The following is a 144,179-nucleotide window of genomic DNA, read 5'->3' as shown; positions in this document are numbered from 1 at the left end:
TAGTGGTTGTACCAGTCTGCAATCCCACCAACAGTGAGCTAGGGTCCCCGTTTCCCCACAACCTCTCCAACACTTGTTGTTTGTTGATTTGTTTATGATGGCCATTCTGACTGGTGTAAAGTGGTATCTCATTGTGGTTTTAATTTGCATCTCTCTGATGGCTAGTGATGTTGAGCATCTTTTCATGTGTCTCTGGCTCCTCTGTATGTTCTCCTTGGAGAAATGTCTGTTCAAGTCCTTTGCCCATTTTTTAATTCCAGAGGGGAGAGGGGAGAGAATCACAGGGGAAAAGGGGATGGACTCACATGAATAAGTACAAAGGACACATGGACAATAACTAAGGTGGGGGGCAGAAATGGGAGGGAGGTGGGGAGCACTGGGGTGGGCAGGGCTGGGAATAAAAGACAGAAAAGTGTACTTGAACAAGAATTTCCTGTCCCAAGAACTTCCTGTCCCAGGAAGAAGAAGAGCCTGCAGGCAGACAGACATACCCAGCAGCAGGGAACCAGGAAGTGGAAGAGAGATAAGAGGCTGCACTTGGACTTGCACGGTTTCACCCGGGCTAAGCAACTCCGCCTACACACCACCGTGGCCTGACCACCTGCTTTGCACACTGACTGATCCAACCAGCAGCTTTCTCTCCTTTTGGAGGCCCGGAGAATGGCCTCGGCAGATGTGAATGTGGCCTGAGGGGAGCCCGGCATCCCCACCTCTCTCCCACACCCTTGCGTTTTTATTTATTTTGCTCTATACTCAGCAGTAGCTAAGTCAAGCTTCAACTAGGGACATGGTGTCTCTCTTCGAAGAGTTTGCTGTAGCCTCCAAGACCTCGTATATTGGGAAATTAGGGTTTTTTCCCCCCACTAAGTCTGTGAAGGAGGCCAGAACAGACATCCGAGGGGAACTCTGAAACACATTTACCACTAGATTAAACGCTCTCCCTCTCCCGGCTCCCCCTGCCCCGTGAGGTCCCCAGGAGAGTCAGACAAGGAGCACCACCCGGGGTTCAGGGCTCTCCTACTGCACAGAACAGAGCACCGCCCTGATGACACCTGAGTGAAGAAGGGAAGTCGCAGTTTCACAGAACTGAAGGATCCAGATGTAACCCAGCTCCAGACATGTCCGTCTCTCACCTCTCCTGCCCTGGTGTTGGCTTAATTCCCAGGCAAGTATTTCCCAGCTACTGACAAGAGACTCGACACCGTCCCAGTATGTACCCCCTCCCACCTTAGTCATCCTGAGATGGAGGGGACCTCAAGGCTGTGTCACATGCTGACCCCTGGGACTCCCTGGAGTCAGAGAGATGGGCTCCTCCTGACCACCCAGCCTGAGGATGAGCGAAGGGGGATCGCGCGGCAATGTAAAGCAGGGGTGTTCGATCAGCAGGGACCACAGTAACAAATGTCTCAGTCAGCTGGGATAGTCCACACATACGCATGGAACATGTTCCCAAACTTGAACATAATGAACAATATTCCATTATGATTTTGCCACACAGAACATGCAGTGCCAAATAAAAATCCGATCTCCTTGTACACTGAAGTCCTGAAATATTCAAGTCTGATAGTCTTCCCTTCACCGTTTTCTTATGCAGCTTAGTTCAGCGCCACGGATTTCTTTGAAAAGTCAGAAATAACCGAGGACTTTAATCTGGCATTAGGAAGCTTGGAAATGACACCCTCTCCTGAAATAAGTGTAACTGTAAACACATCCCAAAGTTTAACTAAGGCATGCAATCTCCCGTTTGTCAAGAGAGAAGTTAGTATAAACAGTCCCCATTCCTTAAAACTCTTTAGAAAGCAGACATAATTCCTAGCTAGCGAGGAATATCGCTGCATTGAATCGGTTCTGCGACTGGGTAAAAAGGAGGTGCATATTATGGGAAAATAGCAATCTGTGCCACAGGCCAGTAGGAGAAAAGAAAAACAGACCCCATGGTCCAGGATATGCTTCTGACTAACAAGAAAAATAGTACGGTTTTCATATCGGTAGGTTAAACAAAAGCGAGACAGGAGGCCCTAGCCCATGGGTTAATTACCACGGGGTCAGTGAGAAAATTCAATCACCAATGACAAATAGAGTCTATAAATGAAGGGAAAAATACAATTTCCTAGCATATATATTTTATCAGCCTTGCCTGCAATCATAGTTTGCAGGTCAAAGGTTGCATCTTAAGGGAGAGCAACGGAACCTTTGCCGCTAACAGCGGGACCAGAGGGGAGTTTCTGCTCTTCTCGGTAACAGGTTTAGGAAGGCAAATCCGTAATGACAAACGGCAGAATCCATGAGGACGCCGTCGGAACCAGGCCTTTCTGCTTCTCGGGCGATTCCCGAACAAATCTGTGGCCGCCATTCGGAGAATATGTACAATCCCACTGCCATTCCCTCCAAGACTTTATCATCGAAGGTTGTAGCATCTATTTCATTGTAAGCAGGCGGGGATTAAAGTTTCTTTACATTATGATTTGTCCTTCCCTCAGAGGTCAGCTGCGCTGTCATTTTCTTTTCTATAAACCTTGAAGAAGCCCCACCCCATCCAGGTGTCTTTATTCTCTGTGCCTGTCCCTTTGACACCTCCGAGGGAGAGAGAGAGAGAGAGAGAGAGAGAGAGACAGAGAGAGAGAGAGAGAGAGAGAGAGAGAGACAGACAGAGAGAGAGAGAGACAGAGACAGAGACAGAGACAGAGACAGAGACCCGAGCTACTAGAGGCCCAATGGGAAGCAACTTTGTCGGCCAGAGGCTCCGCCCCGGTCTTGGCTTTCCTCGGCACTTGGTTCCGCAGCTCTTGGATCACCTTCTCTCCCCTGGTGTCAGCACAGAAGTTCCTTCCCACCTTTGCTTTCATGGCTCCGGCAGGACCTGACTTCACCACTTTCCCAGCCAAAACTAAGACAATGGACACATGGAAAAGGTTAACAAAATCCTGGTCAACGAGAGGAAGGCGGAGGAATGGCTAGCCACCAATCTGGCACTGCCTGCCAAGGTTCAGTGCTGATGATCCCAAACCGCCCCCCCCCCCCCCCCCCCCCCCCCCCCNGAGAGAGAGAGAGAGAGAGAGAGACAGACAGAGAGAGAGAGAGACAGAGACAGAGACAGAGACAGAGACAGAGACCCGAGCTACTAGAGGCCCAATGGGAAGCAACTTTGTCGGCCAGAGGCTCCGCCCCGGTCTTGGCTTTCCTCGGCACTTGGTTCCGGCACTTGGTTCCGAAGCTCTTGGATCACCTTCTCTCCCCTGGTGTCAGCACAGAAGTTCCTTCCCACCTTTGCTTTCATGGCTCCGGCAGGACCTGACTTCACCACTTTCCCAGCCAAAACTAAGAAAACGGATACATGGAAAAGGTTAACAAAATCCTGGTCAACGAGAGGAAGGCGGGAGGAATGGCTAGCCACCAATCTGGCACTGCCTGCCAAGGTTCAGTGCTGATGATCCCAAACCGCCCCCCCCCCTTCCCTCGGAAGAAATCGGTCAGCGTTTCACCCCAGCCTGGGTGGTGTGCAGCTACAGTTGCAGACAAGCTTGTTCTGTGAGAAAATCTTCCTGACTCCAGCCAGGGCTTCTCTGTGTCCCTGTGGACCTCCGAGCTCTAGGAGCCGTGGTCGGTGCGGAAGCTGGCCCTGACCGCTCCCCGCCCCCAGAGCCCCTCCGAGATCAGCCTCATCATTCTGCTTGAAGTGCCCCGCTACCTTCCACCACCGACCCGCCGACTACTCCTTTGCAGCAAGCCCATCATGTACAGTAAGAGCCACCGACATTGGCCAAGTCCATTAAATCCACCAGCGCACCAACATCCCCCCTCCGCCAACAGAAACAGGGTCACAAACGACTGCCTCTCTCCTGAGACCCACAGGACACCCCCTGCAATGCTATTACCTTCGGAAGGACGTGCATGCCTTGGATTAGACCAAACTGCTACCTAGGCTAGCAGCATAGAGCAAGGAAGTGGCAGCGAGCAATACGTTTGCATCTCTTTGGCTGAACAAATCCAACTATTAAGTACACTTCTATAACAATGCACCTTCCTTTTAGAGCACTTATGAGAATCCGATTTTTATATTTATTTATTACTTGACGATATGCCTATTTCTTCCACCAGATCCTTTACTCGTTGAGGGCAAGAAAAATGCCTGCTTTACCCCACCACTGAATTGGCAGGACTTAGGACCATGCTAAGCATATGATAGGCATTTAATACGTATCTGCTTCATGAGTAAATGAATAACGCCCCAGTAATATCTGAGCCAGGGCTTGCTAGATCAACAACTCACTCTTGTTCAAAGGTGAGCTACATTGGATCTTAAAAAAGCAACTCGCGAAACAGGGCCTTTTCTACAAATACGAAAATAATGTGACCCTTCACACGAATTTTCAAATAGGGAATACAAAATCGAAAGTGTTCCAAAAAGAATCCCTGAAGAGAATGTGATATTAAGTTTGCTATTCATATTTTAAAGCATCTCTAAATAAAAGGCAGGGCAGGATTTGGAATTATCTTGGTTAAATGATTCTTCCAGAGGTTGTGATGTCATGACTCAGGTAGATGATGACCCCCCTCAACCCACGTGGAAACCAAAGGAGCAAATGAAACGTCAACCACAGCCCAGAACATCTAAAGGAGATCTGGAGCACAGAAAGTCTTACATAAAACTGTCCTCCACGCAGACTTCCGAGAGGAGTCGGAACCCAAGACTCGGCACTGGAGTACAGGCAGTGGCCTGCAGTACACAGAACAGCAGAGTCAGTTCGTAAACAGCAGTGTGGGCCTCTTCTTTAAAAAAGAATCTATAGCCAGATGAATCCCTTACTTTTGTATAACAGGGATACATTTTTCCTTTCAGGAGAAATTGAGTACACAGGGCAAACTCGCCTTTGTATAAGAGGAACCGATGGCTCGACTCCCCAAAGTTTTACACAACAGACGATCACCCCCATCAGTGCCCTTCCAGAAGAGGCCCATGTCCGTCTGCAAACTGCTGCCCATCCACATGAGGACAAAAACAGGAATAGGCGCTAAGAAACGGATGTAATGATTCGATGGGGTCATGCCACCCAAGTGCCTGATTGGTGCCTTCTGCAGAAGTACCAGTGTGTGATGGGTGGAAGCTGAACAAAAGAACAACGGCAACAATGAAACCATTGTTTACCGCAGATGGTTTGAAAGTTTTGGCCCCAGCAGTTTAGTTTGGAAAATTATCCAAAAGCATTTAATGGTTGCTTCACATAACCACAGAAAATTCTCCTTAATAAAATTATATTGGCCCTGGCTGGTGTAGCTCAGTGGATTGAGCTTGGGCTGCAAACCAAAGGATTGCTGGTTCGATTCCCGGTCAGGACACATGCCTGGGTTGCCGGCCAGGCCCTCAGAAGGGGGCCATGTGAGAGGCAACCACACATTGATATTTCTCTCTCTTTCTCCCTCCTTTCCCTTCTCTAAAGAAAAAATTATATTGTTGTGGTTTTTTTATTGTTGTTTTGAATAAGAAGCTTGTTGGAGTAGCTTCTAGGGTTAATTATCTGTAAAGCATGTCTAAAAGTAGTCCACAAATAAGTCTAAATAATTCCCCCATTTTAGGGATTACCAAATACAATGATGTTAATTCTGTAATTGATTGATTTATATTAAGGAATTATTTCTGATAGGAGCAGGAGGACAGGAGAAGTTCTCCACCCAAGCCAAGTAAAACAATAAGTTAGCATAATATAAACAATCAACTTTCTTTGTAGTTGGAAAAACAGCTTCTTATTTTTACTACTACAGCTATTCTCATACACAAATGACCTTCTAAGAAAGGTGAGGGGTGTTTTGGGAAACTGGAGAGAATTGGGGGAAGATGTCCCAGCATGACTTTTTGAATGCGATCTGGGAGCTGTATGGTATCGCTCGGTTGGTAAAAATCCATGCCTTTCCCTGATGACCTGTAGAGTGAATGGTAGAAGCTTGGCAGCTGTTGGGAATGCAGGGTGGCACTGAACTTGTTTCCAGGTTGACCAAGGCCAGAAACAGGCAACAGAAGAAAGGAAATCTGAAACTGGAGGAAGCTGTATCACACTCACCTAGAGGAGGGTGTTTGTCAGTCCAGTCTCTTCCCCCCAAAACATGGGCGAGGTCAGAAGTTCAGAAAGCCTTCAGATATAACTTCACACGAAATGGGGTCAAACATTTCAAAAATGTGTTTTAGTCTGGCCTGAGAGCATTTCTGTTGACCTGACTCTTCTCGGGGTCCTGGCTGGTGGTCGGTGGAAACAACAGCGACCAGGAGCTCAGACTGAGCCCTCGGGGGTCAGGCATCAGAAAGTCCCACGCACACAGAGTTCAGTGTGAGATAGAGGGTCTGGCCGTGGACTTGTCCTAAGTTCCCTGCAGATGGATATAGTGATGGGGTCAATACTGGGGTAGGTTTAGCAGCCTCAACTCTCTGCTCTTCATGCAATGTGATGAATGAAGGTGCTCCCACTGCTCAGGTATCTGAGGAACTGTCAAACTTTACATTGAATACAGTTAGGATTTAGCGAAGTTTTTATGAACATGGTATAAAACATACTATGTCTCAGGAGAGAGAGGGGCTTCTCAGGGGTTTAGATCATATTGTTCTCAGGGTTATGTGTTTAAAACCTTCAGCAAACAGATAACCGAAGATCCAAATCCTTGAGTTACTTAACTAATTTTTTTATTCAACTGCACTATTTAAGCAGTTAAAGTGTTCCAAAGATGGACATCAAATGTACAACATGTTGACAGTTTTTCTGTCATTTTTGAGATGGAAAATTAACTACCAGGTTACAGGTAGCTCAGTGATGGTTTGGAAGAAAAAAGCCCAGTTCCCATCGGCCGAGCCTGCTGGAGCTGGAGTATTTGGGAGCAACATGCCGAAGGCTCCACAGAGCGAGGTCTGGAGCAGCACAGTGTGGTTCCGTCTCCCCGATTTTCTCTTTTTGGGTTTTCCCCCTCCTTTTTACACAGTACTTCTCAAACTAGGAACTTTATAGCCCATATTTTCCAAACATAAAATAGACCAAGCTTTATCAGTTTCTTCCTGTTGCTAAGAGATAAGGATCTTCACTTTTAAAGCAGTCAGGGCAGTTTGACATTCTAAAAAAATGAAACAGAATACAAATGTTCCCCACTCTTTCTCACTCTTTCCAAAACTGTCACCTGACCAGTCTACATAACGACACAGGACAACTCACGAACGCTACACCCATGTGAGATGTTGGGTCTGAGGCCAGAACAAAGCAAACAGGAGCTCCTCATAACACAATCAGTCACATTGTCCCGAGGGGTAAGGTACATGTATTTGAATATTTCCTAAGTATAAGGGGTTTATTTTCTAAATTTGTCCCATAGGCCGCAATTAATGACATAAAAAATGTTTGTGAAAATAAATACATTTAGAAATGGTTTCCATTAAATCGACACAGCTCTTTCTCAAGAAATGTATCATCTTAGAACCGTTCCTCCAGAGCTGCCTTCCCCCGCAACAGGCCCCCACAAAGTCTTCACCAATAATCATCTCTGGCACGTCCTAGTATAACCTATAGTCATGTATAATGTATAATCAAGTTAAGGACGTTCCAGAATTTAGTTACAAACCGAACAGGCATTCTCTGCCCTGGTGGGAGGGATAACTGCAAAAAATAAAGCCTACGGAGAACCAAGTCAGAGGAGAAGCTTCTGGGGGGTACGGGTCAGAGTCTGTTAGGTTTTTTTTTATTGTTGTTCAAGTACAGTTGTCTCCATTTCCTTCCCCCCCCCCCCCACTCATCTCTACTTCCCTGCCTCGATCCTCCCACTCTGGCTTTGTCCATGTAAGGGTTTTATCTTTACCATTCTTCCCCCCCCCCCACGCCCTTTACAGGGAAGGAGAATAAAAGCTTAAAACTTGGCACTCGAGGGAAGCTATTTTATAAAACTCCAAGTTACCCCGAGACTTTTAGTATAAAAATCTACCAGAAAAACACAAAAAACACAACCTACACCTGAAGATCATACATTACTTTTCCTTGCCAAGCCACAATTCCAAGCCAAAATCTTGGAATTTGGAAAGCAGTCTCCATAGAGCCTGCCAAATATGAAAAAAAAAAAAGCAAAAAAACGCAATCCTTATCCTTATGCAGCTCCAAGTTAAAGCCGTGGGCATCAACTAGACGATGAAACTCACTCAAACCAAGGCCTTGACGAATCCAGCTGCGTTTCTGAGGGAAGAGAGATTTCCTTTCTGGAAGAGTCTCCTGCATAGGCCCTGGCCTGGCTGGAGAGAAAGCCAGCAAGCGAGATTTCCCACTGTCTCTGAGAACCGGGGCACTGGGGACAGACTGGGAACCGCCCCAGGGCTCAATTACCTCTGTGTCCTATCACCCTAATTAATTGATGTTGATCAGTTCGGTTTCCAAAAAACATCCTGTAAACCTCCAAGAGGGTTGTAGTTTATGCTTTTAAAAATCCTTTTCCTAATTCGCATTCTCTGTTTAGCACGGTGCTATTTATAGCACACACCCTGTTGAACTGTGGTTGAAGGGAATCTCGGGGCCCTGATCTCTCCGAAAGGCCAGGCTTCGAAAATATCCACATCAATCAGGCCGAAGGCTATGAAGTCGAGATCACTTTACACAATAAAGGAGTTTTAAATCCAACTCCTATTTGAGGAACTGTCATTAATACTTTTCTACAGTCTCACTTCTACCAAGGTATTCTTTGCTTTATGCTGGAGCCCAGACAGTTCACGGGGCTTGTGTTGGACCCCAGTCAAATTTTTTCACACTCTTCCTGCTTTGTCTAATGACCCCCATTCCCCAAACTCAGTCTCTGTTGTTAATTTCCTGAGGACTGCATAGAATGCTGCCTAAATGAGAAACATCGGTTCTGAGGATGCAGGCTATGCCTTAATTGATCAGATAAACATGGTCCATTTAGTTTTGCTTTAACTCCGGCTTCAAAGTAGCAAGCTGTATGTTTGCTTCATTTTGGCAAAAGCAAAAAGCCTGCAACTCTTCAGGAGGTAAGGAAGCAGGGGAAACTAGGCATCTGCCCAAAATCTGGGATGAAGAATAAACACTTACAGCCCATTTTAATTTCTACTTTGAACTGAAAAAGAAAAGGGCTCATGAGAACATCTGCAGACAGGAAAAGGACAATTTTCAAGGTCTTGAACTTGAACCCATTCATTGGACAGCAGAAGAGGCATTCTCAAGGCCACAGAGCATTGGTCTTTAAGCCCCATCCCATCAAGACAAAGCCGGGCTGTAAAATCCCCTTCCCTCCTCCACCTGCAGGGTGTCAGCCCTGCGGTGTGTTGTGTGGGGATTTATAAAACACCCTCCTGAACTTCTAATAGAGTCTCTCTTTGGAGCAACCATTTAAAGGAAGATTAAATTTAATTAGACTGTATCTGTTTCCTGTGACAGGCTGCCTTCAAAGTCTACGTTATTACTGTCTTCTACCCCAGCAGCGTACTAATGCAGGCTGGCACGGGGCACCTTCAGATGCAGGAGGAAGGGAAGGACAGGCCGGAAGTGTATTTATAGACTCACTTGATCGCCTCGGAGCATTCTGGGAAGGGCTGACATCTGACCTCCAGGCCTCCCAGGATCAATTGGAGCTTGTGACCCCTGGGAGGAGTAACCTGAGCCCTCTGCCCACCTTCCCCTCCAGGAGCTCTGTCGCCTTGGGCTGTACTTGCACCAATAATAACTACACCTTGATAGTTATTGGTACCAACCTACTTATGGAGGAACACTTATTTTACCTTGAAAACTAGGTGTGATTTCATGATCACTTCAGCCTAACTTGCTCTTAAAACTATGTTCACACATTTACTGTAAGTACTAATTATTCAAACAGAATCAGTACCCATGGCATCAAATGGGAAACAAGTCTCTCAAGCCCTGTTCAAGATCTTGTAGGAAAGCACGAGAGGGAAAGGGCAGTACTTTTTATTTTATTTTTACTGGTAGACCTGCGAGAAGGGAAAGGAATGTGATGGAGAGAAGCAGTCAAAAGCAAACAAACAGAAGAAGAAACTCGGCCTTTTCCACCTGGTACTAGAGACTCATTCTCCTTGAAGGGGGAGAGGACAGGCAGCGGCCTGTCACCATGCCTTCAGCTCCATCTCCGTGGCGATCCAAAGGCAAATGTGGTTTCTTCTCCCAATCGCAGCGCTGTTCCTGCAGCCAGGATGCTATGACACTAACCAGCCTCTCCTTCTACAGTCCTGTTTCTTACGAAGAGGAAGAAGCAAGGCGAACCATTTTTGAAGTGATTCCTTCCTCATTTCAGTGTGTTGTTCAGCCCCTGGTTGGGGGGCGGGGGGTGGGTGTTCCCGGGGTCCTGGCTGCTGGCTGGCTGGCTGTTCACTTCCCTGGGCCCAGCAAGCTTCCCCACTGCGTGGATGGGGAGTTGGCAGCGGCAGCCGAAGGGCTGTTGTTTGTTTTTAGGTTTTGCTTTCTCACTGGCATGACAGTGCACAGCATTGTGATCTATTTTTTTTCTTCTTCTTTTTTTTTTTTTTTGCTGGTGTGGACGTGCACAGTCACTTAGCCAAAGAAACCAGCAGGGCCTTAAGGGAGCAGGAGGAGGGACAGGAAGAGGGCAGCCTGGCCTTTCTTCTGCCTGGAGCTGCCTGAAGTTAATTGCTCGCATAAGAAGAATAACTGGTGGTACCGTAATTGAATTTTTATGGAAATAAACAGGTGGCAGATTTACTATAGCTGTGGGGATAGTAGGGGGTGAAATGCTGCAGCCACATTAACCTGTTTAATTTAATAGCTTCGGTACTCGTAGACAAAAAAAAAAAAAAGGCAACGCGGCCCGTTGAGTCAGTTGGATGCCAAATGTAAATAACTACAATTACCCTCGCATGCCCGTGTTGTTGAGCAAAGGAAGGGCACTGTGCCAGCTTCAGCTAGGTTTCATGTTCATTAATTAAGCTCCTGCAAGTTTCAAAATAAAAGTTTTAACTCACAAAGGGCCCTTGAAAAGAGGAATAGGAAAGAATTTGACAAAGAGAAAATAGAGAGACAGACACATTGCAGAGACAGACAAAAGCTGTGCTTACGTTCAAAGCAGAGCACAGGCATGACAAAGAGGTTTTGGGGAGATTCTATTCACTCTGGGCATCAGAAAGAGGTACAGTAATAAACGCTAGCTTTGCACTCTGCTTCCCCCCAGTGGCCAAGTTTGGACAATGCATTTTTACATGAAGGAAAGAAAAACTGGAGACCATTTGGTGAAACATACATAGCAACATTAGCTTTAGCAATATATCCGATGTTTACTTGTAAGCCAAATAGTGAAAATGAAAGTTTGTGTTTACATTTTTGTTGGTTTGCCTTCAGGCAACAACAATATGAAACACACTTCAGGGACTGAACACACATTTAAATGAAAAAATGTTTAGGAGACCGAAGCACTTACTCTCTAAGAGGAACCACACCGGCGCTGTGAACACGAGTGCAGGAAACGTGGGGTCCTCTGCCTAACTCCGCCCACTGGAAGGGTGGGCAGGTTCCCACATGAGTAATTCACATATAGAGCAGGGTTGGCTAAGTACTGAAAAGGATGGACAAAGAGAAACGAGGAGGGGAGAGAAGTTGAGCGTGAGAAAATCATAAGTGAGAACTACCTTACACTGGATTTGAATCAGCAGTTCGAATACCTGGTAGCCGAAACTATCAGAACCAGAGGAATTGAGGTGGGGAGGTTGCATTTGTTTTCCCTGTTCCAGGGGAAGCCAGTAAGAAGTGGGCAGGCCTGAAAGGGTGGTATCGGTGTGGGGCTTTGCAAACCCAGGAGCCATCGGTGAATTCTGTTGGGTGCATGATGCCGGAATGATAACACTCCAGGGGGGCATGGACCTTAGCTGCTGGGGTCCTTCAGGGCACAGCCACAGGCTCTGCCCACTCTGCATTTCCTCCATGTCTCTGGCCTCACTCCCCACCTATGGACCAGTGACCCACATATTTATTACTTATTTCACTACCAAACGGGTTCTCACCTTTTACCCGCATGTGTAATCTTTTCTCCAACATCTCCACATAAATGCCAGGCCCCTCATTCCTTATAGGTCCAAGAATGAATGTCTGATCATCGCCACAATTTCATTCTCATTTAGTGATTCTATCTATTCCACTGAATCCAGGTTATAAGGAAACAAATTCAGCAAGAATCAGACCCACTCCAGCCAACTCGAGATTATGTGTGTGTGTGTGTATGTATATATATCCTATATGAGACAGAGATGAGACTGTCACTGTACATTTTCTGTTGCCCCATGTCCAACATTCAATCCATCACCAACAGTCTACCCATCACCAACCCTATTAACGTCACCACCTAGATATCTTGGATCTCATAAATTTACCTACCAATACCTACGTTCCTGCAACCAACGCCCGCTCAGATTGCTGCAATAGCTCTATAATGTGTCTTGTGCCACTCTCCGGTCAAACCTCACTGCAGTCCGACATCCGGCCATGACCTCTTCCCCTCTTAAAGTCGGGCACTGGACCTCGCGTTGCTGTTCAGGTAGGGGCACACCCTGCGCATTCAGCCCCGTGGAGTCCTGCGGCCTCTGCTCTCACCACTTTGGCCCTCATGCTCATTGCACCCGGCACTCATTGCTGTCCTGCACTCCGCTCCTCGAGCCCCCACTCTTCTCCTGCTCTCTGGGGGGGGGGGCTTTCTGCCATCTACCTCCGCTTCAGAGTCCCTCTGAAGGGCCACTTGCTGGAGGAAGACTTTGCCCACTTTGCCTGCCCCCTCCTCCTCCAACCCCCCTATTCCTACCTGCACACAAACACCAGGATGACATGGGCTCCCCGTCACACAAGCTTGCAGACTTCTCTTGCTTGAGGCCACGCTCCCCCACCAAAAGGTCTGAGCCACAAAAGCAAAGACCAGGTCGAGATTTGCTCATAGTTGGGCCCTGACGTCTAGCGCAGAGCATAGATCTTGGTTGGCACTGAATATTTATGAAATGGACCACTGGCTATAATTTCTGATCACTCAATACATGCCTCTGTCTTCCAAGCCTGTATATTTTCTACACAGGCCTCAACGAGACATGCAAAGAATCATTAATCAACCCAACATCTGCCTGCTTTGGCAGATGTCTTTAACTTGTGTGATGCACCTACAGCTGCAGTATTACTTCGGATTTTAGCGCTGTGGGTGGTGGGGCCAGCTCCAGAAGCTCTAGTAGCCCTAGTCATGGGAGACGGAGCCAGGGAGGATCTGGCCAATTGCCTGAGAGTCCCATTCCAGGTGTGCACTCGGAAGATGAACCACAAGGCTGGGCCTCCGAGAAGCAGATGCAGATGAAAACCCAGTGGATGCCCTGAAGTCCCGCCTGCTGTCCTGAGAATACCACCGTGGTACCTGAGACTCTGGGAATGAGGGAGCCCAGAGCCAGTGTTTCACAATAACCCCAACCTCCGGTTCTCCCCCTTTCCGGTTGCAATTTTACCATGTGGAATTTTATATTCTCCTCTGTATTCTGTTCACATGTAGAAAATACTGGGCATGAAGTGTCTGTGTAGCCAGATTCTAGGATGTGTTTGTATCAGCAGGACCTGAAATGCAAGCGGTCGATTTTTGTCACAAAGTCAAAACAATTTGGCACCTAAAAATGTTTGTGCGAATGTTGACCCCTAGAAGCACATTGCCCTTAGAACGTAATTCCCTGTTCTTGATGCTTGCTACGTCATTGGAATAAAAGAGCAATAGTTCTCAGAATTCTTTCTGCAAAACGCCACCATTTCCTGGCCATTCTGAAGAAGCCCAGAACACAGCCGGGGCTAAGCGAGTGCAGGGCTCTTTGTCTGCACTCCACAGTGAACCACCGCGGCCCCATGGCCAAGGCTGGGGAGGAGAGTCCCTCCACGCACGAGCGATATCATCGCGCAACCCAGCATCGGTGACCCTGGCTTATGGAGCTCGCTCACATCTGAGCAGGAGACGAGAAAGAAGAGCAGCCCACTGAGCTGGTGCCAGACCCTGCTTCCCAGCTGCGGCGCATTCTCCATAACACAACTCAGGGAGGACCCGTGTGCTACCCCTGGCCTCCATGGAGGGACCCAATGACCCGCCCACCATTGTCAAAGAGCCTGTCATGCAGAACACACTGAGTGAGGAGCATGGCCCGCTGCCGCCGATGACAGTGACCGTGACCCTTGTGCCTCTCACCTTTTGATGCTACCGCGCAGCCTCTGTGGCCCTTCACAAGCGTTTCCTCCTCTTTTCACCCAGGGAAACCATTTCCACAGACGCGGTGCCTTCAGCAGCCTCAGCCCACAGGGACAGCAGCACAGACTTGCTCAGAAGTGCTGCTTCTCCTTCCACCAACACGCTTCTTCAGACCTGGGTAACAATCTAGGCCTCTTGGGGGACAAATGAGGTGAAATGATTTGTCTGTGACAATATCTCCCCTTAGTCATTGCTGAGCTTCCCTGTGTTATTTAAGGGGTTTTGGGAATCTCATTCCCTATCTATAGTCAAGCAAACGAGCCAAACACCACACTGACTGCAACCAGCTCGGATACGTGCTGTTACCACAGTGGAAAACGTGTACCCCACGTATAGAGGGTCAATCACTCTTCTTAGTCATTATTGTTCTCACATGTAGTTCCATCGTCATAATATAAAAGGAAAAACGTCCCCATCCACCTGTTACAATGCCTTTGACTCCCTTGGGACAGGCCGGCACCAGGCCGGTGGTTAGGAATCTGGAGACAGTGGGGGCAGAGGGTGAGGAGGCTGTGGGCTCCCCGTGGGGAATGGCTCCCCCTTGCACGGTTAGGCTCTGAGGAAAAGGAACAGTCTCTAAGCAAGAAGAGACCACCCCAAATGAGGGAGGAAGTACTTCCCAGAGCCCAAGACAGTAAGGTGCTGGTGTTTAACAACCTCCTCTCTAGCAAGGGTGGCGTGTGGTGGGGGAGGGTGGTGACCTGCTTCGTAGCATTTAAAATAGTTCTACACTGGCTGACTGCAAGTGGCCAACACGCCTGGCTGAACCAGGAAAAGATAAATGCAGTCGGCCCTTGTGAGACACAGAGGCCAAGCCCCCTGCCGGGTGGGGTGGGGCGTGGGTGAGGGTGGGGCACGCGGTTAGCCCGTCAGGGTGTTGCGAGTCTTTAGAACCCACTCACACGCTCCGATTCTTGTGCTCAGGATCCTCCATTTTTCTGATCAGGACTCTCACTTTCCCATGAAAAGACCAGCAAGACTTTCAAGTTCATTGATATTATAATTCAGCTACCATATCAAACCCAGGGTTTCATTTTAAGTACATGAAAGTTGAACGAAGCTGAGAGAATTAAGAGACTCTTTTAGCATTGTTGGAGTTCCAGAAATTCAGTCTGCGCAATAATCAGGAATTTAAAGAGAGAAACGTATCGGTTTCCTTTGTCAGCGATTCAGTGCCCTCAAAACATTCCTCTACCCCTACAGTGTTTTATTTTATCCACTTAATGACAGTGGTGACTTGGTTCCCCCAAAGCCTTACCTTGAATAGAAATTTCATTCCAAGGGGGCCTTTCAAGCCAGAGATCAGAGGCTGTGTTTAATTAGCTCTCTCACCACTGTGTGCGATGGCCTGTCCCCTGGAGGGACAGGATGTCATTGTCGCAGCCCCCGTCTGGAAATCAGCCCATGGGCTCACTCCCAACTCGGCTTTCTCAGACACCCTTACATTACACCATCCCCAAGTACCATTGTCTGTGTCCATACAGTCTTTAACTCAAAGGAATGTAGACCAGATACATTTGAATTAAGGAATGAAAGACAGATAGGGCGAAAATATTAGCTCACAGAATGACTTCGAACTTTGAAAACCAGGCTCAGAAAGTAGGAAAGAACCAAAAGAAATTAGTCAACCGGCAACACTGCGGAGAAAATGTTAAGTCTGAGACACCGCAGACACGCTCCCTGCCTCCATCCCCTCTGTCCCAGGCTCTGCCGCTGCCACTGAGAATAACTTCTCTGTCCCCAAGCGGACGGCAAAAGCCCGCAGCTGGCCTAGGCTTCCTGGTTTAGATGGAAAGCACATCTGACCTCTTCGCCCTTGCACGTGAACCTTCCTGCTTCCTGTCAACGTGGAAACTTGAGGATGTAGCCCCAGCAGAATGAGTGCCCAGCTGCTGAGTGGCCTCAAACTGTGACAGTTGTCCCCAACAGGTCAGAATGATTCCATTTCAGAGAACAAGGAGTGGGAGATGGCAACGAAGGGAAGTGAAAATGAAGAGGACCCGCAGCAGGCACCAGAGTCCACCCCATGGGCTACAGGCGGCTCAGGACAGCTGTGAATGCAGCCCAACGCAAAATCGCAAATCTACTTAGAAACTTTTTGATGCTCGTCAGTTTTCGTTCGTGTTTGTGTATTGAATGCATGGCCCGAGACAACTCTGCTTCTTCCAGTGTGGCCCAGAGATGCCAAAGACTTGAAAGCCATCTTTCAAGGAGATTTGTAGGACGAGGGGAGACAGTTTGACAGCGATGCTTGGTCTCTTTTCCTATATAAGGGGGCAAGTGCAGGTCAGTCAGAGGATGCATTGAGAAGAAAAAGGCTGAATGTTTCACTAAGTAACGAAACAATGGAAGAATGAATGGAATAAGGTAAAACGAAGAACACGCAGGCTTGCATTAACTTTACCAAAGAGGCAGGTCGCTCTGTCCCTGAAACGGAGATGAGGAGTGGATTAATGAAGGCAGTGGCACTGGGCGTTGGAAGGGCAGGTGCCAGTGGTTTTAAAGGAGCTCTCTCAGGAGCCTTGTTCTTTTTCCTTAGAGAGGAGATAAGAGCACGTTCATATTGAAGGAATGAGGCAGAGGGGTGAGTGGAAAGTTGTAGAAAAGCTACGATGAAAAGTAATCGTGAACCAGGCATGAGTAGATGGTGTGCTTGTGGAACTGGGAACCAGTGCCTATCTGAAAACAGTGCACCAAGCTGTCCCATCATAGTCCCTGAAGTTGGCCTGAAAGTTTTTCCACTGGGAAAAAAAAGTGTATGCTAAATCCAGTTTCGCCAGCCCCCTCGGAGCGTGCAATGTGATTATACAAACAACAGATGCGCATTTTAGCCACACACCCACACACATAAAATGCACAAATACCTACTTATAGCGAGTGAGGAGAATAAAAAAACTGCGAGAGGATGAAATGACCGTGACAGATGGTAAACGAGGACCCAATTTCCGTGTCTGGGGAGCTTTATCTCTGGCTTTACAATGTCTTTGATGACTATTTAAAGGAAGTGGAATTTAACCACCCACTAAGAGCACGGATCAGGCCTCGGATTCACCTTAATCTTCTGAAGCTTAGCCCTTTTCCACAGAATGTTCCAGATGCATTCTGTAACGACACTCCATCCAGCCACTAAGATCCACTGCCCAAGCCCAATCTGCTCTGGGATCTTCCAAGAAGAAGGGGACGTTCCATCAGAGCGGGCGTCCGTCCTGGCCCACACTTCGCCCGCTTCTGATCTTCCGCTGTTAACGGCGTAGCTTGCTGGAAGAAGATTGCGCTATATTTCATGAGTGCCCCGGGCCGCCACCAAGGGACAATTCCATCTGTTATCTGCTCTTGGCTTTACTTACTGATAAAACAGGAAGGACAGCTTGCTGATGGGCTCGGGGAAGCACACAGCTCCTCTCTTTCCTGCAATGAATGTTCATAAACTATTTCTATAGTAGACAGTATATATGGCCCCGTGATCTCAAAATTAGTTTCAGTAGATGAAGGGCCTGCATTCAGTACCAGAGGAGATCAGTTCACAAGGCGACGCACTGAGGTTTGCCTCACGAGCTACCGTGCGTGAAAACCGCTGCGTGAACCCAAACGGTGCCACTCACTCTGTGGCTCCTAAGATCTTAAGATCCTATGTTCGGTTGTTGCAATTTCTTTTATGTGTAGTATACGGGAGAGTGTTAGTTGGTCACGGGAAACAGGATCGGGCACGTCAGGATTTCTGAGGCCAGGTTAGCAGCCTTTTGTCTACAGGAAAGGAAAGCAGATGATGGCCACGAGTCACAAAAACCGCTGACTTGATTTGTTATTCTGTTGTTCCATGCGTGGGACATTCTTGTGATAGAGAAATCACTGTATTTCCTGGTCTGTGTGCTAGTTTCAAAGGAATTTCCACAAACCTAGAATATAAAATTGCTTCTTCTAAATTGGAAAACATTTTTTTACCTCCGCTTATCATCTTTTCTTCATTTCCTTGGCTCATCATCTATGACCACAGTTCTGTTTTCTTTATGAAGGAAATAGACCCACGTGCTACACTAGGTGTATTTTCTAGGAAACTGTGGCTGGGACATGTATCTCAGGCTCGACATTTTTAAAGGTTTAGACCAGGAATTTTCACTTTCCAAGCAACACCTATGAGTTCAAAGCACAAACAACAGCAATGAAATGGAATCATACTTTCTAAAGACTATGAGGTAGTGGAAGGTTAAGGAGAGAAGTCTTTGAGAAATGTAAGAGTCATGAAGAGACCCTGAGAAGCCCAGGCAGGCTGCCTCCTCTGCATGTTCGTGCGAGACCCGTCGAGAAACAGAACTCCCGCGAGGAGGGGAAGCTCCCAAGGGAGAGGAATACAAGATTGCTGGTTAATGAAATAACATAGTCCATGCTAATGATAGAAAAATTAAAGAAAGAATTACTGCACCGTGAAGAAAGAAAAAGACATGAAGCACCCCCCACCCTGCACCATTAACAGGATGTATTTAGGAAACGCGACTTTATCGAGCTAGAAGCCAGTGGTGTTGCACACTCTGCAATCATTTCATTTCACTATTGTTTGCACTTCTTAATCCCTTCCACTTTTCCATCCAGCTCCCAAGCCCCTTCCGTCGACTGGTGCCACACTGTTCTCTGAATGTCTGAGACCATTTCGCTGATGTCATAATGACCCATGGAAAACAGGGTCTGTGTTACTTGTGTTCAAGACCCCCTGGAAGGAAATTAGAAAGTGGGGTAGATGTTTGAAAATTAAAACCAATTGCACAAAATACAATTGGAATCACCATGGTTTTTTTTTGCCAATTCCACCATTCATTGAGAGAGAACACGGGACCACATGTGTTAGCAAAGAGTAGAAAGAACGAAATGTTCAGGGTGGTTTTGGTTATCGTTAGATCTATTTCTTTCATCTTTTTTCTCTAACCTTCCAATGACCCCACTGTTTTTAGTAGATTGAAGTGGCATCCAAAATAGCACTGATTAAATGGGAAAGTGATCAGAAACCAATAGAACACAGTTATGAAGAGACTGGGTGGGGTACAGTTGTTCTTTATAATGCCTTTTAGTAGAATGAAAAAAAAATTAACAACCATGTAACACCCTTATTAAAAAGAGCAAGAACATTATTGGTTGATGTGTAATGAATAAAAGCAATGAAATAATTTTCCTATGGAATATAGTTATCTCTTTGGGGGGATATTTGGGTAATCCAGAAGCCACAGGAATCATTAGACATTTCACGAAACACTACGGTCAGTTTATACTGCTTGAGTCATCAGGGAGATAGAGGGCAGAGGAGAGAATAGACTAAGGTGTATGGTAGACAAGGTCTGTCCAGAAAAGTCCAGCCATTGTTAATATGATGAGAACAGTTTGCACAACGCTGATGTAACCTGGCAGCCAAGAAGAGTGGACGGGAATGCAGTGTGTGAACAATAATGACTTCACTGTTGTCACTGTTCTACCATATGTACTAGCCAGTGGGGATGGTGGACACCACTGAATGAGCATGTGTACTGTGTGGCTGTTGCATTCAAAATGACTGAGGAAGTAGAGCAGCAAATCTGCATCCGATTTTACATTAAAGCTTGAACGTTCCTCTGTGGAAACTATTCGGATGATGCAGAAGGCTGCAGCTGTGGGCAACTGGTGATGGGCAGCTTCATCATGACAACATGCCCACTCATACATGAGATCTCATGAAGAGTCTGGCGAAACATCAAATCACCCAGATGACTCAGTACCCCCTACAGCTGAGATTTGGCACCTTGTGACTTCTGGCTTTTCCCAAAAACTTAAAATCACTTTTGAAAGGGAAGAGAGTTTAGACCATCAATGATTTTCAGGAAAATACAACTAGGCAGCTAATGGCAGTTAGGAGAACTGTGTGAGGTCCCAAGGTGCCTACTTTGAAGGGGACTGAGGCATCACTGTCCTATGTACAATGTTTCTTGTATCTTGTATCTTCTTCAGTAAATGTTGCTATTTTCCCTAGTGCGTGGCTGGATACCTTCCAGACATACCTTGTATTTCGGAAAGGAATAGCATGCGTTGAACCCAGAGAATAGCCCACCATGTAACTGACTATGGCAAGAAATGATAACTCTGTGTTTCCCATAATCACTGGGAACAACATAAAAATACACTGTGAATGAAGTGTGAGTGACTGAAGTTAAATCTAGGGAATGATACACAGAACCTGAAAGGGATCAGCCTTCCTTCTGAGGCTTTATAAACGCCTGCACCATCACGTCGCGCAGTCTAAAGCCATCCTTCTCGCAGGCCTGCTCAGGAGGCTCGGCCCGAATGTGATCCCCTCCGACACCGTTTAGAACCTGAATCTGTGCACTCAGGAAATGGACCAAAGCCTAAGTGCCTGCCTTTCGTTCCTGCATTGGCTACTTCGATTATTTGGACACCTAAGCCGTCAACATTAGGGTGTAAAAATGGTGATTTTCCTTTGAAGAAAATGAATTGCCCACTTTCAGAGAACTAAAAACAGGCATCTACTGTGTTATTTTCCTGTGAAAGCTGACTGATGTTTAAAGGTGTCTGGGGCCACACAATCACTGGCGACTAGTGACAACTGGTTGTGATATGAAATTTGAAAGTGTTTTTAATTGAGATTTATTTGTCAATTTATTTTTAGACACAGGGGAAGGGCGGGACAAAGAGAGGGAGAGAAACATCAATGTATAGTTGCCTCTCGCACACCCCCTACTGGAGATCTGGCCCGAAATCCAGGCATGTGCCCTGACTGGGAGTCAAACCACCAACAATTTGGTTCATGGGCCAGTACCCAATCCACTGAACCATACCAGCCAGAGATGTTTTTCTTTATTTCAGAACTTTCAGTTGTCTAATGGCATGACATAGGAAAAGGGAGCAACATCGGGTTAGTGTTCGGGAGAAAGACTAAATTCTTCATTAAAAATAATGTGATGTCTGACTACAAAGGAATGACATCATTTAAGCATTAAAAGGACCTGTCATTCAAATAGCGATTTTTCTTCCAAGGAACAGTCACGAGAAGCTGTTACACCAACGATAACGTTAGTCTCGGTACTCGGAGAACACCACTTCCAGACTGGACTTTGCAGGCCTGTGAGAAAGTAACCACCCTAGCTTCACCATACATACCCTCTGCAACGGCTCAAATTCCGCTGCTTCCCCGAGTCTCTAAAAAGAAACACTGTCTACTCAGAATACTCAACGCCTCCTCATTCTGACAAATCCATACAGTGAAGAATTAAAACCTTCTGAACACCATTAACTACTAATTTCAATACAGACTCGAAGCCCCTCAGTTTCTGCATCATAATGTACTAGACTATGTGAGTGTTCATCGACCAACTCCCTAACCCACCACTATTTCATCTGCAGTTTGGTGACAGGAGGCTGCCCTGTGCCTCGGGATGAACATGAGGAAGAAAAGTCAGCCACCTCGCTGAAACTGGTTAATACAGTCCCGTCCCCAGGTGCCACTTTCAGCCAGCTCAGCACGCCAGCAAAACCTGTAGCCAGTTCAGGGCCCCTCCTCCCCCTCACACAGTCCCTTCATGATCCAAACCAAGGCCACGCCTCTCCATTAGGGAGGCAAGGATCTGAGTGTCAAAACTTCTCAAGTTAAAAATCTCCATTCTAAACAACCCTTTCATTTCTCGTCATGATGAATGCAATTATTCTTCCTTAAAAATTCATAAAACATTGCCTGATGGAGTACAGTGGCCTAGCAGATTTCTTAAAGGGAAAATATAGAAAATACCAAAATATGCAGCAAAATAGAAGTACCTGACACCTGTCTTACAAACATTTATAACATAAAAGGGCAATATTTAGTGTCACACCACCCCCCCCAAAGGTATCTGTGTATGACTATCATAACTGCCTTTAATGAAACCTTCTGCCTTGGAAAGGATCATGGGAAATGTGTCTAAAAAGTTTTGTAGGTTAATCACATACATTATGCGGCGACTGTGCACTCTATTAACATAAAACAGTTAACATCCCTAGAGAATTCCTTGTGACCCAATATGCTCAGAGGCTATATAATCCTCGCTTCAAAACTATAAAGGCGGCTTCACCAACCCTGCTTCAAACACAAGCAGATTGAAGTTCAGGAAGGTTAATTAATAACTTGCCCTTGGTGGCATCTCTAAGAAGTGGTATAGACAAACTTTAAACCCAGGTCTAACTAACTCCAAAGTTTGCATTATTATTGTCTCTTTCTGAGAGTTTATGTTTCATTCATTCTGGCCATTGAAGATTTAGTAGGAAAAATCTCAGTCTCTAGGAGCTGGAATATGCAAACTGTTGTATATGATGCTATCTGTCAGCTAAAGAAACACAATTTAAACCGGAGACTGATGCCCATGTCCTACCTCTCATTTCAAAGATGATTAAACATATTTCTCTCCCTGCTGGGTTATCACCAGAGTGGCATATGCTAGGTTTGGAATCTGCCATCCAGTCCCAAATGGCCAGGGGACAAAAGCTCCTTTCATGTCATTCATTTCTAAGCAAAAGCTGAAAGGCCGCAAATCCCTGGAGAAATTCGCTCTGGCAAGGTTTTTCCAGTTCAATTTCATTCTCCCTTGAGGTTCAAACCAACTTCAGATAATCACCCTGAACTTGGTGATGAACCAAACTCACGCTCTGACTATGGCTTCTCAGAGGGTCAGCCCTTCCATTTAGAAAAAGGCAGAGCTTAAAGTGACAGGCCCAGAGGGGTCAGATGTTCGATACTTGGCAAAAGCCTCAGCTGTCTATCGAAACAGTGTTGACAAGATGGCAGGCTTTGCAATAAATCCCCCGCGGAGGCCGCTGCGATCACTCTCGCTTTCCCTTCTGCCTGCCGCCCAGCCTGACCGCGCTCCGGGCACGTGCGGTCAGGGACAGCACTACAGCCGGGAAGGGGGCGGGGGGCGCAGCCTGATTCGCGCACTCGGGCCACAGGGGTCTCTCCGTGTACGGGAGGGCACTCGCTGCCGCCACACCTGCCCAAGCAATCAGAAGGCAGCCGAAGACACCACGGTCCTCACTGACCACAAATTAACCTTTGCCGGTCCCTGGTATCGAGTGACGTGGAAAGCGAGCGCCATGACTTCGTCACCTAGACCGTCCATGTCAGCCAATGCTTTGACAGTGTTGATTCCTTCCCCCTAGGCTGCGTCACCCCATCTTTTCCAGGAGCGGGAAGCTGGCTTCCCAGTGTTGAGTAAAACTCCATGTCAGGGTGAGAAATACAGGTCGTTCACCATTTGTGTAGTTCTTATTGCCAGTTCTCTGCGATAAGCTAACCTGGAATGCTCCAAGTATATCCTAATAGTTTAGCCCAAATCATGAGAGCACCTAAGCTTCCGACTTCAGGAACTCTCCTGACTGCGCGCCATAGTCAAGCAGAGATAGAAAGCCCTGAAAGGAAAATGAACTCTCCTCTACATTAGTCTTCTGTTCAGAAATAACTGATCATCCTGAGGACATAAGAGAAGAATGGGAGGATAATATAGGAGAAGAATGTAACGCCAGTAAGTATAGTTTGACATTAAGGAGAGATTGCTTCCACCAGCTCACGCTGACTCTGCCTTTACAGTCTGTATGACAGGTCATTGTCAGCTGCGTCCCCATTGCCCTCTGTCACCCTCTGTCCTTCCCTCCCATCAGTTGATTTGTGTGTGTCCAAAGACATCTATCCATAAATAAGCCAAGACAAGCATTTTGTGGCAAGATCCCTACTCTCTCCCCCAAAATTCTATTTGAAAATTATAGCTTTGAAGTAAACCAATGGAAAATTCAAGAAAATGAGGCACCTGCCCTTCAACAAATTCAACGTCAACCAGTGCTCTGTCTGTTTGTTCTTTATTTTCCTCCTTGCACGTCCTCGATACAAATTTCAGGCTATCTTTTTCATAGAAGAAAGTGAAAATTTAATTTCCTAGCTCCAGCCACTTATTCTCACGTGATAGCGTCTTGAGTGTTTCTGTAGTTGAATGGAAACACAGTGGCTGCTCAGGCCGCCTTTGGCAGAAAGGTTTACACCCCTGGTTGGAAGGTGCAGAAGGAAGGTGAGGAATTCCACATACCTGTTCATCCACAATTTTCTCCTTGGTTCAGGCCCTGAGGGGGCACCAGGATGCCCCCCAGACTAGTTCAGTTTCAAGGTCTTTGTGCTAGAACACGATTGCATACGAGCAATCCGCCCTGACGCACCTTCCATTCTTGTTTCTTTTCTTTCCTTTTCTCTTTCTTTCCCATTCTGTCTGTCTGTCTGTCTGTCTCTCTCTCTCTCGCCACCTATGAGTGCATGTACAAACTGAAGTTTCCCCATGGTGCTTCATAGCACTCAAATGGGCCAGGGCAGGGACCCCTATTCTAGAAAATGAAATAAACATATGGAAGGAAACTAAGGACCCCTGTCAAAACTATTGCACTGTGAAATTAGTTACATCCCACAAGAAAATATAATCACACCAAGCATTTCTTTCTTCAGTGACTCTTACATAAACTACAGTGGGGAAAAAAAAACTGGTGTTCAGTTCAGCTTCAGAAGCTCTCAGTGCCATTGGCTACCTAAACCCATTCATATTTGATTATTTTCAGCCCACTGCAATGTCTATACAGCCCTGGCGGACATTTCTTCTGTTCACTGAATAAAACATTCACCTCAGCCTATAATTGTGTTGGCCTGTTGTTCCTATAATTAACACAGCAACAGATTAAAAACAATACTACTTAAAATAACTGCTGTCTGATACATTTCCAAACAGAAGACACATAACAAAGATGATCCAACAGACAGCTGCCAAGTGAACTGCACTCTGGAAGGGTTTCAATAGCCCTCCTACACACGTTGCTAGGAGCTGATGGAACCACATCTCTGCTGTCAGCCGAGTGTGAAACGCCTGAGATTTGCCTCAGTTTCCATCCAGTCTCTGCCAGTTACAACTAGCCCTCCACGGGGCGAGTGCGTATTTCCAGTTTATTGGTGCTCCTTGCTCTTCTAAAAAACCTGACATACAATATTAAAATTGTTTCAGGCGTGCAGCCCTATAATTAGACATTTATATAATGTAGGCAGCGATACCCCGATAAATCTAGTCCCCGTCTGACGCCATAACTTAGTTGTCACAGTATCACCGACTACATTCCCTGTGCTGCACCTCCCAGCCCCGTGACTACTCTGTAACTGCCAATCTGTACGTCTCAATCCCTCCGCCTTTTTCACTCATCCCCTAACTCCCCTCCTATCTGGCAACCCTCAAAATGTTCTCCGTGTCTATGAGTTTGTTTCTGTTTTGTTTGTTAGTTTATTTTGGTTTTTAGATTCCACTGGAAGAGAAATTATCTGGCATTTGTCTTTTTCTGTCTGACCAATTCACTCAGTAAGATGCCCTCTAGGTCCGTCCGTGTTGTTATGGATGTCAAGATGTCATCCCTTGTCATGGTTGAGTCATATTCTCCTGTACATATGTACTACTTCTTTACCCACTCATCAATTGATGGACACTGAGGTTGCTTCCATATCTTAGTGATTGTAAATAATGCTGCAATAGCTTATGGATGTACGAGGTCTGTCCAGAAAGCATCCTTCCACGAAATGTGAAAAATGGAGATATTTATTGAAGAAGATACAAGAAACACTGCCCATAGCCCAATGATGCCTCACTTGCCTTAAAAGTAGACATCTTGGGACCTCACACAGTTCTCCCCATCACCATCAGCTACCCCATCCTATTTTCCTGAATCTCATCGATGGTCTGACATCTCTTCCCTTTCAAAAGTGATTTTAGTTTTGGGAAAAGCCAGAAGTCACAGGGCACCAAGTCTGGGCTGTAGGAGGCTGAGTCACCTGGGAGATTTGATGCTTCACCAAAAAACTGCACGTGATGTGAAGCATGAGTGGGTGCCTAGTTGTGATGAAGCTGCCAGTCACCGGTTGCCCATAGCCTCAGCCTTCTGAATCATCTGAATAGCTTCCATGAAGGAACATTCAAGCTTAATGCAAAATTTGATGCAGACTCGTTGCTCTGCTTGCTCAGTCATTTTGAATGCAGCAGCCACACAGTACGCATGCTCATTCAATGGCGTCTACCACCCCCACTTACTAGTACAGTGAAGTCCTCATTGTCCACACATGCTCATTCCAGTCTACATGCCTTGGCTGCCAGGTAACATCAGTGTTGCACAAACTGTTCTCAGTATACTAGAGGCTGGGCTATTTCAGACAGAACTTGTATATGTCCTTTCAACTCAGTGTTCTGGGTTCCTTAGCAAAAATACCCCAATACTTTCTCTCTATAAGCAACCCATTTCTTTCTCCAGGATGCTTGAGCCTCTTGTGAATGTAACATTGTGAAAAGCTTTGTGGTCTAACATTGTTCCTACCTTTCATCCTCATCCTCGTCCCCAGAAAGCTTTTCTCCAGTGAGCGCAGCCATGAATGGCACCACCAAGATAATAGACCCCACCCTTTTCCTTACAAAGTGTGTGTTGGAAAACGCACGCACACACACGCACACACACAGTATCTGGAGAGAAAAATGAATGCAAACAGTAAACCCTGCTCAAAATCCTCCGTTTGATTCATGTCTTATCAAATCAAATACCATTTTCCAAGGCTGTCATTCAGAGATTGCCACATGAGGAGCGTAAATGACCTTTACAGCCTCTGTCTCCCGATCTCCTGCGGACAGATCCTATTCCCAGTAAACCGGATTACTCGTGTTCCTATGCTACGGTGTTTTCCCATGATCTGATCCTGCCTCCGGGAGGCAGTCAGGGCCCTGGAGTCAACCAGCCCAGAGGATGTAGGACCAGGCATTATGCCCGTCTCGTGGGCAAGGAGGGAGGGCCCTAGGAAGGAGGAGGTGTTTCTTGTCATCATATCAGTAGACAGCTGGCTGCAACTAACGGGGGCGATCTGGGTCAGAGTGTCTCTCAGAGCTGCTGCCGAGAAAATTCATGCAGGCCTTGCAAATACATTGTCATTTTAAGGGAGTGCTGCAGAAATGGGGACTCTGTAATGAAGCCAAGAAGACAGAGCAAGAGCCGGAGTGGTGTTTTCCAAGTGCAGGGGTGAGATGCAATTGAAAGCCGTGCAAATGAGAGATGAAATGACTTCCCATAGCGGCTGCTTCTCCAGGTGGCTGGGGACGGAGTCCAGGATGTGGACGGAACTGAACATCACCTCGGTGCCTCCACTCAAGGCATTTCTCTCTGCGTGGAGCATCCTCCCCTACTGGTCCGAAACACGTCCATTGTTCAGATCCCACCATCGAAGCCACTTTTCCATGAGACCTTCCTCCGTCCCTTTGAAAGAGACTGCCCTTCCCACCTCTGCGCTCCCTCCAATGTGGCTGGTTCTTCTCCAGGGCTTTCCTGAGGAAGGCCNTCCAGGATGTGGACGGAACTGAACATCACCTCGGTGCCTCCACTCAAGGCATTTCTCTCTGCGTGGAGCATCCTCCCCTACCGGTCCAAAACACGTCCCTTGTTCAGATCCCACCATCGAAGCCACTTTTCCATGAGACCTTCCTCCGTCCCTTTGAAAGAGACTGCCCTTCCCACCTCTGCGCTCCCTCCAATGTGGCTGGTTCTTCTCCAGGGCTTTCCTGAGGAAGGCCATGCTGTACAGACTGCGACCTATTTGTTCCACAACTTTGCTATGTTTTAGGCATTGTAAACTATGGCTCTCTTCTTCCTTAATACCACTGTGGTGACTATAAAACCCCGATGCATGACTGTTCCTCAGTAAATAGTGTTAACATTGTTTTAACTACCACGCGAGTGGGAAACAAGCACATGTTAGATCTACAAAACCAAAGAAGGGGTGGTAAGGTCTGAATGTGTCTCCGGACGGGCTCCCGGGTGGCCAGTTCCATTGGCGTTCCTCCCATTGCTTTATACAGATAACTAAGAAGTTTCAGCTTGTGTTGAATATACTTACAGTTCCTCACAGGCCTAGTCAATCCATTTGTTAACTTGTCAGAATAAAATTATTCACGATCATCTCAAGGCATACAGACCATGTGACTAAACATTACCGTGAAAATATAGGGGTATCCAGTTTATTCTTGTCTTCTGGTTTTTTTTACATGGTTAGAAAACCATTTCTTTTTAATTGTATTTTAGTGATTATGCTATTACCTGTCCCGGTTTTACCGGCTCTGCTACCCTCTGCCAGGCACATCCCACACCAAGCCTAATTTAGGTTACATTTTGATTAAAAGTGGGCTTGCTTTCTTAATTTAATAAGCCTGGCTCACCATTTTATCCCTTTATTAAGTTTAATATTGTGGAACTATGTCCACCAAATATATATTTCATATGAACAAACGGTAGGATGCACAGGGAGCATCTCAGCCTTGTCAGGGATAAACACCCCTAGAATGTTCTCTGTCGGGCGCGGGAAAGCTTGAAGGCAAATTTTCAGCCAAACTACAGTAAAGTCTATTGGACATTAGGAAGTGCATCTGATGATGAAATATTATCCCCAAATTTATCCTATTTTTCCTACCTAGTTCTTCATTCTCCAATTTTCTTATTTAAAAATTGCTTTCTTGGAAGCCCTCCAAATAATTTTATTTTAACAAGAAAGGGTATCAATGATAAACACAAAATTAAAGTGATCCGGTCTTACTTGTACTTCAATATTCTGGTGTATACTATTATTACCTTTTAAAAATTGCCACTTTTACGTACACTTTTGTAGGTATTGTACATTTTAAAGGTAGAATCATTTCCAAGCTATCTGCAGGGTTCAGGAAAAAAAATCTATTGAGCTCCTCATTTGCTCCTAACATCGAGGGGAGCCATTTACTTATTGTGTCTCTTACTTTCTCCTCTAAAGGGTATAGTAAACAAAACTTATCTGCCCACCTGTCTCACATTTATAATTCTATCATAAAGTACAAAGGTGGGAAAGCTTGGTGTTCAAAAGACCCTGTAATATTTACAGAGCTGGAAAACTAGAAGAAATACAGAGAGGTCATATTCATTAAGGACCTTGCTTTCCGAGGCTGCAGAAATGCATTAAGGAAACACTCCATAGATACAACCAAGCACTGGCTAATCAGCATTCAAGAGACCCTCCCAGGGGACTGTACTTGTAAAATATGTAGTGCCTTCATTTACACATAGAAGATGAAAACTTTGAAGCTGATGAACAGCAAAATCATTGCAAGTGGAATGAAGTTTCTGTCATAACTTCCTGTTTCAACAGCCCTCATATTCTTAGTAATTTTGTGTATTTTCATTTCCAATTAAAGTGTTCCAAAAAATAACATTTTGACTGAAAACAAGCCTAGAAGGGCCAGGGCTACATGTGAAGTTCTACAAACACAGAGTCTATCCTTTTTTGTTTTTTTAAGAGTCTATCCTTTTTTAAATGTGTGTAAACAAACTCTCTACGAGGCTTTTTTATGTCTTGGTTATTTAAATGTGGGAAAGAGAGCAAATGTTCTCTTACTGCTGACTCAAAGGAAGATACTTGCTGTGTGGGCAGAGAATGCCGAAGCTGTGGAGGGAAGAGTATGCCACCTAAATTAGTGTGGTAAATTCGCCTCATAAGTCATCTCCACCATTCTGCCCGACCACTCGGCCGGAAAGAGTCAAGGTCAATACCCCACTCATTTAGAACATACAGGGCCTATTTATCTACGATGGGTCCACATCCCTTTGTGCAGTCTGGATGCCATGAGACTCAGATTAAGAACTTCCCTAAGAAACCAATTTTTCAGAGCAATGAATCAGCCAATAAACTCGATCGAATATTTCGAAGCCCTGGCCCTGGTCAAGGCCAGCACCAGCCTGCCTGTCCTGAGCAGGGGCCACCTGCAGACTCAGAGGTCAGTGCTGTTGCATGGACTCCCCACCCCACTGCCCTGCACTGGCCCCTTCTTCACGTGGTCGCCGAAGCCCCAATTTCTTTCATTTTCCCCCAAAATATTTTTAAAACGAGCATGGCTTTTGGTTTGCTCCATTAGACTTAAGAATTAAAATCCTTTATGCAGAAGTAGCACTGTGTTAAGCATGGTAGCCATCCTCACACAAGAACAGAAAGTGAGGGGCACAGCCAAGGCCATCCGAGAAAGGGAAATGCGGAAAGAGTGGAAAACCAACTTTAAGTGGCTAATGTCCTGTTTCTGGTTCGCTTTTTGCTGAAGGTACTAATGTATTACATGTACGGAGGATAAAGATTGAAGAACCATTTCTATGTATTGTTTATTATTTTGCCTAGCGACATTTAATTCATAGGGTCTGGAAGGACTGAGTGAGATGTTCACCTAGCATCAGCAGGGGGCGCTCCGCAGAGGCTCCTTGGTCCCTCTCCTCTCACTTCCCTCCCGGACCCCCACCTCTTCCCCCGCTGCTTCCACTCCTCGCTCTCTGAGCATCTCCTCTCCTGTGCATTTTCTGACGCTCCCTCTGAGCTCCTTCTATTGCTGAATATTTAGATTGGCAATTGCTACTTATAGGACATAATTATGGCTGGTCAGAAAAATAAATGAATATTGAACAAGTGGATCCTTCCTGGCCCTATGGGCCAATTTCCCACAGCAAACCTATTCTTGGTACTATTTTGTTCCCATAGAGGCCCAAAGAATTGCCGCTTCAGTTTTCGTGCCCAGGGAATCAGCTTATTCACCGCATCCATATGGTGCCCTAGATTCTAGTGAAAAGTCACTGAGTCAGAGGGGTGAGTGACTCTGGACCACTTCGATGTCCTCGTTTCCCCTCATTCTCTGGGGTATTAAATCTTCGGCTGAAGTTCATTTGAGTTGCTAATTATGAAGTTTCTGTAGCTAGTTAGAACTGCCAAGAAGGAGCTAAGATGGTGGCAGGGAAAGGCCAGAAGCCGGAGAATGACTCAAGGCTGGGGAGGTGAGGGGTCAGGGTGGGGTGCCCCCTTTAACACGTCGATCAGTCTCCACCGAGATCTCCGTACCTTGCACATTTTCTGCTCGAGTCTTTGTTTCAAAATCAAACTCCTTCTCCAACAACTTTTTTCAGATACTTAAAAAAAAAACAGTCATTGGGCACCTCGGTGCTGCAGAGAGCATGCAGCAGCAGCAGGAAACGGAAGAAAACACGACCACCCAGACCACCCAGAGCCTCACTGCCCCTGTGGGGTCCACGTCGGCTCCTCACCCTGCCTCGCACTCGCTGCTCCTCCCAGTCCCTAAAACTCAGCGTCGCCCCACTGCCCTTCGTTATATTTTCATTAGCCCAAATGCACTTTTGCTCTCAACTCTCCCTTGGCATAAGAAACAGGATGGTCACGTAGCCACCATTCTCCTGAGAAGTGGGTTCCATCTTTAGTGCAGTTTATCAGAAAGCTGACAATAATTCATCTCTACCAATCGCTCCCCAAAAGTCAGAGAGGGAACAGCCCGCCTCCCTGAAGGAGAAAGGCAGTGTCTCTGCGATTTTTAAATGTACGGAAAAAAATGATCCCTCTTGCAGTATTGGCTATAAACGGCACAAACAATAAATTGCTCTGAAGATTGATTAAGCTCCCAAGTGTTGCTATGACTACTAATCAATGGCAGCAGCAACTGACTACTTTACATCTCATGAACAGAGAGCAACCGAGAAACCAACAGGCACAACTAAATCCGGCTCTAGTTTGTTCGGATCATCCCAGATGTCTCCTGAGAAATGGAAGACAAAACAGGTATTCAGGGGAACAGAAATCTAAGCATTCCCGTTTTCATCATTCCTGAACCAGCACAGCCCGAGTTTAAGGTATAAACATTTTCGGGGAGACTTTGGCTCCAGTTTTCAGAGATTCAGAGCTGCCCTATGCCAAAATATAACCTGCATTTACTTTAAGGTTTTTCCTATCTTTATGTATCTTTGGGGTGGGGGGGAACCAAACCTTTAATCCCTTTTCACACCCTTTATTTTTTCTTTCTCCTGGAATACATTTGAGCTGAATGTCTAATCCATCCATCTTAGCACGTATTTTCAAGTTTAAATACCGATGTCGGGGTGGTTGGATGGGACATAAAAAAAAACAATGGACCAGGAAAACGACTTAGTGATGCTGAAGCAGAGGGTCATCTCTGGTTCTTTTGCACCTCTTCAGTTTCCCAAGTTGGTCTTCCAGAAGTTTCCTTTTTCCATTATCTTCCAGGTATGGAACTGCAGTACCATGTTTTTTTGCTCCAATCTTGTCAAAATTTCTGGATGCAATTGGTTTAAAGATGAATATTCTTACATTGTCAGGATGTGCTAAGCTATTTTTTGTCATCCACCTCTTTCGGGATGGTTCCTAAGGAAGCGAGAGACCATCCTGCCTCTCAGGAATGAGGCTTAACAAGTGGATTTGCTAAAGTAAGCCTCCATCAGTCCAGAACCAGGACCCAAGAGTTTTAGAGGATGAGACCTGGCCAGCAATTTGAGTCAAAACGCCCCTTGGAAGAGGAGCATGGTTTAGCAGAAAAAGCACCAAGGTTGGAGCTGGCGCTGAGAACACTGTTTTGAGTCATTCTGTTACATGAATGGCTCTTTGAAACTTACTAGATCTCCATGTACTCATCTTTACAATGACACAAGTTGAACCCAAAAATCTTCTATGTATGTCATAGTAAAAACAATTTTTAACGAACCTATCACCCTTCACCTAGTAAACTAACAAATATGAGAAATGGCATAACAGAGATCTTTACAATTTACCTTCATTAATTATTTAATGATAATTGAAATAATAGGATGGTGAAAACAGACATCTTAGTTCACTGCTTTCCCAGGGCCTCACGCTCCTTCATCCTCTTTCCTTCTTTTTTATGCTGTCAGAGTCCGTGGGGCTGTGGCTGGTCCCACTCTCATTACTGGTCCAATTTGTCTGCTTGCACCAGTACTTGCCTGATTTGTTATAACTGTTTCCCTCATCACCCAAGATCCCCCTCCCACACAACATGTCCTCCGCAAGCTTCCACATTTGTCCACAGTCTAAGTTCTTCCACACATTCTAACGAGTCTTTTATTCCCATGGAACCTACAGTTGCTCTGTTCTCCTGACAACTGGTGGGTACAAGGGCATTACACAACGTGGGGCCCACCAATGACAGTCTCTGACTTGCTGGGCTGTGTTTACTCTCTGCCTCCCAACGTCATTGTCTTCAGTTTACTTTGAACTTCCCAGACACTGTGATACAGGCCGAGTCGCGGCACACCTACTTACCTGCTCTTCACCAGGTGGAAGGCTGCTTGCTGCTGGAGGAGTTCCTCACCTACTCTACGAAGGAGAGAACAGAGTCGGGTAGGAAAGGGGGAATGTTTGTGGGCCTCTCTGTGCGGCCGCATCTAAAACCGTTCCCGAAGGGGGGAAGGAGACAGAAATGTGGTAACTGCGGGGGCGGGGGGAGCTCTGATAACTGTCCCCACAGTCTCCACACATTGGGAAATCCATTCTTTCTCTTCTAAGAAAAACTAGGAGGGAATGCAGAAAGCAATAAACTGAAAAATACGGATGAAGGAAATGTCTAGATAACAAAGGCAGTATAAGTAGATGTGAAACTTACTTAAGAATAAAGCTAAAACTACATTTCGATGGACACATAGAGCTCAAATCGTCAAAGGACACAGAAAACGTAGTCACCCGTGGCAGTGAGGGGTGCTCTGACTCCTCTGTCCTGCAGTTTTTCTAGCCCGTTTCTAAACAGCAATGCCCTATCAAATAAACACTCAAATGCAAAAGCTCGGATTCAAAAAATTGTCCGCACTCATCTGGACCCCCTTATTACTCCTCATCTGGACCCCCTTATTACTCCATCTCACACTTCTGAATCACATTTATTTCATAGCGTGAACTCGAGCCAGATGGAATCCCTTGACAAAAGAATCGAACAAGTTTAAATTGATCTCTTAAGTGGATCGATAGAAACTTAACTGAAATGGATTGGGGATTTTATCAAACCTGATGTAGAAGCACACTAATAAGATCACTTGCAATTCACACACATAGAACTAAATTTCAGCACAAATGGATCTGATTGCTAAGGATGAATGGTCACCTTTAATAATGGATTAAGGCAGTGAAGAATTCTCTTTTTATATGAAAATGCTATTTTTTTTCTTTTAAACTCTTGAAGATTGCTTTAACTTATGCTGAATTTCACTCACTTCTTACCCGATCAAATTTGACTTAAGGATTGTTTTAATTTTCACTCCTTGACCTGAACTCTATTTTTAAGTCAGAAATATCTTCTGGAGTGCTTTCAGAAGGAAGTTTTGTGACAGTGAGAGAAGCCCCGATGACGCAAATGCATCGCTCTGGTCAACCACAATGTCCTTAAAAACTATTTGTACCATAATGCAAATAATACTGATGCGGATACCGGCCCACAGTGTCCACGTTATTACAGATGAAATGAGACATTCACACGGACTACCGAGTTTGGTGGAGGAAAAGGGACAACATGGCTTTTCTCTCAAGGGGAGCAAAAGTCGAGGCCCTTGCCATGACTGGCCTTATTGGGTTTCTCCGCACATTACATGATGGTTCTCACTTACTATGCACAGGTTCGCTTTAGGCGGTTACCTTTTACAGGCAACAAAGGAGCCAATGCTGCTAATCATATCACAGAAGGGGGATGTTTGCAAATAAAAAGGCAAAAGTGGTCAGACCTGTTACACTTGTCCTTGGAAGGTTTAGCACAGATTTTAGGAAGTTACAATAAGCACTTGTCTCAATTTGGGGTGAGGGAGTTTTAGCAAAAAGCCAGACTCAAAGCAGCCTATGCAAATTGCAGGACTGATCCCCCACGGGAGAACCCATTAGTGGGCGTGGGTCCTGTGCATCTCCAAGTGGGAGCTGGGCTCACGCCACGCAGAATGGTCTTCTACATAATACTAAGTAAAGCTATCAACAACACAGAGAATTATCAACATCACAGAGGTCTGAAGTGTTAGCCAAACCTCAAATCAATAGTCCATTTTGTGACTATTAATTCCGCACTTCGGATACATGTTTCTTAGATCTGTTACATGTTAGAATTTATTAACATTCATAACATTTATGCATGATAATTTCATGATAAACCTTTCACTTGCTTGAAATAAAGACTTAACATAGTGATGAATAAAGGCCAAAGACTGTATCTCTAAAAACAAATACCTTAGTCTACCTCTGACTGATTTGAAATATTAGAAGACTCATCCATCCTAACACCCATCTCATTTCCACACACAGTGGCTAGCCTCTGCAGCTGCCTTGGGCGTTGGCTACAGAACTCTCCAAATAAGCTTCACTTTTCAACTGAGAGAGTGTTGGTACAAAATGCTCAGATCCTAGGCTATTTCATTGCTCACTTCGCTAATGAATGCTTGTGGGTGTACCCTCACTAGGCCTTTCCTTCCTGTGTTCATGGACTAATGGCCCATGACTTAAACCCCTTGAGAAAATTAATCTCATCTTTCTCCTCCTTCTCCTTCCTCTCTCTCTCTCTCTGCCCCCCGCCCCCACCTTCCTCCAACCCTGTCTTCCCAAGGTGCCTCCCTTTAGGTCTTTGACTTTATTGATTGCATTTTCCCTAAATTACCCCTGCTGGGTAAATATATCCCAAAACAGAAAGCTTTTCTATGTCTAATAAAATGTTCAAAAAGGCAGCAAAAGCCTGGTTCTCTCCCTTGCTTACTGGTGGGTATGCTCTGAATTAGAAATTCTTAAACATATTTCTGCTTCAGTAAGGAAATAACAGGATAGGACATGTGGGCCACTTCCAGGTTCTTAGAACCTAAATGGTTTCGATGAAGAAACTCCGTGTAAAATGCCTCCCATTTAGGGGGTTCAGGACAAGTCACAGGAGTTCCATAGCTGGAGGGTGGGTCTAAAGCCCTAGGAACTCCTGCGGTGTCTTCTTCCCTTGTCTCCCCTCCTGTGTCTTCCCTCCTGTGTACATCTTCACCCAGAAGCACAAAATGAGGGCTGGTTCATCTAATGCAGACTTGGTTGTTTGTGTGTCCCAAGGACTAACACCACCATACGGTCACAGGAACACCCTTCAACACAGGGAACTATGAGAACTATAAGAACGAACAAGATAGTACACTCAGATGACCTGGAATTATTTCTGATTTCCCTGACACCAGTCTTCCCTAATGGTTTCACTTTATTTTTTTTCTTATGTTGTTTTTGAAAATAATTTTATCATATACTTTTCCAAATATAAAAGTAAGTAATGGTGAGCTCTTTATAAACTAAAAGGATAGAAAATTTGGAAAACCACAAAAAAGAAAATAAATAATAACTCATATATGAGCCAGAGACAATCACTATGTTTTAGAGAAAACCTGCTATGATGTGTTTAAGTCTAAAAATTCTGGAGCTAAAATGTTAAATAGGAAATTTCTTCCTTTTTGAAAAAAAACCTTTTTAAAGATTTTATTTATTCATTTTTAGAGGGGAAGGAAAGGAGAGAGGGAAACATCAATGTATGGTTGCCTCTGGTGTGTCCCCTGCTGGGAACTGGCCTGCAACCCAGGCATGTGCCCTGATTGGGAATCGAACTGCAGTTGTTTGGTTCACAGGCATGAGCTCAATCCTCTGAGCTACACCAGCCAGGGCTTAAAAAAAATTTTTTTAAGAGTTTATTTATTTATAGAGGGAGAAAGGGAGAAAAACATCGCTATGTGGTTGCCTCTCATGCACCCCGCACTGGGGACCTGGCCCAAAACCCAGACATGTGCCCTAACTGGGAATTGAGCCAGAGACCCTTGGTTTCACAGGCTGGCACTCAATCCATTGAGCCACACCAGCCAGGGAAGAAAATTTCGTTTTCTTCGTTTTTCGTTCGGACACAGAGGTGAGGGTCGCCGTTTACTTGGACATCCATTACTAGTGCTTCCCTTTGCTTAGTGCTGCTCTTGGAGGAATGCTTCCACAGTTCCACGCTGCTGAACTTGGACTTGCTCTGGCTAATCAAATGTGCATGAAGTGGTGTGAGTTAATGAGATCCAGAGGCTCGAAGGGCCTCTGTGGGGTTGGCCACGTCTCTCTTCTCTCTGCAGCGACAAAGAGCCAGAGGGAGAGACGGCTCCATCATCCTTGGTTCTAGAAGAAAGGTAACAAGGACTAGAGCCAGAGCTAACCAGTGAAGGACAATAGCATGGGAGAAATAGTTATTATTATACAGTAGTAAGAGTTTTGTCTATTACCGCAGTGAACAATAATCTATTCTGATGGAAATAAGGCGGGTGTCAAAGCTTTCTCAAACTGACGTGGGTGGGGTGATGCAACACATGAGACCAACAGAAGGGGCAGAGCAAACACGCTGTATGGACTGAGCAGCAGAAGAGGTTTGGGGTTTTTGCACAAGAGTGAAGGTAAGTTTCTGGAAGCTGCATGGATTCGATTTCCTCATGGTGCACTGGACTTTGATTCATGCATTACTTTCACTCATTTTTCATGTTCTAGACTTTTTGGGAAAGCAACGTTTTTAATGGTTGGGTTCTGTCCCTTTAATTCACTTATTGCGCCATGACACGTTGGTTGTGTCCTATGACTTGCCATTGTTAGGGTTACTCTAAAAAAGCTTGATCTTGACACCCAAACTTTGAGTACACTATTTTACAAGTCTTAGTTGGTGATAAATTTTACTTATTCAAAAATTTATTTTTGTATTGCCCTTTGCATTTGATTATAGCTCTTTATATGCAGATACTGTTTTTCTTTTAATCTCCTTATTCCAGTAAATTACACAGAGCTAATGCAGAGAACAATTATAACTAGCCAACTCACCAATAGTGCTATGAACACACTTTCCTCCAACTCTTGTGGAGATAATTGACAGAATGCTGGGATGTTTTCCTGATAACAGCTGCTGTGAGTGACCTAGCTGTACAGATATTTGCATGTATTTACAGGAAAGCTAATCCTAGCCCGTAAACTGAGTTCCAGTCTACGTTTGATAAGAAGACCAGGCTTCATCAGAATTCTTTAGAAGCCAATTTAAGAAAAATAGCAAAACCAGTATTTTAATATATCTGAATCTCTATTTCTTTTCTTATTCAATAACTGAAAGCTATTAAATACACAAAGATTTTCAAAAGTCAGGATCATGGCTGATTCCATTGTGAGACAGAAAACTACTGTGAATAAAAGAAAAACTAAAGTCTATATAATTAATCACCTGTAAATGATACATATTCATGTAAACAATCTAGATAATTCTAAAAGGGGGTGAAGGAAAAAAATAGTTTCATTCTAATTATCTTGCACCCTATATGATTAGGTTCTATATTTACCAAAAGTATATTAAGTATGAGACACAGTAGGGGTAATAGTTGAAAATAATAGCCAATTTTCTTACTTAAGCAAAAATACAATGGTAATGCCATTCTCTAAAGAGGGAAACCCAAGCTGGGCAGAGTTGAAGGGGAAAGTCTCATGTAGTTATAGACATGTGGGAAAATGCAGGACCAGGGTTCTGGATACACATATGTGCACTTACCCATTTGTCAGTTTGGTTGCAGTTTCCTCCACTTATCAACCTGATTGGTGCAGCATCTAATCCTGTTTATTAGCTAATTACATCCTGTGATTAAAACTTACAAGGGAAGAGGAAAGCAGTGAAGGAATAGGGACATGTTTAACAGGGCAGTAAAGTCGTCAAAAACAAGTGCTTACACAAGAATACACTTTAGCTCCTTTGAAGTCAGTGCTGGCCATCAAACGTCATCAAAACAGACACGGGGCTGTGAATGACGCAGTCCTCAACACCCTTTCACTGTGTCTGACTTGTCACAGTGTCATTCTGGGTGGGGAGAGGACTGTCACAATAAATAACAGGAGGCAAATTCTAGGCCTTTCAGCGATGACTTCTGACGTGTTATTTTCACTTAAAGTTTAAGACCGGAGGAAATGGCAAAGGCATAAATACTATGAAAGCTGACCTAGCGAAGTCTTTTTTCCATAGTCTGGTTACACTGCATCTAGACCAGTGTCCAGACAAGATAATTTCAGCACCTAAGTCAGTCCCCAGGACTGGTCTGCTGGGATCAAACTGAGTTTCTAGAATTGCCTTTATTACAATGAGTCCGGAAGGTCAACATGTTTGTGTCTCCTTTTTCCTTTTTTTTTCAACTTAATGGTGTCTGTAAAACCCTTTTCAATTTACAAGGCTTGTTCTGTAGTGGAAGAAGATGTGTGGCAGATTCTTGCAAATTTAGTTCCTTCAGAGTTTTGAGTGTAGCAATACATTGAACATGGAGGAATGCTATGGACTTTCGAGGGTTAAGGGGAAGCTAGTCCACACTTCACCTTCTCAGAGTACTCCTACTGTCTGAACTGCCGTTGATCTAGACTGACGTTGTCATTGCAAAATCAGGGCAAGTCAAAAAATTGTGCTGCATTAACCTTCCACACACCAGCGATTTTCAACCAGTGTGCACTACAAACTTCTTTAAAATGCATACCGGACTATTTAGTCAGGGACACTGACCTTTTTCCCTTAGATTGTCAACTTTCAAAACAAATGGCAACAGCCAATACAACAGGCATCTGGTGTGAAGGAATCAAAATTATTCAGATAAGCAAAAAATACATTTTTGGATGTACCACAAAATTTTAATAATTAGTTTTGTGTGTCATGAGATGAAAAAAGTTGAAAATTGCTGCCATACGCTAGTTGTCCATGAACAAAAGTTACTTCGAGAAAGTCGACTGGGCCCTGGCTGGTGTGACTCCGTGGACTGACAGCCACACTGTGAACGAAAGGGCTGCCAGCTCAATTTTCGGTTGGGGCACATGCCTGTCACTCAGTGGCAAGCACACATCAGTGTTTCTCTACCTCTCTTTTTCCCTCCCTTCCTCTCTAAAAATAAACAAAATCTTTAAAAGAAAAGAGAGAAAGTCAACTGATAGTGAATTCATTCATTCATTGGACCATGACTTATTGAGGATTACATCAGACATCATGTCAGGTACTAATATAAATGAAATTTTAGGGGCATCATCCCTGCTTATCTTAAGGGCCTGGATATATGTCTTGAATCATAAATTGTAGACTACCAGAAAAGCCAAAGTCTTTTTTGTGATTGCTGTGCTTCCAGAGCCCTGCCTGATCTCAGTGTTATTTGCTTCCCAACCTGTCCCTACCTGAGACGCAGTGCCTTTGACTGTAGACACTCACGCACGCTCCTGCTTACTCTTGAGTTCGGAAACAAGGCAGTGCTCACCAATATGGTTTTACTCGGCAGAACATGCAGCCCCCTCCCATTTCTCATGCCCCTGACTCTCCCCACTATACATCTCTCCCCATTTCTCCCACTCTCCTCATCCTTCAAGGTCAAAACAAAATATTCTGGGTTGCATACCTGACATCTCGGACTCATTTTATTGACATGTCTTAAGTCAAAACAAAGCCTCTCTCTAGTTTGTGACACTTTACTTCCCAATAATATCTCTGCTTTATAAAACAGGGGTGTTCAATAGAACTTTCTGCCGTGACAGAACACCCATAGAGTAACTGCCACCCACATGTGACTACTGAGCTTGGGGAAGATGGCACATGCAAGTGAGAAACTAAATTTTTAATTTTATTTAATTTCCATGAATTCCATTTCCATTCATTAATTTCCATTTATTTAATTTCTATTTAATTCCCATTAAATGTGGCAAGTGCAAGTGGGAAACTAAATTTTTAATGTTATTTAATTTCCATGAATAGCCACAAGTGGCTAGTGGCTACCCGTTGCGACAATACCCAGTCTAGATAAAGTAACCCCTGCCAGACAGTCAAGTACTTGCTTAGTCATTGGAGCAGTATTAGCAACCCAGTTATTAAGCGCATCTCCATAGACTTCATTTTCTTCATATTAAATATTCTAATCTCTAAATGAAAAAAAATAAGACTAATTATCAAACCAGACTCTTATGAATCAGAGTTCCAAGCTCCACTGATAATTTTGACTTAAGAAGAATCCGTGGCACACACAGCAAGGAGAAGTCTAGGATTTCTAGGGCAGCTCCCGGGGTGCCCTTCCGCCCTGGCAGAATACCTTCTGGCCCCGATTCACGTGGGAGGTCTCTAACGATGTGTGTAACTACACCACTAATACAGAAGACACCTATTTTAATCATGATATTTCATGACCAATAGCTCCACTTTATACCCAAAATAGCTTTCATGACATTTTGTAAAACTCCGTGCATATTCATCCCTAGATGCCATCCCCCAAAGTCCAGACTGCCGTAAGCAAGCGTTTACAGACCAGAGGCATCTGCCCGAAGCCTTTCCTCATGTAAAGGCTCCCCCACCACTACACGCCTTCCGTGTGTTTCCCAGGAGTTCTGTAATTAGAGTGTTCACAAGAGGGCCTGACTGGGTAAACCGTACTCCTCCTCGGAGGCATTTTCAGGTAAAGGGAGAGAATGGATCGAAGACTTGGTGATTAACCATTCCCTGTGTTCCCAGGAAACTGTGTACGTCGATGCTGTTGAGTCCTAACTCCCATGCACCCAACAGTTAAGCAGCTGCAGTGAGAAAGTGTTACTGGTTAGGCATCACCCCAGATGCAGGTCCATTATCTGGTCCAAGTTCAACAGCTCCAGAGGAGCACTAAAAACGAAATGTTAGTATTGGCTGCAGGTTACCTATACGATGGATATGTAGGGGTTTTTTTCATGTTCAACATGGAAGCTACTCTAGCCACATGCAATTATCAAACTCTTGAAATCTGACCAGTTCAAACCGAAATCTACTGTAAGTATAAAATGAGCAGATTTTAAAGATTTAGTAAAAAAAAGGAATGTAATATAGTTCATTAATACTTTTTATACTGATTACATGTTTAAATAAAATGTTTTGCACATATTTTATTCAATAAAGTACATTATTAAAATTAATTCTACTTACTTAGTGTTACTTTTCTACTGTGCCTACAAGAACATTTAAAATTACACACCTGGCTTGCCTTTTGTGACTCATTATATTTCTATTGCACAGCACTGATCTAAAATACCCTATTTCCAATACCCATAGCCTATTAAAATTCAAAGCCTCTTCACAATCTCTTCAAACTCCCAGGCATTGTATTTTCACAGCACCTTTTGTCAAATACTTCCTCTATACACGCTGTCTCTTTCGCTCCACATTAGTTCAGCCAAAAATGTATAACCTTTATCAGTTATTAATTTAAAGTAAAGGATTCATAAGTGGGAAAACACTGTTGACAATTTACGGGCCTGAGTCGCATCTTAACACCTCCTGCCTTCTCTTTGCCATCTTTCTTTCTCCCTTATTTTTTGTTCATTCTCCCATCCCCTCATCTTTCCCCTCAGGAGGCCAACAACAGCACAGTAGTTCTGTGAGCATCGTGCTCTCTATTCAAAGAGAATAGAGAGCACGATGCTCAGTTTTTTCGTGCTCTCTATTCAGAGAGCACGGTCAGTTTTTTCCTTAACAGAAAGAAGGTCTAATGAATAATTTTTCCTTCATTTTTTTCATACTTGCAATACAAAGATGAAGGTCACCAGAGAACTTTTTAGTGTGTGTACAGTCTAGAGGGGGCCACAAAGAAGTGAAAATGAAAATGAAAATGAAAACAGACTAGGAGAGGTGCCGTGATGCAGCTGCACTCAGGACGCCATGAGAGCGCAGGGACCCAGCCAGGCTCAGCACTGATTACAAGGGCCGGGAGAAGTATCCACTAAGTAGCTGCCTCGTTCGGGCTAGGTTCACAGCAGGCTCCAGCCAAGTAACCAGGTGATATTCATAATTCCCTCTACCTCAAACTCTCTACACTAGAGATTTTCTAATTGTAAATACAATTTCGTCACAAGCACTTTATTCAAATAAAAACCCAATGAAACAATGTATTGGGTTGGCCAAAAATTCATTTAGTTTTTTTTCCCCATATAATGGCTCTAGTAGTGCTTTGCTGTCTCTAATTTCATCGGAAAGAATTTCATTCGATTATATTGTGACAGCTGTTATATCAGCACGCATTAAAAAAAACAAAAGTGGTGAACTTTTGTGCACCCATCTTATTATTGAAGATGGAATAAAGTAAGCAACGTTCTGGTGTATCGTGCTTTGTTATTTCAAGAAAGGTAAAAACGCAACTGAAACACACACAGAAAAGATTTGTGCAGTGTATGGAGAAGGTGCTGTGACTGATCGAACGTGTCAAAAGTGGTTTGTGAAGTTTCTTGGTACTACTGACATTTTGGCCAAGTAATTCTTTGCTGCGGGGCTGTCTCGTGCATTGGAAGATGTTTAGCAGCACCCCTGGCCTCTACCCACTAGGAGCCAACAGCAGGAGGTAGCCGACACACTCAAAATATCCAAATCAATAAAATGAAAAAACGGTGTCTTTTATTTCACAGAAAAGATGTAATGGACTTTTTGGTCAACCCAATAAATTTGCAACTCAAAAGCACAATTACTCTGATTTGGGGGGGAGGTGTGACGTCGCATATAGTCACCCCTCTCTGCTCTGGTGACAAGGCAATAACCTCTAGCGGGACTTTGGGGAGGACAGTGTACACACCATGGCTCTGTTCCCTCAGCCCCCAAGACACTCGCTCCTAATACTCCATTTCTGACCAACCCTCCTCCGTCGGCAGGGAGGGCTGCTCATGCCCCAAACCCTCCGAGTGCTGGCTTCCTCTCAGTTTCTCACTCCCAACCCCTCCCTGAGTTTTCACCCAACATGGTGAGTGAAAACTGCTCCTGAAGGCTGAGAACAACCACGTCTGGACCTCCAACACCATTATCCTCCAGCTTCGGGTTTAGATGGCAACATACCTGCAAGACATCATCGCCTCCTGGCTTCCAGGTCCCCAGGGGCCTCAGTCTCCACGGGCTGCAAGCCCCCGACCTGAAGGAACGCTCCTTCCTCTAAAATGCAGGCAGACCTGTGAGATCTTGCGCATTCCGTGCCAGTCCTTGCTTTATTCGCTGCAGTAAAGCAATTAGCACGCTAAAACGAGCCGTAGTTTTTTTTTGCTGGTGGTGAGTCTTGCCTCGGGTTTGTAAAACACGCCACCTGGGAAGCCCAGTAAAGCCAGGTGTGTCTGTACTTCGCTTCAGTTGATATCTTTCTTAATACTAGTAAGTTAAATACTTACGGCTTTGTTTCTTTTTACTTTCTCTTTCACTCATCCCATACCAGCTTCCTAAGTTACCAAATTCTCCCAAATATGTTTTCACTGTGTCCCTGGTGGAACAATAGCCATCAAAAAAAAAAAAAAAAGCCATCCATCAAAGACACTTAACCGGCCTAATCCCTCAAACCTGTGAACGTGTTGCCTACGTGGCAACAGGAGGTTGGCCAGGTGGGCCTTCGATCCGAGTTCACAAATCACACTCTCCAGTGTTTCATCTCCATCCTCCATAAGTGGGGTAGATATTACCTTTAAACACTCCCGTGTGCCCCCCATACCTGCCTCTACCAGCCCCTTACAGGGGTTTGTGGGTCTCTTTTCTATCTGACTGCTAGTCCGCTGACAACAGCTGTGCTTTATGGTTGAGAGCAGCACACTCAGCATATAGTCCGTGTTTATTATTTGTTGACTGAAGTTATTGAATTCAACAATAGACTATTGTACATGACTAAAAGATCAATTTCTAGCAAAGGGGAAGGACTTGTTTAACGGCAACTGCTATGATAATGAGTAAGTGTGGTAGAAACATATGTCACTGGGGAAACTTTTTAAAGCATGTCAGAAAACATTACCACTCATTCAGTTAGTTATAACCTGGAAAATCCGATGAGAGAGAGGATGCACAAAGCAAGCCAGGGTTGCGATGGTGAATCCCCCATTGAAGAGTGTGAATTACCTCTGCATTTGTATGATGCAGATAGGACTCGTGTTTGGTAAATGAAGGAAAAAGGCTTTATAGGGAGAAGCAGTCATTTAAAACCCATCTTCACACTGGGACTCAAAGGAAAGCCTCGGGAATGGTCTTTCTTTGCCACATTTATCTTATTATATACCTAAAAGGTAATAAGCCCGTCTCAAGTCTTCTTTTTGTTGCTTCATTTACTATAGCATTAAAGGTAAATTGTTGAGAATATCTTATGATTTGTGGCTATTAGTGTTTGAAAATTACACTTTCTGGGGACTCGAGATTATTAGGTCGGAAATTCTGCCGGGCAAGCCGGGAAGGGAGAAAGTTCGTCCTGTGCTTGGCTCCCTCCGCGATGTGGAAAAGAGCGGTGAATTCCTCTGGTAGGGAGGCAGGGGGCTGCTGTAATCCGTGGGTGACACGCTGACCACCCACGTTCTTTTTCTTTCTCTTTCCCTTTCTCTTTAAGGGTCTCAGATGTGGAAACAACGGAAAAGGTAGTAGGGGTTTAGAACCCGCGGGGACAAGGATTTCCTTGACACAGGCCTTTCTATGCCGGCTCCTCCAAGTCACCTTAATTTCGTAACTCCTCTTCCCTTCCCAAACCAGGTCTTAATGGGGCACATAATCGATGTGCTACATAACTCACTCAAGACTGTCCTCTTTTTAAAATACTATTAAGCAGTTCTTCAGTTCACGACCCTTCCCCTTAATCACCCAGCGCTGTCCCTCTCCTGGTCTGCCGGTTGCTGACCTGTTGTCACAGTTCTGTACCCCCGATTCACATTTGCAGGCTCCTTGCTCTCTGTTTCTCTCTTAAAATGGCTTGGCTGTAACTTCAAAAATGTTGGCTTGCTGTTTTCATTATCATCTAAGTTGTTCGTTTGCTTGTTTGACCCAATCAATGATCATGTAGCAGTCCATTTTGAAGATTACAGGTCTACCGGCTTTTTAAAGTTTTACTGCTTCCTTGAAATCCAGTCATTTTTCATCGAACCCAACAGAAATCAAATTTTTTGTGAACAGTCCATGAATACTCAAAAATAATATTTGTTCACCAGGTAGTAAATATATGTATAATTTTGCTTGTAATATATATGTATACATATACATATAGCTGTAGATATCTAGTGTCTGGCACAAATAATGCCCCTTTTTATTATAAAATCTTGTATTACACTTGTATAAGTCTTATTAATAATAAGAATGTAAGTCTATAACATAACAATATCACACCCAAGCACACCACATGACATTTTGGGGGAAATGTTCAAATTAAAACTATAAATTATTATGCCCACATTATTGCCCTGTCAACCACACTCTAGCAGGCCTTACTTCTGCCAGACAGTGTATTTATATACAATTATATAAAATATAGTGTAATCTGAGCCCTGGCTGGTGTAGCTCAGTGGATTGAGCGCGGGCCTGCGAACCAGAGTATCACAGTTTGCTTCCCAGTCAGGGCACATGCCTGGGTTGCAGGCCAGTTCCCAGCAGGGGACACACGAGAGGCAACCGTACATTGATATTTCTCTCCCTCTCTCCTTCCCTTCCCCTCTAAAGATAAATAAATAATATCTTTTATAAAATAAAATATAGTGTAATTTAATATAAAAATATACATAGGATTATATGTGATTAATCGTGATTTTCACACATTCTTTAACTTCATGTCTTGTTGGTTCAATATAAACAATTTCTGAGGAAGTTTTAAAATCTCCAACTAAAATTGGTAATTCATCCAAATCTCCCTGTTATTATGCCTACCCCTACCAAAACAGAAGAGTTCTGGGAACAATAAACTAAGGGGAAGGTGGAATTATTAATTAGAAGTAAAATTATACTCACTGGCCCTGGCCTCATGGCAGGATTATAGAAAAGAGGCCTGGAACCTGACTTGAGTTGGTTTACTACTATTTGTAGGATTTTCCAGTTGTGGGAGGAACTCCCAAATTATACTTCCACTCCTAACCTCTCCCCGCAGCTGGAGAGGAACTGTCCAGATGACCTCCAGCCTGCCCTGTGACCGACCAATTTCCTAAACAACCAGTCATAGCCACCACCAATCCTCTACTGGTCAAAGTTTCTTCCGCTTTTTGCCCAGTAAGCAAATCAAGTTCAATATGATGAACAGACTGAAAATAAAACATTTGGTGGTCAGGGCAGGAGTAATTTTAAGGTGCATTTATTTTAAAAATATCTAACATATGCCAGACCCTTACTGTGTAACTCCGGACAAACTACTTAATTAACTTCACCTGGCCTCAGTTTTGTCATAATAATGTGGACTTCACAAAGTCCTGAGAATTAAACGAGTACATAGTTAGTGCTGAGAATAGCACTAAAGGCACACAATACGTACTTGCTCAATATTAGTTATTTTATCACTGGCTGTATTTCCTGTTCTCTAATCTTTTTAATTTCTTGATTTATTCATGCTTTGTGTGTATGTGTGCCCAGGGGGAGAAGGGGAGGAAGGGAGGGAGCAAGAGAGAGAGAGAAACGTGAGTATGAGAGTAAAACATCGATCAGTTGCCTCCTGTACGGGTACTGACCACACGCACACAACCCAGTTATGTACCCTGACCAGGGATCGAACCTGCAAATTTTTGGTATACAGACAGTGCTCCAAACAACTGAGCCACACCAGCCAGTGTGAGAGAAGAAACCTTTATAGCTAATATAGTCTCTGGGAATTCCACCTCCTCGAGAGCAGTCAGCTATTCACTTATGCAGGGATGCAAGGGCCAAGGGCATGATTGCGTCCTGCTTGGGGATACAATTCCCTATAACTATGACTAAACTATTTGAGTCTTCATCTGATCTTTTCTTCTGATTGGAAGAGATGCATAAACTCAGGCACAGTATCCACAGAGAAGGTCGGTGCGTGGATGGTAGAAGGATAATGAAGTCACACAGAAACACGGAGACAGGAAATAAAGAGAGCACGATGCCTGGGTCTCTGTCACTTTTCTTTTCTACATTAAGGGTCTTTTCTGAAGCCAGGCCGTGTTCCTCACAAATGGTTCTTCAAGACCCGGCTTCAGCCTTATCAGACTCATATTTTTGCTTCAGTTATTTGAATCGGTTTCTGTTAGCTGCGTCCAAAAGAATCCTAGATAACATTATACACCATAACAAGTTTGTTAAGGCTGAAATATGCCTGCAAAGGCTGAAAATCGTGACTTTGTTTCTGGGACCAGTAATCACTGACATCTTTTCACTTACCACATAACTGAAATCACAAAGCCCAGGATGACTGCCAACTTGAACAAAATAAGAGAAATAGAGAACGACATCTGAGGAGGATTCGGAAGGTACAGTATAATTGCGTCATCATCCCAAACAGACTTCCAGCTTAGATCCAAAGAGACTTACTGGGTGGCCACTGCTCATTTCCCGTTTAGCTCCCTGCTCATCCCTCTTTCCACCCAGCTCATGCCTGCTGACTCCACAGGCCACACTCTCCTCTCCACACTCTCTCAATTGCAAGCCATCAATTCCCATCATCTTCAACAGCAAGTTTTATCTACTCATTTATTCAAAAAGTATTTGTTGAGTAACTGACATTTTCCAAGCACCATGCTGAAGTTAGATTTCAGGTGCAAAAAAACGTGTTTCCTGAACCTACGGTGCACGTCTACCCAGAACGCTCCTAAATGTGGTGGGAGAAGAGGAGGTTCTTATCCAACCCTAATACTTACTTCCATAGGGAAGTAGCCACATTAGAGAAACACTCTGCCTCATTCTAAAAAATTAAGTGTCTTTACCTTATTGGCAAGTTGGAAAAAAATTGAGTCTGTGTCTTTTCTCTCATAGGCGCCATCCTGGCCTCAGAGAGCATTCATTCCACTGTGCAGCTGCGGGCCTGAAGTTTCCCAGGGTCAGATCCATGGGAAGAGGCCTGAACTGGCACAAGGCTTCCTGCAATGAGAGGAGCAAATGTTCCCACCCGCAGAGTTCAAGTAGAAAGCCTACTTGCCCACAGCCACGAACCACGTTCTTCTATGTGAGCTGCTGTCGGCCATGAAGGTGATATTTTGTTCCCCTACCTGCCTTCCAATTTTGACTGATGCCTTACTGTATTTATAATTCAAGTGGGGAAGAGAATATTCCACCCCAAGAATATTAACATGTGTCTTGAATCCTCGGCCCTCATCTGAGCGCTTGCCTGAAATCTAATGCTCCGGGGATGTATTTGGGGGGAATTGTCACACCCTCGGACTCGAGGCTTCACCCACGAAAAGGTGCTTCAACCTCCTCATAAAAGGGCCTCGGAAGTTCACTACCGAATGCGCCTGTCTCAGTCACATGCTCCTTCACTCACCAGCTCATCCGCCTTTGCCTTCTCTTCCTCTGCAGTATGTTCAGCACGAGGACCCGCTGGAGTTTTCGCCAGAATTTCCCATTCGTTTGCTCTTTTCGCTCTACTTCTCGTCTAGACTGCACGTCTCCTGGTCTTGGAGGCTCCGCAGCTAGATTTGGCCGACCCCAGGTTTCCCCTCATCAGTCATTCCTCTCCAGCAGAGCTGGTGTAACGTCCTCAGTTGCTGCTTTGACCATGGACGGTATTCCCTTCAAAGATGTTTCCAGGGGCTTCTGCCTCCAGATCAAACTCATTCTCTGGATTTAAAGGCCGTGCCATAAGCACACACGATACAGTCGACATTACTCTATTTGTTTTCCTTGGCTCTCCTCACACGTCACTCTTAGGAACCAAAATCATGGTATGCTTTGCATACACGCCTTTTCTCAAACTGTCCACCTCGCACACATCCAGCATCACCTTCTACCCTCCTGATCATCTCTTCCAAATGCTTAAGGTCTCCTGCAAAGCCCAGCGCTTTTCTCATTTCATGCATTTCCAGCTGCACCCCACCGTTTCCCAGCTAAGCACACCCTGTATGAATTGGCGTGTCCTGTGGCTTATTCTTCTTCTTTGTCTCACTGTGAGTTCCTGGAGCTGAGGAATAGGGCGTGCTTCCTCTGCCATAGCATTCAGTGTTAATTGTACAGAAGAGACAAAGTAAATATTTAATGACTGATTGACTCATAAATAAAAAAGGAATTGTCTTCACCTAAGAGATGGTTCAACTAAAGAGTCTGAAATTTAAGAGTAATTTGATCACCAGAATTTCTAACCTGACCTTTTTGACTTTCTCTGTTGCTCTAAGCCAGCCACCTTAGCTATTTTGGACTCATTCTCTTAATCTAAAAATGGAAGCGAGACTTGTCATCTGTCTTATTCGCAGACAATGGTGAGGAGTATCTGAGTCGGTGCAAAGTACATGGCTAATACAAAGTTTAATAAAAATGACAAATAACATCTATTACAAAATTGAACCATTGTTCAATTTCTTCTGCCCTTTCAGTCCTTTGATTCAATACTCTCTCACCGAAATCTGAGAGCTTTAATTTGAGAAAGTGTTTAACTAATAATCATAGACTTTCCACATTAACCTTTTCTTATCATTAGGCACACCTGGATGATATCAAATTATTCTTTTAAGGAAATCAATATGTCACTAAAAGTGCACAGAGAAACACCTGGTGATGGAGCACCAGGTAAGGGAAACCTGGGCGTAAAAACTGTATCAGAGCAACAAGGCAAAACATACGGTTCCTGACTTCAGTTTCCCTCCGAGAAAGAGCAACTGGCAATGACGCAGAGGCAAGATGTTTCTGTGAAGACCCGAGAACCTGGGGGTGAGGCTAAAGCACCCACTATGGAACCCAGAACCCAAGAAAAACTGCATTCATAGGTAAAGGAAAGGTTCCGCTTTGACCTCCCCTCCCCTCCCTCAGGCAGAGCAACGCCAGGGGGCTCCCCCACTACAGTTTCTCCAGGGGGTAGAGGAGAGTGAGAGGTAGACACCTGGCTCCCCCACATTCCAGGAAGCTCCTCAGGAAACACACTTAGGTACTGCCTCCTGGGGGTCCCTGGGGAGTCGGTCGCAGGGAGAGAAGAGAAGGGCTCACAGTAACAGGGGTGCGGATCTCAGCAGATGGTGCTCCTGCTGGCCACATGGCCTGACCTCAGATCAGGACAACAGCTCTGCCCATCTGCGGACCCAAGTCAGTGGCCCTGTCTGACCAGGGAGCTTGGTCGGCAGTTCTGCTCACTTTGGGCCCCAGTGGGTCCCAGTGGCAGACCCCATTCTACGACCCCACCCAGACTGATGGCGAAGCAAGTTGGCACCTCCACTCAACTGCTGGACATGGCCTCCAGCCCTGCCTGATCAGCAAGCCTGGCCAGAGGACTTGCACATCTGTGGAACCCCTCCTACAGCCCTGCCCAACTGCAGAGCATAACATCCACCCCGTCTGCATGGGAGCCCAAAAAGCAGCCTCAGGCCGCCTTGGAGCCCGAGCCTACAGTTACTTCTCAACTGCTGAGCAAAGCCTGGGGCCCCACCCATCCAGGAAGCCTGGACCGCAAACCTGCCTAACTGTGCAGCGCAGCCTCCAGCCACAGCCAAATGCAGAGTACAGAGGGCAGCTCCACCCGACCAGGGATGACAGCCAGAGAGCTGGCCCAAGAGTGGAGCCCAGCCAGCTGCCTGCCCAGACTGAACAGAGTCCAGCCAGTGATACCACCTGGCTGGGGAGCTCAGCCTGGTACATGTAGATTCATAAATCCTCAGCAAAACACTAGCAACTCAAATTCAACAGCACATTAAAAGCATGATACACAACTACGTGGGACTTATCCCTGGGATGCGAAAATGGGACAATATATGCAAATCACTGATTATGATCGAGTACATCAATACAATAAATCATGAAAAATCATGTGATCTTATCAATAAGTGCAGGGAAAGCACCTGTCAAAATAGAACATCCTTTTATAATATATTATAAACACTCAAAATTGGGTATAAAAGGGATATACCTCAACATAATAAAGATGTTTGACAGCTTTTCCTCTAAGATCAGGAATAATCAAGGATGCCCACTCTCACCACTCCATTCAACACAGTGCTAGAAATCCTAGCCAGAGCAATTAGGCAAGAAAGAATTAAAAGGAATCCAAATCAGGAAAGAAGTAAAACTGTCTTTGTTCGCAGGTAACATGACCATATATTTATAAACTTTAAATACTCTACTAAAAAACTATTACATCTAATAAATGAATTCAGTAAAGTTGCTAAATACACAATCATCATACAAAAACCTATTGTGTTTCTGGACACTAACAACAAACTATCTGAAAAAAGAAATAAAGAAAACAATCCTATTTACAATAGCATCAAAAACAATGGAATAAAAACTTAGGAATAAATTTAAATGAGGTAAAAGATCTATACACTTCAAACTATAAGACAATGATAAATGAAACTAAAGAAGACACAAATAAATAGAAATTCTTCTCATGTTCATGGATCAGAAGAATTTACATCATTAAAATGTCCATACAATTCCAAGTGATCTATAGATTCAATGCAATACATATTAAAATTTCCATGATATTTTTCACAGAAATACAGAAAAAACAATAAAATTTATGGAACCATAAAAGATCCCATAGAGCCAAGGCACTGTTGAGAAAGAACAGGGTTGTAGGCATTGCACGTTCCGATTTTACGCTGCATTCGAAGCTCTAGTGATCAAGCAGGATGGTACCGGCCTAAAAGAGACACATAGATCAATGGAATAGAATCTAGTGCCCGGAAATAAAGGCACACAGCACTAAATGTACAGTTCACTAGCACTTGACAAAAGAATCTAGAATACCCATGGGAGAAAGTAAATGGTGATGGGAAAACTGGACTTCCATATGCAAAGGATGAACTTGAACCCCTTCTTACACAACTTACCAAAAATAATTTCATACAGATTAAAGACATAAATGTCTAACTTGAAACAATATCACTTCCAGAAGAAAATGGAGAAAAATCTCTTTCACCTAGGTCTTGGCAATGATTTTTTGTAGAGGACACTAAAAGCAAAAGCAACAAAAGAAAAAATAGACAAGTGGACAACATTAAGCTGAAAAGCTTCTGCACATTAAAAGAAACAATCAACAAAATGAAAAGGCAACCTGTGCAATAGGAGAAATAGTTGCAAGCCATATATCTGACAGGGGATTAATATGTAAAACATATAACCCAATAGAATAAAAAAATCCATTAAAAACTTATTTTGACAATGGGCAGAGGAACTGAATAGACATTTTTTCAAAAAGTTATACTAATGGATCTGCCAACAGATACATAAAATTATGTATCTGCCAACAGATACATAAAGTGGTGTACCTCAGATAATGAAGGTGTTTAGGAGTCAGGTCCTGAACCAGCTTGGGGAAACTTTCTGGAAGAAACTTTTTTGAATTTCGTCTCAAGTGAGTTTGAGTTTCCTATGTGGGGAGCAGAAGATAGGAATGAGGGAGGAAAATATAATCCTGGTAAGAACTTGCAGTGGGTCAAATGAAATAATGGCACCTTTTCTTTGTTAAACTACCAAAAGAGACATTCAGTACGGCCACAGAAAATATAAAACTGGTCATTTGTAGTTGGAAAAAGAAAGGTGGTGGATTATGGAAAGCCCTGTATGTTAGATGGAGGAGTTTGGTTTTTATCTACCCAGGGGAAAAAATGTGAAACCACTAGTGATTACTATAGCATTTTTGTTTTAGAAAGAACATTCTGGGGAAACATGTGAAGACAAAGAGAGAGAGACAGACATGAGACTTTTGTTAAGAGGCAAGAAATCAGAAGACTGAATTAGGACAAGGGAAAACAGAAGAAAGAAGTTGCTAAATATTTTGGACCAGAGGACAGATGGATACAGGCCAGAAGGAAGAAGAATTCCCACATTGTTTACTGAATCTGCCACCCCTTTAAGTTTTTAGTACAGGAAATTGCAGATAAATGGGAGACACTGACAAATTTACAGAATCAATGAAAGATCCCACACCTTCAATTTAATGAAAAAAAATTGTATGCACTTAAAAACAAAAACACCAGAACATGACTTTTATTATGTAAACTATCAAATGTTTATTTAATTTCCATTTCAAATATTTTCAAGTAAAAATATGTACAAAAAATATATAGGCAAAAACTGAAGCAACTAGAAGCATGACAAGTATACATATACATTAACACAATGAAATTAAATTCAATGCAAAATTGAGTGACATCATATTGCACCAAAATGTATTCCATACAAAAAACATATGTATCAAGAGTTTCCACCAGATGAAATCACACTTATTTCATAGTATCTTACCACTTACACAAATAGCCCATAAACACCATCTGGCCGCGTGATTTCAGCACCAGAACTCTCCCCAGAAGGAAATCATTAAGCTGCAGAAAAATCCATTTTATTTCACACGACACATGCTGGTACAGGCATCGGTGCCAGCGAACCCTAAGAAATGCAACACGGTCCACAAATGAAGGTCCCTCTGCACCCTTCATATTCTCACTGTTACATATCTTTGCATTCCCAATTCGACTGGGATGTAAGTGCAGAAAAGGAGTTTTGCTTTTAAGAATTTATCTACACAAGACGTTGTGTAAAATTTGTATAAAATGCGCATGATCCCCTTTACCATGTTTCACCATCACAATGCCAAGGTGAAGAAACAGATCAGGACCGTTTAGGAAACTGAGGCTCACTCCTCCTCAGTTGGACTTCTCCGTGCCTGTATCTGAGATCACCAGGCCAAATCCAGCATTTCCCTGCCCGAGCCCCCAGTTAGGGGGACGGTACAGAGCCATAACGAATGCATTCCAGATCCACACTAAGGAGAATACCTGGCCCATAAGTTACAATTTAAGCACAGATCAAAGACACGACTGCCAGCACAACCCCCCAGAGGGACCCAACCGTGGATGCTTGACACAGACTATAAAAGGCATTTAAATACATTCATCTCTGGTACCTAATGAGATGTCAATACAAACATATCAACACACATACAAATTGTTCTACCCCATGATAATTGAAAAAGTTATGGTGACCAAGTCAAATTTTTAACACAAAGCTCACTAAACCCATTTTCATAAAGTAAATGCAGATATACTTACTATAAAAAAAAACATAAAAGATTCATCATGAGATGAATTCTGAGTCAGTAACTAAAAACCACATCTACCAGTGCATCCCTACCACCTAACCCACTGTATGATAAGCAAAAACTGAGTTCTGTGAAATCTTGAGTCAAACCCTTATCTGAAAACTAGGACAGATTAAGTTCTCCCAGGATTCAGTACAGGTGGCCGCGCGGCTTGCCTTTCTCTGACTTGTGCTGACTACAAAGCCATGGGGAGCCAGCATTTAACATCAGGGAAACACAACCACATGTCTGTCCCCCGGTTTGAAATAGAGACGCTCTATTTCATGGCACAAAGCAATGCACTCTTACCACATCGGATGTTTATGTTTGCAATTCTCAGAACAGTTAGGAGGTACCACTGTAAACTCATCACTAGTGTGCTGCAACCAGTTTAGGAAGACAGAGAAATCGGGGGTCAATACCTGTCTTCAAAATAACCAGCCATTTTGAACACAGGCATTGGCCCCAAATAGCCCCAAAGAGTTAGGAGATATGCAATTCTCTAAACATGAGTAACGGAAAAAGAAAACCCCAGTTCTCAAAATGTTAAGTATTAATACTTTAGTTCCAGAGTCATCGCAGTAGTAATAACATTCACAAAGGTAAACTATTTGGTTATCGTAAATGTTTCTCCAAGGAAAGGACCATAACAACCCCAGACTACTGAAAATTTTGGGAGGATTTTTGTGGTTTGTGTGATAAACATTACTACATGTATTGTTTTTTGCTTCCAGAGCAATTAAAAAGTGCTATGTGGTAGTGTCTAAAATTGTGAATATACACAGTAGTTTGATGTAAGTCCATTCTATATAAGCATACATTCATTTGAAACCATCTATTTTATTTCTCCAAACGATTTTTCTACTTAACTATAATATTTTTCATATCACATTGGTCTGTAAATGGAATGAAGGAGGAATGCTAGAGAAAACGAGCTAAGAAATCCTTTGAAATCAGACAGTTCTAACCTGGACCCGGGGAACCACACTGCATTGCTTCCCACTGTGAGATGCATGAGCCTCCGAGCATGCGCCGGAGCCCTGGCAGGAGCAAGTGCGGTCTAACTTCACAACCCAACCGGTACGGCTGTAACATCCAAAGACCCACTGTTTTCCCACAAGATGCTGTGCAAAACACCCTGTCACACAAGGTGCTCAAAACAGTCACTGCTGCAAAAGAGATAACTGCATTAATTGTTACTTTTCCTCTAGCTTTCAGAGTGGCCTGGAGAGGTGGCAATGAGAGAGGTCTTAAGGATCCAGCAAGCAAGTCTTCTAACCAATACATTAAATCACTTGAAAGTCTTACTTTAAAAAAAAAATCAGTAGTGTATATGTTGAGGTCGGGGGGAAGTATGTTCACTTTCAAAGCAGTGCATCCATTTTTGTATGGTGCTCACATGCCTCGTGCTCCACAGTTTCTTGAGAAGACGGTTACCTGTAAAACTGTTAAGGCGGTTGCTGATACTTTACACGTGCCCTTGGTCTACTCAGCTGAAAAACACTCGTGTAACAGACAACTATCTGGGGACTGTTACCGCTCCCCAGCGATATTTAAAGGCTCCAGTACCAGACAGGAGCAGGGGGCAGGCTGCCAAGGAGGTAAACCTAAGTGGTAATTTCACTCTGAGAATATCAGTAACTGGTACAGTAAGAATACCACCTAGAGGTTACACTTCTAGGTGTTACATATATTGAGAAAGATTCACAATGCCATTCAAGAGAAATTATCCTAAAAAACATTTATGGGTAATAATTATTTTACCTGTACATTAATAATGTAAACAAAAGCAGTCAAAATGACTCATTCTCTACCCTAGTTTATAGCCGCCATGAACTTGCAGGCAGTTAAACAATGACAGGCTTCAATCCTGACTTCCGTCGGGAACGTCCAATGTAACTCTGTAAACATCATCAACACCAACGCATGGCATATCACGGGGTAAAATGACGCAAGATTACAATTAAGTAAAATTAAATTTCATCTGCCCTCAAACCCCAAATCTCTCTACATTTCTTTCCAACCTAAAAAAAGACCTACAACTAGAATCCTATGTACTGTTTTTCTATCACTCAGAACTAACAAAAAAAAATATGTCAAAGGTGAAACTTTCTCCTTATATACTACGTAACGTATATGATGGAAAAGCCATGTATATAGATAGTTCAATTAATTCACAATTTTATTTAAAAATATAGTTTGGCCTTGGTTGGGTGGCTCAGTTGGTCAGAGAGTCGTACTGATACACCAAGGTAGCTCCTGGTTGGATCCCTGGTCAAGGCACATACAAAAAGCAACCAAGGAATGCATAAATAAGTGGGACAACAAACCATTTTCCCTCTCGTTCTCTCTCTCTCCACTCTCCCTCCCTCCCTCCTTTTTTCCTTCTCTCACCCCCTCTTAAATCAATAAAAATAAAAAATATAGAGTTGAGCAAAAGTAATGCCATTGATGAGGTTGGTGGAGTAGGTGAGTATCTCGCATGAGATGGACACCAATTTGACCATTTCATCTAAAATGTCATAGGGAGTGCTTGAGGGTGACATTGTTAGGGTACAGAATGACAAGCTTATGATTCTGTAATAAAAGATTGCATATGGATTACCAGCTCATAAAAAGGGGGGCATTTTTTGTGCTGGACTCTCTATATACTGTGTGTGTGTATGTACATATATATCTCTCTATATATATATAGATAGATAGATAGATATACACATACACACACACACACACACACACACACACACACACACACACACAAATATACCCCAAGCTTATTTCTAATAGAAAAAATAATGGAAATGTTTTACTTTACTCAAAGCAGTATTTGATTACATAGTACATATAATTTTGCTGACTTTCTTCCAGAAGACTAACACATAATTCCTAATGTGAACTCAGGTCCGAGACCTTGGAAGGGGCACGCCCAGGTGAGACGCACCAAAGCCTTTGTTTTGTTCGCTTGTTCGGATAGCCACCTTGGCGCAGCAAGGGATTAATTTTTACTATCTCTCTGACTATACTGCATAACAGATTACACCCCAAATATTGTCACCTCCAAACACACACTACTTTCATTTCCTGCTCCTCTGATCTTTGGTTTTCCATTCTTCCATAACCTACCTAATCATAAGTAGGTCAACTATAGGTCAAAGATATCCCCTTTCTTAGTTATCATTACATTTATCTCCAAATAAATGTAAAAACAGGATCAAATTCGTTTCCTGAAGACTGATGACCATTCGAGAAGAATTCTGTGGAGTGATGTAACTACACTCATGTTAAGCTTCTGTTGGTGTAGCAAATAGCAATTGGGGAAAATATTTTACCAGACACATAAGAGAGTCTGGAAATTTGTTTCAACATCGTTATTTTAGTGTCAGATACACTGGCGCGCACTCCTCACGCACCCTGACAACCTGCCCTGTTGCCTGCACCAGCAGCGCTGGCACGGGTACGGTGCTAACACAGCACACATGTGCGTGTGCACGCCTGACACATGCATGTGGCCTGGAGCCAGAGGGCGTTTCTACACGATGCCATGCTGAGTAACAATAACAAATACCGACTCTCTGACTACAGAAACCCTGTGTCTTGTCATGACGCACTCCCAAATAAAGTATAACTTAATATCCATTACTTTCTTAAGAAACTACTGACTGATTTTCTGTTTGGTTAAATGGTATCACAATAGTATTAGAACTTCAATAATGAAAAATCAATTTGATAAGGATGGGAAAAATAATAAATATGTATTCTACTTAGCCTGTACAATGATACATTGAAAGAGAAGCCAGTACCCGAAATAAGCAAATAAATAAAATGTGGAGACCTCTGTGGATATCAGCACATTAACCTCGGGAATCATGCAGCACCACACACACCTTCTCCGTGTGACTTTACTTTTTTTAATCCTTACACACACAAAAAAAAAATTCAAGAAGAGTTTTCTGGTTTAGATTAAAAAAATGGAAATGTGAAGGAAATTTACTTTTTACCTCCAGCAACAACATGCCGGGAAGGTAGACGGACAAATGGACATGGGAAATAGAGACTACAGGTCAAATTTTGAAACCCTCTGGTAAGAGAAAACCTTTTATGAATTTGCTTACAGACCCAAACACTAGGTTTGGCTGAAAGATGTCAATCTTCGATTTATAGTACATGTTATCAAGAGCAAAAATTGAAGTTTGGAATTTGGAATTGCTTCAAATTATGAATTATCATTACTACTTTGGCCAACTGTCTGTAAACTGTGAATCTTCTCTTGATGATTTTAATCAGTGTAATTCTTTCTAAAATCCTTACTTTCAAATGGACAAAAAAATTCAAGGATGAAACACACTCTGGCTATGAGGAAGTACTTATTTTTAGTCGTATGTAAATGATAGACAACAAATTGCGTCGTGATAGTACTCTCGGTAGAAAACTGCACAGTATCTTCTGAGCCTAGCATAACACCTGCCTGGATACACACATGCGTACACAGTTTCTACTTCTTTCGGTGAATTTTTATCAGTTATCTCTTTTGCAAGTAGAATGATAATTATGGTGAGGAAATTAATGACAAAGCCCAGATAGAGAGGTGGAAAATTTTTAGAAACATCAGTTATGAATCTTATTTAGCAGTGACATTTCTTCCTCAATTTTTATGTAAATATATGTCTTTTCCTAATGGATCTGGACAGTTTTATCTAAAGAGATATTTTAACAGAATATAAAATGTATAAAGGAAATGTACAACCTGTCAAAATTCATCACCATGTAAAAATAACTATGAAATAAAAAAAACTGTTCAGAATACCTGTCACTGCAGACACATGAGTATAGGGTTGGGCATAACATCTGGGCACTTTCTTTCTTGGTGATTTCTGTCTCATGTTGATATTGTAACTTAAAGATTTGAGAAGGCACGTATTTAGATGTATTTATCAGGTAAATTATTCATCAAACAGACGGCGGAGCTTACCACACTGGTTGTTGCTTTGCTGTAGGAGAGGGCTCACATCCTTTCCTGATCAAACGGGCTGCTGTGGAAACAACACGTAACCCAACCTCAGAGCTTCCCGATGACAGTGAAAAAAACATCCTGACATAATATTCTCAAGTGTTTTTACTTAAACATAATTCCTGGATTTGTCCCATGAGCAATAGCTTCTAGAAGCTCTTCTTCGAAGTATTCATTAAAAAGTAGGCGTATCCCCTGTGTCCTTTGTTCAAAATGCTCTGAGAATCACCCCTTAAAAGGGGAGCGATACCGAAGCTGGTATCTACAGGGAAGCAATGCAATGCCACGTAGAAGAAATGTCTTTCTTTCCTCTGTCCGTAATAATGATGTACGCTTTTTTTTTTTCTTTCTCAAGATTAACAGAAAACACTTTTCACAGTATGGTCCTCTTGACAATGTAAAAATTGTTTTTACAAAACTCATAAATACAGAAAACATCTCAATCTTTGTTTTTGAAGGTTCTTCACCGTGATATGTTACAGAGAAAGACCACTGAAGTAGTTGTCCATTCCACAGTCTTTCCCCGCACCTCAACAGGCAGGTATCAGGACTCGAGAATCATGGGAATTCACGGTACAGTTGCATATCAGCTTTCTATAACTACATGGAGTTAAAACTACATTTCTTAGAAACCACTTTGAATATGCTAAAAGATATGAATAGAAATAACTGATTCCTTTAGTCCATCACCCAAGTTGCAATCCTCTGGGTTTTCATAAAATGAAGTGAACATCCATATTTTGTTTCAGCCCTTTGGGCAGAAACACGGCCAAGGATAGATTGCCAAGATTTCAAATGCCTTAATTCATAATTTATGACAAGCATCTTCCGGTATAACTTCCAGGATTATTTGTAATGTTCTGGTTATTCTGCCTACAAAGAAATAATGAAGAAAAATTAAAAAATGCACAAAAATTAGAAATGCATAGAAAATAGCAAATTGTGAGTTATTTTGGGTTGAATACTGAAAGTGCACAATGGCTCGTTCATAGAGCACTTTCAAGAATTATTTACTTCATTGGAATCCTATCATGTTCAATTAATGTGTCACTTCTATAACTTCCCATGATGGCTTCTCAGCAAGACTATGTTAATATTTTATATTAAAATAAGGAATTTTACTACAAATCAGGAAGCCAAAATATTTTGAGACAATAGAATCAAGACATAAATAAATGTTCAAAAACATTTCATATTCAGTTTCAAATTGCTTTGTTGCTTTTTCACCTATGAGATTATAATCAACTCCTCAGCAAAATCAAGAGAAGAATCAGAATAAAATTTCTAGTCTCGAATTTGTAGTTGATTATTGAGCAAAACTGCTCATCTCCCAGGACCTAATTTGCCTCAGGAGTTGACCTCAGCAAGATCGAGGGCTAAGAGGTCCCAACGCTCATCACCCCCTTAAAGAACAAAAACAAGGAAAAGCGACCAAGTAAAGAAAATAGCTCAGGAAAAGCCCTAGATGACAAAAAAAAAAGCCGCAAAAACCTGGCAGAGCTCTAAACTCAAGGATGGCCACCCAGGTAAGAAAAGCATTTTGCCCACATCACCCTATCCCCCAGCAGACCTGAGGAAGTTCCCCAACAGGGAGCCTTGCCACTGAGGACATCTGTAGCTCCTGCTGGGGAGGGCTCCCCTGGTCTTCAGCATGCTGATCCCCCCAACTGAGCAGCCTGGAGGCCCACCTCACTCTGAATCTATTCCCAGATGCTTGATCTGTTGCTGAGGAGAGAGCCGCCCTTGGGCCCCTGGAAGATGCTATGTCCCACTCATGGGTGTTCGGTGCCACGGCACCTTACCATGCAGGAGATCTGAGATGCCACTGCTCTTTGCCCAGCTCAGCCCCAGGACAGGCTTTTCCCACCATGACAGGGGCAGCCTCCTCTCCTCCGGAGCCCTGCCCCCCACCCCCACCGGGTTCATAGTCACACTTTGGCTGCCACTACTGGGCTACACTGCTGCCGCCTAGCCCTCCCCTTTCCTCACCCCTGGCCGAGTCTCTGAACTGTCTTTGCAGAGATGGCTCTTGCTGCCCCAAGCCCTGCCCCCGGGCCTCAGTTCCCACCACTGCCAGGGGCACTGCCACTACCCGTGAGCCTCACTCCCCAGGTGGTTCAAGGCACAGACCCATCCAAATCCGCCCCAACCCAGAAAAGCCCAGGAGCAGATGGTTTCCATGATGAACAATACCAAACACAAAGAAAAAACAGCAACACTTCTCAAAGTGTTCAAAGAACTTAAAGAGGCAGGAACACTCCCAAACTCATTTCACAAGGCAACATTGCCCTGATACCAAAGTCAGACAAAGACACTATAAGAAAGGAAAATTATAGACCAATATCCTTGATGAGTATGGATGCAATAATTCTCAGCAAAACATTAGCAAACCAAATTCAAGAACACATTAAAGGATCATTCACCATGATAGAGTGAGATTTATCTCAGAAATGTAAGGCTGGCTCATCATAGTACTGGAAGTCCTAGCCAGAGCAATTAGGCAGAAAAGGAAATAAAAGGCATCCATATCAGAAAGAAAGAAGTAAAATCATATCTGTGCACTGATGACATCTTACATAAAAATAGACTAAGAAAGATGTCTCATGTTCCAAGGTTGGGGGCATCAGTATTGTGAAAATGTCCATATGAGCCAAAGTGACCTACGAACCAGTGTAATTCTAACCACAGTCCCAATGGCACTTCTAAAATACATAGAAAAAAAGTCATAAAATTGGTTTGGAACCACAAAAGACCCTGAATAACCAAAGTTATACTGAGTAAGAACAAAGCTGGAAGCATCACACTTCCTCATTTCAAGCTATGTTACAAAACAATAGCAAACAAAATAGTATGGCACAAAAATATGCATATAGATTAGTAGAACAAAAGAGAATTGACACATAACCCCCATATATAGATAATTAACTTATTTTTGACAAGGCACCAAAAGCACGCAACCGGGAAAGGACAGAAAACAGGATACCTACATGCAAACTAGAGCCCTACCTTACACCACTCACACAAATTAACTTGAAATGGAGCAAAGATTTAAATGTAAGACCTGCAACCACAACACGTCTAGAAGAAAGCATAGAAAAAATGATCCTTGACATTGGTCTAGGTGATGGGTTCTTGGTTTAGTCAACAAAGCACAGGCAATAAAAATTAAAGCAAGCGTGACTACATTAAACCAAAGAGCTTCTGCACAGCAAAGGAAACAGTAACTTGAAAAGATAACATTTGGAACAGAAGAAAATGTTAGCAAAGCATATATGTAAAATACAGGGTCTGGCACAAATAATGACCCTTTTGTATTACAAAATCATAAGCACGTAATTCAGTAACATAACAGTATCACACTCAAACACACCATATGACATTTTAGGTGAAATGGTCAAATTGCTGTCCATCTCATGTAAGACATTCAGGTACCCTGCCAACCACACTCGAGCAGGCCTTCCTTCTGCCAGACCCTGTATGTGAAGAACTCAGGTAACTCAACAGAAGAAAAAACAAAATAATCCAATGTAAAAAAAAAATGGGCAAAGATCCTGAATAGGCACTTTCCAAAGAAGACAAACAAATGGCCAACATATATATGAACAGTAGTTCAACATCACTAACCATCCGAAAAATGCAAAACAAAACCACAGTGACAGGTCACCTTACACATGTTAGGGTGTTACGACTCAACGCATGGCACTGTTACCACGTGGTTCATGGACTAGACTTGTCTGCAGTCCGCACTCTAAGTGGCAGAGACAAGGTGAAAGGTACCAGGGTTCCCGATGACCGCGTGGAGCATAGAGGCCTGTTGGCCTGGAACATTCAAATCACACATTCACATAAGAGAGGCAATTAAAAAGAAATCCATATTCTTAAAAAAAGATAAGAGATAGAGATAGCAATGTTGGCAAAAATGTGAGGAAAGGGAACCCTTACAAGCATACACCATTGGTGGGAATGTAAATTGGAACAGCCATTATGGAAACCAGTAGGGGGGTCCTTGAAATATTAAAAATAGAACCTCTGTATGACCCAGCAATCTTACTCATGCGAAGAAACTGAAACTAGTATCTCTAAGGGACAGCTGCACACGCATGTTCATTGAAGCATTATTCACAATAGCCAAGATTTGGAAATAGCCCAAGTGTTCATCAACAAGTGAAGTGATAAAGAAGATGCAATACACACACACACACGCAGTGGAATATTATTTAACCAGGAGAGAGAAGGAAGTCCTACCATTTGCAACAACATGGGTGGGCCATGAAGACAATGTGCTAAGTGAGATAAGTCTGGCAGAGAAAGACACTGTATGCAGTAACGTCTACGTGGAAACTAAAAACCTGAACCTGTACAGAGTAGAATGGTGATGACGAGGGGCTGAGGAGGGGGTTCTGGGGGGATGCCATTTAAGGGTGCAACTAGTAAGTGACTTCTGGATGTCTCATGTACAGCACAGTGATCATAGTTGACACACTGTATTATAAAAGTTGCTCAGAGACCAAATCTCAACTGTTCCCAACATAAAAAGGGAGTGACAACTGCATGACATGACGGAGGCATTGGTAGTAATCATACTGCGATATACAAATTATCAAACCAACATAGTGCACCCTTTAACTCACACAATGCTGCATGTCAATTACGTCTCAATGAAAATAAATTAACTTAGAAGAATGAGAGACTCGGTCTAGGTCCGTGGTTCTTAAAGTGCACTCCGCAGAGAAGCTGACACGTTAGAAAGCCATCTTGAGCCCCATCCTGGACATACTGAATCAGAAATTGAAGGCAGGGTCCAGAAATCTGTTTTTCTGAGAGAGACTAAATTGTAGGAGCCCCTGGGCAAGGTCATTATATCTCAGCAGTCCTAGAACTTGAGACTCTAGTTTCCCGGGACAGTAGCTCTTGTTCACCTCTTATCTTAGTAATCAGTCCCTCAGAAACTCTTCAAACTGCTTCTGGCCCTGGAGCGTCTAGAGTCTTCCTTTGTGAGACCCACATCATCTCTCATCCAGATGCACAGTCTTCCTCCTTACTTACGACGTCTCACCTGGAACAAGTCCCTTCCAAGCAATATTTAATACCACTAAAAACGTTTGTTTTTTCACCCTTCACTTTGTAACAATTGTTTTCCCCCAAAGTTGTTTTTCTCAGCACGCTCATTTTATAATACCCATCACTTACACAGGGCACCGTTCTGGCAAAAGGCAAACTCTATGTAAATGTTTCTTAAGGAGACTGTGCTCTGTCGCAGCCCATTCTACACTGAAATGTGCATGAAGCACAGGGAACACTCAAGAGCATATGAGCCCACGCTTACGGGAAAGGAAAGTGGTAAAATCATCCTGGAAAAGCAAACTGTAGAAAAGTGTCGGTCAATAGTAGGAAGATGTGGCTTTATAGGCAAAGGAGGAGGTACAGCCATCGGAAAGGGTGAAACAAGAGGCCTTAAGTATCTGCCATGGTCAAGTGCAAAGCAGTTCAGTTAAACTGACACCCCCCCCCCCAGCCCTTCCTTCCTCCCTGAAGAAGTCTGCTGGAGCTCCCTGAACTATCTCCACACCTGCTATGTGTGTGTGCCTGTGTGTGTGTCTATTCATGCATTTATCTACTGCAATTTTCCTTTTTTTAATAACTGACTTTCATATGCACCACCTGCTTCTTCATGTTCAAAACAGAAGCCTCTTCTAAGCGCGTGTCTGCATTCTGAGACCACCCACCTTTTGTTTTCTTAGACATCTCGCCGACCCAGGCCACAGCGCTGCATTGGGTCCTGACAAAGAGACAGCAACCTAGAGACCCTGCTGGTTTCCTACAAGTGTGACATTTCCTTCCTGAACGTTCGTTCACTCTGGGGCTTCCATTCAGTTGCACGTCGGAGGCCGAAGAATCTCCGTTCGGGTTCTACACACCCAGTCCTTTCTCCTCCCCCACACCCACTCAGCCTGTGTCTCCTGTGACGTCCTTACGCTCTCTCGGAACCTCAGGATTTGGAGAATGTCCGTCATCAGAAGGAGGTTGAGGCAGAGTGACTGCTTTTGGCTCTGAGTCACTGTCATTTCCACACCAACATTTTCTTCTAGTCAGGGGTGTCAAACTCATTTCACGGGGGGGGGGGGGGGGGGGGGCACCCNCCCCCCCCCCCCCCCCCCCACATCAGCCTCATGGTTGCCTTCCAAGGGCCAAATGTAATGGTAGGGCTGTATAAACGTAACTACTCCTTAACAGTTAAGTGAGAGCTTGGCACTGCCGCCAGGTAGAAAGAAGGTGCCAGGCCGGATAAAACAAGGTGCGGGGCTGGATTCGGCCCACAGGCCTTGAGTTTGCCGTTGCCACCTCTCCTCTAGGTCATCTACAGCCTTGGGCTCAGAGAGCCGCTCCACAGACCCAGGCACGCCTCGGAGGAAGCTGCCTGCTCGCCCAGGGAAGCCCGGTGGTGGCACTCAGCGACACCCACTCTCATACGAGTCCTTTGGCTTCACGGACAAACAACCCTGTGATACTATATCTTCAAATAAAGTGGAGTCAGTGTGTCTGCTTTGGGTGTTTGCAGTAACTACAAGCTGCAAGGCCAAACAGCAGCGGCCCCAGTTTCGGTCTCACGGCTCCTGGTCAGCAGGTGTTCCTGCAACCAGTGGAAATGGCAGCAGACCTGACGGAGTCAGGTTTACCAACCACGCCTGGTACAAGCCCAGGAGCTACGGCCAGAAGTCGTGAAATATTAGCACGAAATCTTCCCCAGACGTCGGGATAAGAAAAATAGTATGCACTTCCTTTCCAAAAAGGCCTGAACATCTTTGGCTGCGGATGGCCTCGTTTGGGCCCCAGGGGAATGTATTCAAGCTCCACGGGTCCTCGGGTAGCATGGAGCTGCTCTCCGGGGGGTGTCGTCAGTGAGTCCCAGCAGCACACTGTCAGCAGCCTGGGACTTCAGGGCTCTGCACTGTCGGGTTACCATCCACACAGATGGATACATTCTGCTGGGGCCACGCAGTACGAGTCTTTATCACCAAAGGCTTTGTTCAGCTGCAGCTGTCCTCCAAATCTTGCCCTGAGCTAGAGGCACCAACTTCCAGTCACCCTGCTCCCTCTCCGCGGGGACAGGGTCTGGCTCATAGCTCCCAGCAGGCAAGGAGAGCGGCTGCCCACAGCCTGGCGGGTGTGCCGGGTCTCGGTATCCCCAGGTGTCTGAGCATGTCAGTGGGGTNCAAGGCCAAACAGCAGCGGTCCCAGTTTCGGTCTCACGGCTCCTGGTCAGCAGGTGTTCCTGACGGAGTCAGGTTTACCAACCACGCCTGGTACAAGCCCAGGAGCTACGGCCAGAAGTCGCGAAATATTAGCACGAAATCTTCCCCAGACGCCGGGATAAGAAAAATAGTATGCACTTCCTTTCCAAAAAGGCCTGAGCATCTTTGGCTGCGGATGGCCTCGTTTGGGCCCCAGAGGAATGTATTCAAGCTCCACGGGTCCTCGGGTAGCATGGAGCTGCTCTCCGGGGGGTGTCGTCAGTGAATCCCAGCAGCACACTGTCAGCAGCCTGGGACTTCAGGGCTCTGCACTGTCGGGTTACCATCCACACAGATGGATACATTCTGCTGGGGCCACGCAGTACGAGTCTTTATCACCAAAGGCTTTGTTCAGCTGCAGCTGTCCTCCAAATCTTGCCCTGAGCTAGAGGCACCAACTTCCAGTCACCCTGCTCCCTCTCCGCGGGGACAGGGTCTGGCTCATAGCTCCCAGCAGGCAAGGAGAGCGGCTGCCCACAGCCTGGCGGGTGTGCCGGGTCTCAGCATCCCCAGGTGTCTGAGCATGTCAGTGGGGTGCCGGCCCCACTCTCCCCGGGTGAGAAGCTCGTGTGCCTATAAATAAATACAGATAAGCAGCCTGAAGAAGGAAGCACTCTGTCTCAGACGGCAGGGAAAAGCTTCCTGGGCGCCTAACTGTTCCCTCCGGAGCCCAGTCTCTTTTTGCCCTAGGAACGTGGTGGAGCAGAACGTGGTTCAACACTGGCATCCTGTGGCCAGAGAGATGCACCCGCTCCCTGACAGCCCCACACCCTCAGGTTCACAACACTCCCTGGGTGTCGGGGCTGAGCGGCCTGTCACCATTTCCCGACAGCTGTGCGGTGGCCTTGCGTGCTTTATGGACGCGCCCCCGGGGACACGTGTTCTGATAAGCCGTCCGTTCACCCAGCTAATGGGTTCGTGTGTATGAAGGTGAGAATAAAGACGAATACCCAGGCTAAAGAATGTTACCCAACAAGACAATCTGATATTAAATTACTGAACGAACTGCTCCAAGCAGAGGCTCTCTGGCCTTGACGTTCACGCAGGGTTTGTCTCTAGCAACAAGGAGGCGTTTGCGGGGAGCGCGGCCTTCCAGTTCAGGACTCTGCTGCTCTGTCGGCCTCTGTGTGAGCGTTCTGCTTTGGCCAAAGGCTAGAAAAATACTTGCTATTGCAGCAATAAATACTATGGAATTTTTTTTGTTTTATTACAAGAACGCTGCCCAAGAGGAAAATCAAACAAAATCGAGGAAGGCCTTCCAAGGCAGCTATAAAGACAAAGGGGGGCAATGAGCGCAGATTCAAGGCAGGACTGCCACGCTCCGTGGTGAGGCTCCGTGGCCTTTCTGAGAACCGAATCAGCACTGTGGGACTGTGCACTGCCGCTGCTTTCACAACGGCCACCCCTGACTCTGGAGTCCTTGGAGATGTGCAGAACATCATTAGAGACAGAAAAATAGCCCCAAACGTTGCGAGGACAATAGCGGGGAAACACATCCCAGAAAGATCAAGCACAGAACACAGCAGCAGGCATGCACTCACCCAAAGAACAGTACAAAATACGTGCATATTAGCAAAAGGAAAGAAGTCTCACAGTGGGCTGACTGCAAGCGGGAGGAACAAAATGCCTACTAAGTGGGAGCAAATGAGGAATTGTCTCCAACTCCAGGGCTGCCGGCTCCTTTGTGCTACGCGCCCTTGGTTTTCTGTGGTGCTCGGGGGTCTCAGCATCTCCACCAGGACCTGAGACAGACCCCACCCAGTCTTGCGGTGGTGAGCATTAATCTGTCCCTGACACTGGTAATGAGGAGAGCAACCCTCATGCTGTTTACCAAGACTTACTTTTTTCTTTCAGAATCGTGTTGCCTACCACCGAGAAAACATAACTGAAAATACTCCACTGAAAAAAATGTGATCCAACAAGAAATAGAGATTCAATACTGTGCTAGGTGTGCCTGTGCTAGCCTTAAAGGACCTAACTTTTATAGAAACGCTTCTTCAGGGAACCACGTTGCCAACTAGGAAACAACATTCAATGTAAACAGGACAAACGAGGTCTAAAGATACCAAATACCAATGAAAAGCTAATAAAGAGGAATCATAGCAAAACTCTATTTTCACGGACCGGCTTCTAAATGAGTTCACACGGCACATCAGAGACTCAACAGATGCACCAAGTTGAGGTTTTTCCATTTTATTTTTAGTAACAATTTTACCAGAAACCTCTCTGAAGTTTTTGCTGAACTTTTAAAAATTAATTATGGTACAGTAAGAAATTGAAACAAATGAGACCAAAAGTTCTTTGCCAAACTCACCAACAAGAATGTATCTGCTTCTCTGGCTGTAATTTTTACCCCTCGCTTTTTTCCCCCAGGCACCCAATCTAGAAAAATCGTGGTGTTTGCAGTCCAGCAGGTGCGGATTCAAATCCTAGCTCAAAGGTTTGACTCCTGTACACTCAAGAATGAAACCACCCCTCCTCGAGGCCTGGTTTCCCTGCCTCACCCACGGATCTCGTGGAGGACCGGAAGAGACGATGACCCAAGGAAAAGCTGTCCCTTGGCACGGTCCGGGACAGAAGGTTGGGCTTTCGACAGAGGCTGTTCCTAAGCACCTTTCCTACTACTGACCTACTAGTCTCTCCTCCTCCAACTTACCTGCTGAACAAGCTGAGGGTGTTTCCTTTTCAGTGTCCTCCCCCTGCCCTTGGACCCTGCTGCAGTGGCCTGGGTTTGGACCCTTCCCAGGCTCGTCGGGATTACTTTGGTGACGACCGACAACCCCTGTGGCTCTGCCTTCACCCTCGAGTCCCTCACATCCATCCCCTCTGTCCCCCAGATGGTGTTTCTAAAACACAAACCTGCCCGAGCATGAATTCTAGCTCTTCTACCTAATACCTACCTGACTCGCAACGAATTATGTGAATTCCCCCATGCTATAACTCAAAGTCCATAAAATAGGAATAATAATATTCCCACCAGAGAAGGTTTTTAAAGATTTGGGTCATATGTGTGCTCATACACGGAATCACACAGTACATGAGAGCTGGGATCCTGCCCTTCCATGTTCTGCCCGGTCTTTGGCCCTGGCGAGCCTCGCTGTGCCTAAGACGTAGGGTGGTGCTATCATCAGGGCTTGTAGGTCCCTGCCTCATTCCCACCAAATCTGAGGCTCTCACCGAGGAGCCTGTTATGCTGTAGAATCACTGAGCTGCATGCAACCCAGAATACAAACACGTAGTCTCCTAAAGGACTCAGGAGAGCGACTAGGCCATTTTCAGAACCGCCGGTAAGCTGCTACCTAAGAAAGCTGTTCTCCCAAGAAGGGACTAAGCCGCCCAACTAAACACGACGCTGAAAGGATTCAGTGGCTGCTCCCTGAACATGCTTCCCGCTTTTCCTTCTTCCAGTCCTGGGTAAAACGCAGTAACGTGTTCAAGCTAGCAGCTGTCCCACGGACACTTTTAAACATGAAGATGTGTGCGTTATGCATGTACACATAGGTGAGTTTTCCACAACACGGTCTCTGAAAAGGTTCTGAAACTGCTTAAAAGGCTTACCGGACATTCTTCTAAACCACCTGGGCTTCTTGTCCCATATGATGAAAAGATAGTATGCAGGGACCCCCGTCAGCGTGATGACGAAGCCAATCCCTGTGCTGAACGGGTCGGAGTAGAGGGAAAGGGCGACCATGAAGAAACACGTGAAGGAGAACAACGCTGGGACAAACAGCGGCACCTGGAACACAGCACGGGAGCTCGTCACTTCCAGCAGGTGCAGGAGACAGCGCTTCATGGCGAGATCGTCAGCCATGTACCTCGGTCACATGGTCACATGACCAGGTGACAGGCACCATCCTCCCTCACCCTAGTAGCAACAGCTCTTTAAAGGGGCACCGAGAATGTATTAAACATACTCCCTTAATTTCTTTAAAAAAAAAACACCTTAGGATAGAATAAAATCTAAGGATAAACAAATATGTTTCATCACAGGAGTTCTCTGTTTGAATTGTTTTCTCAGCTAAGTATCACTCTAATCTCTGGTTTAGGTATGAAAAGATGGGCTTTTTGGTAATTATGATTAGGATCCACTTTAATGTGGGACCAAGACCGTGGGCTGCTAGTTACACGTTAAATTCGCTCAGGGAACATTGATTTTCTGTTGGGGACGCACAATCAGAAACAGCAAGAACAAAACAGGCTAGCTCCTATTCAACCACCAGTGAAGATGCTGCCAGGATTAGGCAGTGAATATAATTATCCACAAATTCTAACAACGCAACTGACAACCTTATCTGTTATAAACAGTGAGGACAAATCAATCCACACAGGTTCAAGGCTGGGGGGGGGGAGGGTGTGGTGAGTAGCATGTTCTTCAGCCCTCTCTAAAGGATGCTTAGTTATGGTCAATGTGCTTTGGATTAAGTGGTAGATTCACACATCTTCACTTTCCCTTCATAGTTTACATATTTATTCCTTCCGGAATGTATAATATAGAAAAAGAGCAATGTAAGGAGTCATGACCTTTAAAAATACTTAAAAGGCCTATTTCGTAAGGAAGCATCCTTTTTCAAGTTTTAATGAGTGATATGATGCATATGTACCTGCCTCACTCTCTCTCAGTCTGGCTGTCCACAAATATTCATCGTGAAGACAGATCAAAGTCTCCTGTACTTTGAATTCATCAGGTCATTGGACATACAGTGAAAAATCAGCACAGCAAACATCTTTTATTAATACCACCTCTTTTCAAAAGTATGACCAAGTTCAGTACATCACATTAAAAAAAAAAAAAGTGATGACCTCTTCGACCAAGCTGAACTCAATCCACTCTGAGTGGCCAGCGTTAACCACTTTCCGGGGGAGAATGGGGTCCCCACCCCAGCGCCCCATCCCCAGGGTCCCGGGAAGGGAGGACTAGGCATTGGGAGAAAGACCCACGTGAACCCATCCTGGTGGCCGAGCTTACCTTGAAAGGACGATGCATATCCGGGCGTTTGTAGCGGAGATAAATCAGCCCGGCCACCGCCAGCCCAATGAAAAGCCACCTGGCAAAGCTGAGGAAGTTCAGGAGGCTGTAGAGGTCGGCGGAGAAGAGCATCACCATGGTCAGAGGGTACTGGGGAGGGGACAGAAACCGAGTGAGTCAGAGGGAACACAGGCGAGGCCAGCAGTAGTAACAGGCCTTCCTGCTATCTTTGCCAGTGATCGTTTACACTGGCAAACTGCCACGGTGAGCAGAAGCTGCCCTCCTGCCCGGGTTCTGCCCTGAACCTCTCTCTGTGTACACCAGTAACAGCATGGGAAGGCTATCCTCACGACCCGGTATTCAGAAGGAATTTCACACGGACGTTTGGTTTTTAGTTGCTTTTCCACCTGACAGGAGAGGCTGAGTTTTCAAAGTCGTTCTCAATGGCTCAAAATGGGAAGACCCAGAGGCCGAGGTGACTGATAAATAACGATAACAAAAATCAAAAGTGCGCCCTACTGGGAACTTGGAGGTCTGCGGGGCTCTTGGCTGCACACAGATGAGGCACAGCCACTGCTAGGGGGCGCTGTCGTGCCCGGAATGCAAAGCGGTGGCCTTTTCCTTCCTCCCCTCTCCGGCTCCCTCTGTACTTGCCATGGGTGACCCTCCATAGCGCAGGGAAGACCAGCCCAGCCAGTCTCTGCAGCTGCGCACGCCGAGGACAGCCTGACTGATAAACCATAGCCGTGGCTCAAAATTAAAGCCCTCTTTACAGAATACTACACTCTGTTCCCACAAGTGACCATTACCTTCCAGATGCCTCCCGGAGAGCACTGTGTACTTTACAAAGAAATGTCAGGGAAACGTTTTGAAACAAATTAAATGCATGGGGTGGGGGGGTGGTAAAAATGCTCAATGCAGTCTATGGTGCTCCTGACTGAGGATTCCATTTGAGAAAAATGTGACAAAATGGTAGGTAAAAGTGACTCTCACATGGCCTTGTTGGTATTGGAGGACTTTTAACCTTACAGTCTTCAGTATTCCACGGTTCACAAATGCTCTTCTCTGCATAAAGAATTCTACAGCTCACACTTAAGGGGTTGGTGCTTTTAGTCCTCCCCTTGTAGGGTTGCTCTCAGATGTCTCACTTTTAACCACAACACCACTGCACTGTCTAGGACTTCATGCTCCCCCCCCCCTATAATTTTGTGTGCATTCCATTAGAAGGAGCCTAAGTGGAGACCTCTGCATCATTCTGGACTGGGGTTTTTAGCTTCCCTCTCAGTACTTGGGATTGGGACTTACTACTCTGCACCTTTTTCTGTGAGGTCCTATATTAATGACAGGATCCAAGCGAAGTCATTTCCCCCAGACCTCAGAAATGTCTACACGTGAAAAAAAAAAAGTGATGCAGTTATTGCCGCATAGCATCGAATCTGCATCAGAAATACGGAGTCAAGGGAAGCAGTGGAAACACCCTGCCTCCCAACCCCCTCCCAGACATACACAGGGCCGATTTTACAACGCAAGAGAAAGGAAGGCACTCTCTAAAGCCTGGTGTGACATCCACTTTGCTAACCTGTGATCTGGGGTTCTATCTGGAGAGAGTTGTTAATATGCATTACCAAAACAATAACAGCTGGCAGAGGAGTGTGCTTGCGGACATGAATCATGGAGAGGATTTCCGGAAGGTGACCCTCTCGAGACGCAACATAGAATAACCTGATGGGAGAGAAATGGGGGTGGAGTTGACTGTAGAATTGATCAATGGTTGCAGAGGGAAAGATCCCAGAAAGCTCAGAGAAAACGTGCATCTTTTTTCATACCAAATGGTCTGAACATTTCTTAGGTGATTACTTCGATTTCCCTTTTCAGATGAGGTGGAGAACATCATGAGAAACCTGACTTAGAGTTTAATAACAATCTGCCAAGGTATCCTCTATTCTTCCTTGAGAAGAAACAAAGCAGCATCTGACTCCGCATCGCTCTCCCCACATGTGAACAGCGGATGACGAATTTAGTTCTAGGCTCCCAGTACTGTAGGTGTGCTGTCTATCCAATTCAACCCAACACACACACACAGGCGTGCACACACACACACACACACACACACAAACATGAATAAAGGGAACCTCATTTAAAATGGAGGTGGGAAGCCCTGAAAGGAGAGCTCAACAGGAAGATGCTTTTTCACTACCTCAGCAGGAGAAAAGACCGTTTCCCCCTCGCCCAGCCATAACCCAGCTGGTGAGAAGCCACAGCACCCCTGCACTCTCCTTCTCTTCCAATGGCTTTCTATCAAAACCACTCCTCCCAGCTCCCTCCTTCCCTCTATAAAAGCAAGCCCCCCCTCCTTTCTTCTCTGCGCTTGCCTATGGTTTTGCTACAGTTTGCTATTCAGAATTGCATCTCCTCTGCTCCTCCCGAATAAGCTCATTTCCCTGGTAAACATCTGGCTGTTGTGTTTCTAAGGATGACAACACATCTCCCATTCATATTGATCTGATTGGGTTTTCATCTTATGTTATTAAAACAAAAGGCACTTTTGCATCAAAGACAGCAAAGGGATACAGACGAGGTGGTGATTTCTGGTGTCTCTTACTTTACTTTTTCTCTTGTCACCTTTAGAGAAACAACAGATTTTATCACCAGAAATAAAAGAGCTGTTGCTAGACTCTGTAGACATTCTATTAAAAAAAAACGCCGAACACCCAGCTTCAGGCTGGCTGTGAGTGGAGGAGCAGTGCCCTCTACTGGGCAGAATAAGAAATGGAGTTGATACTTGGACAAAGACTTCCATCTGGCATGTCCCTTTAAAAACAACCAATTTGGAGGCTCTTTTTCTTTGTAAAGTTATCCTTATCCTGTCCAGCCTCAGAAACAGAAATACATTTCTGGAAATGCTTGAACTCACTCACCTGGAGACAGCAAATACACCACCATTCATGGAGCCAAAGCAGGTGAAGGCAACGAAGATGGGAACCGCTAAGGAGAAATTTCCCAGTAGCCGCTCAGCAAAGGTCTGGTGAAAGACAGAACAACGCAAATTAATGCTTTGCCAGAAAGTGGAGTAAAATGAAACAACTTATACCTGACTCGCTCTAGGACTTTCTATTAGCCTGGTGATATGTCTATGTTTTGTAATCCTTCTCTTCAGCTAGAGTCAGACTAACTCTGTGGACAATAATAAAAATCGGGACAATAGTCCCTGGCATTGTATGTTGCAAATTCTCGGGAAAAGGTCTACACAAGCACTCGTTCTCTGCTTTCAAAAAGCGATGATGCATTTACTGAATGGATCTTTACCGGCTATGGCCAAAAATCTTCCATTGTTCCAATAAATGGAAAAAGCTCCTTCAGAAATTCTGCTCTTGGAGACAGAAATCCTTTTGCACATACCTTCTCTTTAGCCAAGAAAGACACATTTTGACAGTAAAGCACCAATGTACACTGAGAAGCATGCTAGAATCTTGTTGCATATACAAACCCCACTGTTATGACATACAAGAGTGGCAGAAAAAATTGATGACTTAATTGTTTATATCATATCTGTGCGATGCTCTAAAAATCTTTTGCTCAGAGTAAGCATATCAACTGAATCTGTTTATCAAACCATGGCTGGTTTCCTATAAAAAGGCTAGAATGCAAGTCCAAGCCCAAGGAAGTCAAGTCAGAGAAAATACAAGAGATAAGCAAGCAATATCCTTTATGCCACAGCACAAAGGGTGTATTTTCCAAAATAAAAATAAAGTGGGATTCTTTACATGCCCTGATGCATCTGGGGCTGTCATTAAAGGACCACATTACACTCTCAGAGCAAGAGCGGCCCTCCGTCTAGTGCGAAGAAACGACCCGCCCCAGGTCAGGGCGTCTACTCAGCAGTGGCTGAGTCTTGCTTTAAGCACAGTCACTCATCACAGGTTCGCATGAAACGAGATCATTGGAAGTTCCCTGGGGAAGTTGCTGATATGAGCTGTTAAGGACTATTTTTAAAGGAATTGACATCTAATAATGGTAGGTTATTTTTCCCCCTTGATTGTTGTGAGGTCATGAATAAAGGCTCTCTGACTACCTAAATTTTTATACAAAATAAAAGTCTGGGTCACAGAATAACAGACCCATAACATGACCTTTTGGAGCATCAATGGTTTGACCTCTAATAAATTTTGGAAAATGTAACATGCTGAGTATCTACTCTTTGCAAGTTAAAATGCACACTAGCATCTTTACTATTCTGAGATGTACTTGGCAATGATATCTATTTAGCCTTTAATAACTCAGTATTCCCCCAAATTAATAATACCCCATGACTAGTATTCAAAAGGATACACTAGAAGAAACAAACAGTAATGGGCAACTAGGACCTTCTTAAGGGGTACTTTAGGGAAAATGTTTGAAAAGTTTGCCAACAGGAAACAGCACAACATGCAATGCAATTTGCATACCAAAAATGTTTTTTTTTAAACAATTCAGGAACTGCCCACCTGTCCTTAAAGACATGTTGGAAGAACAATGCCTCTATTTGATGTATGTGCATGGAAATGTGTTTCCACGCATGTACATGTGGAAATATTTTACATAAAATTAACACCACAGAGAAACCATATGGGATTTTTAGCTGTGTCAGTTCAGAGGAATGTGCTAAGGTGTGTTCGAAAATGTTAAATACTCATTATCATTCAGATCGGGAAAAGATTACTGAATCTCAAAACCCTTTTCTGCTGGAAGGAACCGCTATAAAACTGCGTCATTAACCTACATCCACGCTGGCGCGGCCCCCACTTGGACTCACCACCGCCACTGCGTCGGACTGCAAGAGCTCCTCGGCACTGATGGTCGTGAAGTAGGCCACGTTGGTCAGCACGTAGCCCACAGTGACGATGGCCATGGATATGCAGATGGCAAGGGGGATGGTTCTGAAACGCACAAAGGAATCGTTTATTAGCTTTCTTTTGCGAGTCATCTTCTGAAACCAAAGAAGATAACAGGCAAATTCAAACAAAAAAAATACATGGCATGTGTGATAGTCACAGGCTGTCAGGTGGACATGAATGTTTCACCAGGGTTCCCCGGGTAATGCGATGCGGTCCGTGGGTGCAGACACTTCAGGTGTCCTGTCCCCTGCTCCGCCCCAGAGCAGGAGGGTCTCCGTCCCAGTCTTGTGCTCCACACAGAGCATGCGTCCCCGGGAGGCTTGTTAAAAGGCCTGACTCAGTGGGCTCTGTGTCTCTAACTACTTCCCGGGGATGCTGGTGCTGCTGGCCAGGGGACCACACGCGGAGAACCGTGGTCCTCTGTGGCTCTGACACCAGTTCAGGCTCCCACGCCTTTCTGACGCTGGTCCCCGACAGGGTGTCTCGCATGCAGGGGATTTTCCCCTCCAGGAGCTTCCCTTACCAGCGAATAATGCTTCCGAAGTACTTTTGGAAGTGCGAGAGCAGGACATGGCTATCCAAACCTTTCCAAATGATGGGAATACTAATAATTTTGTATATAACACATAACGCAAAGAAGCGCTCACAATAATGCCTTTGCACTGCCCTGCTGTGAGTTCAAAAGAAGCTCACAATCATGGGTGTCTATTAAAGCAACAGCACAGATAATCCCATGAAATTAGAGGGGACGTGCGGTGAAGTGCACGTGACCGGACAGTGCCAACATGACGTGGCATGGAGAAACACCCAGCGCAGAGGCAATGTTACCTGTTTGTTTAATGCACGGAGGAAGCCAGGAAGTCACTGACCCCAGTAATTTGATTCCATGTTACTGATACGCATTACTTCCTTAACATAATCACCTCTTTGGGCTCTTTCCAGTCCAGGCAACTTAAAGCTTCAGCTCCCTGCACAAAGGCTGGTGTTTGTTTTGTTTCGTTTTGTTGTTTTGTTTGCCATAGAGCTTATCAGCCCCCATGGACCCTTACCCCTGCTGGGGACCACCGGAAAATATTTGAAAAGCCTTCCATATCATTTCCTCCAAGAGGAAAAACACAGTTCAGAACCAGGAAAAGGGCACAGCCTTCCTCACTCTCCACGCTGGGCACGCTATTAGCACACGAATGAGCGGGCAGCTCATTATGCGGAGCAGGCAAACGTAGCCAGTCGGGAGCTGCCATCCATCACGCCCCCTGGAGCCTGACACTCCCCGGATCCCCAAAGCCTGAGACGATGATGGGGAAACACGCTGACCTCTAAATCCCAGCATCCTGATAGGAAAGGAGGAGGTGGTCCCCTTCCTCGGGGCGAAGGAAGAACAGCCTGAGGAATCTCCTCAACGCCATAACGTGCATTGCCAGTTGTGACTGATAAATGCTACATTTAAGCAAAGGAAATCACTGGGCCAATTAGATCCAAAAGAGTGAATGGCACATGGCAAATCAAAGATGAATTCTGTGGCTTTGAAAGAAAGGTTTTATGGAACTGCAAAGGGGAGGTGAAGATAAACATGAAGGTCGACAAGCAGCTTTTCAATCACTCAGTGTACTACTTTAAACTCAAATGCTTTCAGCTTTAGGATTTCCCCAAACGGGATGTGAAGTTCTTTCCATGGAGGAGAGAAACAGAGGGAGAGAGATTGTCTATGCCTTGCAAGAATAGCATTAAGGAATGAAATTAAGAAGTGAAAAGGTTCTGCTAATAAAATGGGAGGTGACTGGCGGTGACGTGCAGTGCAGTGACCTAACCCAATAAAGGCGGCTCCGTCTCATTCTATGATGCTGAAAACACAGAGAGAGGTCGTCTCAGATTTGGGCTCGGGCTCGCGGCACGGAATCGAGACCGGCCCCAGCCCAGAGAGCATCGTCCTTGAGGGAGGTTTTCTGAGCACATCGTAGCAGAAGAGGTCCTTGACAGCATCCTTCCAGGTCAGCCTTCCTTCCTTTCTTTCTCTATCTCAGCTTGTTAAGAACAAGAAGCAACGCCCCGGCCGCCGCCGTCACCTGTGTGGTGTCTGCCATGCGCCCAACATTTCACTGGGCACTTTACGTGTTTGCCTTGCCTTGGTCCTTGGGAAACCCTGTAGGTTGGAAACATCGCCCTTTTCCACGGGAGGAGATGAAGCGCTGGAGAGTTTCTGTCACTGTTCAAGGGCACGGGGCTGGGGAGTGGGAACCAGCAGACTGCAGCTGCCCATCCGGCCCAACTCGAAGTCAAAGCATTTTAACCGCCAGTGTGTGCGCTCTCTCCCCACCATGCGGGTCCTCCAACGCTACCCATTAATTTGCAGAGAAGTCGGAATTGCCGAATGTCACGTTTATTGGAGAGCTCGTATCAAGCCCATGTTGCTTCTGCAGCCGCTGAAAATGCAGCTCCGTCTACTACGAAAGAGGGAAAAGCCCTGATTCCACGATTTGTATAGATTTTCTGTGTAACATGAACTGTGATGTACAGTTTCACTGTTTAGGAAGTAGATTTTCTGTTTTCTATTCTTCCCTTTTTTCTTTTTTAATTTAAAAAGCTACCTTAATTAATTTCCCCAGACAACTTCAGTGGAAAAAGAAGGAAAAGTAGGTATGCTTGTCAGATAAACTGAACTAGATGAACAATTTTACCATCCGCTAAATCTACTGAACGGATATTAGAGAGGAAACTCAAAGGACCGTAAAATCTAGGAGAGAGAGGGGTCTGACCTCGCTGCAGTTCCCAAGGCGCCCGGTGACTCCCCTCCAAGCCGAAAGCGGGGTTGGGAATTGGAGGGGTCGTGGAGAAACAGCCGCTCTCTTCTACCTCAGGTTCTGTTTCACTCGGACAAAGGGAAGGAGGAGAGGGATCCCGGCTGCCTTGCGATAAACAGCAACCGGCTGCCGAGAAAGCGGGTGACTTGTTGAGAAGGGCTTGGCGCCCACGGTTAATGCCTGGGTTTCGAGCATCACCGCACAAGAGCAGCGGGGTGAGCGGATGAAAGCTATTCGGCCACATACGGCAATCTCTGTGAAGGCCTTGGATGTGGAGGGCGGATGGGCATGGTCAGTCACCCAAGATCAAAGCACATGGCACCCAATAACACAAGGAACGGACAGTGCTCCCAGGGCGCGGGCTTTTCCGGCCTCTGGGCCCCAGCGAGGCAGCTGCTAATGCCAAAGGCCACAAAACTAGCGTGGTCCCGCTGGATAAAAAATGAGTCCCATCGACACCTGTGAGGTCTACTCCTCCTCAAAGATTTGTGACTGTTACGAGTAACAAAATACAAATGCACTGAAAAGAGTCACACGGTCCCTAAGAGCTTTTTGCCATTATATCCAGCTCTTTCAGAGAACAGGCATTAAGTACGGGAGATTCGGATATCTTCATTAGTTGCGAATGGGTTTCAGTCGAAAGGTGTTGGGCAGTCTTCTTACAGGTGTATTTAAAATGGGCACCTATAACCGGTTTACACCAACTGACATCTACGGATAAAGACTTGTTCCATCTGAACTTGTCGCAGGAAGTCTGGACCGTCTGCTCAGGAGCACTTCCATTCTGAGGGACAGACCTCCCCAGGAATCCACCCATACCGGCTCCTAGTTTACTTTACATCGATTTACTTGTATAATCTCCAAAGCACTAGCAAATATATTTTATCTTCAAATACACACATGTCATTTCAAATCTTTTGAGTGGAATGAGCTACAGTATGAATAATTAATGAGTAAAATTCACAACACCCCAGTGAAATAGGAGGTAATGAATACCCCTATTTTCCAGCAAGGGATCCCAAGGCTCAGAGGGGTTCAGTGCCGTGGCCAAAGCCACACAAGGTGTCAGTGGAAGGGCTGGAACTTGAACCTAGCTCTCCCAGCTCTAAGTTCCATATCCGTGATAGACCCTATCATATCATAGTTGCATTGTGCCAACATTAACTCTGTCTGCAAGGTCCCTCAGACACATACATGCTGATAAACACATATTTTTACGTAAGTGACACAAAAATCAGACTGCTACAGTGTGGCACATTTTAAGCCAAGTACATTTTTCTCCATAGCTAATAGTCCTCACAAATACACATGCAGCATGGGCTTCACCACTGTACTAGAGCATCAGAAATGACCACTGCTTCCAGGGCTCCCTACTGGCTGCAGAGCCCCTTGCTATGCAAACAGAATGAGTAAACCTAGCTTGCGTCCTCCAGAGACTTAAGCGCATCTGAAGGTGACGGGGATTTCTGATAGTCACACCCCATGAGTAATTCCGTAATCACTGGAATTTAGGATACTACCAGAATTGAGTTGTAGCTTGAACAAAACCTTCGGAGATGTGTGTGAACCAAAATCAGCTCCGTGTGGTCCCCTGGGTCGGACACACACACACACTGGGAACCACAGAGCTCACCGCTCCTGAGGCATTTGCAATCGTCTCTGCGCTGTGGGGCTGGGCGGGGTGACAGGTGTGTTAGCACCTACCCTTGGGTATTTGGGGGTTCTGGGATCCGTTAGGACAAGGAGTGGATGCTTCCCATTTCCTATGGAAAAGTCATTGATATTTCAACCCATGTACTTGGCATTCAGAATAAAGGGGGAAGGAAAGAAAGGAGGAATTCAGGAGGGCAAGATTATTGCAAACTTCTCAATATGTGAGATACCAAAAAGAAAAAAAGGAAAAGGAAAACAGGGCTTTTGAAAGTATTTTTAATTCTGTTCGTAAACTAGGGAGTTTTTGTTCATGTGATTGAAATGTAACTGTGATTCATCCCAATATAAGGGATTTAAAATTACCTTCAGGACCTTTTGATTCCAAGTGTTCATCTTAGAATCATACTTACCGCACACTTTCTTTAGAGTGGCCCAAAGGAGACCTTGGACGCTTTTCTTTTAGATCTGATCCAGAAATTACTCAAGCATTTCTCTTTTTGACTTACAAATTATTTTTTTTTGCCAAATTACTGTTAATTTTATTACCACTGCTATTAATTTTATCTTACTCCTCCAAGTTCAGTCCATGTGTTACCAACAGAAAGACAGAGCATGCCTCGAAGAAAATGTATCTATATTTTTCACTTATACGGGTTTTCTTCCACGCATTTCACATGCCTCCCCCGACTCTTGCTCATTCCCAACTCTCCAGAGACCCCCAGACGGGGAGCTCTGCTGTCTGGCTATGTGATTTGGGGTATTTTTAGCAGGGACTGAATTACAAACAAGTGTTCTTGATAGCTTTCCAGACTTGAATCGGTTAGATTGCAGATGCCTGGAACGGCACGCGTCCCTGATGGGCCTGCAGTCATTTTGCCGCATCGTCACTTAGCACTGCCACTGCACGGGTCGTCCCCCACCATGCGTGGGGACTGGGCTGTCCATGACCTTTCGGGAGAAATGCACTGGAGGACACGTAGCAAGTTGTTCGGGAGATGGCGTGGGCTGTGCTGGGAGGAAAAACTGCAGTCTGGGAGGAAGAATACGTTCAGTAATCCTACCTGCGAGCCTCCTTAAAGGTCCGTGGTCCACGTTCTAAGTCAATGAGGATTTCCCAGCCAAGGCTAAACACAAGCAATGTGGCAAGGAGACTGTAGCAGAAAGGTATGCAGTGACCCCACCGACTTCAAGCACCGCGTGCCTGCCCTCGGCTTCTTACAGCATCGTGGCCAAGCTTGGCTTGTTCCCACTGGGGCAGTTCCCATTTCGGCACCACCGGGGTCTAGTCTGAATCTCACCATTCTCCTCTGTCCACAGGTGAAGAACTCCAGAAACAGAAGAGAAGACAGAGAGGCCTGGAGGGAGGAGTTAAGGAATGAACAGACACAGATTAAAAGACTGCAGGGCTAAAGGAGGCTCCTGGAAAAACGTACACAGACAAGAAAAGGAGGGAGAGAGGTACAGCAAAACCACGGGGAGACATGAACTGAAACCTACAATTCAGAAAGAGGGAAAAGGCAGTCAGGAGCAATAGTATGAGCACTTTTATTCCTTAAACACTTTCTTCTTTCTCTTCTATTAGAATACATTTACACCTAACTAAAATTATTCAGCCAAATGTAGCTCGAGAGTAAATTTTTGTTTGCTTGCATTTCCTGCAAGTAAAAAATTTGCATTGTCTGCACCTCATTTTGTCTCCTATTCTAAAGGTTTAGAGCCCATTCCAGGTATATTACAGTTATCAGTATTTATCAGGGGTAAACATAAAGATATTAGCAGGCAAGTCTGAGTGTACAAAAATAAAATCGGTTTCCAATAAAAGGGTAGCAATAAATAACTGAGACAAAATATGTTAATGACCCTAATGGCCAATACTTAGTTTTGTTATATTGTTTTAAAAATGCAGCTTTTAAACTTTCATGACTTTCCTCTGGATCTGGTCTAAAGTGCATGAAGGTAATACAGCATCTCAGTGTATTTATACATCTCAGCCAACTTTATAGCGGACAGAGTTCCTGAGATCCAGACGTACGGCCCAGACCATCAGTGAATCTATCACAAGTGTGTTCCTCTGTCCAAAGGAGAAGGTATTCCTGAGGGCAGCTTGGATAGACCTCATTCCCCAAACTCTCTTGTTTCTAGATGGCAACAGGCCTCATTCTCCTGTGTCGATTATCGTGGCAATGGAGGGCCAAGGTGTTTAAGAAGTGAGTTGTCTAAGCAAAACCCGAAGTAAGTTGTCTTAGCAAAACCCGTTTTGCTAAGGAACAGTTACAGAGTGACACAGCCACATCCCCGCAGGAGTCTGGGTCACAGAGTCCACCTGTGGCAGAAGCCCCCCAGTCAGCCAGGGATGCCAACAGTGGCTGGCTGTTACTGAATTTAAAANATGGCAACAGGCCTCATTCTCCTGTGTCGATTATCGTGGCAATGGAGGGCCAAGGTGTTTAAGAAGTGAGTTGTCTGGTCGCCCGTTTTGCTAAGGAACAGTTACAGAGTGACACAGCCACATCCCCGCAGGAGTCTGGGTCACAGAGTCCACCTGTGGCAGAAGCCCCCCAGTCAGCCAGGGATGCCAACAGTGGCTGGCTGTTACTGAATTTAAAAATTAGATTTTCGATTGTGTAGAGCCATTGAAAATTTGCAGTTTGTTAGAGCAGCTGGCATCCACAGAACTCACAAAAGAATGAAGGGTTTCACTGTACTGAAACGTGTTGTAAATCTCAGGAAACTGGCTGACATAAGACTTCAAAATGGGTCCTAAACTACTTGTTTGGTAAGAGACCAGTAGGTGATGTTAAGTTTTTAAAGTAATGCCCCCAAGTGACAAAAAAACAAATAAAAACATTTACATGCGAAAGAGCTAAGATGGGGAAAAGGTGATTATTCAAACTCCCCCGAAACAGAGCGAAAGACGGAGCCCAGGGCGCATTGCCTCGAATGTAACATCTCCCGCAGGTCTGGCAGCTGCCACCAGCCCTGCGAGGTCCCAGCACAGTGGCCCTTGTTTTGCCCAGGGACCTATAGTGGGACAGTGGAATGTTAAATTCACACACTAAAAACAAGGCAACATAAAATAACATACACTCATTCTGACATTGTAAATGAAATCGAGACTCGGAATTCCCTCAGGCCATAAACACATCTTAGGAGGAACGGATAACACTTCTCTACACACATAAATCAGGGCCCGTCACATTATAGGAAATGGAACAGGTAAACCTGGGGACACTCCACCGTGACAAATGAACTACTGCTTCTCCCACCAAGAATTGAGTCAACATTTCTGGCCAACAATGATTAGTCTAATTATCAGAAGTCATTCACTTCGATATCTGGAGGTCAAGTGGATAATTGGCTTTCCAAATGGGTGCTCAAGGAATCGAAACAGAAAAGGGACAATAAATAGACTGGATGGCAGGCGCCTCTGTCCTCACTTCAACCTCCGTCCCCTTCACCTGTTTCACCTGTTAATATTCTGCCAGACAACGGGCCTGGCTTTAAAATGACTGTTCTAGATTCTTCTCTATGTCAAATTATGTTGAGGTCATTTTTTGAACCCAATGACGGCCTTCTAAAGTATTAAAAATATGTACATGGGTTTCATAAGGTGTCTCTCTGTGAATGATTAAATAATTATAAGTGTATACATTTGACTCAATGAAGTTGAAAATAATCTTTCGATGCAACAAATTTCTGTTGTCCTCTTAGCATGACCAAGGGGGAAAGTCTTCGTAGGAAAGCTATGAGCGGGTAGGAGAGCCAACAGCTGGGCCCGTCCTTAACCAAAGAGGCAAATCCACAGAGCAGAGCCGGAGAGCGCATGACACGGGGGCTTAATGGAGCAGTGGGGGAAAGCAAAGATGAGAAGAAATACAGTTGATGGGCTAAGCACCCTGCAGGTTTAGAGAGATGACGTGTCATTGTCAAGAAAGTGATGCTGAAGACTCATGATTGGAACCAGTGACAGCTCCCTGAAAAGGTCACAAAGGCCCATGAATGGCAGATCCTCCTACAAGTCCCCCCCCACCCGCTCCTTGGGCTGTCCATATACAAAGATTCATATTCCCAGCAGAAATGGAAATGTTGTGATCTTTTACCTCTCAGCTCAGACACTAAATCTTTTGGGAAAAAAAGCTTTTGTGCTTTCACTGTATATTTACTATGCCTTTTCTTAGACTACAAAGATTGCAAGGCATACCACTCTCCAAGGATAATGTCCTCACATCCAGGCACCGGGCGAGATGGCTGAGGGTCTGTCTGTCCCAGGCCAGCAGGGGCAACCCTGATAGCCACCCACCCCTTGACTCCCTTGTGCTCCACTTCCTGCCTCTGCCCCATCACCTGACTGTTACCTTATAACTGGGAAAAAATGATAGACACTACCCAAAGTATAAACTGTATTTTTGCAACGTCTTATCTCTGGATTTTGCCAGAGATAAAATCTTATCTCTGATATTTGCTCTCACTGGATTTCAGAGAATTCTGAACAATGCTCTGGCCGGCTGCTGGGTCAAGGCATGCCCCTGTCACTAGCGGGAACACAGATCGCCGGATCTCCCTGGGCTCAAACTTCCTCTCCCCTGGAAGAAGGCGCTGAAGTGATGAAATCGAAAGTCCATTTCACTTCAAAGTTCATTATCCAAGCCCTTCAGCAAATAAAGCGAATCCATAAAGATGGTTGAACAGAATACTTTGAAAAGTCAGCTGAACACTTGCTCATATATCAGCACATCCCAAAGAAATTTCTGCCCCTGCCTTGTTCCGTCAGTCAGAGGAGAGACAAGGATGCCAACTTTATAATTCCTTCTTCTGTGTTCTGAAGAGTATGATTCTGTCCTCAACCAGAAACCAACACGTTAAATCACCTCCCATCACCGCAATGTCAAAATGTCAGCCTGGCTGAAAACAATGGATCATTGCGGAAGACCACTGAAGGGATAAGCCGTCTGTCCACTCTTTCGGAATCTCACACGGGGTCTGGAGCTCAGGTCAGACCCACCAAAGGCCACGCATGTGGAGCATGTTATCACAGGCACTCATGGACTGTCTTTATAAGGTGCCGTATTTGATACCTTTAGGCTTATCAAAACCTTACTGCCAACAAATTTGTAACATTCCACCTGAATTCCAGGCGGGCGTTTGTAGTCATATTACTGAGGATACTGCCGTCTGCGCCTATCAAAGTCCTTTACACAGCGGTCACTCATTTAGCCAGTGACATAACACTGGTTATGTTATGTTTACATAACACTGGTTTAGCCAGTGTTATCAAACATCTTTTTTTAAAAATATTTTATTTATGTATTTTTAGAGAGAGGGGAAGGGAAGGAGAAAGTGGGAGAGAAACATCGATGTGTGGTTGCCTCTCACGTATCCCCTACTGGGAACTGGCCTGCAATGGAACCCAGGCATGTGCCCTGACCGGGAATCGAACCGGTGACCCTTTGCTTCACAGGCCCGTGCTCAATCCACTGAGCTACACCAGCCAGGGCTTCAAACATCTTCTTTATGCTGGGCATTGTTATTTCTCCAGGGACAAAGATATTAATCACAACAACAAAAAATTATTCTCTCGTGTCATCTAAAATCCAAACACAGTAAGACACAGAGGCCTGGCCCTGGAGCGTGGCTCTCCTGTCACCCCTGGGTCCCCACATGGTCACCTCAGTCTTGCCAGGTTGTTGCAGAGCAGCCCCCGCCCCAGACACTCCTTCCTTCCTTTTTCTAAGTACCCTGCCCAACCCAGTATTTCCCATGTTTTACTATTTTTAATGAGGAAAAGAAATCCTCTAACTCCTGTCTTTTCAAATGTCTTTGTTTACGTATTCATACTCACCAAATTCTACAAAAATATAAGGCCATTCTGAGGGTTATGAAGTGCACTCAGAGTATTTGTTCTAAATGTCTGGAGCAAACATCTTCGAAAGGGGTTACCAGGACTGCTTGGCTCCCTCAAGGGTAACACTGTAGGGACTGGCAACCGCATGTGTGTGCAGGGAGTGGCCCGCCTCCTGGACCTCTGTTATTTTTTTGTTGGTTTTACCAACCTCTTACTTTTAGGCCATGTCTTACAAGAATGGTTCCCTAAAACAGAGAGATAACTACTTTAAAAAATTTAAAATAAAAGCTCATTTTCAATAGTGATAGGAACCGTTGAAAAACTTCGCCATATTTAAACAGTTTCCACCAACTACGCTATCATTTGGACTCTTCCTCTTCCATTATTTTCACAGCCGTGAAATAAATCTGAACACACCTCCCCAAAGAAGACTTAAAAAAAATAAATGGAAGCAACGAAGGGGAAAAATAATAAATAAATAAAAAAACAAAGTGAAGAGGCAGCTTTAGCAGAGAAAAGAAATGTTTATTCCACCCAATGCTCATGTGAATTATAAATTATTAAATCCCCAAGAAGGGCTGATTTATGAACAGGATAACACAGCCCCTAGCCAAAATCATTTTTAATAAAAAGTATGAAACCTCCTGAAGTTCATCTCAGATTCCATACCAAACACAGCAGCCACACATGAACACTTCCCCATAAAACAGGGACAGAGCATAACCGGCGGGCGGGCGGCCGTCGGCGGGGGGTCAGCCGCACAAACGTGCAGGGTGTCGGAACATGAGAAGTACGGGGGCGCCCTCGGTCTGGGGGAAATAGCCAGTGGAGATGGGCCCCCGGCGGAAATGACGTCACCAGGGATGCGTACAGGCACAAGACAGAGTCACTTCTAACTACGCTACAGCTGCCAGCTGCCACTCTTGGGCAAAATGTCCAGCTTCCTGAACGACTACTGGATTTGAGACAGTGGCACAATTATGTTTCATGTTGATTTTTATGCACAAACTTAGAATACACCAAGTGAATTGGAACCACTGTGGGAAAATAAAGGCTAGTAATGAAATAATCCAACCCTGCCTTTCTCATTTTGTAGGAAGAGTAGGAAACATGTAAGAGATGGGTAAAAAATGTGATTAAAACATTTTCTCACAAATATTTAGCTCAAAGATAATAGGAATGTCAAGGAAAAGTTCTTATTCTTTCTAATATGTTGCTTAGTGACCATGTGTATTATCCTGTTTATAACCAATGTGGTAAAGGGTTTTTCTTAGAAATATAAATTGAACTAGTTGGATACATATATAATAATTAAGTTAATTCATCTTTAACCCCTTCTAGGGCAGTTTCAACAATAATAAGGATCATAAATAATTTTTGTTTTTGTTTTTTTCTATTGATATTTCCGTTTTGGCATTTTTGTCAAGAAGTATTCTGAAAAATAGAAAAACATTATAAAATATGTTCTATTAGTAGAGTTTAGGGGTTTTAAAAGAATGCCAAAATGGGAAAAGAGTAACCTTAATATCATTGGCAGCTACCTTGTAGGTTATTTTAATTAGCTCCTATTTTTATAGTCTGAAAGAAGAAAAAGAAGAAACTAAACTAATAACTAACCATAGTTCTCAAAGGAAACTTCCGGGCTATAAAGGATTTAGCCATACATGTAGAATATATATTTATATAACACAGATTACATTATGAGATAATAAAATCAAAATAACTTAAAAACTATGGGTTTTCTATTTCAAAGGGCTAGACAGATTTTCTTCCCCTTCCTGAAAAGATAAAAGTAGAAACTGCCTTCGTACAAGTATAAGTTATATTCAATGTGGACTTATATGGTGAAAAAGAGTAGTAATTAATGCCACCTTCCCCCAGATAAGAGTATTAAACCTTCTAATTATAAGAATGCGTAATAACTGGCTGATATGTCAACAGAAAAGATAAATGCAACAGAATAGATTATCTTAAAATACAACTTAACCATAAAAAACTTAATATATAATATGACAAATATCATCAGTTATGATGTATTATAAACTATGTAAGTAAAAAATATCATAAACTAAGAGGTTATATGAGTTTTCAATAAATGCTGGGATATTGGGAAATTTGGGGGGAAGTTGAGAAAATATATTGAATCACACTAAAAGAAATCTATTCCAGGTAAGTTAAAAAGTTGGACATAAAAAGGAATCAGGAAAAAAACCCAGAAAATCTGAGTGAGATTTAAATGACCTGTGGATGCAGAAAGACTTATAAAACAAGAGCAGTATAAAGAATTTAAAAACACAAGATCATATTTAAATGTCATTACATTTCAATATTTAGCTTATCAAATTACTAAAATTCAAAGTTCTACTTTGACTTTTTCTGCTAGGATACAGAATACATTACTTTTTTTTTTTTTTTACTCTCTATCACCTGACTGAATGGATCACTTGACCAGAACTACTAGGTGGAGATTGGTGTTCTAGCCATTTAAGAGTGGAATACACAAGCTGTATCTGCTAGGAGAACTAGAGAACAAAGATAATCAGGCTTTGGTGTGCTTATTGGCGCCCCTGGGTCCCAGGCCTGTGCTGGGGAGCCTGGGCTGAGAGGGGAGGGCATCTGGCCCAGGGGTTGCTGTAGAAATCACAGCATGTTTGCTGCCTTTGGGGGAACAGGAAACTCCAGCAGCGCCTACCCCCCCCCCCCCCCCCGCCCCCGGCTTGCATCATAAACAGGACGGTTTGAAAAGTACCTTTATCCCCACACTGAAGCTTCCTCCCCACTGCCATTCAGAGTTCAGGCTGTGGCTTGGCTCAGGGACCGCCAGCCCCCAAGCCCAGGGAGGGGCAGCAGTGAGTTCAGTTTGCAGTTGCCTTCCTCCAGCATCTGCAGCTTCATCACCCCTGCTTGGTGAGTGTTCCGGCTTAGGAGGATCAAAGGGCCAAACACTGCGCACATTTCAAAGACATTGAACCTTTTGTCCGCCGGACTCTGGGTAGCTACAGATTAGTATTTTAAAACCATGACCTCTTCCTGCTATCTATCTCACGAGTTTCTCTTGTCATTTTTCTGACTCAAAACTAAGCTAATCATGTCTTCTATATTCACTTCTCTTTGGCTTGCCTCAGGCCAGAATATAGGAAGTGATATTTTGTTCGCCTGACCAGACCAATACAGAAAGCATAAATACTCCCCCCCCCAAAGAGGAATCAGAACTATTTTAAGTACAGTACATCTATAAAGATGTTAGAGAGAATAAAAAGCAACTATTTCCTGATAGTGTTCTACCATTCCAGCCTTTCCTAATCATAAAGTTTCTGTTTTAATCTTGTAACCAATGCCCTTCAATAATGGCCTAGAATAAATTACTTCATTCTGCTAGCCTAGGACCTCTTCATTATGTGTCTGAATAACAGCTTTAGAAAGTTGAATGCAGGCAAACATTAATGCTTTTGCACATTTTTAAAAGTAGCTTCATTCTATTCTCAGAAGACACACAGGTCCCTCCTGGTGATTACATTCTTCCTCCAGCTACTTTCAACGCTACAGTCTTGCCATATCCAGCTCTCTTAGATTTGTATTCGACAGCACCAACGGTTTGGAAGGAAGGCTGAAAGGGCCTGGGGTTTTAACCTGTAAACAGACAAATCAATCCATCTCTGTGTCTTTAATTTCTTTATCTTTACAATGAAAGGGTTGGATAATTTGAGGGCTACTTCCAATTCTAACATCCCAGGCCTTTGTGCTTTATTCTCTCAAGGTCAAGTTCACTGTGTCTTTAATTGTGACAGTGAATTAGACTAATAAACTAGGCCAGCCACGCCAGTGTGTGAACAGAAGAAGGGAAATGTGTGGAGAACTATTTATACACAGGTCACATAAAACTGCAACAGTTTAAAATTTAGAGGCATTGTCATATCCTTTGCTGCCTGTCCCTGAGAGAATGACCGTGACAGTAGACTGTCAAGGAGGAAAGAGAAATGGCATCAGGAAAGGCCAAGAGGACAGACATTTGGGAGAAAGTGAGACGCAAGATGCCTATGAAAAGCTTTACATGGTGGGCAGCCTCCCAGGATCAAAAAATGCCTGCTGATAAAATCACGGATTACAATTTTTACTCCCTCATTTTTGTTACATATTGTAAGCTTTCATTTTTCACTTACTCTAAAATATTAGTGCTATGCCATAGACTTCATTTCATAAAGTATTTTCCATATAATAATGCACTCCTGCTATAAACAGTGGCCTTGGCATTCGAGCACTGAATGCTCAACTGATATTCATAGTATTGGATAGTGTTAAGCCTTTGTCACATCTGGCTGTCTCTCTCTGTTCCACATCTAACTTTTAAGAAAGAGAGAGAATATGAGAAAAGGGAAAAATAAGAAGCCGGCACAGTAATAAATAATAAGCTGGGAAAACCATCTGATTGTTAAAAGCTATGAGCTTATCGCCTTAGAAAACCAATGAAATACGATACGTTTTTGAAAAGCGCCCTCCAATGTCGGAGACTAGAAATGCCTGCCGCTGAGACCCAGACCCTTGCTGCTTCCTTTGCAAACGTGTTCCAAATAAAAGTGTTTACCACGTTGTAATGGGTCTCCAGCGCACCTTACAGGCAGTGCAGGAGAAAAGAAACAGCGTGCCCACATTCACGAGTCCTAGTCTGATAATCTCTATCAGATGACAAATGAGCCAATGACATGGCATTTGATAACACTAATAAAATCTAAACGGTCTACCATTAAGTAAGTGTCTACTATAAGCAAGGTACCGTCACACATCCATCTATTTATTATTCCTAATTCTCACAGAAACCCTGCAAAATAAGCAGTAGAAAACCCACTTAACAGTTGAGTAAAGGAATATACATTTTTTTGCAAATTACTACAAAACTTTCTTTCTCTTTATCTCTCTCCCCACACCCCAACCTCTGGGGGGCAGCATAAAATAATAAATAAATGACGCAACCCCAGCCAATTCTCAGAAGTGTATAAGCCTTGAAGCAGATCTATTGGAGAAAGTACCTCTCGGCATAGGCAGTTCCCTCAATATATATTTCTAGACTCTTGAGGAAAATAAACACATAGTAAAAGGCTAGTGTGGCCCTCCCGTACCACAGAGGGCTGCACTCCATTTCATACCTTCTGTAGGTACATGTGATAAAATAGCGAGCCGAGTCCAGGATTTACCATCGCCCACATCATTGACTAACCCTATGAAGCACATTAACATCTAGATTCTTGCTCACACACTCTACCTATCGAAGACCTTGTGCGGAAGGTGACCCAACTGGATTAGGTCCCACAGCTTGGATCTAACCCTACATCTTCAGGGGTGCCAGTCTGGCTCCCTTCCTCCCAAGTGTCCATTCTAACTTCTTCCCATTTCCAAAATAACTCACTCAAAAAACTTCAGTCCTATCTAATCTCCTAGTCCTCATGAGGTCTAGAAATCAGCTACAGAATCCCTTCTGTGCGTCTATGTTTGTGATACTTTTTCTTCCTGGGACAGGTGTCCTGCCTAAGTTTCTGTCCCTTGGCCACACTCCCAAAATAACATCCTCTGCTTTCAAAGTAGGTACTTGTGTATCATCTACAAGGACTATAGCTCACACTCGAGTTGAAAGAAAGCTCAGAATCTGGTGCTCCACCGTGTCTTTTCTGTAGCAGAGAAATCAGAGGCAGTGAGGGGATCACGGATGTAGCTAAGGTCACAAAATTGAGTATTTCCAGAAGCAGAACTAGAACACGGTCACTTGTTCAGGCCTCTTTTCACAACACCAGTGGGGGTCTCACTGCTCCTGGCAGTGCCAGCTGCCTCCCAGGTAGCACTGTTGTCCTGCAAGAGACGACTCTTGTCCTGTACTGGTATAGGTCTTTCCCTCTCCTCCATAACCTACCCTCCCCCTAGAATACAAAATGTTTAAAAGCCAGCTCTTTAACACATCTTGATTGAAATACTTCTAAACTCTGACTTACAATTTCTATTTGACCTTAAAATCTAACTGGGTGTTCCCTTTATCTGACTAGTACCTGACCCCAACAGCACAGATCTGTAGTGTGGTATATGCTTCCACACATTGGTTCCTAGATATTCACAAGCCTAAAAGTAGAACCATAATGTTCTAGAACTGGAAGCAAACTTAGACAATGGTCTGCTGCATTTTTTCAACCAGCATATCTAAAGAATTGTGGCTAAGTGATAATCCCTTTTATTTATATTTTGAGAATTCCAGTGCCTAACCAAATTCCCTTTTTTCGACACTTCCTCCTGAAATGAACTCTCTTCTCATTTAATTTAATAGAATTTGCTCTTTCCATTGGCATGGAGGATAATAAATGATAGTGTCCTTTTCATCAGAAACAAGGCAAGTTTATATTTTTAAGGGGGTGTGTGAACACCATGTTGACTTACGTCTTTTCTCTGAGCACTGCAGTGCACACCTATGGGCTGGGACAGTGTGGTCTGTTTGCCAGAACTCTCTGCCACAGGATTTGTCCCTGGTTGGATTCTAGCGATGGTTCAACTCTAGAAGGCAATGAACTTCTCAAGGACATTTCCTGTTATTAAAAATAAACATATAGCCCTGGCTGATGTGGCTCAGTGGATTGAGTGCCAGCCTGCAAACCAAAAGGTGACCGGTTTGATTCCCAGTCAGGGCACATGCCCGGGTTGCAGGCCACGTTCCCAGTGGCAGGGGGTAGGAGAGGCAACCACACATTGATGTTTCTCTTTCTTTCCTCCTCCCTCCCTTCCTCTCTCTTTAAAAATAAATAAAATCTTAAAAAAATAAATAAACGTATAAAAGAAGATTGAAATGTGACTTCTTAGACTACAACTCTCTTTAAACTGTATATGTGTAACAAAAAAAAAATCCGCTGAACCTGCCATCACATTCAGCTTCCTTGGTCATTGCTTCACAGACACTTCATAAACACTTGCAACATACCCGCCCACACCCATCCCATTGGCTGATAGCTTAGGTCCAAAACGCTTATAAAGGAGATGAAGGGCCAACATATCCCAATATCCACACCTTACTGCCATCCTGTCTTCTACTCTTCACAGTCCTTTGCTTTAGCTGGAGCAGTCTACACGCTATTCGCTGGAACCACCAAACAGTTCTATGGCTTCATGTGCACGCTTCCCTGTCTGAGATGACTTCACTTCTCTATTCTACATTTCCAAGGTCTACTCTCTTCCAACTTCCTCTTCTCTAGCAAAGTTACTTCCTTAATCAGCCGTTACACCACCTTGCACACCCATGGATCACTTCTGCTTTGCCTCCCAAAGAGACCAACTGGCAAGTTGGAAAGAGTAAGAGCTTTGGAGTCACACAGATAGTCCACGCGTCACGCCAAACACGGAGTTTAATCCTCGTGTTCTCATGGACTAACTACATGGCCATGAAAGCTATTCATTTCTATGAACTTTAACTTTCTCAACCGAAGAATGGAAATAATACAACATATTATTAAAAATAACCTGGCATGCTATCCTGTAACCCATCTAGTAGTTAGATTGAAGAGTATTGCTTATAGTTTTAATACAGGCTATGCATTTTTGATTTAGCAAAAATTCATAAAAACCATGATTTTTATGGTTGTAATCCGAGATTTAATCAGCAGGTATTTTTTGATCCTGGGGGGCTGCCCACCACGTAAAGCTTTTCATAGGCATCTTGCGTCTCACTTTCTCCCAAATGTCTGTCCTCTTGGCCTTTCCTGATGCCATTTCTCTTTCCTCCTTGACAGTCTACTGTCCCGGTCATTCTCTCAGGGACAGGCAGCAAAGGATATGACAATGCCTCTAAATTTTAAACTGTTGCTGTTTGGGGGGTAAATTAACAACTTGTGTTCTCCTATTTTGTATCAACTGAGTAGGCTCTTCTTTAGAAATAAAAATAACAATGTAAATGCATGATACCAACCACTCAGATCAAGACCTTGTTTGTCAGAGTTCATAAAGAAGTTTCTTGGTAAGATAGTGAATCTAGAAATAGACAACTGCATCGAAAATAGAAATAGTCTGTCCATTATATCTGCACCATCAGCCAACAGTGTGAGGATGACAGCTTGGGTTGTGGGCACATAAATACTTGGTACAGAAGAAAAAAAGTCTGCCAAGAATTCATTATGATTATGATGCATGAGCATATTACCACCTGAGAGAGGTTAGAGATAAATAAAAAGCAGTTTTCATCATCTTCTGAACATTTAACTATCAATAATCAAAAATTTGCTGATGATGCAGAGTGACTTTTCAAGCTGATTTATAGGTCCTGTGTATAAGAAAGGCACCCACATTCATAAAACAATTATACTAATCCTCTCATTTTTTCCAAAGCTTATGAAATATTCCTGTCTTTGAGGATATACCCTTTGGTTGCAGATAGTGTTTTTACATCACTTGTTGAGTCATTAACATTTTGAATTTCACGTACTTTATCCTCATAATCTCATGAGAACTATCGTATAGGGATTCTTACCCTCTATTTAAAAGATCCAGAAGAAATTTAGAGGTCTAACCAAGGTCAAAGAACTAGTTAAAAGGAGACAGGATTCAAATTTTGATTTCCTGAACCAGCGCTATTTTCAAAGACTCAGAAAGTAAATATTTTTACAGTTCATAAAAGTGATGGGAATTCTTCTTTCCTGGAAGGTCTCGACTTCACTCGGTTCACTTTAGATGTTTACGTTGGTAACCCAGTTTTAGTGCCTATCTAGACAAATTCAAGAGTTGCTCATTTTCCTGAGTAGATCAATAAAAATAATCAATGTTTTCATATGACTAGAACGAAACTATCAAATGTTTTTCAGTGCATGCCAAGTGAAAATATAATGGGCCGGATACATCTTGTCTCTGCCTATAACAAACAAAATGGGGTATTATTCCGTTTTTGTGAGAATCTTAAGACAACGCCAGATCTCACTGGATGCCACGCGGCAAGCCACAGACCAGAGATTAGTGGTCTAAGAAGTTTTTCTCCAAGCCAAAAATTATTTACAAGTCACCTGTTGGGTACAGCCATTAACTTATAAATCCAGGCAAAGAGAAGGATAGCTGATTTGCATAAAGGAGAATATGCATGCGGGGAGTTACTAGAAGTATAAACTCAAAAGCAGGAGACCTACTAATGGCTGACATTACTTCTGATTGTAGAAGGTATGTCCTTGCAGATAAGAGGACACTAACTCTGCCCTGGCTGGTGTGGCTCAGTGGATTGAGCATCGGACTGCAAAACAAAGGGTCCCTGGTTCAATTCTCAGGTGGGGCACATGCCTGGGTTGGGGTCCCCAGTGGGGGCTACATGAGAGGCAACCACACATCAATATTTCTCTCCCTCTCTCTTTCTCCCTCTCTTCTCCTCTCTCTAAAAATAAATGAATAAAATCTTTAAAAAAAAAGAGGATGTGAACTCTGTCATCTCCGGTATATGCATCCCTTGCTCTCTCACTTGTGTTGTGTCCATTACAGCCATGACATTTGGCCCACCTACTCATGACACCCGGCTCAAAACTTCCCCAAGCCTGAAACAGTCACAGAGACAAGTAGGTTGCTCATCAATATGCACAAGTGAAAACAAGGGGCACGTAGTTCAAGGAAGTCACGGTCAGTTTTTCCCTTTATTTTGCACGTATTCTATCTATTCAAAGATGTTATAGAGGAGATCCATGCATGTGGTGGAAAACTACATTAGATAGTATCCACAGTCCCCTCTAATTCTGAAATATTTTGAGTATTTTATGGGTAATGAAAGGGAGCAGAAACACAAAGTAAAAGTAAATCACTCACATCACTCCTAAAGCATGAGTTCATGAGTCTATACTCAGAATATAAACTTCAGTTATATTAAAATTAAAATTTAGAAACAACTAATATGAAAGGATGTAGAACAGTTAGAAGAACTGACCTTCAAATTTCTATCTCAAAACGGGGTTAGAATCCCTAAAATTAAAAAAAAAAGAAGAAGAATCTAAATGGCTTTCACAAAGCACTTGAAGGATTAATACGTGTCTTCTTTGATTATAGCCTGATAAAATATTATAATAAAACCCTATAATTTCTGCACCACTTATCTGACACGTTAGCCTTCCTTGAACAAACTGTTTGAGCCAAATGTATTTTTTATGCATATGTGAAGCTGAGAAATGCAAGAATTTTGATCCCAGGGTACATCAACCACATGCTCCATTAGTGAGAAATTTTTAGACTGAGCAAAGGCAAGGGTGAGTGGTGAGATGACCTTGTTCTCTGAACAGAGAGCCATCTATTATCTGGGACATGCGGCCTAATGCTGGCCTTTAGCCTGCCTCAGTGGCTCAACCAGTATAATTATCCTCCTATTGTGAAACACACTTAAAAGGATTTGCAAAACTTTTTATATATGTTTCCACAAGTAAATGCACCAAATACAATCAATTTGATTCCGGTATCAATCATTCTAACAACCGAAGAGAAGTACAGTCATGTATTAAGATAATTCTAACAATGCCTTATTGTCCATAATAAAGAGATGCCCTGTTTTGCCAAAGAAATCTTTGTAAACTTGGGTACAAGTTGAATTTAAAAAATCACCCTCATTAGGAGACAACATTTTCAAGAGATTCATTTGGTAATTCATTTACACATTAATTTGACTTAATTATCTAGATTTTTCTGTATACATTTATTTACGACAATTAGTTTGCATGCCTTAAGAACATACGTTATTTATTTGTAAAAGGAACTTAGGAAGTTTTCTTTTACTGTAGAGAATATTAATTTCTGATTTAAAAATCCCAAGATATCGTGTTGCTCTAATTTCCACATATATAGTTGAGACCTTTTATGCTGTTTGGTAGCGACTGTTAAGTTAGAAAGCTACAAAACATAAAGAGGAAGACTTGTCTCTCGTTAAGAAACTGCACCCTTAAAATGCCAATATGCAAGTTCAAAGACGTCAAACCAGCCGTTGATGGTTCTGTCATTCATCATCACTACAGCACATCCGGGCAAGATCTTTAAATTGTTTTGTTTTGCTGTGGTTTTGATCAGGTGAACAGTTGCCTGTGTCCTACAAGCAATAGGCCTTACAAAAATATAATGTTATTCATAAACACCTTGACTGTAGCTTCACATATGTCAACAAGGGTTAAAAACACACATACTAAGTATTTACGCAACACCTGAACCGAATGAGAAATGTGATTGTGGACCATTTATGAATCAGTCTGATCCTTCACAGTGCCTTCAAGGTCTTGGGGCCCTTTCCCCAATCCAAGTTTCTCTTCTTTCAAATTATCATTGGTACAAGGTGTGATGACTTTCAGGCATCAATTAATATAAATTGGCAGCAGGCACAGTATTAATTAAACATGACACTCCGATTATTTAAACCTCCTATTAAAGTTGATTATTCAGAGCATGTTGATAGCCTGCTCTTCAAAAGTGACTGATGATATCAAGCTTTACTGACTTCCACCCAGTCTACTATTTCCAACTCTTAGAACAGAAGGAATAAATGAAGTGAGAAGAACACTGAAACAAGTCTAACAGGCAAACAGACTAATATCAGCCTCCCAAGGTCAGAGTAAAGCAATTCGTTTCTCGGCTTTCATCAACACAAGACATGATTTATCAATCTGAGAGCAGGATTACAAACATTATACATCTCAATGATATGTTCTTTGCACTGTGTAACTTTTTGAACAATGATAGATTACAGTCGCCATAAAAGTAATCTCATAGGAAAAACCTACTAGACTTGCAAATAAAAACATTTAGATATTTAAAAGCAAATATACCCATTAGCAATCATTACTACACACACTTCACTGGGGGGAGGGGGAATGACAGTTTAAAATTCAGGTATTCCTTAGGATTCTATCACCACATGATCCAAGCTTTGGATTTTCATGCTCCACAAAATACTCTTCTTACTCAATATATTCATTTGTGGAGCCAGTCACCATGCTATAGATAATTAGCAAATGCAATATTTTTCTATTATCACAACATTTCAATGATAATTACTGTGTTTTCACATAAAATGTTAAATGCCTCTCACAGTATTGCTACACCCATAGATCCAAAACTGCTCTTGGAAAAGAAAATACTGTAAGAAACATCATGGGAACATTTTTTAATGTTATAAATGGAAACATAGAGCAGACATTTCACCCCACATTTTAGGATTAGTGCTTTACAAGCTTTTAAGAGTAGGTGAGACTTAAGAAAGAAGTCACAAACCAGGATATTTTGATTCTATTAATCTCCCAGTTTATCTCTCACTTGCTATAACATTTACAGAACTCCTCCATAAGTCATGCTCGCAGCAGAAGTTCAGAAATTATTCTGTCGAGTAATGTGAGGTAATTCGAGAGGTTTGCACTGAAATTAAATTATATATAAAGTGTTGCCAATTGTAATTTTGAAACCTTATTCTACATTCTATGTATTTTAAATCTCACTTCCACTGATCAAAATTAATGAGCCCTTTTTCCATTCAATCACAGCGTTAGGAAAAAATGGATTGCCCGGGGGGGAGGAGGATACTGAAGGGTGTTGTACCTGCAGCTGATGAGTCATTTCACCAGCTGCCAGGAAGCTGCATACTGCCGCGCACCTGAACACTTGCACCGAGACGGATAGGGAAACACATTCATCTTGGCACGTCACAAAGGAGATGAAATTATGATCACGCTCCCTTGTAACGGAAGGTATTTTGGAGCTCTGTCTACCTACAGAATAGTACAAATTACACATCTGGCCTAGGTCCACATAATTTTACCATCTGTTCTCTATATTCAACCATAAATATTTCCCAAAGCATTCTTTGCATTTAAAAAAATAAGATTTATTTTTAAAAGACCTGCACTGATTGTCAACGTTACAGAGGAATGTTATTTTTAAAATTAATACATTGAATAAATTGCTCAAAATCCCAAATTTCTTTGGTTGATAAATAAATACATTGGTACAAATTTAATCATTAGTTTCTACCGAGGAGATTTTGTGGATTTCTCATATTCTGATTTTGAGAAGATAAATGTGTTGGGTAAATTTTACACAAAATCTCCCATGCAAAAACTAACTATCTGAATATCTACTATGAAAAAAGAAAGGTATCAGATGTGTCTTTCTTCAACTTAAGTTTTAATAATTCCTCATTATCTTGACCTAAAATCCAGATATTCCTCTTTAATCTCTCCTGAGAAGTGCCTTAGTTTAAGATCTTAAAATATAATATCAAATTAGAAGTATTCTAGAAATATTTAATGAAGTTTGTAGAATCATGATTTCCCGGAAATGAAAATATTTCACCCAACATAATCGGTGATAATAATCTCACTCTACATTAGTTTCAATAGTCACTTTTAAATTATTATAAAACTCCTACATCTTATGTTTCTCCTTTAAAGTACAAATTTATTTTTTTCTATATATAAAAATTCAATGAAATCTATAAACAAACATAGGAGAGATCATAAAATGCATATTCAAATTTAGTACCGAAAGTTTAGAAGCCTCAACATGGGCTGAAATAATTTTCTGTATCTCAAAAACACTGAAGAAAGAACTGCTTAGGAATTGAAGTATAGAAAACACTCTTACAGCCCTGGCTGGTGTAGCTCAGTGGATTGAGCGCGGTTCGATTCCCAGTCAGGGTATATGCCTGGGTTGCAGGCCAGTTCCCAGCAGGGGACACATGAGAAGCAACCATACATTGGTATTTCTCTCCCTTTCTCCTTCCCTTCCCTTCTAAAGATAAATAAATAAAATCTTAAAAAAAAAAGAAAACACTCTTACATAAGTAACATTTACATTGTTCCTAAAATAAGGATATGATAATAGTAACAATGAGCAGAGAATCAAAACTGTAATCAAAACTGGCAGACACTAATCTAAGTACTTTATACACATTAACTCATTTCTTCAACTCAATGAGGTAGGTGTTATTATTCTCACATTTTTGAGGTGAGAGAAAATTTTTGCAGTAAAAAACTGAATTCATACATCATTGTTCTTTGGTATTTGTAGCTATTGAAACATTGATATTATCAATGTGTGAAACTAAGGTTCTGTTAAGTCCGTGTTAAATTGCACATAAGTTTTAAAAAATAGGTTGCCTAAAATACAACTTTATTCTTTTATGCCTCCAGGTTATATAGTTTATTATTAAATATATAATATACAATAAAGTTATTGATTAATAATTCATGATAAAATCAAATACATGTTTTCCACCGAAGAGAATGACAATGATGATAATTATAAAGTTGACTAGCCCACACTCAAGTTCTCTGTTAAATCTCCTTTTCAACTCTATAACCTTACATTTAATCCTCATAAACATTTCAGAGTAAATACGTCTACTTACTTTTCAGGATTTTCTACTTCTTCAGTAACAAAGTTGAGATAAAACCTAAAGAGATATAAATAAGTTATAAGCCATTAATATATTTTTATCATATTTCAAAGTTTCCAATTTTAAATATTTGAACTCAACCTGAGAATTATGAAAACTATCTAAATGCTTAGAGTAAGATGAGAATGTTCCACAACCAAATGCTCCCACAAATCATTTTCATATTAAACCATAATAATAGAGGGACTTTTTAATTTTACATTTTTATAGAACTACAATAAACTAATAGTGAATCACACACATCTCAATGTCTGGGGAAGAATTTTTACACATTTACACACCTGTGTCACCAACAGCAAGACCGAGAGAGAGAACACTCCTGCCCCCAGAGACGGCCCCTACCACTGCCTGTGTCCCCCAGTCTCCCGCAAAGGCCACCACTCTCGTTCACCGCCATGGATTAAATGTTTCACTACAACAGGCTGCTATTGCTTGTGTAACTATTACATACTGGTCATTCTTTTGTGTCTGGCTTTTTTGCTGGCCTTTGTGCTTGTGAGTTTCATCCGTGTGGTTCATTGTTTTCCACTGTTGCTTTTCAACCCACGAATGTAACACCGTACTGTCTACTGTTGAGGCACATTTGGATTTGTTCTAATTCACAGCGATTATGAATGTAAGTACTATAAATACACTCTACCCCTCCTTCTGGGCACCATGGACTCATTTATCTTGGTTATATGCTCAGCATATGATCACTGGGTCATAGGGTAGATGAATGTCAACCACCAACTATTTCCCACCGTGTTTTGCACTTCCCCCCACACCCCGCCTTCCCGCAGGAAGAGATGAGACTATCATGTGTCAGTCACCAAGAACACAAAAGTGTAAAATACACAGTCTCTGTCCTCAGGGAGCGCATGGTTTATAGAATGGTCCATACGACAGCAGGACACGCCTAGGAGACAATGCCACAGCACACACAGGGCACCATGGGGGACGAGCGAGGTCTCCCCCAGAGTGGCAGGCCAGGGAGGGTGTTCTAGAAAAGGCACTGGCTGAGCTCTCGAAGCTACTTAACATTTATGCTGGCGAAGTGGTGTCAGCAGGTCCCAGACTGAGCAGAGCGCATGAGCATGGGGTGTGGTGAGGTGCTATGCGTGGGGCTATGAGTGACACCTGAGCACTGCAGTGCGGCCCCGCGGGCGAGAACAGAATCTCAGTCCACATGGCCTTTGGCTGCTGAGAGTCCAGATATCAGTGGTGGTGACCAGCCCATCAAAACTTGCAGGGCAATAGAAGTAGGACAATAGCATCCCTCAGTTCTAGGGAACCCGCTTTCTAGATATAAACAGAGGGCAGGTAGGAACAGAAAGTGGGATGAAAGATAAATGTTCAGTTCGCACTTCTCTCTTTCAATTCACTATTTTCCAGAATGCATCCTCTCAGGTCACAAGGCTCTGAGTTTGCTGTTTTTCTTCCTTGTACATTTAGGCAGCTAATTTTAGGCACACTGTGAGTCACCACACCATTAGCTGATAACTGAGAGAGAAGAACTTTCCGAGTATTTTCCAAGTCCTGAACACTTTTCTGGGTCTATTACACGACCAGAAGCATTCTGGGCACACAACATTACACTTTCAAGTTCTATAGGACCGCAGACATTAACCCCAAAGTTACAGTCCTAGAGAAATTCAGGGCCCTTTTCTTCACGTTGTGACCTACTTTGCCTATTCAGGAATGTCTACTGCATCTTTGACTTCTTCTTCCAACCTACAGGGACGGCCGGAGACCCTTCGAAACACTGTAGCTCTCTCTCAGGGTCCCAGGAAGAAGGACTGAGGCAGGCGCCTTACTCAAATGCACAAGCTTAGATGGCTGGATAGTGAGGGTGGGAAAACTAAGGACTCACAATGGGGAAGCCTGAACGTATGTATAAAGACCAAGGCCTTTCTACTTCTTTATTTCATAGGCTTGGGAAATTTCCACAAAATAAATAAATGACATTTTCAATATACTCTTCTGTTCTCTTAGTGTTCCATAGATGGTAAAATACCAATTACATAGGTTCACAAATGGGTCTGTAAGTCCAAATTCTCCACAGTCTAAAATGAAATGGCTGGAATGTTATCCCATCAGCCTTTAATACACTTAAGCTTTCTTGTGACTTAAAACAACAATGAGAAAACCTGTCATATTCCATCTCTATAAAAAAACCTCATTTGAATTAACAAGTAGGCAGTTGATGTTCATGGTTGTTCCAAAGAGGTAATAGGCCCAAAATGGAGTCACCTGTGCTAAGCCTCATGTCCCCAAACCAAGACTTAATTATGGTTTCAGCTCTCCCAGAAATGGAATCTGAAACCACTCAATCAGGATCATCTGACAAGAACTAGTTGGGTCACTGGCCTGACCAACAGAAAAGTAAACCTGCAGTCACTAATCTGCTTTTTTTATCCAGTGTAATAACTTCCTGTTCCCACTTTCTTCAGCCTATGAAAATCTTTCATTCTATAACGCTCCTCGGAGCTCCTTTCTGTCTACCAGATGGGATGCTGCCCAACTGGAATTGATATTTTGTTCAGATAAACTCTTAAAATGGTTAAGTTTATCAATTTATCTTTTAACAAGGTTAAAGTGTCAAATATTTTAAAGATGTGTTTTAAGTAGAAATGTAAATAGCTGAAAAGACAGTAGGGATAAAATTTATTTTTAAAATTAGCAGCTAAAAATATTTTCCTTTTTTTTTCAGGTGGGGTTAGTGAGTTTTTTCCAAAGATATTTTCTAATGACCAGAGTGTAGGTTTCTAAAAATTGATGTTGTAGTTCTATCTATCAGGAATGCAAGCAGCAATCAATACTTATATCTAGAATATGCACTCTGAGGGACTGGATGTGTTTGTTATAAGCCCAAGGCAATGGGAAGTACCCAAAGAAAATGCAAAAAGCAAAACAAACAAACAAAAAAGGCACACAAACCAAAAAATATTTCCAGGCTTCTGTGTCAAAAATAAGCAGTTCCTTCTTAACACTTGTTTTAGAAGCATATTTTCCAACAATGTTAAGCAAGAAAGGACATATTTACGAAAACAAAGAACACCATTCAAATATTTGCCACAGCTCCAGAGAATAGAGAAAAGGAAAAGGCTTGGGGCAGGTGGGGGTGAGAAGGAGAAAGCTTCTGAGTTTGTTCCAAACAGTCGTACCCATGGGAAATACACCTTTATGCTCCCCTCGCCTCCAGCAATGAATCCAGAGCATCCGCTCTCCTCCGGGCCTCCAGAGAATGCTCACAAGACCTACTGTTCGGCTTTTCCACAATTGTGCACACAAGGTGCTGACGATGCATCCCAGTACCCAACTGTGTGAATTATTTTAAACAGAGGCTTATTCTTTAGATTGGATTTGACACAATGGTACAAAATAATCCCAGCAGGTGCCTTAGAAAGACCAAATCCACTGAGGATGGAATTTAAAAGGAAAAAAAAGACACCGAAAGCCTATTTTCTATCACACAGTTTTGTTTTTTTTTTATTCCCACCCACCAATATTCAGCTTTGGCTCAGGTATGGGGCTGAAATTGGTGGCACTCCCCTGGGCCACAAAGGGAACAGGCAGATAGATTTCTCTGCACACAGACATTGGCAAGAATATAAAACTTGTTCTGACCCTACTCTGTGACCTGGTGGGTTAATGATTCCTCTCCCCCAATTATGTTTCTGGGAAGGGGTTTTTATCATTCTAAAAAGGTTCTGCACTCCTCACAGCCAAAATCTCACTGTATTCACATCCAGGCTTTGGCAGAGCCTTGGGCCTATGCAACCCTGAGGGAGGTGACTGGGAAGGGATGGCGGGGGCTGAGCGAGACCGCCAGGACAGCCAGGGTCTCGAGGCTTCGACTGGCAGCCGCGGTGGTTCAGGGCTGACGGCAGAGGCTGCTCTGGCCTGCTTCCACGTCTCCCACGGTTTTCTCTTCATTGGCACTGTCAGGGCGGCCGCAGAGGGGGCGCAGCCTCATTTACTCGGCCCCATTTCTAATTCCACAGCCCAGTCTCCTGAATTCATCAGGAAAGTCACAAAGAGGTCAGAGAGGCAGGATCGCACTTGGAAAGTGACTGAGCCCCTCTCTCCCCAGGAGCTCTTTTAGTCTCTCCCTCTTGTTCCATTTGCATCCCCACAGGAACTTTCCCTCAGGAACTCCAAGCCAAGGGACCATCTCTTCCAAACACAGCTTCCTTTTCCTAAAACCAATGGCCACGGATTAGCAACCAGGCCATTCCTACCCATCCACGAAGCAGCGCTCGGGTAGCTCAACAACCTGGTATCAAAATATAGCTACCTACGTACACCTACATACACCCCTTCTGTCAGCTAACACTTCACTCAGAATCCTGGCCTTAATTTTCAGGATTATCATCGAACCCTAAGAATATAAGAAAACCAACAGTTTCCCATTTTTTTAAATAGGGAGTAGACATGAGGATTCTATGGGTAAGTATGTAAATAAAAGTGCTTATAAACCCCATTTACCCTATAAAGAGCATCGAGATAAATTTGGGGGCCCAACATGGATCTACTCAGTTCTCCCAAACCAAGACAACTCTGGGCTCTATGTTATTTCCTTGTTGCCTATTCATTTTCTATTTCCTCTTTTCCTCATTCCTTATCTTTTCTTCAATGAGAACTTCCTGCCTTCTGCCCCGGTGGGCAGTCCTGTGGGCCCATGAGAACTGCCCACTTCATAAAATGTTGACTCAAGGTTGTTTGTCTCACCTACATTCTCTTTTTAAATCAGTTTAACAGGACAAACATTTTGGGTTCAATATCAATAAAACTAAACAGTAAGGTAATAAGATAAGTTGCAATGAAAAGAGCCTTTATCCATAAAGAAATCTATCGGCCTGCAAAAACCTACAGAAGTGGGGATTTGCCCCACATAAAGCAGGCGATCTGAACACCCAGGGGCTGGCACTGGGGGGAGAGGGGTAGAAGAACGCTTTAATATTCCGTGGGAACAGAGGCATGGCACTCAAAAGCACAAGAAACTTCTTTCAACAGAATTAATCAAGTCTCCCTGGTGACAATCTCCACAGTCCACACTCCCGATTGAATATTGCCCGGCTCCCAGCCCTTGGCTCTCGCCGAAAGCTCCTGCCACCTCCCCACTTGGCTCCAGCATCTCCCGGTGACCTTCCCAGCAGCTGGCAGACGCCCTGGGGCTCCCGAGTTCCGATCCAGGCTGAACAGTCACAGAGCGGCTGATTCTGCTGCTAACCCTGTGTCACAACTCTATTTTCTTCTCTGCCCAGCAGCACATTGGGCTTTGGGCAAAGATTTTAAAAGGCTTCAAAACACCGAGGGATTCAACACTAATGCTTACACACAATGTCTAGGACGTAATCAGGGATGTACAAATATTTTATATTAGATTCCTTAGAGCTACAATTTGCTAACAACCTTCAGCAATTCTGATATTTAAATAATACTTTTATACCTAACAGGCCTTCCAGCCAAAGTCTCTTCTACTAAATCTTAACTACACTGGTGACTTTCAACAGGTGCGTTCCAAGAATTGTTAACATTCACTACCTGCCTAGGTAGTCACGGGCACTGACATCTATTTCCCTTTGATTGTCAAGTAAAAATACGACAACAGCCAACACAATAGTCATCCAGTGGGAACGATTAGAAATTATATATGTTTTTGGTCAGATCGGCGATTGTGTCTCAGAATTTAGGTAATTAGTTTATGTGTGTCATGAGATAAAAAAAAAATTGAAAATCACTGTACTAGAGCAATAGAATTCAATTAGGGAAATCCCACTCTTCCCACAATTATTGTTAGTTAAATTTCCAAACAAAGCAAGGCGTAACTACAAAGTTCTGATGACCCAACCAGAATGGTATCACAGTTGGACACGCCTCGAAGGCCAGGGATCCCCATGGTGTTGAGATTTTAATGAACTTTGCTGTGCATATTTTGTTTCCCAACGTTGAGTACACTTCGAGGAATCTGTAAGGTCCTTTAAAAGGTAACAGATTATCTAGCATGACTGATTTCACTATCTTCGTTTCTCCTTTTCTGCCTTTAGAGCACCCTTTTACCTCCTGGAAACATCTTATTTCCGTACCCAAATTCTTCCTTTCTTGTGGAAACGTGCAGAACAATCAATCAATCTCTATGTGCAAACACCCTTGAATCTTCAGCCAAAAGGCCTTTTGACAAGCAAAGTAGCAATTTTTAATATCTCATGACACTATGACGTCCTTACTGATCCACACTTAGAAATGATTTGTACTGATTCTTTAAGACCCAGCATTTGTTTTTTACAACATTGGGCTAAATCCAGTGCTCACCTCGACTGGAAACCTCAGTCACATTTGCACTGTTACCTGCACAGGACCTGGCCAGGTAGGAGGAGCCACATCACCTTTTTCACTTGGAGTGAAGGAAATCGCACTGGGCTACGACTGTTCACATTTGCCTAGCACTTTGCTTGGCCGTGAATGAAAGTACTCAGAGTTAATGGACTGGACTAAGGGATACCAACTTACCAGCCAGCATAGGCGTACATTCCGTAATAAAAAGCCAGGGGCAGGCCCATGATACTGGCATCTCTTCCTGAAAAGGCATCTTTAAAGTGCTGTGTCTGCCCTGCAATGAGAAGACAAAAGATTCGGAGAGTTTTCAAAGGACTGGCTATCATTCATTGTTCAAGCACAAGCACAGGGAAGGGGCAAGACCAGACCGGGTGGGAGGGGTGGCTATAAGCTACTGTTTCAGGTCTAGATTTCATACCCTCTGCCCATTGCCATTGTTATCGTTTAATACTTGACCTGTTCTAGAGATGGGAATCCCAAAAGGTTATTGGTCACCCCTCACACTACGTCACACTTCTCTTTTAATAAAATTACAGCAAAGAGGAGAGTGGCATTTTTTAAAAAATCCCCCTGTTCGAGTGTGCCTCTATTCTTGACAGAGCTGGACCACGAATGAAGACCAAGGATGTTTGGTAAGCCTACTTGAATAGGCGTATAATAGAATTCTCTCAAATAAAGGTAACACGGCAGAATGCTTGGCAAGAAGGATCCATGGGTTTGTGCTCAAGGAGGAGGTGGAGAGAGAGCCCGGAATGGCCCCCTCACATCATTTAGCCTTCCGCTTTTCCTCTGTAGTTCGTTACACACCAACAGGCGGGGCTGGCACGCCTTGCACCTACATCTGCTCCACCTCACCCCACCCCCAGCTTCTTCGGTAAAGGGGTTGTATGGGAGTGCCGCCGGGCCCGTTAGTTTGGGTATTATGATGGACACTATCAGTCTGCGCTGGTGTCACCCTGAAACAGTAAGGTATGTTAGTTGTGACAGAGACCATAGGCCCTGTACAGTGAAAGTCCATAAACGCTGTTCTAGAGAATGGCTTGGGCCCCTTCTAGAAACACTGAGAAGGAACTATACTGAACTCTAAACAGATACATTGTAAACACACTTTGCACTGACGTGTGCCTTGAACACTTTCGATGATCACACTTTTCTCTACTTTATGAGTCGTGATGGGCCCCTTTCTTGTGTATCTTTTGTATAATTACCAAAAAACAAAAATTCAGATTTAGCCAGCCAGTATTCGAAACTAAGCATCCAAAAAAGTTTCTTTCCCGAAGACAGCGGCCAACAGGATTACCCAAATAGGAACTGGGCCACGACTTCAACATTGGTCTTCACACAAGTAAATTACAGGCGGCGGCTGATGTGCAAGACCTTCTCCCTTCACTCAAACCTCTGCTGCCGCCTCGGTTGCCCAGCAACAACGTACCTGTCAATATGACGTATGTGAGTTTGGAGAACAAAAGTAGCGGATGTTGAGTTATACACTAAACGATTTTTCCCTGGAAGCATTAGATTCCCTAATGCAGCTCAATTTTTAAAATTATACAGCGAATTTGGAAATGGCTGTATCACTAGCCATCTCTGTGTCCTCGTAAAAGGGTACTAAAAATGCTGGAACTCAGAGAAAAACATCTGGTAAGTGGTTCTATGGTGATGTGGGCTCTACTGGACCTAAAGAGGCAATATTCCTAATTGTGCAGCACTGACTAATCCATCAGAGAAACCAAACTTGATAAAGATCAGCTCCCAAAGCAAATATCCCGAAAAGTGCCGTTTCGAGATGATTACAAAAGAGAGGCATTTCTGAACCTGAGGGCTATTTTGGCTGCGTAACAGAGGTCATGGGAGATGGTCGTGACACTCCAAGGGAAGTTTCACAAATCCTCACCAGCAAATGCAGAGCACGGAGCTATTTTTAGGATCTGAGATCTGATTAGAGTTGAAATAAATGCACCATTTATACCAGTACAAATGTTTTTCTTCCTTGAATTTCAGATTAATATGAGAAATACGTGATTGAGTTAGAGATCAAGAAAATCACTGTTATATAGTAACAGAGCAAACATACCTAAGAATGCTCTCCAAAACGCTAATACTAACTTTAAATATGGTAATACTCTCAAGGCGTTTCTCAGATTAGATCTATGAGGAAGCCTGGTCCTGTTAGGCATTGACACCCTAAGGTTTATTTAAACATCATTCTACCTGGCTGGCGTAGCTCAGTGGATTGAATGCAGGCCTTCGAACCAAAGGATTGTGGTTCAATTCCCAGTCAGGGCACATGCCTGGGTTGCAGGCCAGTTCCCAGCAGGGAATGCACAAGAGGCAACCATACATTGATATTTCTCTCCCTCTCTCCTCTAAAGATAAATAAATAAAATCTTTTACAAAAAAAAACCCACATTAGTGCAAAGTGCAGAAAAAGACGCAAAAGATATGCCATGACTTCCACTCTCAAGGAACTTGCAGTACAGTAACACCTAGGCGGCTTCCTCTCACTTCCCACACATATGCAAGCAAGTAGTTAAAAACTGACTCCAGGTTTACAGTCCACCAAAGAGATAAAGAAAGAAAAGTGCCTTAGTGGTCAAGGGTGACACATCATTGTTTGGAACCTCAACAAGAACTCAAGGAGAGTCAGTGACCCAGAGTTTCTGCACTTTCCAAAAATGGAGGACACTCTGCACAGAAGATGAAAGAATTAGCCCAGAAAAAGAAAGCACTCACAAAACAGATTATTTTCCCTACATTCCTCATGGATCAGATAAAATATGAACAGGCTGGCTCTGTGGAGGCTACGTGAATGACGAGAGCTGGCTCATGGCTTCTCTTTATTGTGTTTATTCTGAGTTGGCCACGGTGGCTGTGTCGGATGGAAACCCTTGGCTAGGAAAGCTCCGAGATCTCCGGTTGGGCTCGTTAAATGGGCAACAGCAACTGCCTTTCCTCAGCCGGGGGGATGGCCCTTTCCTCATTCACTCTTGTTTAATGTCTCTACCATTTTTGTGGAATTTGGGCATTTCCTCTTGCCCTGTGTACTTCTTCTACAACTTTATTAAATTTCTCAAAAACTTCCTTTCGCCCTGGCTGGTGTAGCTCAGTGGATTGAGCGCGGCCTGTGAACCACACAATCGCGGTTCAATTCCCAGTCAGGGCACATGCCTGGGTTGCAGGCCAGTTCCCAGTGGGGGGCCCACAAGAGGCAACCATACATTGATGTTTCTCTCCTTCCCGCCTTCCCTTCCCCTCTAAAGATAAATAAAATCTTTAAAAAAAAAACTTCCTTTCTTGGAACTGACAATGCTCATGTAAACATTAAACCCTTAACATGCCCACGTTATGAGTCACTCCTTTACAATTGCATATCACTGCCCTATTTATTTCCTGCCATCATACCCCTTGCTCATTAAAGAATTCACCCGGACCTGTTTCTTTTCCAACAGTTTCCACGGAATCCGGGCTACTGCATGTGCAGCCTTCCCGAAAACCACCCAAATTCTAAATGACGTCACCTCCTCAACCATCTCATTTTTCTTTCTGAACAGTCAACTCCATTAAGCAAGTCCTCCCAGAAAATGGTAGAAATGCGGAGTTTACATGAAAATCATGTCGCAATAAAAACTAAGCCTTCGCAATGATTGTTGTCATATAATATTTGGTTTTCGGGAATGCCACGCCCATATCTGACTCCTCTCCCAACCAGATTCCCTTCTCAGGGTTAAAGCAATAGTAACCATAAAGGGAAAGAACAGTTGATCATCTTTCACTATTTTCCAGATATCTTAAATCTTCATTTCAATCACTGAACTATTTTAAATTCAAAACAAGAAGACATATGTATCAGTAGTTTAACTGCAAGGTTTTTTTTTTTTTTTTCACTTTGAGTTTTCGCTTCAAACAGTTTACACCGAGACTGAATTCACTGAGGCCGTGTTTTGTCGCCTGGCCCAGTCTCAACGCTCTCATTACCATTTAGCTCCAAATGCCAGCCCATCCTCGGTGTAGCGGCATTTCAGACCCATCAGACGACAGTACGGAGGCCGAGTTCCACAAGCAGGAACTAATTAAGGGATGCCGCCAGTGCACGCAAAAGTGTGTGCTAGAAGAGACCCAAAGCACGCACGTGCTTTAACAAGCATTTACATTTTGGTCCATACCTTTGATCAGCTGCATGACTCCAGGGACTATAATGATCAGGATTGCTACGAGCTTGCAAAAGGTTAGGAAGATCTGAATCCGGGCACTCCAGCTGACGCTCGTGCTATTGAGGACCATCACTACAGCTGGAAAAAAAACAAACAGATGAAGTTACAAAAGGAGAATTCTCGTTGGCATGAAAGACATTGTAGGTCCTGGCCATCCATGAACCTAGGAGTGTTGGTGTGACCTGGAAGCATTTTGGAAATGCAGACTCAGGCACCGCCCCAGACTTAAGGAGTACAAGGACTCTGCATTTCAACAAGATCTCCAGGTGATTTTTATGCACACTCAAGTTTGAAAAGAGTTTAGATTAAGACCTCTAGACAGTGGGAAGGCATCTCTTACTCTTTTCTGACATACGAGTGAACATATATTGCACTGCCTTCATGATTACATAAAAACATCTTCTAAGCAAATCCCAAAGTCCTACAGCACTGGGTCAGATGGCTGACTGGGACCTCAGCAGGAGATGGCAGTCGCTGCCCCTCCCTCCAGGATTGTAAGTGTGCAGAGTCACCTCCCAGTGAGAGTCACACTCAGGAAGCAGTAAGATGTCAAGGACTTGGCTGGGACCTTATGCTTGACTCACAGGACTAGCCTTAGCCAGCACCTTTGGTTTTCCTCTTCACTTTCCAATTAGTATGTCAACGTGTGCCTTTCAGCCTACCCTAAATGAAGAGGCTTCCAGGGCATGTTTTGGGACTTGGGGAAAAAACACTAAGTGATGAGTCCAAAAGAGTGCGCAGGCTAGGATGAACACAGGGTCTGAAGCCAGCGGAATTTCCCTTTCTGAAAGACGCTGTCTGCACTTTCCCTGAGCAGCACTCGGCTACCCACTCTCTGGAGCCAGGCCGTGGACCATGGGAAACTCCAGGACGGAACAAGCAGCGTTCTGCTCTGTACTGCTAGTACCCAGCTTCAGGCCTGGCCCAGGAAGAGAGTCAGCACAGCTTTGTCAAATGAATGAATGAGCTGGATACTCAGTTTAAAAAAAAAGCACTACCTTCAGCCAAAAAGACATGAAATGACTGGTGATACTTTAAGATGCTGCCCCTATACTCTGCTGGCATGACTGAGGCCATTCTAGACATTGGATCTCAACTTTAGGCTCTTTACAAAACTTTAGGCTCTTTACAAAACTTTATGCTTAGTGTTGCTCACATCCTTCCCCCTGCCTAAAAAGCTACTCTGCACCTACAGTTATTGTCTATAAGCTTTATTTTTAAAAGGTATATTCCCCCATCTCCAAGGATAAAATCAAAACACAGAATTGTTATATTTCGAGTTGCAAAAGGAAGGTTTTCTTATGCACAGCAGTAAGTTGCCATCATACTTTGTATGGTTTCACGTAATCATCAATTCATTTCAGAATTTAAGATTCAGTACAAATGTTATTAATAACCTAAAGGAAGGCTGGCGAAGGTACATCTTTTGAATGGTTTACTATGCGGCCGGTAAATACTTACCACATGAAAGAGTGATATAATAGTTCGTGATATAATAGTGACCAGTACAGCAAGTGACAGCGACAGATGATAGATAGACAGGTAGACACACACAAGACAGAAAGAAAAATTTTTTAAATCTAAAAATTATTTACCAAAGCATTAACAAAGAAGGTATCTGCAGATCAGGGGTGTCAAACTCATTTTCACCGGGGGCCACATCAGCCTTACAGTTGCCTTCGAAGGGCCAACTGTAATTCTAGGACTGTATAAATGTCACTGCTCCTTAACAGTTAAGCAAGAGCTCAGAGCTGCAGCTGAGGAGAAACAAGGTGCCGGGCTGGGTCAAACCAGGTGGAGGGCCGGGTTCGGCCTGTGGGCTTCGTGCTCGCCACCTGTTCTCTACATGATAGAATACTAAATCATTTTTAATTTTTCTTATTTGCTTTTCTGCATTACTTTTATGATTTTAGTTATAATACACATGCAGCATTTGAAGCGCAAAATTATGAAACAATTTGTATTTTTCTAAAAATTCGAAGATGAAAACAAACAGGGGCTCCGTAGACCCCATACAACGTAAACTAGAAGTCCACGCATGAAGAGAGGGTTCAAAGGGGTAACGACGAGAATGACCAGAAAGGAGGGGCCCTGGATAAGCTCCGTAGGAGGGTAAGCAGACATTGTTTTCACATCTGAAACTGAAAACATGCAGAAACAGACAGGCCCACTCTGAATAACACGGTGCACTATTTTACCAAAGACCGAATTAAAAGTCAAATTATTTCTTTCTCCCCAGTATAAAGCACTTCCATATCGAAAAAACTACAGTGCCACCTTGCTCTCCTCCTCATCAGCCAGTGGCCTCTTTTCCTGTCTCTATGCAAAGGACTCTGGGGTAAATGAGGCATCATAGAAAGAAGGTTATTTTCTCAGTTAAGGGGATTTAGCGCTGGCCGGGAAAAATCAAACTCATGTCCCTACCACCAATGACAGATCACTGTTTTCTTTTGAACAGAGCTCCCAAAACCAAAAACACTCTCTTTCTGAGAGTACTTCACACTAGAAGGGAACTGTTGCATAGAGAGGAAGGAAGAAAAAGGAAGAGAAAAGGGAAAAGAAAAAAGGAGGGAGGCATTCTTATTTCTGGACCCTCTAACTATATCTAAGAAGAGGAAAGAGGGTTTGTTACTTCATAAAGAGAGTGAGTACTTAGCGCCTATTGAAAAAGAAAAAACGTATTCGGGATTTCCTTTTATATTTCAGTCTTCTTAGAAAAATAGAAGACAAAATTAAAGAAATATTAATACTCGATGCTCTCCCCTTGCTTTGCCCTCAGATGTTAAAACAAAAAATCTGGTGAAGACTGATCTCTCTCAAAGGTTTCTCATGACTCTGCTTTATCTGAGCGACCAGACGCCGCACTCATTATGTGGCACACGGAATTCCAGCTGAGGCCCACGTGCACCTCTGAGGCCCTGAGGGGCACAGCTTAACAAGTGAGAAGGCACCAGGGCAGAGACCCCACCAAGGTCCTCGGGCGGCTGGAACCGCTGTGGTGTCATGCATCTTCACAGAGAAATTTAAGTCTACAGATGCTGCTTACCCAACAACACTGAGAAGGGATTTGGGACTCACTAAAAGCAAGAGTGCTCTGTGTCTCTAAAACAAATAACATTTACTTTGTTTTTTATACACTATCTACCCTTAAAGGAATAATTCTAAAAACCTGAGTAAGCTCTCTAGTCCCAGTGTTACTTTCTTTGACTAATAATGCTCATTTCACACAGGAAGAACTTATTTTTAAATTTTTTAAGATTTTATTTATTTATCTTTAGAAGGGAAGTGAAGGAGAGAGGGAGAGAAATATCAATGTATGGTTGCCTCTCGTGTGTCCCCTGCTGGGAACTGGCCCACAACCCAGGCATGGGCCCTGACTGGGAAATGAACCGTGATCCTCTGGTTCACAGGCCCGCGCTCAATCCACCGAGCTACACCAGCCAGGGCTAGGAGGAACTTTTTTTTATCAATCTGGGATGGTGATGATGTTGATGATAATGACAACAATGATATTTTTATTTTGCTGGTCTTAAATACTACCAAAATGAAAATACAGGAGCACAGAGTTTTTGTCACTTATTTATGATGCAGTTGCCTAAGAAATGAAATGGCTGCAGGAAAGCCATGTGCACAGATCTTGGAGACAAGAAACACATATCTGAAGGGGATGGTTAGGGGCATGTTACGGGCTGACTCTGTGATTTAGGGAGTGGCAAGGATGTCTTGCTGCAATCCTGTAATTCAAGTCTGCTTTTGCTCTTGCAGCCTGAGATAACTGAGCCTGGATATGCTGGGTTTTCTCGCAGGTTCAGGATCTCCCTTGGCTTCTGACTTCTGACTGCTTTGTGCTACACCGAATGCCGGATGGATGGCGCGTGGTTGAGCCAGCACGGGTTGTTCCACTGTTTTTGCTAACAGCTGCCTGAGCTGCCTTTATCTCCTCCTTAGTATTTATTTTCTGGATGCATCGATTTCAGAGAAGATGTACAGGAATAAAAAGAAAGTCTATACTCAAATACTACACTTGATCTTAGCCAGAAGGCTGAGAAGCGATGACAGTCTATACTCAGGATCTCACTATTGGGGATAAAAATTGAAAGTGTTAAATGAATGTGTAACTGCACAAAAACTTCATTTCTTTAATATGACCTTTTTTCCTCTTTCCTTTGACTCAAGCTGGCCTCTCCTAGCACCCTGACTCGCCTGCCTCCTTTTCCCCTGCACGTCCACTCCCTTCATCCCTAAGCCCTTGGGGACAATGAGGTTCTGGGCAGCATCAAATAATCTTTGAAACTGTTGACGCCAGAGACAGAGTTTCAGCCAAACTAGAGATAATTTCTAGGCTCAGTTTTGTTTCCGCTCCAGGCCCAGAAAGCTGCAAAATCAGACAAAGCCATGCCATGGCTGACATCAGGCCCCGCTGCAATGACCAATGACTCTCAACCCTGGTGCTGACCCATCAGTAGAAACAATGACACTGACCATGACCCTAACTCCCTGGGTCACCACGGTTAATGATCTTTCCCCTGTAAAGCTCGTCCCCTGGAACCCACTGGGGAGCGCAGTCTTGGAGCACGACCTCACCTGTGGCTCCAGGCATGGGCATTTCCCAAAAATAAACCCTCCCTTTTTCTGGGCTAACTCCTGTCTGTGCCTTATGGGGCTCTGATGCATGCAGGCAAGTGGACCCCTTTAGCCCGGTAACAAATGTAAACTATTATTATATGGCAAACAACGTGTACAGATGTTCCAAGGATACTGCTATTTATTAAAGTTCATATCTCTAAGATGTGGTTACCATCACTGGCCTTATTTTTCAGATGAGACTCAGGACATTAATTACCATGCCTATGGTGCCTATGGTGGCTCGGGCGAATGTGAGGGAGGGTTAGAGTCCAGCAGGCTGACTCCAGTGGTTCCCAGGTAACAAGGAGGAGGTAGCTCACAAGACATATATGATCTCACTTACACTCCTGGTTCTCCCAGACTCCCGGTGGCTCCTCCTCTCTGCTAAGGTCCATGTTTGTCTTGGCTGGGATTTCGGGACACTTGGATGCCACAAATTATTTGTCATTCTCCTGAAGAAAATGATGCTTGCCTGCAGGCCTTGTGTATTTCCATACTATGCATACCCGCCTAAGAAATGGCTGTCTTGGTAATTTGGTTGTGGTAGAAAAGGAGTAAGTCCCCCTAGTCTTCCGAAGAAGCAGCAAAGCCACTCCGCGTGCTATATTTGAAATGCTAGCCCAGAGCTAGATTTCCTCTCCTGAAAGTTACTGATGCCAGGAAATAGAGTCTTAGAAAAAAAAAATTAGTAACACATTTGTAGAACAGGCTAATTTTTTTTCTCACCATGCAGTCACGTTATTCTGCTTGCTCCCCCAAACTATTCCAACAGGTATGAGAACCTGGGCAGGGCTGTCTCCTGACCCACATAAATTAAACTCTTACACACTCAGAGAGGTTGTGAGGGATGGATCTGAGACTAGCCCTCACATTTTGAGACAATATTTTTACGAGGGTTTCATTTCAGGAGACCGGAGCAACAGACAAAATGTCACTGTAAATAACACATGCGCTTCAGTGCTTCTTGAAACTACAAAAACAGTGAGAATTCCTGGGGTTTTGTAGGAGGTCAAAGAAGTACAGTCAGTGGTGGGCTGGAGGGGAGTGGCAAACATGAGAGTGAGGTTTCCCAGTCACACATCCATGTGCCTCCGTGTTCACCACAATGGAGAGGTCTGTGGACGAGAACAGCTTCTCATCTTTGTTAACTGGACACAATGAAGTAGAGTCCAGATGCTCTTGGACTTACGATGGGGGTTGGTTTGGATAAACCCATTCTTACGATGAAAATATTCTGAGTCGAAAATGCATTGAATCCACCTAGCCTACTGAATACTGTAGCTCAGCCAGGTCTACTTTGAATATGCTCAGAACACAATGAAAAAGCAAGCAAGCAAACACACGAACAAAAAACCCTGGCAGCACAGTCCATGGTAGACTGTGGGGTGTGGACCCTGGGGACCGGTGTTCGGTGGCCGCACTTGCTGCCACTGTCCAGCATCATGAGAGAGAATCCGACCAATGACCACTGTAGCCCAGGAAAAATAAAGCCAAAACATGAAGCATGGTTTCTACCTAATGCATATTGCTGTTGCAGCCTCATAAAGACCAAAAATCAAAAGTGGAACCATGTTAAGTGGGGGATGCCTGTACTTTTTAAAGGGCAAGGGGGTCATGAGAAGTAAAATTAGCATTTAGGACCTTTCTCCTGCACCCCCACTCTCATTTCCCAGATGGTTGGCTAACACTTCGAAAACACTTGAAATCCCTTTTTTCTGTGATTTGATTATCACACGGCTCTTCTGCACCAGAAAGAGATTTCGAAGCACCACACACTATTTCCTTCTCTGGGAAACACAAGGAAGTGGTTCGCGGGATTAAACTCAGCACGCTGTATCTCACTAAACTCCACCCCAGCAGACAGCAAGTCACCTGTCCTCCTGCCAGGAATAATGCAGCCTGGGAAAAATCTGCCCCCCAGCTAAATCCCTCCTTCTATCCCCACTCCCTGTTACTCATTAAAGCTAACACACCTTCACTTCCCCCTGAGCCCATTGATTTACATTACTGCGCACTGAGTCATAGGAATATCTAGCTTTCTGTTTTAGTGCTTCTGATTCAGGAACATATTTCGTCACAATTTCAAGGTTGCAAAAGGAACAGGAGATTTTATAAGCGAGTGTTATAACTAAAGGCAGAAATAGACAGACGTGTCTAGCTTCATCCAAGGTTNTGTCCCCACTCCCTGTTACTCATTAAAGCTAACACACCTTCACTTCCCCCTGAGCCCATTGATTTACATTACTGCGCACTGAGTCATAGGAATATCCAGCTTTCTGTTTTAGTGCTTCTGATTCAGGAACATATTTCGTCACAATTTCAAGGTTGCAAAAGGAACAGGAGATTTTATAAGCGAGTGTTATAACTAAAGGCAGAAATAGACAGACATGTCTAGCTTCATCCAAGGTTTACTCAGCCTCTTAGTTAAATAACTATTCTATCACCAATCTCTACTACAGAAAGAAGTTTTATAAGCCACAACATACTTAGTTATCCTCACATATAATTGCTTTCAAATTTCGATTTGAATGGTTACCATTTACTCCCCTAAAATTCAAGTTTTCCCTTAAAAAAGGTTTAACAAAATTTGGATCTTTAAGAAAATGATTATTGAGACTTACTAAAATGTGTTATCATTATCCACCTTATCTGAAGGGTGAAGTGGGAAATATTTGTGGGTGTGCCTATGTTCACCTAGAATCTATTTGAGGTTTGCTAGATAAAGCTTTTAATTAGTAGCTTCTACTGACAATTTACAGAGCTCTCAGAAACACTATTCCTATTTTCCCCTTTTCAGATATTATACTTGTGATACGATTCTGCCTCAGTCAATCTAGGGACAAGAATATAATGGGCACAACATTGGTGGTTAGCCTGTCCCTTAGTGGAACAACAGATTTACCAAGAATTTTCTATGGGCAATTCTGCTAAAACCCTTAAAATCTGACATAATTTCATCTTTCTATAGCCATTTAAGATAAATTACCTTTGTACAGTTTTTTTCTAATAAGCGAAACCAACATTTGAAGTGGTTTAATATTTAGCCCAAATCACACACCTAAGAAAATTGTCACACGAGGTTTCGATCCCAGGTCGCCTGCGCTGGAAGCATTCCCACCTCGGTTTGTGTAATCCCCACTCACCACACTCACCCCTCCGCCGCCAGGTGTGCCTCGGATCTTTCTCTTCACTGTTCTGTCACAATGCCTTCCTACCCGTAACTGAAAGTTTTATGAGTATGCAATTCAGTTATTTCTGTGTAGCTTTCTATTTCCGAGTAATTGAAACTTAATCAAATGTTGATTCTTAAAACAGTGATTCAATTAGCATCTAGAATTACGTTATCATTTTCAGTAATTGTCAAGGGTTTGAAAGCTACGCTCGTCTCAGAAGGGAGCTTTTTATGTAGCGATAAAGCTGTATTTGGCCTTATATCACTTAGGTAATGTTGTGTATAATCCTCTTTTTTCATTTCTTTTAAAAAGATTTTCTACTCTCTGCGCCCATTGATAAAAATGAGCAACTTACGAATTTGGAGACCATAAAGAACGCTCCTAGTTGAGAAATGCTACTAATAATCAAATATAGACCAGAGACTCATCACAACCATCAGTGGGCCACCGAACCCATAACACGGAGAGCGGCGGCTGTCTACCCTATAGAATGAATGAACAGCACGTATACACCCAACACGTAATCTTCACTCCATGAGGCTAAATGAGTTCTAATTCAGCATGTTATCGCTGAGGGAGAACTTTGAATATCGAAAATGCATCAAATAATTGGGTTTTCATCTGTCTCTGCCTCCTTTACGCACAACCCAATTTCCATTTTATTAGCAAGTTGTTTTTGTTTGCCTGCTTTAAAAGATTAGCCATCATGGCTAGTGACCCAGTGGAATGGAAACGCATGGAAGGTAATATCAGGGATCACTCCATATACCTAATCGTTTCATGATTTTCCAACACAAATTTGGCAAGAAACTAGAAGCAAAAAGAACAGCGATGCCGGAAGCAGGCCTCATCATGGAAACGGTCTGAAGGAAATGTGTCTCCAATCACTTTTGCGAGTTTTTAAAACATATTTATAGCTATCATACTCACTGATGCCCACAGCGGTAATGAGCTTGATCGCCAGTTCAGGAATTTCACATTGAATAAAAAACGGCTCCAGAAGGTAGCGTCCGAAGGCTAGAGATATCACAGCCGTGGATGCAGGGCTAGAAAACACATACCTGTAGGTTACTAACAAAAATAGGATCTTCACCAGACTTTTTCCACCAGGAGGGATTTTTGTTATTCAGTGTATGGCACCCGTTAAAAAGGAGAGTATCATTTTCAGGACTTCACCAATATTTCAGATGAAATATTGTCCATAACTTTGGTAGATAGTTTTTAAACCTTACATTTGTTTGGGAGCAAGTCTGGGTGCCATCACCTTTGCCTCTGCTCTCCCTTGCCTGCCTTTTCTGCCCTTGACAGTCTAGTTTATTACTGGAGATCCAGACAGAGGTGAGCTTCAGAAGAAGCCGTCTTCGTTCTCAGGACGTCGACAGGTAAGCCCTAGCCCCAGGAAGCAGGTGTTAACAGAGCAGATGGAATGGGTTGGGGTATGGTGAGGGGAAATGAATGCAACACTCAACCAAAAAACTAGTGTTTACTGCAAATAGAGGCTTATACCCTTGACCCTGTATTGTTATTATTATTTTTCCAGTATAGATGAATCCTTGAAGAACCAAGTGGGTACTCTTAATTCCACAGAAATATTTAGATGCAAAGTATAAGCTGAAAATAGGAGCACTCTTGTAATTTAACACAAGTGAGAAAATATGTGTGAAATCAGAAAATGAAATAAGTTCAGGTATAGAGCAAAACAGGGAAGAAACCACTCTCCTTTAATTCTTCAAATATTTCTGAGACAATTATACATCTTTTCAGTTTCAATGCATGTATATATGAATGCATATTCTTTGCATATGCGGCTTTGGATAAGCCCCTGGGATGATCTAACTCCCCAGATAATCTTCCTTTCCAGCTTCCCGCCCTTCTCACAGGTATCCCACACCCACGCCCAGGCCCTGGAATGTCAGACCAACCACCTGCACGTGTTCCAACCTGGGCCTGCTGGCATCACGCAGCTCTATACACTCCATGACATTCTTCTTTTCCCAGAGACCCTCTCCTCTTCCAAAACGGGACTGTTTTTCCCCATCATTTATAAATCTTCTGATGTGTAAAATAAACTCTGATCACGTCATTTTAGTGCCCTCAAAGCAAGCTCACGATGGGCACAAATCCTTCAATGGCGGGCTCCACCGGCTCCACCTTCCCTCCCCTTCCACTTGCTTCTGCTCACCAGAAAGATCTGAATATCCTTTGCCTGGAGCTCATGTGACTCACAGACAGCTTTTTTCTGCCTTGGATCTTAGTTCAACCTTCCTTTGCCCGAGAAAGCTTCTCCAGCCCCCTGACTGTGTGAGAGCTCCCAGGGAAGACGCTCTATGGCTTCCTTTTCACCGTGCTGCTCACAGTAGTGACTTCCTACACCATATGCGATTTCTTCATGGATGTCCACCTCGCTCCCTGGACCCGGAGCTCCACGAGCATGAGACTGTGTCCCTCTTAATCACCATTTGACCCCCCAGTGTTCAATCTGTCATGTAGTGGAAACCCAATCAGTATTGACTACAGGATGTACGAATTCAATCCAATGGCCCCTGTTTTGTACTACTATGCTATTTTTTCCTTGAAACCTATGTTTTAGAGATGATTGCTCACAAGAGTGACTTTATCTGAAGTACCGTTTTAGTATTAAATACTTAAACACCACGTGTATCATTGACAGAGGAGAAATGTTAATAAAGTATCTAGATATTTTATCACTGCTCAAGTCATTCATTACTCTGTTTGAAAGACCAACTGCGCAATGTGAGCCCATTATTATAAAGGAATTACATAAACCCATTTAAAAAGCTTCTAAAGAACAAACTGACAGTGACCAGAGGGGAGGGGGTGATCATGGGGGACAGAGGGGCAGGGTCAAGTCTAGGAACATGTATATAGGACCCAGGGACAAAGACAATGGGAGGGGAGGATTGACTGTTGGGAGGGGGCGGGGGGAGGGCAGGGAGAGTGGTGGGGAAGAATGGAGGCAACTGTAACTGAACAACAATTTCAAAAAGCTTCTAGAATACATCTGGGCAATTTCCTCTACCAATACACACACATGCACACCACGCATTAGCTCTGGTATAATTAAAGTAGCGTTTGATTACGAGCTCCTTCGGAAGAGGAATTGTGGCTCATTTCACTTTAAATCTCTTTCGCTTGCCTGTCCCGAGTCAGGAGCAGTTTGAGGAATGAACACATTACTGGATGAGCACTCTACCTGTGCTACCGCAAATGGAAGGGCCACGCTCACCACAGTGCCCTGCAATCAGCCAAGGCCGCCCAACCAACACAGGGGGTCAAGTCCGGTTCTTTCAGGCTCCAAAGCCCACCGTCCTGACAGCCCCGCACGGTAAGTAATGTGCTTATTTCAATGCTGAGTATTTGAGTCAAAATCTTATAACCTTCAACTTTCAGTCACACTTGAAATAATCTAATAGCTAAGGTACTTGGGGCACTGAATTAAGCAGTAGAAGGTTACAAAAAGTGTGCGACCTGATCTTATGTGCCTGATCTGACAGCGGTTCGGACAGGGATTGAGAACACAGACACCCAAAATGCTAGGTCAGAATAGCATGTTCATGTCAACTGAGAGGCAGAGACGGCAGGTTTCCGGAGACACAGCAAGGGGAGAAACCTTAAACCAGGGCAAACCGGAAACTAACGGTGGAAAAGATGGAATTTCAGTTGACCTTTCAAGGGTAAGATTCAGAGCATCAGAAAAGAGTGGAAGGCACATCCTGGAAAATCCCATGTTTTAGAAAAGGAACAAGATATACTTCTTTATCATGATTTCATTGTAATAAGTTTTCAATAATGTAGACCTATTTAAAATGAGAACAGACCTAACAAAGAAGTAAACACTTTGGAAGACATGGGTTAAAAAGGAGACTCTTAGGACAATACAAATGAGGATTAGTGTTAATCTGATGCCTATTAGAGCTCTGTCTTTGCCACCTGGCCACAAATGACGGGATAAGAGCTCACTCGAGTGCTCAGCTGTGTATTTCCCGCACGCTGGCACAAAGAGCAAGATTTCCTAGTTACCTCTGTTAAACTCTGTAACCACAAAGTGCAAGTCATGCTTTCCGAAAGCAAATAAACCTAAGGAACTGGGTGGCTCTAAATGTCTCACAAATGACATCACAAGTTTCCCATGAAGCTGAAGGGAACTTGCTATTCACAGTGACTTAGCATAATAGGGTTTCATTCTTCATTGCTGCAACAATAAAATCAAAAAACGTTTCCGCAACTCTAGTACGCTGATTTGTTTAATGTGAGGAAGTGAGTCATTTGTGTCAAGTAAAGTCTTATTTTTTTTTTTTAAGTAACAAACTTGCCAATGCACTCACTTGTGAAGCACAGAAGTCTCCTAGTCACGAAAAGGGAGTACAGTTAAATGTCCTAGGGATGAGATCTACAAGAATAAAAACCCCAGCTCTCAGCACAGCGCTGCGCTTTGGCCAGTCAAAGGATATGGTTTATCAAGGTGGATTTTGACGCTTCATGTCCTTGCAGGTTAACATCTTTCCTGTAAATGTCATGGGGAATAATTGGAGATTAAAGGAAAGCAGCTACTAAAACATTTGGCACGGTCGGCAGACTACTGCCCATGGCAAACCTGCATTGAAAACATTAGCTGAGAAAAGTATTTCATCACAGACTCTGTGTCCTAAGCTATTTTAATTAATGTACTTGTTTTTTTAAAAGGCTCTCAAACAATTTTTAAAGATTTTATTTCTGTACTTTTAGAGAGGGGGGAGGGAAGGAGAAAGAGAGGGATTAAAACACCAGCATGTGAGAGAGACTCACATTCCCCCAGCGGGTGACCTGGCCCACCACCCAGGCACGTGCCCTGACTAGGCATTGAAATGACAACCTTTTGGTTCACAGGCTGGCGTTCAGTCCACTGAGTGCAACCATCCAGGGTAATTAGTTTAAAAATAATCATGGTAATTCAAAGAAGGGTGTAATGAATAGGTTTATTTTTTCTTAATGTTTTCCTTTCTATGCACTTACCGGATTATGAGCAGCTCCACCCAGACTCTTACAAAAGCTGGTAACGGGCCGAAGACTTCCAGAATATATGTGTAATGACCACCAGACTTCTTTATACTTGTTCCCAGTTCAGCATAGGACATGGCTCCTATGAAATATTTATAATAAAAAGGTACAGGGTTAAACACCACCAAGTCGATCAATACAGCAATGTTTCTATTACATGGCATGTTACTACATCCTTTGGTCTGGATGACATTCTTATTTCAAGACAAATAATGGTCATCTAATCGCTAAAGAGCCACCAAATTCTTCACATAGTTTCCTTAAATTTGAGAGCAGTCCATTCCATTTAAACTATGTAAGTTAACTTGGCATGGTGATGAAAAACTTCTAAAACAAAATCATAATATTAAGAATTTTGAATGCCAAGGCCAGGAACAAGAGAAAAAGAGGAACTAGACACCAACAATACTAACCTATGTTTCTTCTTTATTGAATTTATTGGGGTGACACTGGTTAATGAAATGATATAGGTTTCAGGTGTACAGTTCTATAGTATATCGTCTGTATATCGCATTGTGTGTTCACCACCTGAAGTCAAGTCTCCTTCCATCACCATCTTAGAACATAACTCCATACCAAGGTAAGAAATGACCCCAAACTGACCTCATTATGAGAATTCTTTTAATACAAATTTTTGTAGTATATCAGAATAAAGATATATGTTTTTCAGAAAAGTATAAATTCTAGGTCTTGAAAGGCTTCACTTACTTTACGGAATATGTTTTGTACGTCAACAAAATGAATTTTAATTCAGATATTCCATTTCTAGAAAATATTTTTGGGTGTTTTTAAAGTATAAACTTCTGGGTGGTTGAAATAACATACTTTCAAAAAAGAGATGCTATAAGTTGTATTTATTACATTAGGTAGAATTAATTACACACCAAATTTTAGCATTTGGCAATAGAGTCTCAAGGACTTGACGAGGTTCTGTAACCTCCCCAAACTTCAGTTTCAGATTTTGTGTATCGGTTTGATAATGGGCGCCAAGGACGAGCTGGGCCTGACATGTAGAATGAGCACCTCCTGAAATACAGCTATGCCTATGAACTTGAACAACGACTTACCAAGATAATGAACAATATACCTTGATATAATGTGAAAAGTTCTACCATACTGCTAAGTACTCAAATGTACCACACAATTTTCACTTGAGCTATTCCAGAGACTAAAAGTGTGGGAACTTATCACTAGTCAGTAATTCTTCAGGTAGAAATCCCCTATGTGAGTCGAATTTGGATATTCAGTGAAAACTTAGCATCACTTACCCTATTCCTGGACCTAGCATCTTAACAGAGTCACCAGGGAAGAATTTTTTATTTAAAAGCAGATGACAAACAGATCTTAGGGCCATATCCCAGACCTGCTCTCTGACCAGGTGAGTGGAGATCCCCCAATACAGGGATCCAAGAGAAGCTATTACTTTAAAATTGGCACAGATGGTTCTAAAGTAACTAGTCTGCAGGTTGATATTCAGGGGTCACTGATACAGCCAGCCTATTTATAAATAATCATGGCTATTTGCAATTCACTGTCTGTTGGAAGCCAGTCGCCATGTTGGTAGGCTGTTCAGAAAAACATCCACTATAAAATGTTATTGGAAAGAGTCTTAAGTAGCGAAGAATTTATTTTCAGAGAATCAATACCTAGACCTGTGCATGCTTTGCAGAAACTCCAGGATGGTTGCCCTGGGTTTAAATTGAGTTCTGGAGGATTGAGATTTTCATTTAAAATTCTCAAGCTCCATAACCATTTTACCCAGATGAAAAAAGTTCAAAACAGGATATAAAAATCCATGTATTGATCCCAGCTTTACAAAAAATAAAAGATTGTAAACCAAATATATAGATTCTTTACTTTTAGTTCCAGAGTTTTATAGTTTTAAAAGAAAGACTTTTTCCCAAACACTTTGCTTTGCTTCCTGTTTGGACAGCTCTCCTGGCAAAAAGCTTCCAGTAAATTAAGAGACAAATGCAATGCAAATAGTGATATGCAGATTTGTTGGGAACCACCCTGCCTGGTTTCAGAAGCTGTAACCCCACCCCCGCCCCCATGACTAAGGCTGAGTGAGCAACCTTGGGACCATAAACCACTAAGGAGACACGGCTTATCTCCCTGGCAATGGCACTGCCTCTGTCCCTTTTACTTCACCCTGCCAGGCCCCCAATGCATGACCAGTTAGCCAGTGATGGGCAGGATTCCTCAAGGGAGGGATGACCTAAGAAAGGCATGATCACAGGGAGCCCCAGGGAAAGACTTGGAGGGCTATAGCAAAAGGGAGTGATGGACCCTTGGTCCTCAGCTTTGACATAGTCTGAGTCCTCATTCTGTCTGCAATAAGTCTCCTAATCTCTTGGAGACTTATGAATGCTCAAACCAAATGCATTAGAACATCACAAGGCCTTAACAATGAATGGAATGATAGGTGTATTAGAGCCAAGAGTTAGTCCTTGGTCCTAGTGATGAAGAGTTAGTCCTTAGTCCTTGGTCCTTATGATGAAGAGGTAGTACCTTTAAAGAGTAGTGTCTTTTGGAATCAAAACACACGATTTGCCAGAGAAAAGCAAATACATCTTAAACATGTACCCCCACAGCAAAAATGAAATTTCTGTCTTTGAACTATTCACCAGTTTTTGTCACCTTTACAACTAACTCATGTAGCTTTCTAGTAATTTGTTCACCTTATGGGGGACGTTCATTGTCTTTCTACCATTCATCCTCAAGTCGATGGAAGAAATCTCGATCTTGAGGGAAAATTAATAATCACATTTCTTCTAAAAGTCCCATTCAGTGAACAGGTGGGCAAATGATCTGTGCCCCCAGAGACCAAAGGGACTATCAACGAAGAAAACAGACCCAGGCAAACACAGCAAAACCCACAGCCAACTCCAGTTTCACAGTTACATTGCAGAGCTTTACAGGCACTAGGGGGACCCCAAAGGTGGGAAAAACCTGAAGGAGGATCTGACCCCGTATACCCACTGCCGTATACCCACTCGTGACAGTCATAGAGTTATGTGTTGTCACACATCTTTCCACGCCAAGGGCTACTGAAACAAGAGCAATGGGAACTGACAAACACATGAAGTTAAAAAATTAAAAAGGGAAAGACTGCCTCCCGTTGCATTGCCAGTAAAAAAAAAAAAAAAAAAAGTCAGTGAAACTTCTGCTGAACTCTCAGCTCTGAGTCGAAATGAGCCACACTGGGCTCCACCTCACAGGTGTTTCATTCGGCGCGCCACCTGGCAAAGATGCCCCAAACACACACAAGTAAGCACAACCGCCCGGTCCAGAAAGCATGTGTTTCACCGGGTCATCAGAGTTGGCCTCTGCTCCGGTCGCCAGGGAGAAAAGTCAGAAAATAGTCTGTCTGAGTCAGGAAAAGCGAGTGCAGCCTGCAGGACGCAATGTGAAGGAATTCAGGACCCCGCCATCGGTGGACGCCGTGCTCAGGTAGGTCGCCTACCGAAACAGAAATCAGAAAACTTGCTGCAGCCCCTGCGGTTTCATTCACTCCTTGAAAACTACCCTTTGCTTTCCGGGAGAGCGCACGCCCGGCTCCACAGACACACCCCCTCCCCGAGGAGCAGCCGCACTCACCAAACAGGGACAGGACCCCACAGACTGTCCAGACAATCAGGGACATGCCCACGCTGCCCGTGTTCTGCAGCACACCCTTAGGAGAGATGAAGATTCCTGAGCCAATGATGGTACCAATGATGATGGAGATGCCCCTCAGCAAGGTGATCTTCTTCTTCAGCACCACTGTCTCCTGCCCGGGGGGCTCCTTGCCCCCCAGGGAAGGCAGCCTCCCGTGAACAGTCCCCTGTGGGTAACCTCCACTGGAGATGGTGGGCATAATAGGCTTTCTGACCATTGTAGTGACACACGGTGGGGGAAAAGAAATGGGGGAAAAAGAAAAAGAAAAAACTAAAACTTTCAACTTTGCTGTCTCTTGGTGTGACTGACCAATCTCTTCCTCTTTGCTCTCTGATTGTTTCTCAGCGCAAGTGTGTTCACGGGTTTAAAAAAAAAACCAAAAACTCAGAGGTGTATTTTCTCCTTCACAGCTATCTGATTACTCCTCGGAAACACCTGTGTGTTCTTGGGGCTCCGGCTTCTCCACCTCCTCCAACTACCTCTGTGCTGTGGCTGCCGAGGCAGCCCTATCAAAACAAGTTCAGCTTCCTTAAGGGCCGGTATTTAAACTCCTGCCTGTCACACCAACTTAATCCTGCTGAATGATGATGCAAATTCTCCAGGTTTGCATCAGCCACAGGAGAAGGCTACAGCATGACTCAGCTCTTTTTTTTTTTTTTTAACAGTAGCAGCATGTTGCTCAACTGACCTCAACTTTTCAGAGAACAAAGCATGCCCTTAAAAGGGATCTTAGCCAATCCAGAAGGAGTAAACTCAGAACAAACTTTCCCGGAGATTAAAGCTACTCTTAGTGAAGGACAAAAGCCCCCGACCCAAAAAAGAGAATGAAAAATGAAGCAGGATATGATCCCAGCATTGTAGAGTTCCTTTTTTCTTTTACACGCAGGTGTTTTGATAATAGAATGAAAACCAGAAGTGCAGTGTTTATAACAACAAAATTTGGATTTTATAATCTGTATCCTGCTTGTTTTTTTTTTTTATGTTTTGGGGTTTCCTAGCAACACAGGCAACTTTAATATTTACAAAGCTAGAATGATTCTGCATAGCTGCTGCCATGCACATGATAATTGTGAGCCTCTCTCAACATTAAGAGATAAAAATTATTTCTTACTGCCAACAATAAACCAGTATTTAAAAATCACCATCTGAGTGTGACAAATTTTAGAATCACAGTGATTCTGGAAAATACTCATTGTCTGATTCTCATTACTACAAGGTGATCTCCTAAACTAAGTAAAAGATAGATATTCTTCATCTGCATGTTAACCCACTGAATTACTTAGAAACTAATTTAAAAAATAAACAATAACTGCAATGACATAAAAATATGCATATAGCAAAAGCTTGAAAAGAAAGACTCGGAATAATAGTTTGGAACGTAATGATATTGTGCACCATTCTTTTTCTACAGTGTATGAACTATTAGTAAATTATAATTATAAATTTGAAATGAATTAGAAAACATAAGCTAAGACTAAATTGTTTACTTTGAAACAGTAAGAAAGGCAAAACATTTTTCAACCCTACTAACTATCTTAAGTGACCATAAAGCAAACACCAAAAGAAAAGAAATCCTGGATATCACGTTTGGCTGTGGTTTAGAGGCTGTGGATCCGGTGAGAGTGGGATGTTACCATCACCCTGAAGCTACCCTACACATACTATCAAATGTGCTTCTGAACGCCAGAACAAAAACAAGAAACAAAAAGCCATGTGTGAGAAGCCAGGATGGGGAGGGGTTTCAGGATGACACAGGAAGGAAGCAGCCACTAGGAAAGCAGCATGGAGAATGTCAGACTAGTTTGTTATATTGCCCCTGAGAAAGGTACACCAGATCAGTACTCTACTATCCAGATAACTGAGGCTACATCATTACCTTTCTATATTGTGTCCCTGACCCTACAAAATTTGCTTTCAAAAGACCAAATCAGGGTTTTTCTACAGCCAAAATAAATACTTCTACCCAGCTGTTGTGTCTTCTAAAAAAAACAAGTATGTGCTGTTGTTTTTTTCATTCAATCTTGTTGGAAGTTTCTGAAAAGAAATCTAAAGAAAGATTCTTCTTCTATCTCTTTTCTACCCCCTCCGACCCCTTCCACTCACAAAATTCCCCTGAATAGTGAACACAGTGGAGAGAGGAGAGGCCTTTATTTCCCCAAGGGGGGAACGTGCTGGCTCCGAAGAAATACGAGTTGAAAGTAGAACATTCAGCATCCCAGGCAACAACACTCCATCTCTAACTAGCAGAGTCACACTGTAATTTTGCATTTTGTACTAAATGAGCGAACTTATAAATTGAGACCAAGACCTCACTCAGAGAGGAAGTTAAATAAATTCTAAAAAAGGAAAAAATATTCTTTCAATATCAAGTAACATTCTCCTCCTTCATACTATTCTTAAAAATTTAATGATGAAAAATCACTCATTAGACTAATGGTCAAAAAGAATCGTACCAAAATATGAGTCAGAGTCACACTCAAAAATTATGGGAAAAAAAGTTCTGCAAAGCTGCATGTATATAACGAAGATACTAGTAACCCTCTTCTAATCACCGAGAAATTGGCAGAAAATGCAGGTTACAAGGAAAACGCTGATTATTTTCAGTGTTAACAAACCCTTATAACAAATAGTTCTAAACCTATAAATGAAGAATCTGGATGGTCTTCAAATACGCGTGTACCATAAAAATGAGTTCCAAGCAAATGCATTTCTACTCCTCCTCCTGCCTTAAGCCTTATTTTAAACACTCCCTCCAGATTAGAGGAGACTATTCTACTGATATTTACAAATATTTAGTGCTTACTGTGCACAGGGAATAATCCCAGCTCCTTAAATGCATCTCATGGAAGAAACAGATGTGATATACTACGGTAGCTTCCCCTCTGTAGTGAATTATTTCTGCCCCATGATTATAAGTATGAGCATATAAGAACCTGACCAAAAAAAATAATCATCCTCCTGGCTGCAAGGCATAGGAATGTGACCTGAGCTGGGATATTTCAAAGCGGAATTAGATTGATCTTTTCTCATCTGTTGGAAGGGGTAGAGCTGTGACTCCAGAACAGTTGGGGGCCTTGTCCGTGTCATGTTGAAAAATGCTCATGGAATACATTGAAACTAGAGAGAGGTGAGAGACAGAAAATGCCAGTGTCAACAAGCCCTGTTTTGGTTCCTAAGGGCTCTAGACTGGCTGTGGATCCGAAAGATCTTCCTTCATGTCTACAAACTACTTCATTTCCTTGCTAGGTATGCTGCCTCGTGGCCACACAAAACAACGGCGAGTGGATGGTAGGGCTCAATACAGCTGGAATGTCATTGAAAGCCCCTTCACTGGGTCAATGAGATACATGACAACCATTAGACACACGTGGTTACCGGCCCTAAAATGCGGCTTGTTCAAATTGGGATGAGTTATCAGTGAACAAGGTCCACTGAAATTTGAAATCTTATTTTTAAAGAAAGAAGAATCATTATCTCCTTAACAATTTTATTACTTACATTAATTCGTTCTGTTGACCGAATGTCGTTCCCATGTCGTTCTGTTTTTTAAGGTGGCCACTTAAAAATTAAATGATATACCCAGTTCAGAACTGTGGCTCACATTATATTTCTATGGACAGTGCTGATGGAGAGGAGAATAGAATATGTTCCTCAGCTTGGTAAAAGCAGGGATGGACAAATCACTAACCACATACAAAGATACATTAGAACATATTGAAGTTGAGAATTTCCACTCACCAAAAGACACGATTAAGAGAATGTAAAAGTGAACCGTGAGATGGGAGACGGTATTTGCAGCTGGCAAAGATCTCGTATCCAGAATAAATAAACCCCTATACATCAAGAGGGAAAAGACAGCACAATGAGAAATAGGCAACAAACTTTAACAAACGCTTTGATAAAATGTCCAAAACATTTGTTAAAAAAAAAAACAAACCTGCTCAACAGTACTGGTCACGAGGGCAATGAAAACTAAAACCACCATGAAGATATTCATCGCCACCATCGCGGTGGCTTACTTGAGAAACACCAACAAGACCAGGAGTGATAAAAATGAGGAACAACTAGAACTCACATTCTGCTGCTGGGAGTGTTACTTGTTGCATGTTTGTGCAAAGTCGTTTAGTAGCATCTACTCAGTTATACACACACACACCCTTTGACCAATAAATCCCGTGCCTAGGGACATGCCCAGTAAAAACTCAGGACATCCACATACCGGAAGACGTGCATGAGAATACTGATGTCAGCCATTATTTATACTAGCCAATACTGAAAGTAATGCAAATGTCCATAAACAGTAGAATGCATACATGTGTTGTTGGCCCAAATAATACAGAGCAAACTTTAAAAAACCTTAAGGAATGTATAAAAGTAAATTTTATGTCAGCAGATAATGCAACATTTCTTAAATAAAACATACATCTACATGGCTTGCTTCCTTACCTAATAAGTTCTCTGCTAGAAGAGAACTTACAGCAGAATCACCTAATAATAATGGTCTTCTTTGAGTACCAGACTTAAAATACTAACCCCCATAGTAAGTGCTTGACATTTTCTACATTACTACCCTGTTTTGTTTTTCATCACAGCAATCATTACCACTGCTGAGATGGGACAAGGGACTTTATTGAATTCACTCTCTTATCCCCAACACCCAGTGCCCAGCACATGGTATTCTCTCAGTAATGTTGAAGTATTTATGAATGTACCAGAACAAAAATTTTTCTGTTCATTAAAAATGAATTATAACAATATATGAACTATAACTACAGTTATATAACTAAAAATGAACTAAAGTTCATTTTTTCCATAATGATAGAAAGAAACTATATCTGAAAGATATTTGTATTTCTCATAGGAGAAAGACTTAAAGGCCTGAATACATAAAGATATATGTGAAGATCTATAAGAAAAATCATTTAAAACAGAAAGGTTTTAATCAGACTATTCATAGAGAATAAACCTTCACTGGTGGAAAACATGTAAATGTGTACCTCAATAAGGTACACATTAAGGTACTCATTAAGATATACCAACACTTTCTTGACAAAGGACAATAATAAACTTGACTGAAAGACAAGCACCACTAGCGAAAATCAAGTGAGTTTACCTACTTAAAGCACAGAGATGGAAGCAAGTGCTTTCAAGATATACCTCAGAGATCTCAGTTACATTCTTGAGTACAGATGGAGGTTCAAGTTCACCAGTTGCAAACCATAACACATGAATGAGATGATTAAGGTCCCCCTAGCTTTCCGTTAGCATGACATATGCTCTCTAGATCTAGCCTGACATAAATAATTCTGGAGCAGTCCTGCCTGTCAGCTCATCTGGGGAAGTGCCAGGAGCACCTCATCTGGGCCAAGTTTATCTATCAGTCTCAGAAACGTACAATCTGCACTTTGATTACAAATTACCCTACCTCACGCCTAGACATGAACAAACCTTCTCATCCAGTGACCCCAGGCTAACATAGTCTAATCCAAAACAGAATCAGAAGAAAAAATACACTCTCTTCTTAAACACATGTGAAATAGTAACCACAGCTGACCACACATGAGGCTGGAGAACAAACCTCCCCACTTTCCAAACAAAAGGAATATAAATCATGTCCTCTGACCACAAGACAAGTAACTTAAAATCTGGAAACAGAAAAACTGAAATCCCCATTAAGAACACATTAGTCAGCCCTGGCTGGTGTAGCTAAGTGGATTGAGCATGGGTTATAAACCAAAAGGTCGCCAGTTCAATTCCCAGTCAGGGCACCTGCCTGGGTTGCAGGTAAGGCCCCCAGTATGAGTTTTGTGAGAGACAACTACACATTGAAGTTTCTCTCCTTCTCTTCTTCCCTTCTATCTAAAATTGAATAAATAAAATCTTTAAAAAAATGAAAAAGAACTCATTGGTCGAAAAAAAAAGAAGAGATATAAAAAGTCTTACAGATAAATAAAAATGAAGAAAATATATCTAAATTTATGAGAGCAGTTAAGGCCTTGCTGAGAGGGGAACGTACAGGCATTCCCAATAGTCACACTGGAAAGATGAAAGAGTGAAAATTAAAGAGTAGATGTCCAAAGTAGATTCCAAAACTTGGTACATATATACATTGGAATACTACTTGGCCATAAAAAATAATTAAATCTTATAATTTGCGACAACGTGCATATACTTAGAAGGTATTATCCTAAGTAAAATAAGTCAATCAGAGGAAGCTAAAAACCATATGATTTAACTTATATGTGGAATGTAAAAAACAATATAAATGAACAAACGAAACAGAAACAGACTCACAGACACAGAGAACAGACTGATGGTTGCCAGAAGGTAGAGCAATTGGGGGACTAAGTGAAAAGGTGAAGAGATTAAGAAGTGCAGATTGGCAGTTACAGAATACACAGGGGTGTGAAGTACAGCTCAGGGAATATAGTCAGTAATAATTGTGGTAACTGTGTATGGTGTCAGGTGGGTACCGGAAACATCGGGGGACACTTTGTAAAGTGTGTGACTGTCTAACCACTATCCTGCACCCCTGAAACTAATACAAAATAATGCCAAAAGTAAACTGTACATGAAAAACAAAATAAAAAAGAATAAATGTCCAATGTAAGAAATAAGAAACAATAAACCCAACGAAAGTAAAGAAAAAGAGATAATTAAAATAATTAAATGAAGACAAAGGCAAAATAAAGCTGTTCAGTGAACTCCCAGTCAGATCTTTCTTTGAAGGGCGAGAAAATAAAAGCAAGCCTTTGCTAATACTGATGGATAACAAGAGACAGAGAATGCGCAGATAATACTACAAATGATAAAGGAGATATAGTATTAATGATGCAACTGAGATTGAAAAAAGTGTTAAGTGAATATTATCAATAACTCTATTCAGATGTAGTTGAAAACCTAGGTGAAATGGACAAAGTCTTATAGAAAGTTAACGTAATAAAAGTAAGCTGTGAAGACACAGAACACCTGAACGGCACTCCAAGTAAGTGAGAAATTGAACAGCTGTGAAATTTTCACAGACATAGATCCAGATGTCTTACAGGTAAATCTTACAAACACTTCAAAGATTAGTACAGTTGGAACCTTGCCTACCCTTCAACCCACTGATTCTACCCATAGCAATCTACCAAGAGAAAGGCTTACACATGTGCATTGTGAGATGTCTGTAAGAACAACCAGAAAACAAAAGATACCAAAAAAATTTTTTTCCTTCCACTGGAGAATGTTAAATAAATTGCGTTTTGCTCCCACTATTGGGTCTGCAAATGAAGAAACTAGAGCTGTGCGCAACAGGGTGAATCTTAGACAATATGTTAAGTAAAACAGTCTGAAAACCTTTTAATGTGAAGTGTCTTCATCAAGTTTGAAAACAAGCCAAAGCAATAACACACACACTAAATTTCTAAAAGGCAAGGAAATGATAAACACCCCAAAATTCAGGGTCATAGGACCAAAGGGAGAGGGTTTATGGGTGCCCAGGACATTATTTATAAACAAACAGATAAATTTAAAAATGGCCACTCATGGACTAACAATGATTTTGTAACATGAGCCTGACAATACAATAAATATAATTTCTTATGCCTGAAATCTTGAAGGAAATAAAAAAGAATAGCATCTTTGGTCTCATAGTAACAAAACTTAACCAGCCTTTTTACACAGGGTAATAAAAGAAAAGTTAATATTTCACCCCCCTCAAGTTGACAAATATTTAAGATGGATAACACACAGAGGTTGGTGAGAATATGGGAAAAAAGAGACCTAAATATTGATCTGAGAGTGTAATTTATACAACATTAGAGAGCAATTTAGAAATATCTAGAAAAGTTTAAGTTGAACTTGCCCTATCAGCTATAAATTTCACTTCCAGAAATCTACCTTAAAGAAATCCCCACACAAGTGCTCAGAGGAGACAAGTACGTACAAGGATCTTTCATTGCACTAGTGTTCACAACAACAAAAATAGGTGAACATCCTAACTACCCCTCGGGGAATAAGCAAACTTTATTTTTTCCCATAAAATGAGACACAACTCATAGTAAAATGTATAAACTAAATTCACATGCATTAGCATCATAAAAACATAAACTTAAATGGCAAAAAGCAAGTTGCAGTTGGATGCACAGGATATAACATTTACATAAAGTTTAAAAGTACACAATTTTGCATACTGTTTATGAATTTGTTCCCTATGTAGCAAAAGAATAAAAATGCACATGACGATAGAACCGACTCCGGAGTGGTTACCTCTGAGGAGGCAGGAGGAGAGAGAGTTACGGGGATGAGTCTTTGTAATGTTTTCTTTCTTTCAAATAAACATAAGATTTGAGATCAAGAACACATGGCCAAAAAAAAAAAAAGAAAAAGAAAACATCTGCTAAGTTTAAATTGGGCACCGTGTGCTTGTTATGTTATTGTTTCTGTAGGTTTGCATAGTTTTATCCAAAAGATGTAACTGAATTACAGGGCAAACCCTCCACTTCCAGGGAGGGCCCCTGGCGCGCCCCGGGAAGGAACTCGGTGGGACCCCTGCCCCTAACAGATCTGCCCAGCCTTGTCTGCAATTATTTCACTCAGCTCAGCCTGCATTGTGACATGAAAGGAGATCTGGAGAGCGCTTAACCTCCCGTAATACAACTTTTTATTCATCATCAGGAAACGCCTGACAGTGCTCTTGTGTAACAGATGGTTGAGGTCCCATTAACTCTAAACAAGCTAGAATCATTCATAAGTGAGCAACTTCAAAACACCTAGAGTACAGTACTTCAATTCTCGAACTTTTTTAGACCGCAAATTTTTTTGGAAGACGTGTGAACTCCAGAAAAAGAAAATTGAGAAGCCAGCGAGGAAAATCCTGTTCTAAATATAAGTACGGCTCCTATGAACAAGGGAGGCGCCACGATCGTTGTGGTGTTCCTTCCCCTTTCAAAAAGTCAAGGTGCACAAGAATCAAGTACCTTGATCTCAATCGGGTGTTGAGTCATTAACCACAACTACCGGCAAGTCTCCACTTGGACTTCCACTCCCCGTGCTTTTGGAAAGCAGGAATTCTTAAAATCTCTGAAGAGGATCCCCTTCACCACTGCTGACAGCACTCCTAGGACATCATTGTGTCCGCGTTCACCGACTGGGTTGTCAGGGGCACCGCACTCCACGCCCTGTGCTCCCCACGCGCTCCTTAAAGGAGCTGGCCTGAGGCTAGCTGCAAATACAGTAAAGCATGACTGAAAGGAGGGGCGGGTGGAGTCTTTGTCACTCGCTTAAACAAATTCATGTGTTTTCTCTATTTAAAAAAAAAAAAGATAGTAAACTGTGATTTCAAATTTAGCTAAGTCGGTCACGAGTCAGATGAAAATCTCCATGGAAGATTCAGGGCCAGAACTCACCAGAACTATTTCCATAAAATGGCTGACTCACAGTGGCAGGCATCGCCAAGAACTATGAATGAATTTATAAAGTAAAAAAAACATGTAAAATTTGGCTAACGTTGGAACAAAGTTCAAATGCACGGCACCTGGGCAGCGCTTAAGGAGAAGGTAGAGGAAAGGCAAAGAAGACCGCTGCCATCTGGAGGGGCCCTGCCTTACCAAAAGGCACCTGGTGCAAAGCTTAGTGGGGCCACTTACAAGCGGCCATCACAACTACACATGGGCTCCTCAGCCTCCAAGTCATGGCTGTGTGCAAAGAGACCATGGTGATGTGGGACTGTGTTGGAGTGATGGGCACTGCAGACTCCTGAAACTAACCACGTGAAGCTGCCTTCCAAGATGATCCCTGCACGGAGGAGAGACTCCAGAGCAGAGTGTGAGCTGGAGAGCAAGGGGATGGCAGGCAGCAGGGTGGCAGGCAGAGCAGGGAAGGCTGGGCGAGAGAGCCTCACCTGCACCATGGCACTGGAGGGAAGTGAGAGAGTGCTGGCTTCCACACCATTGCTGTTGTAGCAAACAGTCCCAGACTTAGTGAATTAAAGCACCCAAATGCATTATCTTATACTTCTGGAGGTCAGAAGTTCAAGATCAACCTAACCTGGCTAGAGTCAAGGTGTTGGCAGGACTGACTCCTTCTGAAAGTTCTAAGGGACAATCTATGTTCTTGTCTTCCTCAGCTGCTGCAGGCAGCCTGCCCCCTTTGGTCCACAGCTTCTCATGAAGTTGTCCCTCCAACTTCTTCCTTTGGCTGCATTATCCCTTACTCCTCTCCAATTTCCTGTCCCTCTTATGCGATCCCACATGGTTACATTGGGCCATATACATAATCTAGATAATCAAGGATAATGTTCCCATCTTAAAATCCTTAACCACATGTCTAAAGTTCTTCTCACAATTCAAGGTAACATTCACAAATTTCAGAGATTAGAATAGGGATGTCTTTGGGGGGATATCATTCAGCCTACCACAGTCAGCCTTCCTGAATAAAATGAAAAGTAAGATGTGCCTTCTACTTGCTAAGAGCTGTGATTGGTCATTATGATCTTATTTCCACTAGGACTTAAACCACACTAGTTCCTGGGGGCTCTCAAAAAATGTTTAGAGTTGCCAATGCACTTTAGACTTAAAACTGTGTCAGAAAAAGCTTCAAAGATGAGAAGAGGGTTTAGATTTAAGGCAAATACCTACTCATTTCAATACATTTCAAAATCTGCGGTTTTCCTGGAAAGACTCCCTGAGGATGCCAAATTGTGCATCAAAACACATCGAGTTTACTTTCCACTGCACTGGCTTAAGTGTGTGAAGACATGATAAGCACACATTCATGAATCAAAATACCATCCCACTGCTGAGCATTCATGTTGATTTAAGGAGTATCTGGTAGGATTCACAAAAAACTGCTGACCTTCGGGAGGTGGGAATACCAAAATATTTTCTTTCACTCATGGCCACTAATACAATGGCAGTGTTTTATTAAAAGCTAATAACTAGGCTTTCTAGTAGAAAAAGATAGAATTTAAAGGAAAATTTAAAATACACACGTGTAAATAGCACATACAAATTAAAATCTCATCTAATGTCTCATCTAGCAAGGAAGACCTACTTGGAGTCTGGACTCTAGAATCTAGAAATAGATCTTCACAGCATGACTCACTAGCCCTGTGACCTTAATAACATGAGATCTGTAAACTCACTGTTCCCTCTTACATTGGGGATAATGTATGTACACGTACTACTCCCTATGCTACTATAGTTGTGAGGATTGAATGAGATGATGTGATGTGGAATCTATTCAAGGTCAAGCCATAGAATAAAGCTCTCAGTAAATATATGCTACTACTCTTATCATTCATTCTTCAATTTCATATTTTAAGATTTTAAATGAATCATCTTCCCTGTCACCAAGAACTTGCAACACAGGGGCCAGAGTGGTGGTCATCGTTGTTGGGAACTGCCCTGCCTGGTTTCAGAACATGTAATACCCTGTGGCTAAGGCTGAGTAAAGGACCTTAGGACCATAAGCCACGTAGGAGACAAAGCTTATCTTCCTTGGAGGGGCACCACCTCTGCTCTCTTTCTCTTTACCCTGCTTGGCCCAGGGAGGATGACTGGTTAACCAATGACAGGTAAGATTCCTCAAAAGAGGGGCAACCTAAGACAGGCAGAGTAATGAAGGGGCCCTCAGAGAAGGACTTGAGGGGCTATAGAAAAAGGGGGTGATGGACCCTCACCCCTCGGCTTTGACATAGCCTGAGTCCTCATTCTGTCTGCAAGAAGCCTCTTAATTTCCTGGCTGCCTTACTTCCCTTGCCTGGCTTAAGCCTGAAACAATGCAGGAGGTGGGTGCAGCCCTGTGCTGGAAAAGACGGGTTCCCTGAGATGATGAGGCCTAAGAAAGGATGCATAAAATCCTATGAAACCTATTTTGCTAATATCCTCAACTTAAATGATAAGGGTCCAAGCATGAAGTGAGTTTGTTCTCCAAAGTTTTATGGCCTATCTGACTCTGACTCAGAATAAACCCTCAGAGTTCTTTGAGTGTTATCTACCATTTAATCATTTCTTCCTGACAGTGATTGATGAGCTTTATGTATCCATCCTGTATTCCTGTGCAAATTGAACCCAATAAAAGCTTGTCAAGGCAAGAGTTGAGGCACTCTCCTCTTGAGAGAGAAGCTGTGCCATTCCTCTTCCTCCACAGGACTCGGGAGTCCATGTGAAGTTGACTCATCTCATCCATAATGCCACAGACCCCAGGAGCCAGGATCCGTGCCATGTCCTAAAATGTAAAGTCCCATCAGGCCTCTCCTCTGGTTACTGCCTCTTACTAACTGAAAGCAGAAGTGCTTACCCCTGGCCTGCCCGCACCCCCCCATTCCCACACCCCTTTCTGCTCTTCTCTGGGAATGCCAGTTCCTTCCCGCCGTGCATCTACCTGTCCCTTTTCTCTATCTGGAACGTTTTAGCCCCAGGCATCTGCTGGTTCCCTCCCTTTCCAATCTTGAGCAAGGAGGCCTTCTCTGACCACACTGGGAAAAACAGATCTTTGCTCAAATAGCATTGCCAATCAGTGTTCGCTTGATTTTTCTCCAAAGCACCTACTTTCTGTTATATGTTACGAATAGCCTACTTATCTATCATCTGTCTTATCCACCCATACATAAACTCTAAAAAATCAGAAAATTTGGTCTCTTTTGTTCTTTGCTTCTTTGTTCTTTTCTCTTTATTTAGAACCAGGCCACAGGAGTATAAGACACTCAAGGACCCTTATTTAAATGGCTGCTTCCACCTTCTTTTTATTGAGGGGGAGCCAGTCCAGGGCCCAGGCACTCACTGCCATCTTCTCCTACCATCACCTGCACACCATGCTCCTCTCTACTGTCCTCCATTGTCAGAAATGGGTAGTTTAGGGTCTCCCTTCCAAAAGTGTTCCACATGCCTATACTATATACTTTACTGCTCAACTCTCACAGAGCAAGAATATGACTGGAATATCTTCCATAATTGGAAAAGCTCCAGGTTTCTTCTGGTGATTTGATAAACATTTTCTCTCCCTTGTAACAGTCATTCCTGTTCTGAATGCTTTACTCTACTAATCACACACGCTCCCACCTAAGGCTCACAATGACTCTGCAGGGTACATGCTACTGTGCCTGTGTTACAGATGGGGGAAGTCTCGGAGAGACTCTGGAACCTGATACGTGGCAAGTCCCGTGAGGAATGATTCGAACTTAGAGATGTCTCTCTCCAAAGTCTGTGTTCTCTGAACTCTGCGTGTTGCCTCTTCAACTATGGAAGATCTGGCATCATTTCCAAAGAGCCTTGAAGTCTAAAACCACATTCTTTTCTTGAGTCCAGGCAGACACTGATTTAAAAAGTTGATTAAGTAATAGAGTCACCAACTGGCAGTGAGCCACTTTCAAAAGAATACAGACAAACCTGAGAACAGGAAAAGGGAGAAAAAAATCACAAGTCAATGCAGATTCTCTGTACTAAGAAAGAAATTAAAATAAAAATGAAGAAAATATCCCATGTGTGGAAAAAAGAAAGGTCTTCTAGATGAGTAATATCAGATCACATATAATAATGCTTTCAGCCTTAGAGTTAAATTGGTATCAGTGGATTCTTGAAGGGCTCATTTGCCTGAAAAATCAATGTGCATAGTGCCTCTTCCTACAGAAAAAAAAAAATGCTTAATCTGAAAGACAATTACTCGGAGTGTGGCCAGGGAAGTTAACAGTTTGTAGGAGCACAGGCTATGTATGACTTCTGCATTTTTATTGAGATTATTATTTTAGCCTCACTAATATTTTCCAAAATCTATTTCAACCTCTTCCCTTTTTCCGAAAAGTGTCAGAATTCAATTTCTCTACTTTTACAATATGCTCTTCGGTTTAGCATATTATCTTTAGTATCTAAAAAGTTGCATCCTAATCACAACATAAAAATACCATCAAGTTGAGTTGAATGTATTGTATAAATAACTTCCAACAATCTCCAAGGACATTCAGCAGCTGAGAAGTCAAGTCATTCATATAAATACATATTTATCACTAAGGTTTGCCCAAATGCAGGTTTCCTGAGGACAGTAATCATGAGTCTAATGGGCAAATCACTTTATCATGTACTCCATGTGGGAAGAACTCCATCCAGCAGAATTCTTCCCGTCCACCATAGATGAGAAATAAGTGGTCCCAGACACAATCTTGCTGTTCCAGTGGAAAATGGGGTGGCAATTCCCTCTAATGGAGAACACCCTGAGCCCTTCTCCCAAATGTCTTTTATTGAGAATGGTACGTGTAGGTGTATACATGCATAGCTCATCAATCAATGTCAAAAGACTATAGTCATGCAAAAACAGGTATTATCTATAGAAAATAATTGAAGGAACACAGAGACTAGTCACAAGTCAGTGTCTTGTTAGTCATGCTGATGCCAGAGGGTCTTTAAGACGTATTTCATGAGATAAGGAGTTTACTCCTTATGCCTTGAACTTAAACATCCAGTTTAGAGTAACAGAGCCATACAAAGCAAAGCAGAGCAGGCTTCAGAGGACAAAATGTGCATTCTTTCTCAAGCCAAATTTACCCCCAGAAGCCATTCATTCTAGTACAAGACCACAGCTGCCTTTGTCATTGTTTTCAGGCTGAGTCAGGCCAGGGGAGCAAAGCAGCCAAGATATTAGGAGACTCATTACAGATAGAATGAGGACTTAGGCTATGACAAAGCTGAGGGGTGAGGATCTTTCTGCCCCTTCTCTGTAGTCCCCTAAGTCCTTCCCTCATGGTCTCTTCACAACTGTGCCTATCTTAGGTTGTTCTTCCCTTGAGAAATCTTACCTGTCATTGACTAACCAGTCATCCAACCAGGCCAAGGAGGGTAAAGTGAGGGAGGCAGGGGCTGCGCTCCTGCCAGGAGAATAGCTTCTGTCTCCTTAGTGGCTCGTGGCCCCAAGGCCTTCTCACTCAGCCCTTGCTATGGAATTCTTTTGTATGGTATTGAGGCTATAGTCTCTGAAATCAGGCAGGACGGCTCCCAACGCTTCATATTGCACATGTGGATTAGCAACAATACGTGAAAAGTTGAAAATACAAAGGTTTTAGGGTAACATTTATACTTTAGTCAAAAACTACAAAATCTACTATGAAAGACAGTTCTATTTTTCTCATTATCTAGGGTGACTATTCAAAAGGCATTAGCCTTTTGCCCTCTCCTTCAGCTGCAAATGATAGAGGCGCCATCTGTGCAGGGTATA

General features: G+C 43.2%; 1 protein-coding gene and 1 pseudogene across 1 annotated transcript; both read right to left on the bottom strand.

The window, feature by feature from the left end:
* Nucleotides 1–60,443: 60,443 nt before the first annotated feature.
* On the bottom strand, nt 60,444–129,407 carry SLC7A11 (solute carrier family 7 member 11). The gene is made up of 12 exons (XM_037058512.1): nt 128,934–129,407; nt 125,289–125,415; nt 121,206–121,321; nt 112,429–112,554; nt 108,440–108,539; nt 101,897–101,941; nt 77,160–77,283; nt 75,286–75,389; nt 73,993–74,089; nt 72,368–72,517; nt 70,960–71,137; nt 60,444–60,982 (listed from the first exon to the last, which is right to left on the bottom strand). Exons 1-12 carry the CDS (start codon nt 129,208–129,210, stop codon nt 60,915–60,917), a joined length of 1,512 nt encoding a protein of 503 aa, XP_036914407.1. The 5' UTR covers nt 129,211–129,407; the 3' UTR covers nt 60,444–60,914.
* LOC118995624 (uncharacterized) lies at nt 116,454–116,530 on the bottom strand (annotated as a pseudogene).
* Nucleotides 129,408–144,179: the final 14,772 nt, after the last annotated feature.

This window comes from Sturnira hondurensis, unplaced genomic scaffold (assembly GCF_014824575.4).
Source record: "Sturnira hondurensis isolate 20B ecotype Veracruz unplaced genomic scaffold, ASM1482457v3 Scaffold0010128, whole genome shotgun sequence".
Taxonomy (NCBI): Eukaryota; Metazoa; Chordata; class Mammalia; order Chiroptera; family Phyllostomidae; genus Sturnira; species Sturnira hondurensis.
Note: the sequence above shows the minus strand (reverse complement) of the source record. Positions and strands in the feature narration are given on the sequence as shown.

What these genes read in the sequence shown, in the direction of transcription:
- SLC7A11 (XM_037058512.1), bottom strand. Translation starts at nt 129,210, where the DNA reads ATGGTCAGAAAGCCTATTATGCCCACCATCTCCAGTGGAGGTTACCCA. An exon ending in CATTACCGCTGTGGGCATCA is followed by an intron (nt 112,555 to 121,205) that starts GTGAGTATGATA and finishes TTTTTTTTCCAG; the next exon opens with CTGTAGTGATGGTCCTCAAT. An exon ending in ATATGCATCGTCCTTTCAAG is followed by an intron (nt 71,138 to 72,367) that starts GTAAGCTCGGCC and finishes GCTGTGTTCCAG; the next exon opens with GTGCCGCTGTTTGTCCCAGC.